This window comes from Meriones unguiculatus, chromosome 14 (assembly GCF_030254825.1).
Source record: "Meriones unguiculatus strain TT.TT164.6M chromosome 14, Bangor_MerUng_6.1, whole genome shotgun sequence".
Classification (NCBI taxonomy): Eukaryota; Metazoa; Chordata; class Mammalia; order Rodentia; family Muridae; genus Meriones; species Meriones unguiculatus.
This window is the reverse complement of record NC_083361.1, coordinates 28,860,800-29,004,368: the sequence shown is the minus strand read 5'-3', so window position 1 is coordinate 29,004,368 and position 143,569 is coordinate 28,860,800. Positions and strand designations below refer to the sequence as shown.

The following is a 143,569-nucleotide window of genomic DNA, read 5'->3' as shown; positions in this document are numbered from 1 at the left end:
GAAGAAATCAAATATATATATATATACATATATCTGTGTTTCATATATATACATACTGTTTTCCCATATATATACATGTATTTCACACACACACACATATATATACTGCTTTCTTATGTCAAATGACAAAGAACGCATTTTTGAAAAACACAATCATGTGAAGGAGGAAAATAATACAGAAACTGAAACCAGCCAGCATTAAAGGGGTAAAAAAAAAAAATCGATGCTACTTCTGAGGGTTCTGAATTCAGAAGCATTACTTCTCAAAGACAACTACCAGGAACACTGGTCAGTAGGCAGCTCACACCCCACGCAAAATTCTGAAGGATGTACTTCGCTAGCAAGAATGGGCAGTAGGAGTGGAAAGATAAGCTTACTTTGAGACATACGGATTAAAAGCAACTGAAGTGTTACCGCAGCTACGTATCTGCCAGTAGCAAGACATGAGAAAAGCGGCTGCCATTTATTTAACAGGTAGGCGGGAACAACTTCCAGCAATAGTAAAGCCACATTCTGCAATGAAACTGCACACAGAAGGCAACTTACCCTACAATCATGATTAGCAAGGAAACTTTTTTTTAAAAGGTCAGTTCTCAAGGTAGCAATTAGTTTGACAAGCAGAGGCCCAGATGCACTGCCAGGGCGAGTTTAGAAGGAGGGCTAGCCCAAGCTACGGGCCCAGGCTTTCCCCTTGCCCTGTGGCTACCCTCCCGCTCCGGCCCCCGCCCCTCGGCCCCTCCTCGGCGCACCCGCTCAGCTAACCAACAGCTAAACTGCACACTGAGCCAGCGCCAAGATTCAAAACAAGCCTGAGCTGGTCGCGGAAACCTCTCCTCAGCACCACCGCCGAGGCGGACCCAGAGCATCCGCCCGGCCGTGGAAGCTGGTCCCCCCAGCCCGCAGCCGAGGCCCTGACCAGGGCGGCCTAGCTCCTCCGAAACCCGGATCCGCAGCCCGGTGCTGCCCGCGCCTCCTCTCCCCGCCCCAGGACCGTGGAGCGGCTGGGAAGGGACATGGCGAGGGGGCGGCGCTGCAAGGCTCACCCCGTCTAAGGCATCGCTCTCCCCGCGCCAGCGCCGCCGCCTCCGCCGCTACTTAGCTAAACCCGCTAGGCGGCAGCGCCGCGGCAGGCCTCCCAGTCGCACCTCAGTGACGTAAGGCCACGCCCTCGCGCGTTGCCTGGAGACGGAGCTCCACCCCACCTGCTGGCTTTGGAGGTTTCTGTGGCTCAAGGCTGTGTACTCCACTCACGTACATACATATCAACAAAATAAAATAATTTTGTAAAAAAAGACAAAATATAAAGAGGCAAGCCACAGGCTTGAGAAAAGCAAAATGTATTTAATTCATTTTAATTGGCTTCTAATTAGAATACACAAACAATTCTTACACCTCAGAAAAGTAACAGCCCAAATTTCTTAAATGGCGAAAAACTGGACTTGCCTTATAGATTTATAAATAGCAAATAAGCATACGAAATGATGTCTGACATTGTTACTCACTAAGGAAATGCAAATTAAAAGGAAAGTATCAATGAAATACCCACAAGTGCTAAAATTGAAAGGACTATATTAAGTGTTGACAAGGATGTTGAACCCCTGGAATTATTATAGATTGTTTGTTGGGAATGTAAAAATGGTACAATCGAAAGAAATTGTGACTATTTCTTTAGAACCTAAGCATCATGTTCCAAACACATAAACCACTCATCCTGCTTCTAACCTACGTCCATACAAAGACTAGAACACCAATATCAGATACCTGTTGTGGTGGTTTGAGTGAAAATGCTCTCCATAGTCCCATAGGGAGTATCACTATTAAGAGGTGTGACCTTGTTGGAGAAAATATGTCACTGGGGGTGGGTTTGAGGTTTCAGATGCTCAAGACAGGCGCAGGGTCTCTCTTTTCCTGCTCCCTGCTGATCCAGATGCAGAACTCTCAGCTACCTCTCCAGCACCCTGTTTGCCTGTGTTCTGCCAGGCTTCCTACCATGACTATTATGGACTAAACCTCTGAACTGTAAGCCAGCCCAAATTAATCGTTTTTCTTTATAAGAGTTTCTGTGGTCATGGTGTCTGTTCACAGCAATAGAAACCCTAAGATACATGTCAACAGGTGAATGAAAGAGTTGAAGAAAAGCCACACAATGGAGGATTACTCGGCAATAATAAACAGCACGTGGTTGACACCAACGTGGATGAACCTGAAATACTTAGGCTGAAAGAGGACAGACCTTCCTGAAAATTTCTAGAAAAGGTTCTCCCACCCAAGGACTCTTTAGTTACAAAATCAGATGTCATTAGAGAATGGTGACAGGTAGAAAACACTACAGTGCTATAAAGGGGGCTTGAGGTGGCTAACTCAGTGGTAGAACCTTTGCCTAGCATGCATTGAACCTTGGTTCAGATTCAAGCACCAGTCCTTGAAACCTTCAAAGGGGTAGGGAGAAACATTTTAGGGTGCTACGTTTGCTCTCTTGGATGGTGGCTTCACAGACACGAATGTGAAAACTTCTCGAATGACACACCTTCCTCATATGTTTGCCAGCTATATTTCAATAAAGTTATGGGGAGAGACGTAGCTAGCTTATTTTTAAAAGGCTCATACTTCTGCCTAATCTAAGCCCAGAAGTCAAATTAAAAAAAAAAATCACTGTCTGTAAGTTATCTACACTTTTACAGAGTGGGACCAGTACCCCTTTTTACAGTGAGTACAACAAAGATTGGAAAACAGGAGCAATTGCAAGACCAGGATATATAAATTAGGATCATTAATGACAAATCTAGTCAGGTGCTGCTGAGCATTAACACCTTCCTTTTTATCTTTGTATAAGCATGATGAAGTAACTAGAATGTAAAAGAAAATAAGATCACTATCTTATTAGTGTTACTCTAAACATGTCACAGTCACTGTTCTATTGCTGTGAAGAGACACCATGAGCTTGTGCAACTCTTATTAAAGAAAGTAATTAATTGGGGCTGGCTCACAGTTTCAGAGGCTTAGTCCATTATCATCATGGCAGGGAGCATGGCAGCATGTATGGCTCTGGAGAAGTAACTGATAGCTACACCCTGACCCATGGGCCCAGAGAGAAACACTGGGCCTGGAAAGGGTCTTTGAAACCTCAAAGCTTCAAAACTCAACCAGGGACACATTTTTTTCTAACAAGGCCACACTTCCTAATCCTTCTAATCCTTTCAAATAGTGCCATTCCCTAGGGACTAAGCATTCAAATACATGAGCCTATGGGGGCCATTCTTATCCAAATCACCATAAAGTATAAGCAATTAACCATCCTCTGTCATAAAGTTATTCTGTAGCAGGACAAGGAAACCTTTTTCTTACATATAACAAATGTTATATGTCAAATGTTAAGTGTCAAATGTTTATAGGAAATCATATATTTAGATAATAAGAGTTATAGAAGAAGTCTCTAAATTCATCTTACTATAAGAAAAAGAAATTTTTTTCAATAAATGCTGTAATTTGTCATGGGTATTCAGATCTCCACAGTTTAGGAATTTTCCAGTCAATGCAAATGTGAGGACTGAATGCAATCGCTGTTGAGTACAGTCCCGTACCAAAGCTCTGAGGCATTTGCCTTTTGAAATGTACATTTTTTTTTCCCCTAGGAAAGTATGTCCTGGGCCTCCTGTCAGTCTGTAAGGTCACTGAACATCTGTGTCAGGACTGTGGGAATACTGAAGGGTGACTCTGAGTGGCTAGATGGCACACGCTATCAACTTCCTGTATGAAACTGCAAGGCTGACAGGCCTAACTAACAATCATTCTCTCCAACATTCCTTACAGATGAGGAAACAAGACCCAGGGGTAGGAAGTGATTTGCTTAAGGACTACAGAGCAAGCGGGTGAAAGCAGGTTAGACTCCAGGGTTGCCAGGCAACCACTCTATCGCTTTTCTTCACGGGTACCACCTTCAATTCTTGGTGTAGAATAAAGAGGAATTAGTTAGCCTTGCCAAAGATCAAATCTCTGGCGGGGCAGTGGTGGGGAATTCCTTTAATCTGAGCAGAAACAGGATGTCTGAGTTTGAGGCCAGCCTGGTCTAAATAATGAGTTCCAGGAGAGCCTGGCTACATAGAGACAAAACAAAACAACAAAACAAAACAACAAAAACACCAAAACCCTCGACTCTGTCATCTTCCAGGATGCTGCAGTCTGGGGTTTCTGTATCTTACTCCGTTCTTCCTTTTGTCTGCTTCTGCACATGATCTGTCCCCCAGCCCTCTGATTTCATGGTGAAACAGTTTGGGAGCTCACACACCACCTCTAGTTTTATGCATTGCCCATTCTTGTATTTCATTGCAATCCAATCCTGTATGGCCATGTTTAGAGACGAGCTCCTGTAGGCATGAATGAACTACAGCAATGAATGGCACCAGACATCAACACTTTTCACATCAGCTTGGCTTCAGGATTCAAGTATCGCTGCTGGTGTCAGTGATGTCAGCTGAGGGGTTGGCAGTGCCTGGAGGACTCTGGTGGTGGGAGAAGCAGACATCAGAGTCTCTAGGAGAAAGGGTTGTGAGAGGAAGCTCTGTGGTGTCTGGATAGTGCCAAGGAAGCAGCATGGAGTCTGGCAAGCTCAGTAGGCCTTGTGGGTGTGGCAGTGTCCAGAGAAATAGAAGCTGTGCTCAACAGAGACAGCAGATCTGGTAGATGAGGTAACACCTAGAGGAAATGGTCACGGTGCTGTTAGGGAAATGGAAACCTCAGCAGAGATGGTTGATGTGCTCTGTGGAAGATACGTCAGTGAACAGAATAAGCCAAGGGAAAACTCAATACCACGCGGATGGTAACCCCACTGGCCGGTGAGAATGTTGAGTGATATTCATGTAGATAAACGTGGAGGGTTGGTGCATTGCTCCAGGAGTGTCCTCTGGTTTTAGCGAGACCAGAAGGGCTGGGTATCTGCTTTAACACTTCCAGTGAATGAAGGACATGGTAGTGTCTCTCAAACCATAATCTTGGGAGAGGAAAATTAAGGAAATCTACCCATTACCACAAGGATAACTGCCCCTTGCCCTGCCACACTGTGTTAACTCAGCCAGTTATCCGCAGTGCAGGGGTCTCCAGGGAAGCTGTTCTGCTCGCACAGCTGGAGACTTAAGTAGGATTCATAATGAGAAGTACCCAATGGGAGCTGCAGATCCACTTATCAAACCTCATTGCTCAGTTCTCATTGACCCCCCAAGAGTCTTCCTCCACCCAGATGCAAACTCTGGCTTACCCACTGAACTGCTGTCATTCTGAGTGAGTGCCTTTGTGTTTTGTTTTACCTGCATTGGGAGTTCCCATGCAGGGCAAGATTCCAGCAGATGAAGCCTTGCTTCCGTCCAAGTGAGGATGAGGTTTGCCTCTCCTCTCTGACATCGTCTCCAATGCATACCAGTTCCATACACTTAAATTAAAAAAAAAAAACAAACAACACAAAACATTGCCCCCCAATCAGTTTTGTCCATATTTATTATGTTCTTGATTGCAGAGTTAAGTCAATGTCAACCCAGAGAGAAAAGGTCATGTTTAATAGTCTTAGTTCATAATTTTGGTTAGTTCACAGCTGAATTCTGCACCAAGAGAAAACCATCATTACAAAATTTAGGTGGGCAGAAACAATTGACCATATAGAAAATATTCTTAGCACTTAATACTGTTCTCAAAGGTTCCTCACATTCACTTATTCAGCATTTACTCCTCCTTTGTCTATTTTTAAAATAATGTGTTTAGTTTTATTAATGTATATGAAAGTTCTGTTTGCATGTGTGTCTGTTCACCACCATCTGCATTCCTGGTGCTTGCAGAGATGAAACGATGGTGTTGGATCCCCTGGAACTGGAGGGATGATAGTTTTGAGTTGCTGTGTGGGTTCTGAGAACAGAACCCTGGTCTTTTTCAAGAGCAACCAATGTTCTCAATGCTGAGCCATCCCCCCAGCCCTCTGAAAGTTTAGGTTGTATGTGGTGTCTCTATGGTCTCTGCACAGTTGTTAAGAATGAAAGGAAAGATAATATATGTAATTATAATAATGCAAGGAGGCATATTATGCTGGATGCTAGCCTGGCAACATAAGCAAACTGCATAAGAGAACAAGAACAAGAGAAGAACTGAACAAGAGAAGGATTCATTACTGTGGTAGGAGACAATCTTCTAGATTGGCTCTGGCATGCACTTGTCTATGCCTCTCTTTCCATGAGTGAACTGGACACCCAGACTTATTTCTGAGTAGAGTTACCACTTTCAAGATTAGGTCTAAAAGATTTTGACTGCTCTCACTCCCTCTGGCTCTTCCCTTGCTGCCTGTCACGGGAACTCTGAAACAGACTGGGATGTAGCGCCTGAGTCCCAAGTAAAGGACTGCTATGTTTGAACTTGACCATGTAGTCCTTTTCTCACGGCTGTGACCTGAAAAGAGAGGAAGGGTTTGTTGTGGCTCACAGTTCAAAGGTACAGCTCATCTCTGGCAGGAAGGCATGGTAGTGGGAGCAGCAGGCTGCTGGCTCATGTCTTTATGGATCAGGAAGCAAAGAAAGGGTTTTACTTTTGCTAAGTACGGATTCTGATGCAACCCTTAAGTTTTGCACAAGCAGTATTTCTATGGAAATAAAGACACAGTTTTCTAAATGCTTTATTTGTTTAAGGCACAAATAAGTCTTCCCCTCACAGGTTCTTCTTCCTGGGAAAAAGGAGAGCTGGTGATGCATTTGTTAAAGGCACACCAACATATGTGTTGCTATGTAGAGGTAATAATACACTTTCAAAAATGTTAATAATAAATTAAGATTGTAGTAGTTGCTGTATTGGAGGAAATGAATGGATTAGTCTCAGCAACAAAAAATTAGTTTGGAACTAGATAATCCAGGGATATCAAAACTGGAAAAATGTTAGCTTCAGACAACACTCCTCTATATACAACTATGTGATGAATAATATTCAGTTACAGAATGTCACGCCTTACCTAGAACCTGACATCTTTAATCCAAAAACCTGAAAACCAAACTGCTACCAAATCTAAAACTGTTTGTGTGTCAGCACAACGCCTCCAGAGGGAAAATGCTACACCATGAAAGTTTGTCTCATGTACGAAGTTGTTTTTAAAGTATTGTCTGAATTACCTCCAGGCTATATGTACAAGGCATACATGAAACATAAGTAAACTCCATATTTAGACTGAGTCCCTCTAATATGTCATTATGTATGTGCAAGTATTCCAGACCTCAAGCATAATCTGAAATTTCTAACACTGTTGGTTCCAAGCATTTCAGGTGAGGGGTTCTCAGCCTGTAGTAGATTATCTGACAACATTTTTTGTACTTTTTTCCTTTAACCTTTTAACATAGTTTTCTCAGAAATGGGTACTGTAACTCAGGTAAAAATAGTTATTTTTGTTTGTGTTTTTGTTTCGGGGGGGTCTGGGGATTGACTTGGGCATGTAAGGAACTGCTCTCCCACTGAGCCAACCCCCCAGTCCCTCCCCTTTTTAGAGTTTTTACAAAAGTGTATTTGTCTATAGAGAACAGCAGCAACAGTAGAGAGAAAAGAAAGTGTGTCTATGTTATAAAAAGTGATTCAGGCCTATTCACTGAGAGGCCCCCTGGTCCCAAGCCTATATTTACAGTCTCTATCAACAAGGCTGCTATCAGTGTCTCCAGTTCCCTCCTTGTGCTCTGTTTATTTTGGCTTCCCAGGGATTAGGTCTCAAGTCACTGGGCTCTCAGTGACCTTCTGTTGCTTTCCTTTCCTTAGTCTAGGTGTGCCTGGTCCCAAAGAACATGGCCAGGTGGTGTGTTTGTTTTCCCGTGGGAAGATTTTGGACTATGGGGCTGGCCATGCCTCAGGGACTGGCAGCCTGTCTATGGCTGTGAGCTGAGGAGCTGTTTTAGGGCCCAGTGCTTTGAAAGCTCTCTCCATGCTCTGGTCTGCTGTGAGATGCAGACAGGTTAGGGAGGCTGTGGGAAGGGTGGAGGGAAGAGTCCAGAGAAGATTGCAGTAAGGAGAGCCCCTCTCCCCATGTGGGGAATTCCGCAGTCTTTTTCTCATTAGGAACCAACAGTGGCTTTGGTCTTTGGTTCCCTGGCATGAAGCTTGCCTCTGGCGTACCTTCTCCATGCTCTTGCAGCTAAACCTCAGCCTCTAAGCATCGCACCGTAGTTTTGGGTGGACTCCTGGGCTCCTCCGCATTTTTAACAGTTTTCTTTGATTCTTCATTAGCATTGACGTCATCAGCCTTTTCTTCCTTTACAACCTTGGTTTCAATCATTTCCTTCTGTTGATTCTTGTTTGTGAAAGGGAAGGCCTTCACATACCTATGGGTGTAGAGAGACTTCACAATGAGATACTTCAGGCAGCACACATCAGAGCAAATGGCGCTTTGTCTACCATGGGACAGACTGGCACAGTCCTCTGGATACCTTTATTTCAAAATGATACCAATATAGGTATATTCAAATATATCGCTACCCCATTTGGTGGACTCAATTCATATCGGACAGTATCCATAGGCTCAAAATCAGGTGTCCTTATGACCCTTTCATTTAAGACAGTTACCCTAATGTTGACCTCTCCTTTTGTATTTATTGAGTTGGCACCCCTGACCAGTATCTACTCTCGAGGTGGCATACTTGGGCTAAGATCAGGTGGTAGAGATTTCTGAGAGGGGCGCCTTCTCCATTTTAATCAAATGCCAATAACAACCATGCAAAAGCACCAGCCAGCACACAGCAAAAAAAATAAAACTAGAGATGTGCCAGCAGCCTCACCTTTTCACGTAGCAAACAGCCAGAACAGCGGCAGCACCAAAGAAGAGGAGGGCCAGCACCAGCAGGGTTGTGGGGACCCCTGGAGGGAAGACAGGATCTGTTGGTGTTTTGCTTGTATACTGTGTGTCTGTGTGCAATGATTCGTTTTGACAAGTGATACAGATAAGAGATAGCACAGAAGACCCTTCTTTGTGACTATTTTAATCATATATATATCTGATTTTTTTTACATTGTGTGTGTGTGTGTGTGTGTAGATGGGTGTGTGTGGGTTCTAACATGTGGGTTCTAACACAGTCCAAATGTAAAGATCAGAGGACAACTTGTGGCAGTCAGTTCTCTCCTTCCATCATGTGGGTCCTGGGGATTGAACTTTGGCAGCAAGTGCCTTTGCCCACCTAGCCATCTCGCCAGCCCTCTGTTTACAATGTGGGGGTTTCTTTACTCCTCCTTCATCATTACAATGTGAAAAAGTAGAGTATGTTTCTTGGATCCCTGAGACCAATCTCAGTGGGTCCATGTGAGAAACGCACATTTGAATTAAAGTCACAGGCCCTGTAGGTATATATTTTTGTATCTATATTAAAGGATAGCTATTTTGTGAAATCTCAAGTTTTCAGCAGTGAATTTTTTTATGCTCGTGATGTGTGGCATGACCCTCTGAGGCTCTTTACAAAGCAATTTCTGTGAGTCTACCAAGCCGAGCTTGCGTTAAGCTTTGGTTTGTGCTTGGTAGGTGCTGCGTGCGCCATCTAGGGGTGAGCTGCGTGATGTGCACTGACCATCACACAGTTCATGCCCGCAGAGACCCAGAAGACATTCACCTCCGAACCCAGCTGCTTCATTCTGGAATGCTGCTCCACTTTCAAGAGATGGTCTTGTTTCTGTAGCTATGGTGCTAGGTTCCGTATAAACTTCCGTGAAACAAATCACTTTTGTCTTCCGTTTCATGGAGGTGGAAGGTGGAGCCCGGGTGGTAGCAGAAGTTTGCGCTGTGGAGTCCGGGGATGAAGCCGAGTAGGCACTGTTGCTGACAGAAAACCCGTTTTCGGGGGTTTCAGTGTCGAACGTGGGGTAGAATGTGGTGATGACTTCTGGGACGCACGAATTAACCCAGATGTCTGTCGGAAGAAGGAAAAGTGAAAGGAGAAGTAAGCATGGCAGCGGGACACCACCTCTCACTGCAAGCAGAACTCAGGTTTCACCGGAATTCAAATCTAATCTCAATTTCCTTCCTTAGCACCCTGAGGCATCCACTTGCCCTGAAAGGCCTGTGAGACCCTCTGTGGTCCCGCCTTGCCAACATCATGAGACTCGGAAATGGGAAAGCTCAGGCTTCCTCTCCACGACCCTGCTATCCTGCCGGCCCCTCAGTCCTTGTTACACTTTCTTTATCGTCCCAGCTTTCCCTGTGATGCATTTTCCACCTTTAAAATCCCTCCCTACGTTCTCTGGAAGAACGTAGACAGTTCTCCCAGGTGTCAGGTTTACTAGGCATTACTAGACTTCTCTAGACTGGGTCTCTGGAAGCACATTCTTGCCCCTGCCTGATCTTACCATCTTTGTTCTCATTGTTCTGTCCCCCTCTGGACTGTGAACTAACTGCCTGGCAACCTGAAACTCATCTGGTTTGATTATGGTGGTCCTTCCCTATGCCTGACCTATAGTATGTGCTCAGTGAATACTTGATTAAAAAAAAAGAAAGAAAGAAAGGGAAAAAAATAAAAGAGACCAGATCTAAAATAAAATCTCTCTGCGCTTGGGAGAGAGAGGGAGAGGAAAGGAGATGTGTAGTGTTTTCCAATCTGTTGGATAGAGTTGCTAGGAAACACATCTGTTTGGTCTTTTTACTCTCGGTCAGCTTTGGTACCAGATGTTTAGCTAGCTCATGTAGCATTTATTAAGGCTTCCTTTACGCAGGAAGGTGCTCAAGTTCATAGACATCAAACCCACTTGCTCAGTCACAGTAGGAAATGACAGAGCTACCCACAATCTTACAATGCAAATTCACATCTATTTTAAACCCCTGGTAATTTTTAGCTGTGGATGCTGCCAGTCAGAATTGTAGCTATGAAAGAGTTTCATTAAGTTGGTTTGCCTTTGAAAATTAAATGAGCCACTAGCGAAGGTTATGAATACTGCCAATAGAATGTTCAGCCGCACATGCATCAAGCCAATATTTTATCCTATTCACGATACTTTAAAAACAGCCCTGTCCAAATAAACATCGTCATTAAGCTTTGTTGCCTTGAACTTTTAGTCATGTTTCCCATTCCTTTAGTCTCTTCAAGCTTCTCCCCTCAGAAAATGAACATTGTTTTAAAGCAAGGAAGGAAAATACAGAGAGCTCAGTAGACACGTTGGGTTCTAAATCACACAGACACATAAAGCACCATCCCTGCTTCTGGCACAGAGGACTGTGGGTGGAGTGTTCAAGATGGCATTCGTTCAACAGATACCTACCATGTACCATCTCCATGCCAGGCATGTGCTCTAGATGCCAGAGACAAAGTCCCCGCTCTTAAGAGGCTTCTGAACCATTGGAAGAATAGAGATAATAAAAGATAAACAAGCCATGAATTTCATAAATTCATACATAGTGAAACAAAACTTAAACAGTATGTGGGAACGCTGGGGAGGGTGGAAATGAAGGCTGGATACTTGGCTAGCGGGACAAGAGGAAGTCTCCTGGGGAGACAGTCCTTAACCTGAGACCCAGTGGTCAAAAGTAGCCAGTCACTAGAGATCTAGGGCAGGCTCTGGAAGAAAACAAAAAGTACCAGAGCGAAAACTTGACCGTGCTGAGCCCATTCAATGGACAAGAAAGCCAGTATGGCTGATGCAGAGCAGGGATCACCTGCAGGGGGAGAACAGGATAGCCTAGCCAGCAGGATGTGCATGATCCAAGAATGAAGAGGGAGTGAGTGCACCCAGGACGGGAAAACAACAAGGAGCATAGTGTGGCTCGAGAAAATGGCATGAGTGTGAGTGGTAAGAGAAAGCCTGCAAGCAGGAGGCAAGGCTGCAAAGATAGATCAGATAGATCTGGCCCGGATATCAAGATTGCTAGTTACCATGTTAAAGCACTTGGAACATATTAGGTAGGAGAAGGCATTTTTTACTGGGGTCCACAACCCTTTAATCATATTCAAGAGTTTTCATATGCAGTCTACTTGTATATGAAAAAGACATCACATGCTACACACTATATCACGTACAATGTCGCCCAAGGCTGTGGGACAAACATAAGAGTAACAGTTATCAAAGGAGGAGGTGAGGGAGGGGCCAGATACAGAAGGAGGGAGGGCGTCCAGGAGCAGAGAAGGAGAGTTCCTGCAAACTGCACAGGAATAGGAGGATCTAGAAATGTCTGGTTCCTAAAACTTAGAAATATTAGGAACAACACAAGTGTCCACCAATGGAAGGTGGGCTGAATAAATGACCATACAAATAGCCACTGGAGCACATTAAACACACAGCCACCAAGAATCAGAAAGTCTCTGTGAGTCAGTCAGACTAATTTCCAGGCTGTAAGTGGGAAAGCCATGCACACAGCAGCGTGTGATATTCCAGCTTCCTTTCTGTGAGAAAAGTAAACAATATCCCATATATCTTTTTTTATGTGCAAAACAAAGGCACAGGCCATCATGAAAAAAGACGGAACCATGAGAAGTAGGACCTCCCTGCCTATTCTGAATCACTGCAGCACGCTGATGTTGTATGTATTTGAAACATTCGAAATAATGACATTTAAGACCTAGAACAGACCACAATAGAAATAGATAAACCTCTTCTATTTCAAATGAGATTCTAATCACAGCGTTGGGGGGGGGGGGTTGTCCAGTCACTTCTACATGTAGTTCCCTAATCACTTCTCCTTGCAGGACTTTCTCCTAGGAGGGAGGAAGTATGTGATTCAGTTTTATTCAATAGATTTGTTTCCTAAAGATACTGGTTTTGCTATTTTGAAACTGTTGTAACACACACACACACACACACACACACGCACACTCACACACACACACACGCACATGCACACACACACACTCACACACATGCACTGTTTACTAAGAACTAAGATGCTGGATATAGAAGAAGATAAATAAAGCAATGTCAGAAAAGGTATATTAATAAATTTGAATTGGAAACATCAGTAAAAAGGCATAATTCACAAACAAACACACACAGGCACACGTTCTCTCTCTCTCTCTTTCTCTCTCTCTCCTTGCTGAGGTGCAAGGAAAATACCACTAATAATGAGAACAGTTTGCAGGCACATCTTAGTTTCTAGTTAGCATTTTGTACCCAAAAGAACCAGAGCCCCGTAGAAAAATGAGCTCTGTCCAGGAACAGAGAGAGTACAAAGTGAGCCTGGGCATGTCCCATTGCTAGGAAGTGGTGTCACCCAGGACGCCCAAATGACAGATTTGGAACATTCACAGGACTTAAAAGAATAATAAGTATACAGTTTACTATAATGTGCTTGACACAGTGAAGAAATCAAATGTCACCTGTCTGTGGCAGTATATGGTGGAGGAAGTGTGCGTGTACATGCTGTCATGTGTGTGTGTGACAGAGACAGAGGGGGAGAGAGCGGAGAGAGGAGAGAGAGAGGCTAGCTAGTAAATGTAGAAAGGAGGACTGATTTAGAAAAATCATTACTCTGCAGTCCCCTAAATAATAGCCAGTTCGAGCAAGGACCACAGTAGCAGTTTTGGGTGAGGATATTTGCATGGTACTAAGATAACATATGCTAGTTTCTCTGCTAACTACAAAGGAGAAAATAGATCCTCATTTCATTTTTAGTCTGCTAGTCACCGTCTTAGTGAAGTTAAAACGATCAGGACTGCGAACTACTGACATTTGGCCGACGGTTGTGATCCTTCTCTACTACACGACACTGCCTGCAGCACGCCTCACCCACTGACCAGAAGTTGGAGAAGAAGTCTCTTGACCTTTCAGGGTGTAGGGAATAACAGGGCTGAAAGGACAACGGAAAGGAAAGCGAGAGGAAACAGACACAGCGGAATCAGCTTTGTCTCTGTTTACTCAGAGGGCTGGGTACCATAGCACTGTGCTGCCAGCAGGTGGGGAAGCGAGGCAGGCAGGAGGCAGGGCCAGTTCACAGGGGTGAGAGATGCAGGCCCACAAATGACTAGTTCTTTAGCTGAGACAGGCTGGAAGAGAGAAAAGGATGGAGACCTGGCATCATAGTGGAGGGAGAATCAACTGGAAGGCTTGACTCCGCCCCTAACTCCCAGCACAGACTCCGAACTATTGGTGAAGGGAGGAAGCAGGGCAGGTGTCTCTAAGAAGGGTTTCTTAGGTGAAACCCTTTGGTTCCAGAGAACTTCTTGGAATTCCTGGGTTCAATTTTGCTGATGATAGTTGGTGAACCTTATTTATCTCTTAGATCTTACAAATTAATATTGAAGTCTCTCTTGTGTATGTATGACCATATGACCACTCGCTATCTTGATAAGAAATGAGTCAAGTGGCCTTCTTACAACGAAGAGAATATCTGGGTATTAGTTAGAGGAAACGGTCTGAGAAGTGACATAGGAAACCTTTAGGTTAGGGCATCCAAGGCCTATGGGGTGACTAAAAACCATGCATGAATCAGCGCTACCCTCTAGGCTTCAGCTCCTTCCTTCCCAAGAGGGAGACTGGGCCTTGTTCTCAGAACGTCAGGTGTGGCAGCTGAGTTATGTGGAAACATGGCGTCAGAGTGAGACCCAAGTTGGAACCTTCACACTGTACTTTGAACGTGGCTCAAGGGTATCCTCCGGTGCTTCTGTGTTAGAATCCAGTGTGGCAATGCTAAGAGTACTAGGACCTCTAAGGGGCGGAGCCCAGCAGGAGGTCATGTAGGGTACAGAAGGACTCAGCGAGTCCTCTCGGGACCCTAGATCGCACTCCTGAATGCCTCTCAGGTGGTTTCCCATCTCAGCACAGGAGCAGTCTTCTCCCACCATTCCTACCTTTGTGATGACATGAAATCCTCCCCAAGGTCAAGTTGCTGCTGTGCCATGACCTTGAAGACCTCTTCAGAACTGTGAGCGAATCTTCCTTTCTTTATAAACCAATCAGCTGTAGGTATTTCATCACAGTAATGGGGAATGTTCACCACAGATACATAACGCAAGTGCACTGAAGTCCCCATAGCTACATTTCCTTGTTTGAAGACTGGGGATTTTAGGGCTTCTTCAGGAGAAGTTCAGAGTTCTGCAAGACAGCTACCCTCTCAACTGCTTTGGCCAGAGGGGATGCCTCCATACACATGGACATCTGTTTCTTCCCCACTTCCTGTTTATCTTCTAGGAAACCGGGACAGTGGAAGTGATAACCAAGCCTCTGGAAACACCCTGTTTTTACACTACCACTCAGTCGTATTTTCCCTAACATTTTTCTCTGAGGGGCACATTTCTCCCCCAAGCCTGCTCTTAGGATGTTTAGAGGACCCATGACCACTGCTGCTGCTGCTACTCAGAGTTGACCATCCCAGATCTTGACACACCTAGAGAAGATGTACCACATGAGGTGGCTTTAGGGTCTGACTCACCAGATGAGTTGTGGCAATAGGCTTTGAACTGTGCGCTGGGGGAAGCTTTCCAAATCAGGACGCCTTTCCCGTTCTTCCCACACTTGGGGTTTTGGAAAATCCGAGGGATGACTGTGAACCGTTCTCCAACCCAACCGTAGCTGTAGAAGGACACACATTGGTTGAACAGGCAGAGGTTAGAAGGCAGCATGTCTGCTCCTGAGCAGGAATGCTGGCTTTAGTGAAGCTCTTTCTTACCTGCAAGTCTCAAAGCCAGACAGCTGTGCTGCTTGCACCTGGTCCTTGCTGGCCAGAGTCAGTCCCAGCACCTTACAGGCCTCCCTGGCTTCCGTGAAATTCATCTGCGGGTTTGCCTTTCTGCCCACAAGGGCAACACCCACGATTCTGCATGGAGAAATGGTAAGGTCTGGAAAGAAATCATAAAGTCATCAGTTTGCTTCCGGCTTTGTTCCCAGCCTTCAGGCTCTTCTTCCTCAGGGAGAATCACTGTCTTGACCCTGTCTATGAGGCTGGTGCTGAACTTAGATATGATAATGCAGGCCAGGAACACCCCACAAGGACTGCCTGCTGGCTCTGCCTGACAGAGGCTGTAAGTCATCTCCAAATTAAGAGCCCATTGAGCACTCTGCACTAAGGATCCTGCCAATCACGGAAGGGCTTTAGCTATCAATCTGTCCCAGGGTGGGATCTAGGTGATTTAGATGCTACAAACATTGGTTTGGGGTTTTTGCTGTTTGTTTGTTTGTTTTTAACTCTATAAAAGGAAGATTTTGAGAGTTTAAGGAAGATAGAATTCAGAGCTCTGGTTAACAGTATAATCACTAGCAATACTCCAAAGAATTGTGGCTGGGAGCAATTTGTTTTGAGAGGGGCTGTCCACGTACTTGCTAGAAGAGAATGTGTGCTCTCTGTTTCAGGTCCTTTCTGGGCACTGGATGACAGGCTTACTCAGAAATTCCCTGCAGGAAGTCTTGCGGGACAGGGAAACTAAATAAAGGAAGTTGAGTTTTTAGAATCAGGGCAGGCTTGGCTCTCCTGTGCGCTGTTCTGCAGCTCTGAGACCTCTTGCTTGTTACTTCACCTTTTTGAGTGGGCGTCATTACTTGAATACAGAGAGTCACACAGTCTACTGCACAGGGTAATGGGCATAGCATGGCTGAATTCTAACAGGACTAAACAGCGGATTCACCACGTCCTAGGTACTGAAAGATATACAGAGTATGCTGCCCCTGGCCTTCAAGGCTTTGGTGCTGTGATTCACTGAAGACTGATCTCCCTGGGAAGGCTGAGCCAGTGGAGCTTGTCAGAACACTTTTCTCAACATCGAGTGGATTTGGGAGCTCTTTTGATGCATTTCCCTGGAGCATATGGACCTAATATAATTGGCATCTTGTATTATATTCCAGCACCTTACTTTTGTTGGGCTTTATGAAAATCCACAAAAAGACATTTTAGCCTTGTAACTAATGGCTATGCAAGGTTCTGGCAGGGATGTCCAGCCTTTGGCCCATGGACCATATGAACCCTAAGATAGCCGAATGGACCCAAATTGTGAACATACTTAAAACATCATAAAATTTCTTGTGAGTCTCTCTCTCTCTGTCTGTCTCTCTGTTTCTCATCTGTTGGACTTCATCTACAAAAGTCCTTCTCAAATTCCCAAGCACTCCATGCCTCTCCTGTTAATTGGCTGTTGGATCTTGGGGGCAAGTCAGAGATTTCATCTGTGAAGCCACACCTTGTCAAGCCTTGTATTTGGAATTAAATTAGGTAACTTGTATCTAACAGAGCTTGGATCCATAGGAAGCAATCGAATATACAAATTTTATGCTTTCCGGTTTTATTTAGAAATTCTGCTATGGAGTTGGAATCTAATCCAAGGACTCACTCCAGTCATGCCTTCCCTAAGACATCTTAAAAAACATCATGGGAATCAGATAGGGCGGAGTCAATGCCAAGTGTATTCACTACCTGCATGGCATTGGACAAAGCCCTTGCTGCTAAGACTTCTCTTCCACATAGAAAATGCATTCTTGAGAGAGGAACCAATGAAACTGTACCTATACGAAATTCTGAATCCCTCTTTAATGAGCCCTAAAGAAGGCCCTCTCTGCACCCCCTCTTCACTACATCACCACTGAGTCTAGCTGGATAGTGGTAACTTTCTGTGCTTTCCAAACATTGAATTTCCTTAAGAAAATAAATTTGCCATCATTGAGGAGAAAGCAAATAGTGTAGAAGGGGTCTAAGAGCTAGGGATGTGGCTGTCTAAGAGCCAGGGACGCAGCTGTCTAAGAGCCAGGGACGCGGCTCAGGTTAGAGTGTTTGCCTACCACGAACAAAGCCTCCGGTTCACGCTTTGTCTCGGCGTAAGACTGGACAGGGAACACACCTGAAATCCCAACATCCACTCGGTGAAGGTAAAAGGGACCAGGAATTCAAGGTCATTTTCAGCTACATAGTGAATTTGTGGTTAGCCTGGGCTACAAGAGACCCTGTCTTTAAAAAACAAAAACAAACAAACTTCCAAAATAGTTGGTGTGATTACAGCATTTTGGGGAGGTGGGGATGTAGCTGGTCTCCTAATGGGATTTCTAAGAGAACCAGATTTCTTTAAAAGTGACAGTTCTGGTATTGGGGGAGGGGCATTAATCATCTGACTCTAACCTCTCATAAAATCAAGCAATATAAAAATCCACCCTGAATGTCTGTTCTTGATAGCTCCTGTTTCAGGGCCTCTTCAGCAGAAGAACAATTTCTCTCTAATAACCCAGCTACTTCACTTGCCCAGGGCCATCATAGGTGATTTGCAGTTTCAGTGTTTTTCCTGCTATGCAGAATGAGCTTCGTGTTATGCATCCCATACACACAGAAGCCGCTGGAGCGAGCGCCTCCCTTCACAGCTGCTGATGATAAAATTTTAAACCTGTATTCTCAGTTAATTTACTGAAAATTAAAACATTGCATTCCACTAGTGGCAGAATACCATTGCAATCAAAACAATAACACAAACAAGAGTACTGTAAAGTGGGCAGGAGTTAGTTAATACCCATTTTTCCTCAGGCTTGGTGATTGGCAAAGCAAAACGTTGGTTTGCTTCTTGAGTAAAACCCTTTAAAAACAAACGACTTCTCATCTTTTAAAAAATGTCTAACTGCTATTACTTAAAAAAAAAAAAAGAAAAAAACCTTTCCATAACCCCAAATAAAGTTCCAAGTGATGTAATGGTGAATATGGGTCATTTTGGTGAAGCTGGTAGCCAGTACAAACATCTCTGGCTGGGCAATAAGACCCACTCAATCTTCTGTTGCCCTCACAAGTCTCCCCCACTCCCAAACACTCCATGGTCAAGAGCAGAGTGGGCTTAGGACAGTTCCCAAGACCTTGTCTAGCCTCAGTTCAGGAACCTGGTAAGACACCTACCTTGCGCTTGGACGGCACCTTGGACCAGGAGCCTAGTGGTCCAAATAGAAGCGAGAAGCAATGCCAGGCTAAAGTGCTTGGACATCGTGCAGACCCCTCCGATGCACGGGGGCTCGCCAGGGAGACAGATGCTCAGTCACCAGGCTGATGGAGAGTTCTGGAAATATGTTGAGGGTTTCCCTGAGTTCAAGCTTCTGATTTGTCAAAATCACTAGAGGAAATGAGTGACATCCCTTGAACGCCCAGCCTGCGCTTTGTGGATGGCTTTCTGGAACATTTAGCTAATGCTGACTCAGAAAGCACACAAGTGAGGAAGGCAGATAGCACCGAGTCAGCTGCTGAAGATTTCCCCAGTTCCCATATTCCCCTGTGGGCTCAGTTCCCACACTCCTCAGTGGGATGCTTTTCAGAGCCTGTTCATTCATATGCTCCCGTGACTGTCTCTGCTAAGAGAGACTGAGACGAATTGTGTTTCTTTCCTTCCTCCAATCAGTGGTGCCTCCACCCCTTCTCAGATGCACTGCCTTGTAATGGTCAGAGAAATAATAGAGAGGCTTGTGTTAGGAATGCTCTTTACAACATCACTCCTTCTGTTGGAAGTTCTTACACATGCTGGACATATCAACATTGCTAGGAGGTACATTTTTTAAAAGACCAGACTCATAAAAAGACTTATTTAGGGCTAAAACAGTGGCTGAACAGTTAACAGCATGTGCTCCCTTTGCAGAGGATCTGAGTTTGGATCCCAGAACACACACCAGGCAGCTCATAGCCACCAGGAACAGGGCATTTGATACCGTCTGGTAACCTCTGCAGGCACCCACGCTTACTGTGCATACCCATTCAAAAGCATGCAACACACATACACATAAATAAATTGTTTATAAGATTAGTAGGTGTAAAGCACAAATAACAGACAATTTCTTTTTTAAAAATTAGACATTTTACACCTTAAAAAGGAGTTTTGATTGGTACAACAGTTACCGCCACAGGGATCACTGTGTCATGCTTCCTGAGGTAGCTCCTGCTGTATTGTGGTGGGATCCAACTCAGACCCACCCTCTTCATCTGAAGCATGCGAGAGATATTGAGAACACACTTTATGTTTCCAAACTGGATTTTCAGTGGGTTTCCTTCAGTTATTACAGATAGAACTTCTGAGCAATGTCTTGAGCAAAGGTTTATGAGTTTTCTTCAAAATAAGTGTCCTTTATGGCAGTGGTATTGTCTATTCAAAGATTTATTTTTATTATTTTAAAATTAATGAGCATGTGTGTATACATATGTGGGAATGTACACATGAATGCAAATAGCCAAAGAGGCCAGAAAAGGGTGTCAAATCCCTAGGAGTTGGAGTTACTAGTAGTTATGAGATGCCCAGCAGGGGTCCTGGGAACTGAATTCAGGTCCTCTGCAAGAGCAGAACTTGTTTTTAAATGCTGAGCCATCTCTTCAGACTGAGTGTTTCCCATTCAACTGAACGCACGAGTGACTAACTCTGCATAATTGGTACTGGTAACAAATTTAGATATATGTGCAGAAAATACCAATAATGAAAATCTAGTCTTCACAGACACTGAGCTTCTGAGGGACCAGGGACATGGTCCCTGACTATCTCCAGCATAAACTTGTTACTTATTTGCACACAAGCCCTGGGTACCGCATTAGCATATGTGACTCTGGCACTGTTGTCCCAGAAAAAGAGGTGGGAATCACGTACTTTTTAAATTGCTCTCAATGCTTAGTATCATGATAGAAAGAATAGATCATCACAAGAAGAAGGGAGAAAGGATGGCAGGAAGAGAAAAATTAACTATAGAAGGCAAAGCGTGTGAGAAATAAGTTATGAGAAATGAGAAGACACTGGTTTTGTAAACAAAAGGACAGACAGAATTCTTGGCTAAAGGGGGTCTGAATGCTTGTACTGGAGTTTCCAAAATAAGGAAACAATTTGTTAATGACTTGGGTGAGAAAATAATTTAGCCACTGTTAGAATATCATTGATAATATGTTGTTTGTTGTTGCATTTTTTGTTTTGTTTTGTTTGTTTTGGTTTTTGTTTTTGTTTGAGCCAAGGTTTCTCTGTGTAGCCTTGACTTTCCTGGAACCCTCTTTGTAGATCAGGCTGGCGTCGAACTCACAGAGATCTGTCTGCCTCTGCCTCTGCCTCCTGAGTGCCGGTATTAAAGGCATGTGCCACACCCAGCTAGATATTGTTTTCAAGATAGGTTCATACTATATAGCCAAAGCTGGTCTGAACCTTTTTTTTTTTAATTGACAATTTCATGCATGTAGCTAGATGTATTTTGCTCATATTCACCGTCCTCACCCTCTCTTCTTATCTCCTTCCTACTCCTTCTCAGCATATCTCCTTCTGTGTGCATGCCTTTTTCCCATAACCCACTGAGTTTAATTAAGATTGTTTACATGTGCATGGATGTGGAGTTGTTTACTGTAGCATTGACAGCTTAGCAGTGGCTAATTCCTAAAAGGAAATGATGACCTTCTTATGGTGGCCATTAACTGCCAGTAGTTGCTCATGAGCAGCCTTCCTTGGCTGTGATGAAGTCTTGTCCAAGCGACCACAGCTGCTGTGCTTCATCATGGCCCAAAGACGGACTTGCACGACAGACTTTCCCACACTACAGCTCTTACATCCCTTCTGCCCCTCTTCCACTCTCCTCCCTGAGTCTTAGGCTAGATTGGGGGTGGGGTGAGGAATGGTCTAAATGTTCTGTTTAGGTCTGAGCAGTCAACAGTCTCCTGTTCTTTGCGTTCTGAGCAGTGAAGAGTCTACCATCGCCTCCTGAAAAAGAAGCTCTTTGCCCAAGGTGGGTGACTGGAGACTTGATTGGAATTCACCGTCTCTCCAGACTATATTCAGTATCAGCATCTGAGACTCTCTGGGTGATAAGCTTTGCTGAAAAGAGCTATTCTAGTTTCCTTTTTCTGTTTCTGTGCTAAAACTCTGATGACAAAGCAACTTGCTGAGGAAAGGGTTTGTTTTATCTTACATTTCCAGGTCACTCTCCATCACCGAGGGAAGCCAGGGCAGGAACTCAAGACAGGTTCCTGGAGGCAAGAGCTGAAGCAGAGACGACAGGGAAACACTGCTTTCTTGTTTTGAGACTGTCTAGAATGAGGAAGAGCACCCTGCAGTAATGTCTACTTCTACATAACAGCTCATGCTATCACCAAAGAAAGCCAACAATTAGAGAAGTTTGGGCAATTAGAAACTCGTAAAAACTAAAGAAGGAATCACGTATTAAGTTCCAAAGGACAGCAGCAAACAGCAAGTATGGAATATGCAGGCCAGCTTTACTCCATGATTATTAAAAATGGGTGTAGCAACAGCTCATAGGTCACCAGACCACAAAGTACTAGAGCTGGGCCTGAGGTCAGAGCCTGCGCTTCACTCCGGGATCATGGACTTGGATCTGAACAAGATCCTTAGTTGCTTTTTAAATTCAACACATGCAATTACAATTTAAATAGAGTGGAAGTCTTGAAAACTGGCAGCACAGAAATACAGTACAAGCTAGAGTACGGGGCTAGGAATGATGCCCAGATTTGAGTTTAAATTCTAATACTAATGTTCCGTGTGTCCTGGAACATATTTTAAGAAGCACTTAAACTCTCTGGGCCTTGGTTTCATTGCCTGCCAAAGGTGGAGTTACTGGAACTTAAAAATAACATCAGGTCTATGGTACAAGATATTATAAGAATTTTTTTTAAAGACATATACAAGTGGGCAAATGTATCGCCTGCTATCGTCTAACTGCTGTAGCCAACAACCCCCCAGCTCAATGGCTTCCTTGAAAAGTCTGTGCAGTGTTCCAGTGGCTGACAGGTTCTGAGGTTAGTGACAACGTGTGTGTACACCGGGGATTCCCCAGTCCTGCCTGTTCACAAACAGAAGCTGCTGCCACCTGCCTTTCATGGCATTCCTGTCTCCCATTGTCTCTTGAGTTCTCTTCCTGGGTCTTCACAGTGAACCAGCAACCAGACAGAAAATGTAGATAATGGTGCTGATGATTTCGTTTGAGGCCAGGCCTGGAATGTATCACTCGTGTTTATAGTTGAGCAATCAGAACTTAGTCACTCGTTCCTACCTGACCTTATTAAGGAGTTTTAATTCAGCTATGTGCCCAAGAGTAAAATGACTTGGTGAACATGGAATGGTCTGTGCTTGAGTGTCCCTGCCTGATCACCCAATATTCAGCTCACTATTTCTCCCTCTTGCAGAACACAATACATTTCTCATAGGGACACTCAAGATCCTACACTGTGCAGAGTCCGTGGTCTCTGAGTTATACCATCTTAGTTACTTTTAAATTTCTATGCTAGGCCACAACCAAGACAACTTATAAAATAAAACATTTAATGGGAGCTTATGGCTTCAGGCAGTGAGTCTATGGCCATTATGGCATGATGCTGGAGTAGCAGCTGAGAGCTTACAGCCTGATCCACAGGCCTGAAGCAGAGAGAGCTCATTGGAAAGACATGGGCCTTCTGAAACCTCAAAGCTGCCCGCACTGGCACACCTTGTCCAATGGGGCCACACCTTCTAATTCCTCCCAAACAGTTCCACCAAACTGGAGAACAAGTATTCAAATAGATGAGCCTGTGGAGGCCATCCTCATCCAAACCACTACTTGGCCACTATTCCAACCAAACATAGCTGTGGCAACGTGGAGTCTGACCACCCGTGGCTTTAAAGAGTTGTATGCCACTCACCGCATGAACCGGTGAGGCAGGATCTGGGTGGTCTCCGTGGAGGTTCCCACTCGCTAAGGGGAAGGCTAGAAGTCACAGCAATCACCAGGCTGAAGTGGTTCAGGCATACCAGAAAAATGGCATAATGAAAAGCATTGCTGTGGACAGGATGCAGTTTGAGCGTCACTCAAGAGTCTGTTGGGGTTAAATGCTTGGTCTCCAGGGTGGTACCACGTTAGGAAGAGGGGTCCGGGGGGAGTTTTTCTTGCACAGTTCCTTTGGGAGTTCTTGTGAGAGAGGTGTTCTATAAGCAGCAGGCCTAGCCTGGCACCTCCTTTCCTCTCTGCTTCTAGTTCTGACAGGTGACTGCTGGCTCCAGCACCCACTCCTGTCACTACCATTTGCCCTTCACTAGGAGATCCTTGTCAGAACTGAACTGACAAAGGCACTATCAATGAACCTCCTCTTAAGCCGAATGTGGTGGCGCATGCCTGCTATCCCACCACTCACATATCAACAGAAGCTAGATCTCATATTCAAAAGCTCCAGGAGCTAGAGGATGGCCATTGTCAAGTTGATCAAATCTAGAATCATTTAGGTCCTAGACTCTAGGAGATGAGCCTCCAGGCCGTGTGCACAGTGGTGAGAGGCCTGCCGGCTGTGGGTGGTGCTGTTCCCTGGCCGGGATGCTGGACTGTATAGAAAGGAGACGGTGGCTGGGCACACCCACCACTCTGCTTCCTGACTGCAGCTGCAGCGTGGCCGGCTGCCACCAGCTCCTGCTGCCAGGCATTCCCCACTGCGACAAGCTGTACCCATGAACCGAGAGTCAACATGACCCTTTCCCCATCGGGCTGATTTCGCCCGGGGATGTTAGCAAGAAGAAAGGTAACAGACATTTTTGGAGACACGTTTTAGAAATGTCACATATTAGATCCTGACTGTGTTTTCTGGGAGAAATTCGGGTCTATAGTTCTCTGTGGCTCTAACTCAGCCTTGGGGAAAGACTAGGGTGCAGCCCCACACAACAAAGAGGCATTTGACTTCTGCCAAAGGTTTGGAAATGTGCATTTATTTTCAAACTCAGCCGTGTGACATTCAGCAGTTCAACGCTAGTTCACCTACCTGTGGGAGGCTTAACAGCACTAGGGACTGACAGCCGGCGATAGGCAAGTCCAGTGTCTCCCTTGCCATCCCCTCTTCCAGGCCGTACAGAAAAACAGTCCATATGGCTTCATGGTGGCTAGAAAGTGAAGTTCCTTTTAGGAAGTGACATCAGTGGTGATGTAAACACAGCCCTCCGCAACAGAAGGCTGGCAACCAGACCCTCAGGGTGAAGCAGACGCGAAAGGTTTCAGAGGCACGGTGAGTGGCAACTTTTATTTCGTTTCACTCTTACGTCTGGAAGCACAAGGCTGGCTTCCAGGTCACTGGCCATGTGTGGCAGCAGCTGTGACCGCTTCAAGTTGTTTCTTGCTCTCCTGAAAAGGTAGACCAACCAGTGTGTGTTCAGCCAGGTTGTTCTAAATATGGCTACGCTCTTTGGAGATGTCCTTTTCCTCAGCCATCCTAACAGCTGGAGCAGTGCGGTTGCCTGTCTGTGCCGGAGGGCTCCTGTGGGCTTCAGGGCGATGCTGAAGGAGTTTACACATGCTCTCCTCAACACATGTGTCGACTAAAACAGGGGTGGAAAATGTGTGGCCAAGTAGACAATGCACTCACCCAGGCTGGACCATCTTTGGGTGTGGGTGTGGGTGTGGGTGTGGGTGCGGGCGTGGCCTGAGACTGGACATTGTCCTCCCCTCCTCCCTCAAGGAGTGCTACCCAACAGCTTCTCTGCACTCTTTACACTGTGTCTTTGGCTCCAAGGTGCTTAGGTCGTTAAATCTCCTGCAGCTTCTAGTTCCACAGAAGACACCAGGTAAGCCATCCACCCACGCCCGCAAAGTCTCTCTGCCTTGCTCTGAACCTCATTACCTTTAATGGCACATCCTTGGGCTTTTCTCTCTGCCATTTTCCAGCCACCGTAAAGAAGTTTCTTCAGAAACTGTGCTTTTCTTCAGAAAAGTGAGGCCTAGCCGGGTGGGGTGGGGCATGTCTCTCTGAAGGGACTGGATGCGTGGAGTCGGCATGGAGTGATGGTACTGGGAACCCTTGAAATGTCACAAGTTGTGGGCTACTCTCCACCGTGACTGTTCACTTGTTCTTTTAACCAACATTAAACAATTCTCCCCAAGTGTCTCCCACGCTAGGTACCTACCCAAGAGATGGTAAGACCTGGTATTTGAGGGAACATGTTCAGGAAGATAGGTATATAAATAAGTCAGACAGTAGGTACAGGTCAATAGTTAAAACCAGTGCCAGAAGCGCTAAGTGTGCCACCCATTGTGTCTGGCATGATTGAGGGTGTGGAAGGAGGTCACAGAGGCCTATGTAGAGGGGTAATGCTTCCGCTTAGTCCTCAAGGGTGGTGAGAGGGAAAAAAAAAAGACCAATGGCAGGACAGACGCTTAGGAGTTAAAGAACAGTGAAAGAAGCAATTTGGGAACCGTGGCTGGTTTGGAACAGTGGAAGGGCCAGTTGGGGAGTAGGGTCAGCCTGGAAGGCACCCAGCTGGGAGGTCAGAGAAGGGTCAAGGAGTCCAGTCTCTGGAGCCACCACTCTAGTTTGAAAGACTTACTTACTAGCTATATATGCTTGGCATGTTGTATCAGTATGTGTGTGTGTGTGTGTGTGTGTGTGTGTGTGTGTGTACTCTTGTATGTATGTATGCATTTTTTTTTAACATGGAGGTAGTAATATCCATTTCAGATTTTTTTCCTCGAGGACTAAATGGATTACTGCTTATATGACGCTGAGACGGGGTTTGGATCACCGTAAGTCCGACAGGAGTGTTAGCAACAAAAACAGTGAAACGGAAAAGCAACCACCACAGAAGCTGTGTCGCCACTGATGAGTGCTGGATGAAGGAAACAGCTGAATGGCGTGGAGAGACTCCATGCTGGAGGTGGGCTGCACTCTCTTCAGGTTGATGCTGAACACATTCGGGCTGGAAATAGCACGAGAACTGCAGCCTCCGAGGTGCAAGGCGGAGGGAGAGTCTGGAGTGGAGGGCACACCTTTTCTTACCCAAGAGGTGGGTTAACTGTGTGGGGTGACTTTCAAATGGTGCAAGCAACCAGGGAACAGACTGTGCCAAACAGCGTCTCTGAACCAGCATCTGAAGTGAAATGAAGGCATGATTTCTCAGGGGGTTCAAACACCGTTGGAGTGTGCGGAGGCTCACTATATTGGTGTCTGGTGACTACTGCTTCAAACCTAGTGAAAACCAGTTGGTTGCCATGACATGGGTGCCACTGAGCAGAGAACACTTCCAGAGAGTGGGTGTCTTTGTGCACAAACACGTGTGTATTGTCCATATGCATACAGATATGTTACATATTAATTCACATCCTCTTGTCTTCTTTCTAGCATGGGGCTACTTTTGGCCTGGGTACTTTTATGAGAAAGCTTTCCCACTCTCTGAAAAGAAATGGTGAGTCTGAAGGGGAGAGAGGAGGCTAAAGAACTGTCATGATAAATGAGGTGGGAAGTGGAAAGAAGATATCCATGCTGTGACTCCAAGTCCCAGGCCTGATCCTTATGGTCAGTACTGGCCGTTAAGTGCAATTCTTCGTGACCACGAATGATAGGGAACGAAAAGGGGGCAAACCCTGAATAAAGGGGTTTCCGTGTTCCCAATCCATCTGAGCCAGGGGCAGGACTCTTCCCTTGGGTCCAAGTCCTTGGTGAAGGTCGCTTCCTTGTCTATCACTCACTTTCCCAGGGGAGTTTTGTTTATTCCTTCAAAGCATCAGGTTACTGTGTGTGAGTAACTTCCATGGAGGTGATAAGCGACAGGAGAAAGCCTCCTTATACCCCAATGGGGTAGGTGGCCACGTGTGCACACCTGCGCCTGACTCGCCGTACTCGGGGGCAGGCTGTTGGGGTGAATGCACTAGAGCAGGGCACTGCCAAGGAGTCCGATGTCCTACTGCTCTGCTGGCAGCTCTTGCTGGAGTCCTGAGCCCCACCAGGAGTCCCGCTGGGCTGCGGAGCAGGTGGGCCTCCCAGGGTGCCCATCAGCTTGCTCTGTGCAGGAGTTGTAGGAGCTGTAGAGCCCAAGCACGACACTCAAGACCAGCATTACTGCAGCCATCATCCAGATCACTTGCCAGTGCTGACACAACTTGGGATACATGACTTGTAGGAAATGGACCAGTTCTTCAAGTTTGCTGTCAACGAAACATAGAGAGATTAGTACCCTGGGCACATATCTGATGGCCAGACCCATACTTTCGTGTCTAGGGATTTTTTTTCTAAGCGATCTAAGTCAGAGGTTCTTAAGCTCAACTACAGAAAGCATCACTTGGAGATTGTACTCAAGTTGTCCCAAGCCTTCTGGATGAGAATTCCATAGTTAGGATCTAAAAATCCCTGGGTGATTTTGGTGCCACTGGTCCATACTGTGGGCGGCTCATGCAGAATTTTGTCAGCCTCATTCTAGCCACCCTCCAGTTTGTCTCTCCTTTTCTCTTCCCACTCTCTCCAAACCCTGTTCTTTCCATTCCTTCTCCTTTGTCTCTCGTACCTCTTTCCTCTACTAGTACCACATACTCCTTGCTTATTTCCCAACTTTCTCGAAGCCCAAAAAGATATTTGATCAGAGTCCCGGCCCAGAGCTTCCTGGAGATGTCTTGCATACTTTAGGCTGTGTTTTCCTCCTGTGTCTAATTTCAACTCTACGATTTGCAAAGCAAGATTTTTGAGGGTTCCCAGACTGAGGTGAGAAGAGTGTCTGAAGGCTTGCTGTAGACCCTGAGTCTTGCCCAGACACTACAGGGCTCAGGCCAGCTGCCCGTGAAGGTGGAAGCCTGAATGAGGAGCTGGTAGGAAGTAGATGGCTTGCCATGGGTAAAAATATTCTGCAAATTCTTTCTCCTAAGAAAGGAGCTAGGTACTTGGAATGCTTGCCTTGAATGCCAAGGCCATGTCCTTGCCAATGCCTTGTCCATGTGGGAACCCCATCACGCCATTTCATCTGTACAAGTTATTGCATGAACTGGAAGAGAACCAGTTGCCGCTGTCAAGCCACTACTTGACAGCTTAGTATATTTGCCTCTGAGAAAAATCATTGGCTGTTTATGCAACTAACTGGGAAGGGAGAGATTGGACTTACAAGCTTCCTTCCTTCTAGCCCTGTTTATCTTTGGATTGCAGTGGGATACAATTAGAATTCAAAATAGAGTCATTTTTCAAACTTTTTTTCAATGGTCCAGAACAGAGTGCCGGTGTGGGGAGAAGCCCACTCCAAGTCCACACTTAGAGAATTATTTTTCAGGGATGTTTAGGGAGAGGAGAAGTGCACACTGGACTTCAGGAAGCACCAAGTCTCCTGGAACTGGACTTATAGATCCTCTACAGCAACAGGGTGCTCTTAACTGCCATCTTTCCAGCCCTTGAATCCACCCTCAGTCCACAAAAGAGACAATCAAGAGCTGGGTGCATGGTCCTTAACCGCTCACCCGATGTTTAGCTCCAAAGAGAAACTGGAAATAAAATTAGGCTAGAAACACTCCTTCGGGCAATTTTTGGTGACTTAGCTTCTATTTTCTGAACATTGTTGTTAAAGTAAGGGCACCTGCTCAATTATCATTTCAGCTCCATTGATCAAGTTTGAACCAGTGGCGAGAGAGAAAAAAAATAAAGCCAGTTTTATGCTACACATTGCGAATCCCACTCATAATAATACCATGGGCTGCATTTAGGAGATGAGAGGTTGCTTCACCCAAAGTTCCCCGAGAGATCAACATTCATAGCAGATTACTTCATTACATATAAGAGAGAAGAGTCTTAGACACAAAGTCTTAGGCCTCGGTGTTGAAGCCTTTAAATAAGGGGCTAGTTGCGAGGCTTACTCAGGTCAGTGTTTTTTATTTATTTATATTTTTAAAAAATTATTTGACTTGTGTGTGTGAATGTTCTGGTGCACGTACGTACGTGCACCATGGGCACGCCTGGTTCCCATGGGAGCCAGAAGAAGGTGTCAGATCCCCTGGAAATGGAGTTAGGACTTGTGAGCCATGATGTACATGCTGGGAACTAAATCTGGGTCCTCTGCAAGAGCAACAAGAGCTATAAATCAGTGGGCCATCTCTCTAGCCACAATGCTTTTCTAAAATGCATGAAACAGGACATAGAACTGTGTGTGTGTGTGGTGTGTGTGTGTGTGTGTGTGTGTGTGTGTGTGTGTACACACACCTATGGATACGCTTGGAGGCCAGAAGAGGGCATAAGATGTTTCCCCACATCCTGCACTATCCCTTTGAGGAAGGGTCTCTCCTTGAACCTGGGGCTCATGTTTGCTCAGTTAGGCTAGAAGCCAGCAGGCTGCTGTGATCTCTTGTCTCTGCCACTATGGGAGCTGCCATTACAAGGTGTGCACAGGATGCCTGGTGTGAGTGCTGGGATCCAAACCCCAGGCCTCAGGATTGTGTAGCAAGTGTTCTTAACGACTGGGACATCTTTCCAGCCCACGTGGAACTTTCGGTGACTTCAGTCTCAGCTTGCTAGTGAGGTGCCAACGTCTCACAGGGGGCTCATGTGAGGGTTCCTGCAGGCAACTGTGGCTCTAAGGGACTCCACCATGGGCTAAGCATCTTCTGGCACTAAGTAAGATGGCTCTTGGGACTTGGTTTGGTTATGGGTGAGAAAGGGGCTCTATGACAGTGGGTGTGCAGTTTATATGACAAACGTCCTAAGAAGACAGGCTCAGTCTGAAAGAGTGAAACGGTACTCCTATGCTGAAGGCAAAGGATGTTTCCGAGTGCCCTGGTCAGGTCTGGTATCAGTCATCTGAGGAAGTTATCTCCTCAAAACCTGAAACAACTCCAATCAGGCATGAAGGATGAGAGTCTGAAAGAGGCCTCTAAAGGTCCAGGTGCTGCAAGCGGCCTTTGCCCAGGATTCCTCCCAAGCTGGGCAGGAAGTGGCCCAGACAAAGCCCTGCTTCCCTGGGTTTTCATGAGCTAGGAGGGAGCTGCCATTTGCTGGAGATGGAGTTAGCTAGATAAGGCCTGTGCTGTGTAAGCCAGACTGTTTATAGTCATGTGCTCCCTCTGTTTATTTCTCTTTTGTTCTTTCAGTGTGTATGGAAGTGCTGGAAATTCTAGCCTGTCTTAGATGATCTCAGGGTTCCAAAGGAAGGGCTGTTTCTGGGCTTGGGCTTGACGAAGGCAGCCTAGTAGTCTACAAAATAAATACAGATGATTCCTAAGAGGTAGCTGAGATGTAAGGAGGCCCCGATGCAGTTGCTTGGCGTCAGGGTTGTGCTTCCATGGTTAAACTTGAGGCTCTTTCCCCGAGAAGGGAGTGTAACTGGCACAGGCATATTCACTGTGAGGAAGCCTTTTCCCTGGCACTCTGAAAAGGCTCTTCCCCGGACAACGGGGTTGACTCAGGCAGGCTGAGCATCTTTTTACTACCGGGTTCTGTTGATGGCATGCACAGGCTTTGAAATACAGTTGTCATCTTGGCAATCTTCACTTACTACCTTATTCAGTACACGTTAGCAGGATCTGGAGCTTGCCAGCAGGAGGCTCAGATCACAGACTATGTCTGAGGTCAGTGGCAGATGATCACCCAGCTAACGGTTTTGTCTGGAGAAGCTCTGCACCTAGCCTAGGGGGTCTAAAAGAAGATTTCAGTGAAGTGTTCCAAGACTGCGGTTGAGAAAAACAAGGCAAAGCAAAACCAAGGTTCTGATGCACTAATAGAGGCAGTTGGGCAGAGTATATGAAATTAGGGCTTTTCTGAAAATCTAGGGTGTTGATATGGTCCTTACCATCGATAGAGCAGTGTACGCCTCTTCTTTGGGACAGTTTATTCTGTCCAGAGTGGGACAGTCCTGGCCTAGTAGGGTTTTGACCTCATTCCATGAAATACCCTGCAGTTTGACAAGGTTGTTTCTATTTCAGTTCCTGCTGCCAGCTGTGTTTTGTTTTTAATGTACTGTTCTGCGTGGTGAAATGAGACCTACACGTTGTAGGACACATGCTTTCTTTCTCTGCCTTCCCTCTCCGCCTCCACTGGTCAGAAGGAGGAAGCTTGAAACAGAAAATATTTTACTTCCAACCTAAAGTGAAGACATGCTGCAAATGAGCAAGTGTTTGGTCAACACAGCAGGGCCTGGTAGAGACTGAACTCTGCCACTGATGGAAATTTGTTCCCTGCCTCCAGTGTTCCCTCTGCTTTCCTTGACTGTTCCTCCCCAGGATTTCAGGCCAGCTCATGTGCCAGTGGCTGTGGAAGGGGCTGGGAGTGTGCTAAGAGTCCCTCTTCCTTTCTCAGCTCCTAGGAGCTGTTAATGGCTTCCTACCTTGTTCGTGACTACCTCTGACCCCTCAGCTCTTACAAACGTACCATTGCTAACTTGCTTTTCTCTATTTTCTATAGTTATTGCCTTCTTGAGTTCCACTGGCCCATAACTTGGGCCCCAGACCTGCTGCCATCCAGGACCGGCATTTCTGTCCATTTTGTGTAATTCAACAGTTAAATGACTTGCAACACAGTTAGGATCCACGTAAAGGCTTCCAACCTGCTTCTCTGGTCCTTCTCTTCCTCCTCAGTTTCTTCTACTTCCTCTGGTTCCTCGGGACTCTCCGTCTTCTGTTCTTCCTCCTCCTCCTTCAGGTCTTGGAGTTCTTCAGATTTCTTTACCCCTTCCTGGTATCTGGAGGGCAGAAAGCAAAAACTGAGTCCAAGAGAGCCAGACACAGGACATTCACGCCTGAGATCCTGGGGGAGGGGCTCAAGAACCCTCATTTATTGCTCGCTTCCTACAGCTCCATACAACAGGAAAAAGCTGGGAAGCTCTGCTGAACTGCAACACAGCTCATGTCAGTACCATTTCCCCTCACTCCTCAGCCATCCTTCCTGTTTATGTGACAGAGTGACAAACTGGCTGGGGAAAAAATGTGGGACAGGGTCTTCTGGTGGTTGTTATCCTATAAAACATTCCCCAGAGATAAGACTGCATTTTCCCTGTGGAACCGAGAGCTTCAGCGCTTGTTAGGGGCCCGTGCGTCTCAGGGTGCTGGTGTTGACATAGAGAGGTACCCAGATAACACTCACAAAACCAATGGAGGGAATTGGGTTCATGTCTCTGAGGAGAACCTTCCTTCAAAGCCCCATGTGATTCCTCCTGGGATCAGTATTTTCCTGAGCATAATATGCTCCCCTGAGTGACAGCCAGGTGTCTAATTTCATTACTCCACCCATGACTAAATGACTACTACACAGATGCCTTGGGGCTCTGTGGCCACGGTAAACTGAACCTCCCTCAGGAGTCCATGGTGCTAGGTTAAAGGTGAGTTTCTATCTTGAGTCCTGGGCCTTTGACCCTGCCAGTGCTCTTTCCCAGTGACTGATAGCTGGCCTTGGTTGCTAATGTAGCTCACTTAGAGACAGGGGAGGGTGGCAGTAGTGAAGCAAGGGCAGGAGGGAGGAGCTCCAATCCACAGGCAACACCAGGGCCATTCTAGGAAGCATGGTTGAAAGTCCCCCTGGGCGCTGTTGGCAGTAACATGATGGATCTGCACATGGTCAGGGGGCCTCAGGCAGCACCAAGAAGAACCTAGCCTGGCCCTTGAATTGTTTAGAACTTCCTAGGCAGTGGCATCATGCCTGAAAGAGACTAGTGGAGCCTAGCCACTGTCTAGGCTCACCCTGCGTCCTGCTTCCGCATGGAGGACTCTCTTCACTGAAGGAGGCTTTGGGCTCATTGACTGCTTCCCCAAAACGCCTCAGAAGCAAGCCAGGGTGTGGGAAGCTCTCTTCTGAGGCCTGCCAGGTGCCCTCGGGTGGCGAGGTCTGACTCACCCTTTGTTGTAGGCTTCTTCCTCTGCCCTGGCCTTGGCCTCCTGGCTCATCTCCTCCAGGCAGCTTGGGAGCGACACAGGGGCACTAGTTTCACAGTCAGACTCTGCATTTGTCTTTCCACTAACGAGAGGAGGGAAGTGCAGGGAGTCATTGCAAGGGGAGATTGAGCATCTGCAGACACAACTGTCTTTGGCCCGATTCCCCACTCAAAGAGGAAACTTGGGCTCTTCCACTGGCTTTCAAGTTTGAAAACATCTACCTTGAGACAAGATTTCAAAAAGACCGGCTCCATGAATCTCCCCCAAACCAGGAGGCAGACACTGTATCAGCTCCCCTTAGCCTGGTGTCCCCAAAGCCAACTTTATTCTTATTTCAGGAGGTGCTGTGAGTGGACAGGGCACACAACAGAGAAATGACATGAGGAGACAGACTGAAACATACCAGGTCCTTCCTTTCTCATAATCTGTCTGTGTTTTGTGACTTTCACTTATTCTTCCAACTATGCATTGAATGTGATAATAAGGCAATGTGGAATTGTAAAAAGAAAAAGAGAAACCTCTCTCTTTCTCTCTCTCTCTCTCTCTCTTGCCAGTGTAGAGTTTTGCAGAAGGAAAAATTAATCATTTGAATTGTGAGTCATAATATTTATGAAAGAAACTATTCAGTGACAGACAATGACAGGGAGAGGGTGTATTTAGAATGGATGGTCAAGAAAGTCCTTTCCAAGGGGCTGAAATTGAAACGCTAGCCTCAAAGATGATATATGCATATGAAGATCATCTGAGGCAGAGGATGGAGGATATATAGACTTTGAGATGCAGTGGGTGCCAGAATCAAGTAGCTGAGAACAATCAATCCATCAGGAGCTAAGCTTGGGGCAGAATAAACTGCAGTGCATATGAGGTGTCTGAGAAGAGAGGTTGGGGTGGACAGTTGGAGATGCCCAGAACAGATGATGGCCTAAGGAGAAAGCCTGAGGAAAGAGGAGCAGAGAACCAGGAGCAGGTCCAGTTATCTTCACGCTCCTTGCAGGAGGAGGAGTGGAGGAGGGGGAGGAGGATAAAAAGACAGAAGGAGCAGCTGGAGAGGTAGGTGTTAGCCGGAAGAGGGCAGAGGCTTAGGAGTCAGGAGGAGAGGGTTTGCTGTGCTTCATTGTGTCTTCTGAGACTTCGTGTCCCTGGTGGGGTTTGATATGCAGGGCTCACATGGAGCCTCAGGATACTAGGTGAATGCTCTTAAGGAAGAGAGGCTTAAGTGGGAAGACAAGTAGGCAGTGCGCTGACGAGACTGCTCAGCTTGGTAAGAGGCTCCAGGAGTGCAAGCACATTCAATCACAGGGAGGAAGGAAGAGAGAAGGAGGGGAAGAGAGAAGATGGCCAGGGGGACAGTGTCTTTGATTAAAGGAATTGAGACCTGAGAAAAGTAAGGGAAACCTCTTCTTAATTGGGACAATGAGTAGAAGAGAAGGACAGCAGGGTGGACCTGACAGAAGAGGAGCTGCCTCCTGGCTGATGATAAGGCTGACATGCTGTTTGTCTTCTACAGAGAGCGAGGGTGCTGGGGTCTGAGAAGGCTGAGACACGGCAGGAAGTACAGGCAGCGTGTGGAATAATAGGAAAATAAGCACACTAGCCAATCACTTCAGGATTGCTAGGCACATGCTTGGAGTCCGTCTAAGGTATGAATGGGACTGTGAGTCCCAAAGAAGCAACTTAAGAGCCACACCTTCCCTGCAGATTCATTCTTCAGCCACCGTGGTGTGCCCAATCCCACTAGGACTGATGGTGTCATGGAGGATCCCAGAAATGAGGCAAACACTGCAAGCTGAACCTTCCAGCAGGAAGCTAAGGAGTCACCATTGCCTTCCTTTAGGCAGGGTCCAAGCCTTCAGCCTGCTCCCTATTCTTGGCATCAGTTTCCTATCTCCTGGTTTTCCTTCAGACCTTGAAAATATATGTTTCATTAGCCTGGAAACCAAAACCCATCGTGAACAAGGAAGATAATGTTCTAAAAATACCGGCTATTCATAACATTTCTCCTCCTGCAAATTATACCCTCCACTCCCTTCCCTGTGACCTTTGCCTAGTGTGCAGTTTCCTATCTGTCCCCTAACTGCATGAAGTGAAGAAAAATACAACTAGAGCCAAGGGCAGGGCCATTCATTATCTTATGAAGTATATTTATATATTAGAAGTGAGGTGTAGCCATCACATTTTTGGTTTCTTTTCTCTATGCCTGCCCACACTGGAGGGTCCTTTAAGCTAACCAGGTATAAAGAGAACTTGCCTGAGGTGGACCTGGTTCAAGCCCCAGGCTCAGAGACCTTAAGTCGCCAGCCTGATGGGCAATCTCGTGACCCCCTTGCCTGGCAGGAAGGAGGCTATTCTAAAAGAAGAGACACCCATGGCCTTTTCTTGCCTGTCAGACTATTGAGACACTGCAACCCATGGAGCTGAAGTCCCCTCAGGGATCGCATACCAGCAGAAGAAAAGATTAGTAGCCTAGGCCAGCCAGAGGAGAAATTTGTCTCCCAGAAAAAGACCTTGCAACTCGCCAGATCACCTTGCAGTACAGGCTGGAGATGGGTGGGTCAGTGATGGGAGGAGCCACAGCCTGACCAGAACTGTCCCTGGCCCTCTACTTAAGCCAACCCCTTCTGTCAGGACTCTGAAGATATACTGGGCTGAGGGTTGCTGGATCTTTTTTTCATTTTCTCCCCAATGCACCCATATTAAATAAATCTTTTTCTGCTTTCTACTATTAGTTTGGCTCTTTAATTGGATGGTTGATGGTAGGTGGTTGGGCCTGACTTATTAGAGCTGCCAGGGCACAGGCTATGAGCTTAACCCCAGGAACAATTAGTGTGTGCCAAGGCTCAAATTTGGCCCTGCTGTAGGTTGATGCTGATCCATGCTTTAACTGTCCTTGTGAGGCACTCCTTCCTTTTTACTTTGGCTCACTAACTTCACATCAAGACGAGCTTTCTTCCTGCCCCCACCCTTCAGTTCTCTTCTGGGGCTCTGACTGGTGTGTAAGGCCCAAAGCATCTCCAAAGGGAGCTAATCCCAACATGTTCCCATAGCCAGCGACGCTCCTTCCTCCACAGACTACTTCAAGTATGAGGGGCTGGGAGGGCTGTGGTTTAGCACCAGGCAGGAGGCTGGGATTGGAGGTGGGGCAAACATAGTAAGATGTAAACTTTGTCACCATTTTCTGACTTCTACACCAAGCACGGAGTTCCCTAAGTATCTTCTCCAACTCCCTGGAAGTTTCTCCTCGTGCATCTTTAAGACCCAGAGTGAATCCTTCTCCTCTACGGGACCTTTGCTGATGTTCTAATGTCTCCCAGGCTCAGTGGCTAACGCAGCTGTGTCACCATACCTCAGTAACGAAGGGAGAATGTTTTCACACCTGTCCATCCTTCCTCAGATCAAGCTCACATGGAAAGGCTGTGTTTGAAAGGTGCCCAGTGCAGACTGAGTTCTTGTGTTACTCCAACTCCACAACGGGGTGCCCAATCCCTGTGCACGAAGTTAGTGAAGTGACAGATCCTATCTGTAAATGAGAATTTCCCGAGAACCTAGAATTCAGCGTGGGCTAAGAGAATCCACGCTCATCTCTGTAAATGAGAGCTGAGCACGGTCTGTGCCCTCCCAGGCATCACTGGGTGGACTTTGGCATCCGTCCTCAGCCTGGGACCCTGTGCCTTCCTTCTGGAATGATTCATTAAACTGAGGTTGGGTTTAGCATTGTGCTGGGCTCTCAGCCACCTGAGGTCTGTTTGTTCAGAGTAAACTGTTGGCCAAGCCGGTTATCAAGTTTATTGGTGAGCAATATTTGAGAGTGACTTCAAGTCTTTTGAAAGGGCAGGTCTTGCCTCGTGGGCTCAGAAATATTGCTGAATCATCCTAATTCAGTGGCTTCCTTTGATAAGTCCAAATCAGAGGACCTGAGCTATGGGACCCTCCTGACTCCCTCATACCCAGTCCCCGATTCTTGGTTAATAATTATCCTAAGGTATACTTTTCTCCAGAATAGAATCAGTAGGGGACAGATTGTTTGCTGTACAAATTTAATGACCCTGGTTGCTTCAAAAGCATAGGAGATCCCAGCTAACACCACATTGCAACACAACAGCACTATGTCTTAGTCATGAAACTAATTAGCACATCCCAGCTTTGCTGGCCCCTCGGTGAGCGGTTCTGCACACGTGCTCTCATACCCTGGTCTGCCCCAATCTCTATGCCCATCTAACCGCCAGGTTCTCCCCCAAAAGTCATCTTTTCCACTCTTTTCTCTGTAGTCACTCTGAATGTCCTCTGTTCTTCTGTTAGGAGGTGAAGAGCATGAGCCAGGCCATTTTTAAAAAGCTGTGTAAGTTCAGAGCGTATCTCTAAGCATCAGCATCGTCTTCCTCATCAATAAGACAGAGTTGTTAACAACGTATCCACTTCATGAGGTCCTTGGCAGGGTTAACAAGGAATGGACAGCAATTAGGAAAAAAAGGTGTGTGGCATAAAGGGAATGAGTTGTAATTAATATCAAGAACTGACATTACCATCATCTTTCTTTGAATTCCCTGCTACCTATTAACCTCCTGTTCACCTAGTTGATGATAAACCTTTATGATTAACTTTAAAAGCAGATTCCTAGGGGAAAACATTTTCTGAGCCCCACCTCATCTCACACCCACACAGGGTTAGAGGCTCATTTTCTCCTGTGTTGGTCCCTTAGCAACCGCCCTTCCTTATGACAACATTCATCACACTGTAGAATAATAGGCTGCTTCCTGTATGGCTTTCCCACTAAACCTGCACTCCTTGAGAGCATTCCACAAGATGGCCTGAGAGCGCTCATCAAAAGAGTGGGAGAATGAAAGACCACACACATATAGCTCTTCCTATGACTATACTCCCCACCATATGTTTAAATCTATATGTGTCTAGACCTCTGCTGAGCTGAAGGACAGTTTGTTATGAAATGGCCTGCAAAAGCAAGCAAGCCTCAGAACTCTCTAAGCTCAAGTGGGACACGCATTGTCAGCTGCTCTGCACTGTGGACTGGCCACAGTAGCCACAGGCTACTTGATCATCCTCATGCTTCCTTATAGGAAATGGAAAACCATTTAACATGAAGCTCAATGCAACTAGGAATGTCCGATAAAGTATAACATGTTATTTATCTTCAACATGACCAGGCTAACTGGAATTGGTGACATCTACATATAAGAATAGAAAACATAGGTTCATTTTCACTTGCAAATTGTTTCATGATTGGCCTCTTGGGGACCTACAATGCTTCCAGTTCTGTGCCTTTGGGGGAAGAGGCAGTTAGCACCTTTTATTAATCCACATGGAAGAGCTGCTATTGTATAGAGTCTCAGGGGTCTCCATTATTTGAACCTTCCTCTCCTCTTTGCAGTCAACTTTATTTGGATGTATTTCCAGCACCTGACTGCATGGTGTATACATGGCCGATGACAATTTCTAGTTAGTCTAAGAGGGAGCTACAAACTCCCTCCTGGGAACCTATGGCTTGACCCTGGGTCTCACCTTGGCCTTTCAGCTCCTGATTCTAAACCTGTGTACGGCGCCACCATCCCTGATCCTCACTCATTGACACCACACATTTGGGGCTGTCCACAGGTTCTCCTACTGAGAACATCTCAATTCTTAGTAATTCCCAGTGTCTTGGAGGAGCACTTAGCTGGCCTGAACATTAGTTAGAATGAGAGTCTATCAAGGAGAGCAAGGACCTTGATCTTCTGCCATGGCTAGGTTTGTGGGCCTAGAGCTGGGAAGAGGCCATTGATGGAAGTGCTCTAGAGTGGACTCATGAGCTCAAAGTGAGAGCTGACAGAATTTCAAAGAGCATAAGTCATCATCTCTAGGTAGATTCAGAGGCCATGAATTAGGCATTATGGCTCTACGTGACAAGATTTTGTAGCCTGTAGTCACCTTACTTTGTCATCTTTTGACAGTTCTGGAGTAATCAAGAAACAAGAGGGAGAAAGAGGATGTACTCACTTGGTGATGTAAAGTGTGTATGTGCTTGTAGGTGGCAAAGGGTGTAAATACTGGGCAAATGTTGATGGTAGCCAGAGGGGTCTTCAGTGGGAACTTGTCAGTCACACATACTGAGAGTGAGGATTGCAGGCCAAGTCTGGAGGCAAGAGCTTGGGAGCATGTCTGACCTGACAAGGGGCCCAGCAATCACAAAGCCAGATAACGCGAGCCTACAACAGCAACAGAAAATGAAAGCCGCCTCAAGGCAGAGAAGGAGAGATGAGGTAGAGATGAAGGCAGAGGTTAGAGATGAGCGTAGCTGTACCCTACCAGCTGAGGAAAGACACGAAGTGAAAGTCCTGAGAGGTGGCAGTCGTGATCCAGAGATTTGCCAGCAAGCAAATGAAAAAAGTTCAAAAAGTAAGTCATATGCCACCACCCCCCCAACACACACAGAAGAGTAGCCTTTGTGCTCCAGGTTAGCATGAGAAGACCTGCAAACTGCATGGAGGCCTGGGAAAGCCAGGCTCAGGAGACCCTCTCAGCCATCAAGCCAATATGTTCTCTTTCCCACTTCTTGATGGAAAGAAGACTTTTTTTTTTCCCTTCCCAAAGTTACCACGCTTTGGGGACCCTCTCCTCTCAGTAGTTTAAACTTACATGATTCTATTCCCAAATAGAAGAAATGTATACATCTTCCTCTAGATACAGCCTTGTCTATGGTCCTGGGAACTAGCATCCATTTGCTACAAGCCTAGTGATGACATCAACATGAAGTGGCCAGAGTCAAGGAAACCACAGAGATAGGATTCTGTCACACTGTAGTAGCCTACCCTGGAATTGTTGTCTAAGCCTTGTTGAATTAGAACGTTTTTGTGTCTATCTACCCAAGGGACCCCAACTAATGAGGAGGCTTTCTGTCTTCAGGGGCTCTTAAGCAGGGTGTAGATGGCCTCAGGCATAGCATCTTCCTGGTCCAAGACTTTTACACAGTGAGATCTGAAACCTTTGTGGGTCTCAGAGTCCTATTTATTTCCCCCTAAAACTCAATTTTTTTTCTAATTTATTTCTAGGTTGAGGATGAGAGGGAAGAAAGTAAGTTGGGGGTTTTCTGCAAGGGTCCCCAATATTAAGCAGAAAATACAGAAACTTACTTTTCCAAAAGCGCAGGCAGCGGGGGGTTGGATGTGTTGCCTTTCCCGTTGGGTGGTGCTTCAGACTGGATGGAGACAGGAGCCAGAACTGAGGGTGAGTGATGAAGGAGGAACCCAGGGCTGCCAGGTGACGCTGCAGAGGGGCTGCGGCTGTCCCTTCTCTTTCTATCCTTCTCCCCCCATTTGCCTTCCAGTCTGCATTCTGAGGCTCCGTCCTCACAGGGAGCCATCAGTGAGCCTCTGTCCCATTTCTACTGGAGTACCAGTAGGCCTCCAGCCCAATGTGGATTTAGAACTCCTTGGGATGGACTCGGATAACCATCACTGTTCCCCCAGGTGTGTTCCAAGTACAAGCCTCATGTCTGATGTGGCAACGTGCTCAAGCTGGCAGACATTTCTGTGCAGTTACCCGGGGCCCCATGCTGCTCTGTTGCAGTGGGCATGGTTAAAGCAAGGGTTTTCAACTCTGCAACCACACTAGAATCACCCGCCGTGGGGTAAGCAGTACCGAAGCATTCCAAAGTTTGGGGTTGGAACCCGTGACCAGGGTTTCCAATGCAGCCTTTGTGATTTTAAAGTGTAGTTCTTATTGTCAGCCACTTGTCTAAAGGTATATATTCGGAAACCATGTATCTACGTAAAGGGTCTGTTGCTAACTAGCCTTTTCTACTCTCTTAAAAAATTCAGTTAAAAAAAATATTTTGTGTGTGTGAATGACTGCCTGAATGTATGTCTGTACACCATAAATTTTCATTGCACATGGAGGTCATAAGAGGGTGTCGGACACACCCCGGGCTGGAGGTGCTGAGGTTGTGAGCTGCCCTGTGGGTGCTGGGGAGTGAACCGTGGTCCCTTGGAAGAGCAGCCAGTGTTGACTGCTGAGCCATCTCTCCAGGCTCTTCAGGTATTAGTAACTCGGGAGTTTAAGTTCATTTTACAGTCAAAATACTTATAAAGTAAAGGAAACATAACAGTGATTGCTAGCTATGGGTGGGTACAGTGGAGCTGGAAGTGCCTCGGCCAGCTTCTTACACGCCGAACCCACCTCTCTGTACAGCTGTGCTGGGGTGGACAGCTAGAGGAACCACTGGAGAACGGTATTTAAAAGTTTTAGAGAGAAATCACTAGATGCACAAAATCCTTAGGTATAGAAACGATTTTCTTATACATAGAAATTGTCTTCATCTAGAATAAAATGGACAATTTCTCTGCCTTTCTTTTCATATCCTATAGAAATATTAAAGATTATTATTAATATTAAATATTATTAATTGTAAGTCAAATGAACCCTTTCTTCCCTAAGTTTATTTTTATCACTCTATTTTAAAGAAACAACAGAAGTGAACCTAGAACAATTATTAAAGTTTGAATGATTTCTTTCATGATTTCCTATGTTCTACACAGAGACACAGCATTTTAAATGTATAAAACAGAATTATATTACATATACTCCAACACACATGTTTATTATATATAGAAACCATGGTGATAAATCTACAGAAACCCTTTATGATGGTATTTGCCATCTGCTTGTCATTCTTCTGTTGATAAGCACTGGGTTGCTTTCAGGGTTTCATTGTTAGAAACACTGCTGTAGTGACTGAAGACGGATGAGACTCAGTTCCAGACCTCAGCTCTGAACTCAGAGCTTTGCTTTGGGTGTACCTGTCACAACCTGCAAAGCTGTTTTCTTTAAACCATACCCTCCGTAAAGAATTATGGTTTTGTTCAAATAGGGTTGTTGTTTGTGAGGCGCACTTCCTGAGGCATCTGTGCTTCGCTCAAGAGCACAGAGGCCTCCTCTCAGAACAGTGGGATTGCTTTATGTACCTCTCTCCAAATTCTATGTTGGAATTTCCTGTCCCTACTGACCCTGTCCTTCTCTGCATCCTCTCCATAGTAGCAGCGTGAGGGAAAGATAGAAAGGACAGAGGCAGGCAACATCATACTCACCAGCGCTGGTAGGGAGGGGATGGGTGATGAGCTGGGGGCTTGGCTGGGCAGGCTCAGGGCATTAAACTTGGGAACCACAGCAACACTGACCCTCCGGCGGGGCATGTTCTGTGGGAAGAGAAACAATTCAGGCCTCCTGTCTTGGGAATAAAAACAGTTATGGTTCTGAGGGTTTTGGGAAAGGTTGCTAGAGTAGGTAGTTTGGTTTGGGGGTGGGAATGGTGTTAGGAATCAGTGTGGAAAGAGTGAACCAAAGTTGACCCAAATTTCCTGTTGGCCATGAGTGATCAGTCTCTCAACACATTTGGCATTTTGAGGCCTCATTCTCTGAGTAGCCTCCTAGATGGTGTGTAAAAAAAACTGCCTATGGCAAAGTCAAAATATATGCATTATTTCATGTCCACTTAATGACTACACCCAAGCAAGAGAGATGGGGTGTCAGAGGCCATGTGAGCAGGTGTGGAAGCTTAACACCCTGCTGGTACCTATAGGTCCAACAATGAATGACTACTTGAGTGATCATGAAAACCTCTGTCATGCTTCTTCTGGGAGCCCTGGAATTCCTTGACCATGCTTACCTTTCCCATCGTGAGGGACATAGATCGCGCCGTGCGGGGCACCCCGTCTTCTATAGTAGAAAACAACAGAAGAAAACGGGTGTGAGTTTCAGGTTGGGGTCCAACGGGACACAGACAGGCAGAAATTAAGCCAAACTATCCATAGGCCATAAATGGCCTTGCAGGGATGCTCAGAGATCTGGGCACTGGAGACCCATCACTGTTTGATGCTTCACCTTCTATGAAAGTCGTCCACAGCAAAGACATCTCTTGTCAAAACATTTGTTCTAACTCCACCGAACACTACAAGAAGCCCCTGTCTTGGGCTTCTGGGCTCCATTTGACACCTCTGTAGTCTCCGGGATCACCCAAGATGCTATGTGAAAAGGACTCAACAAGCATGAAGCATGTGGATTCATTCCATGTTCACTCAAAGGATGAATAGCTGGAGACACTCTAAACAAGGAAGATGTGATGTTAAGAATGCAAACTTGCTAACGGAAGCAGTTTCTGTGTGTTTACCCACACCGACTCGGAATAAGGGAAGCTGCCACTTTAAGGCCTTTTTCTCCTTAGTGAGTATATTAAATGATACAACTTATGTTCAGCGTGCCACATCATACCTGTATGAGTGTGCTACCAGAAAACCACTGGAGAAACATAGGAAAAACATTTTCATTTTGTCAAAAGTGTAACTCTTGTTCTTTTGACTGTATTTCCAAATAGTAATTGTCCAAAAATTATCAGAAAAGCATCTTCAAGGTCAGCTGAGCTTGATTCAGTCTCATCAGCATCCTGGAGCCACAGGCTTCTGGGCTCCTAACAAAATGCTCTTGGCTACAAATGGGGAGTTGGTTCCAAAAAAAAAAAAAAAATCCTAGTGTGTTGGTTCAGTAATTGTTTCTCTACAAGGTTCAGGTCTCCTGCAAACTGGTGTACCCAGCATGTATGAAATGAAGTGAGTGTCATCTCAGTGGAAGCTTATAATCCTAGCACCTGGGAGGCAGAGGCATGGTTACTGTGAGTTTGAGGCCAGCCTGGGCTATAGAACAGGAGCCTGGCTAAAACAAAAACCAAAATGCTCTCTGGGATGATCGGTGACCTCTGTCTGGGTTTCATAGCCCTGTATTTTACATATGACCCTTGAAAAGCACAGAGCTAGTGCTTTGTTCTGCCTCTTCTTAATCTGAGGACCTTGAACAACCAACAGCTTCACACTGTCTACAAGTCTTGTGATCATTAACAGTGACATTAATTTTTATCCTCTCATTTTCCATATTTTATTTACCTTGATTATTTATTTATTTTTTTATTTACCTTGATTTATTACTTGATTTTTTTTCCTAATTTCTTTTGCACTCTCCATATTAGTTGAGAAATTATCCATTCTAGTTCTAATCTCTGAGACGTGGCTTTAACTCCTGCTGTGATCTGGCTTTAGAGTTAGAACCCAGGCTGAAGAGATGGCTCTGCTGTTAGAGGCTAGGCTCACAACCAAAAATAAATTCATATTAATCAAGATCCCCAGGCTGTTCCTAAATAGAGCTCAAAACAATAGCTCTTTCTCACCTTAATTAGAGTGCTAGTCACCTTTATGTCACCTGTGTATCCCAAGTTATGCCTTATTCATCCAATCAGCTATAACTGGATGCTTATCTGCCTCCATCCACACGCTTCTGAACGTCCTTGATCACCAGCCTTTCTTGCACCCTGCCTTTCACCCCCAAGCCCAATATATTCTTTAATTGTCCTTTCAGCAAGGACCTATGAAAGAATCCCTTTCTTATTATAGCCTTCCCCAGCCCTCGGCCTTTCATGACCACCCATTTACCTCCTGTCAGTTCTCTGAAGGGGTGAGACCACTGCCTTCTGGTGCTATTGTTGGCCATTGAGAATTGCCATCTATTTGCATTTTTTTATCATTACTTTTAAGATCTTTTCTTTTCTTTTTAAAGTCTGTGATGTATGTGCATGAACATGGGCATGTATAATGTGTGTGTTCATGCTGAGACCAGGCAAGGGTCGACACTGGGCATCTCTTTCTACTTCTCTCCACCTTATTTTTTGAGACAAGGATTCTCACTGAAGCTGGTCAGGGAGGTCCTGGGGTGTTTCCTGGAGGACAGGTGTGTACCACCATGCTTGAGCTTTGAGTGGGTGCTGGGATCCAAGCTCAGGATCAGGGCATCCTTGCTCACATAGCAGGCACTTTTCTCACTGAGCCACCTTTTCACTCCTTATTTTATCTTTTCGGATGTTTCCATTGTGTGTGTGTGTGTGTGTGTGTGTGTGTGTGTGTGTTTTACAAACTTCACTATACTACTGAATTCAGTGATTTGTGTCTTTTTTTTCTTTTTTCTTTTTTAGCTGTGGAAGATGCTAGGTTATTTCTTTGAAGATTTTCTGTGCCTAATTTCCCACTTACGGACCACTTGGTAAATGGATTGTAGGCTCTCCTCCATATCTCCTGTTTCAAAAACCTTCTTTCATGTTTTAATCACTGTATCCATTTCAACTGCATTTTGGGTAACTGACTCAAATCTTCCAGTCAAGATGAACAGGTTAGTATTCTGGAAGAGTGGTTCTCCTCAGATCAGGAGGAGGAAGACCAGGGCCAGGCACAGTTTTTCACAGGTTTCGGAGCAGAAGTGGCTCAGCTTACCCATGAAGCTCCACAATGCCCAATGGAGCTTTTATGGCAGGTTTTCTCAACCTGTAGCTCATGATCCCTTTGGGGTCAAATGAGAGTTTCACAGTGGCCACATATCAGATATTTATACTGTGATTCACAACAATAGCAAATTACAGTTGTGAAATAGCAACGAAAATGATTTTATGGTTTCAGGTCACCACAATCTGGAGAACTGTATTAAAAGGTTACAGCCTTAGGAAGGTTGAGATCCACTGCTCTAGGGAATGGAAAGTAAGAGAAGGAGAGGAACTCAGAATACTGACAAACCTCCTCTCCCATGGCTACCACACCTACCAAGTCTCCCTCATCTCTGACTTGTTTTGAGGAGTTCTATTTTTTTTTTAAACTATTATTTGATCTCATGTTTTCCATCTGCCTTTCCATGCCTCTGCTGATTTTAAATTTCTGATTGCTTTGCTATCTGATGTTCTCAGGGAGTGGTCTCTCTTTGGTGGGTCTAATGATTCGGGTGCACAGTGGACTGTTTCATTGAGTGTTTTACACCGTGAGCTTGTCTTCGCCCAGGCCCTGGGGAGGGTTCCGTGGGTCGTGGCGCAGGGTGTGCCTCTCCATGGTGGCTGACAGTGCTCCTGAAGACAGCTTCCTGCTGTTCTTTCAGATTCTCCACCGATTACAGCACTGCTGCAGTCACTCGTGTACTTTTCCTATGAGGAAGGAGAGAGTATTTGTTTCCTCCCCGGGTACAGGGTGAAACAGGCAAGCTTCCGTATTTGCTTCTCTGCTGGCTGGTGAGCGAGGGTTTTCATTCTTTGTATAGGTTCTATCTCAAGACACAGTTCCTAGAAGGTCTTGGCTTCCCATATGAAGGTCAGTGCCCACCAAGGCTGGAGGCTGCTCTCGATTGTTCTGGAGGCAAAGAGGTCCAGATAACCAGGGTGGCTCTGGCCACAGCAAGCCTCAGGGTCAGCACGGTTTCAGTTCTCTTCTTGTTTCTGTCTATTTCCATTTCCGTTCTTGTGGGCTCAGCTGTTCTTTTAGACGACTTGTTTTACTTTGTCCAGCAGGAAGTTTAAAGCATTTTGGTTAAAGTTTTTTTTTTTTTTTTTTTTAAGTTTTCTGGTCATCCCAAAGAGCAGAACCAGAAAATGTTCTCTAAATAGTGAATAGTCAATAAAATTCCAATATTTCAGGTGGGATAAATAGAGAATTTACAGAATGAATATAGGTATAAACATTTAACAAATGCATGGAAAGGCATCAAAGTATGAATCAAAACTATGAAATAAAACAATTTATGTCTATAAAATCCTAAGCGTACTTCAGTAGAAAGAACAAGTTTGGTAGTCTGGGTAGGATTAGCATAACCCACTACATGACTATGCCAATGGACTGCAAGTAAATAATTTAAGTAATTTTTTAAATATTTTTTTCTATTTTTAAATAATTTTATACATTCACTTGTATCCCAGCTGTAGCCCTCTCCCTCTTTCCTTCCCAATCCTCCCCTCCCTCCCTCATCTTCTCCCTGCCCCCTTCCAAGTCCACTGAGAGGGGGTGTCCTCCTCTCCTTCCATCTGGCCCTAGCTTATCAGGTAATAATTTAAGTAATTTGTAAATATTTCTCTTCCCTAGTCTAGTAATGTTTTAATTTCATTAGATGTTTCATTAACAAACAAAAGAGTATATTTCATTGTAATGTTTTCATACTTGTATGTCATTGTACTAGTTTCCTATCTGCCCTCCCTGTCCTCTGCCCATTGGGCTCCCTCAAATATCCCCCCTCTTTAAGCTATTGTTTATATTTCTAGAAGTTTTTTGAAAGGAAATAATCTAAAATGTAGATAATCAGCATGTTGCATGTTCCAAAAATATATATATATTTTTAATGAGCAACGTATAGTCTTCAAAGCCTCAGCCATAGACAGACTGCCAGAGGTCATGTAAAGGCTTTTTAAAAACATGCTGATAGAATGGTCATGGCACACCACAAAGACACAGCCGCTTACACCCAGACTCGCAGTGCTGGTCTCCCCGCAGCAGCCACCATGGAGTTAGAGCTCGGAAAAACAACTGACACGAGACCAAATGTCTCCCACCATGTTCTTTGGCTAAGATTTGGCTCTCGAGTCCTTTCCTCTTGCTACCATTTTCTCGGCTCCCAGACCAGACTGTGAGAACTCTACAGAGTCCACCTCCCCCTCGGAAGTCTGCTGACTGTATTTCTCTGTGGATAGCTGTGGTGTGTACATGCTTGGGTGGCTATGTACGGTGTGTGTGAGGGAGTGTGTGCGTGTAGAAGCCAGTGTGTCTTCCGTTGTTGCTCCACGCCTTGTTTTCTCAAACAGGGCCTCTCACTGAACCTGGAGCTCACCGATTTGCTCAACCAGCTAGTCAGCAAACTTCAGGGACCCAGCTGTCTCTTCCTCTCCAGCACTGGGGTGACAGATCAGTATGGCTGCTTACAGCTTTTTCTTATGGGGAGCAGGGCTCTGAACTCAGGTCCTCACACTTGCACGGCAAGCCATTTATTTACTCGCTGACCCAGCCCCCCAGACCAAGAAGTCTGTTTACTGTTGCTGTAGCTCTAGGAATGGGGCTCTGTCATGTGGGTATGCCAAAAGTGCTCAAATGAATGAGACCCCTGGGTCACCGATCATCCCAGAGAGCATTTTGGTTTTTGTTTTAGTCAGGCTCTTGTTCTATAGCCCAGGCTGGCCTCAAACTCACAGTAACAATGCCTCTGCCTCCCAGGTGCTAGGATTATAAACTTCCACTGAGATGACACTCACTTCATTTCATACATTCTGGGTACACCAGTTTGAGGGAGACCTGAAACTTGTAGAGAAATAATTACTGAACCAACACACTAGGATTTTTTTTGAGGGGGGAACCAACTCCCCATTTGTAGCCAAGAGCATTTTGTTAGGAGCCCAGATGCCTGTGGGCCAGGAACCTGGCTGCTGAGATCCAAAGCAGACAGCCCTGAGCATGTGTCCATGGCTGTGGACTCTGGCAAGGGTCACTGATATTCCCCAGGAAGCTCGAGGAACCTCCTGTTTATAAAGGTTTCTCAGGCTGTTATACTTTCCCCCTCCTGCTCTTGGTAACACGGATGTTTGCATTCCACAGGAGTTCCTGATGTGACAAGCTGTTTGCTCCAGCTAGCACCCTCCTGGACCAGGACTCTAAACCCTGGCAGCACCCAGGGAGAGATTCCAGTCCAAAGCACTGTCGTTTCCCTCCTGGACTGAACAAGAGCCGCTGAGCTCATCTTTCCCTGCTTCAGCTTTGACACTCTGCAATTGCACTGAGCCCGCTGAAGTCAGAGTAGCACAAAAATGAAATATGGGAATGTCCTGTGACATGCTTCCCGCTGACTCTGTTGCTATAGGACAAAGGCAGAGTTGCTGCTGTGGCCTGGAAGATGGCTGTGGTCTGCCAAGTCTCACATTCAACCTCTCACATCACCCCAGCACCGCAGCTGTGTCTCTCGGGTTGTTCCCACCTCCACACCTTTACACACACTGGAAGCTCCACCTGGAAGCTGACTTCTTCCTCCTATTTTAAAACCCTGCAGGATGACCTCCCTGGATGCTTCCATCCTTGATTCCCCCGAGCAGAATCAGGTGGGCCCTTTTCTGTCTTCTTACACCAGTTTGCATAGAACTTCTGAAAACATTAAGCAAAGGATCACTGAAGTATGTGTCTTGCCCGTGTATCTGTCTCGGCAATAGCACGCTTGGCTAGGCCTTTATTCTGCCCCACCAACCAAACTCCATCCCTGCCCTGGGCTGTTGCAACATCCTTACAAATAAAGAATATTTTCTGGAAAAAATGGAATATCCTTTGACTGAAATGCTTAACCGTTTCCGCTGGACCCAATGAAATAAGCAGTCTCATGACTTTGAGGACAGCCTGGACTAGGATGCCAATTTGCTCCAGTTATGTAACTGATGTACTGCTGTGCTTAGGGTGTGGTCATCCATTTCCTTGATGGATATCCTTGGACCGTTAATGCTTTCTAAAATAAAGCCCAAGTTTCTTAGCATGTGATACCCAAAAGGGGGAATCCCAAAGCACAAAGACATACAGTGTCATGGGGTCAGTCACAGAGTGTGCTTGGCATCTGCCATCAGCCACTTTGGCTAAGTGTCAGAAGTTGGGAGGTCTTCGGTGCCCTTCATGGCTTCTGATTCTAGGACCCCCAACCTCACTGGAGCGGATGTTGTAAAGGACCGTGAGTAGCTTTGGACAGAGGTGAGGCGTTTTAGCCGCCAGATACAGCCCCTGAAGCTGTCTTGATCCCCGAGCCATTGGGGTCCTGACCTCACATCAGGAACAGAAGCCTTGTTCTTACCAGAGGGGCCACAACTGCGACTAGAGTTCTGGTTTGCGAGTTTCTTAAACTCCATGAGCTCAGCGTGGTCCTTCTCGTATGTTCTCTTCAGATTCTCCACATACTGCATCATCACTTCTGCCGCCTTCGACATGCGCTTTTCCTGCAGGGAAGGAGGGCACAGGTGCGTGGGGACAGCTGAAGAAAGGGCACCATCAGCAGGTGGCTGCCCTGAGCTCAGCCCTGAGCTGCCGGAATAGTAAAACTGCAGGGACCCATCAGACGGGAATCTGTCCTGAGAGTTTGTTGCCTGTGACATTGGGTTAGGTGGTGAGGAGGAAGGACAGCCTAGGGAGTGTCTAGGGAGGAGAAAGACACAGCCACTCACTATAAGAGGTAAAAGGAGGAAGGGTTGGTTTACTCTAGGAGAGAATAGATGGGTTGGGTTTCTGGAGATGGCTTGAAGTCAGAGATGTGGGGTGTGGGCACACAGACACGGGCAGGATAGACAAAGGCTCAAGGACAGAGAACTTCAGGGCATCCAGAGACAGTGGCAGTTCCTCACAGGACTTGTGTGTAGAAGATTTATCCTCTAGGAATCCTTTAGGATGAAAATGGGCATCATTCCATATCATGCCGAGCCTGTCCAAGGGCTCCTGAAAGTCAGCATAGCACAGACATCCCATTCATATAAAAAAATCAACAGGCACTTAGTTTTTGGGGGAGGAACTGCTCTAGGCCTGGGTTGTGAAGGACTTAACATGCTAGTTGAAGGAATCTTGACTTATTCTGCAGAAAAAGACCAGTTACTGAAAGTGGTGAAGTGAGGGATGATCAAGTCACGAATAGCGGGAGACAGGACCGCAGTGAATGAGACCGGTGACAGTGAGAGCAACAGGGAACAAGTGTGTAAGCTGGTACAGAGGAACCAGGGAGGAGAGGGAGAACTGTGACACAGAAGACAGGGTGGGGGAGCCCAGGGCAGGATGGGGTCATAAGCCAGTCATAAGTTATAAGCCAGGCATGGCAGCGCATGACTGACCTTAGCACTCAGGTAGTTGGAGCAAGAGAACCATGAGCTTGAGGCCAGCCTAGACTACATACTTAAATCCTGCCTGAAAAATAAATAAGGATGGCTCAGCGGCTAAGAGCAATGGCTGCTTTTCCAAGAGACTTGGGTTCAATTCCTAGCACCCACATGGCAGTTCATAACTGTCTGTATCTCCAGTCCCCGGGGATCTAACATCCTCTTCTGGCTTTTGCTGGCACCAGGCTTGCATGTGGTGCAGGCAAAATACCCATACATACATAAAAACAAATAAAAATTTAAAAATAAATAAGTAAAAATAAGAAATGAAGAGTAAAAAATAGATTCAAGGATATGGGGAACTAGAAACATATTTGGAAGGATTACATGCAATAGAAGTGGGTTGTTTTTTTTTTTTTAATTTCTTTTCCCATATTCCCTAGGGTCTCCAAGAGGAACTATTTTTGCTCTGTCTATCCTCGAGGGATTTCCCTCTAACTGTCCCCACCACCATGTGGGACGGACACCCGCCAGTTCCCTAGCATCCTTCCGTGTGGTTCTTCCCCACTGGGTTACTTCCTAGGTCACACTGCTGAGTCAGACACTCTCCAGAAAGACACAAGGGTGGGTCCACCGGTGGCTTTGTGGCAGTGCCTAGGCGTGTGCCCTCAGAACATAGAGCCACATGAGCAGTGCCACAGGAGATGGCTGCCACGGTGTCACACAGCATTTGTATGCTTTCCGTGCATGGTGTCAGTCCCACATGGCAGACACCATAAGCACCTTTGGTTTATAGCCCAGCATGATGCTCAAGGGTGGAGAGCTTGGGGAAGGTGGAAGCCACAGTGTGGATGAGGGACAGAGCCTGGAGGAAGTCAGGCAGTGGGCACTGCAACTCTGTGTGGAGATTCTGTGTGCTCCAAGACTTCAAAGTGGCCAAGGTGAGTGGTCTAACCAGGACCTGCACCCAGCTGGGCCTCACTAACGCTAGCATGCTTCAGCATTCCCAACTCAGAACACTGAAAGCATTTGGGGCTCTGCAGCTTTAAGAACATTGCATATGCACCCTGAAGTATCTTAAGACAATATTCATTTATGTTCCACGTCTACTTTCTTATGCATGTGGCCCAGAGGTAATTTTGCACATTTTTAATGCATCTTGGCTATATCTTGTCACAGATATTAGTTGTTTTCCACGTGTGACATAATGGAGGCACTTGAATACATTTGGAACATTTGGGATTTTCCACTATCTAGAAGCTGTGTCTTTCTGAGAATATTCATTTTAATTGGGGGCAGGGAAGGGGGTGGCGGCCACTTAACAGGGTTGCTGGGTTTGTTAAATGAAACAGCACTTTTTCCTGAAATGCTTCTCTGCCCACCACTGGTTCTATAGGAGCTGAGTAGGTATTTTGTGAGAACAATGAAGAGAGAGGGCCTCCCCAGTCACATACATTTACAAAACACAAGAAAAGCTAAACAGACTTCTTCAGCAGGGAACTCTCTGACAACTACAACTACCGGAGACCAGCTCCAAGAGAGGAAGGCGGTAAATAGTCTACCTCAGACTTCAAACTCCACAGGAAACAATTCCTGAAGGAAGATTTCAAAGGTTTATTTGCCACCAAATATATCGGGATATCTCAACAACCGATGTGGACTGGCCTACGCCAGTCGCCAGAGGGTGGTACCTCTTCTTGTCCCTGTTCGTGGTGGTGCTAACTACTGCAAGGCGCCAGCCAGCAAGGCCGAGTTCCATGGGCTCACCTGGCGCACAGCCCCCACCGCTTCAGCCCGGCTGGAGAGGCGGGCAGCCAGACGATGCAAAACCGCAATGTCTTCCAGAAGCTTCTGATAGGTCTCCCGGTGCTCACAGTGGTACCAGATGGATGCTGAGGACTGAGGGGCGACAAGGGGCATCACCCAGAGCCTCTAGCTGTTCTTCCCCATGTGCGTGCTGAGAGCCTAAGCCCAGTGTGCCCCTGGAAGGAAAGGCCCTGGGGAAGTGGCTAGATCACCAGGGGGGAGTCCTTTGGAATGGAATTGTCGCCCACACATCAGGGGCCCCAGGAATTTCTTACTCTCCTTCCACCAGGTCAGGCTGTAATGATAGGTTATGAGCCTGCAAGTCTGAAGAGGAGGGTCTCAATGAGAACCTACCCTGTTGGGACCCTGAGCTAGGACTTCTAGCCTCTAGAGCTAAGAGGAGCAATTTGTTTGCGGTTTAAATGACCATGGTTATGTATCAGAGCAGCTTGAGCTGGCTTAGAAGGCATACCAAACCTGGATTCGTTATCACAAGACAAGCTCTGGGTCTCCTCCTGGCTGGGAGAAGAAACTCCTGCAGAGCCCAGGGCATGATGTCTTTCAGATACTGGAGAAGCCCAGCGGAGACACACTACATCTGGCTGGCCTGCAAGGAGTCATATCCAAGCCAACCCACCCCCTCCTAAGGAGCTGCCAGGACCTCTGAGACTAAGCCCTCAGGATCTCTGCCTCCGCTCTTCCCTGCCCTTTGAAGAAGACTCTGTCAGGACCTTGGCTCCCTGCTCATTTCCGGAGACTGCTTTGCTAGTGAGAAAAGCGTGATATTTGGCCCAGACCTTAGAGACCTTTGCTCCAGCAAGGATTCCTTAAACTGGGCCCCTCAATTACCGTAATGGAAGCTTTGAAGTTTTCCAGTTCCTTCTCCGTGTTCTCTTCTGTCAGGTTTCGTTCTCTTTCAGCCTGGTTAATTCTAGATTCCAAGGTGTAGCTGTCATTTCTAAAGGCCAAGGACAGTTGTACAAACACGTTCTGTTGGGAACAAGAGTGTGGTAGAGGTGCTGGGGGGAGCCACTGCCGCCAGCATGGCCACAGGAGGGATTCTCGCTCAAGCCCTTACGGGAGTCCTCAGAACTAGTCACCAAGGCTCCCGTGTGCCAAGGAGGGATTCTCGCTCAAGCCCTTACGGGAGTCCTCAGAACTAGTCACCAAGGCTTCCGTGTGCCGATGAACTCCCCCTCACAGAGAAACACACAGAGGGAGGCCAATGGAAACCCTTGAGGTCCAGGCAAGGTCTTTCCCAGGATCAGTGGACAAATGTAACCACCAGACAATAGCATTCTGCCTTTCCCTGAATCAGAGCGGGAGTGTGTTTGGGTTGAGACAGGCTTAGACCTATCTCAACAGCTGGCTGTGCAAGCCGTCTGAATTCATACTGGGCTCTATTGTCAGGGGCTGGTCGGGGAGAGGGGAGAGGTTTTCATAAAATCTCTGTATCTAAACAAGTGCCAGCTGAGCTGCAGGCTTGTGGATTTAAAGCAAACTTCAGTTTCCAGCCTTGTTATTTCAAATTCCTATGTCACCTCTGAGTAACTTCCAGGAGATTAGGCAAGGTCAGATATGGATCTGTTAAGATAAACTTCCAGGAACAAATATTTCAGCCCAAAATGAAGCATGATGTACAGAAACATTCTAAAAAATGTTTAAAAAAAGTTTTGTATGTATGGGTATTTTGCCTGCACAGCACATGAGTGACCTTAGCACTCAGGTAGTTGGAGCAAGAGAACCATGAGCTTGAGGCTAGCCTAGACTACATACTTAAATTCTGCCTCTGTCCTCAGAGGCCAGAAGCAGGAGTTGAATCTCCAGGAAGTGGAGTTACAGATGGTTGTGAGCCACCATATTGGTTCTGGGAATTGAGCCCAGGTCCTCTGGAAGAGCAGCCACTGCTATTAACCACTGAGCCATCTCTCCACTACCAAAGAATGAAATTTTTAAATGTGATATTGACCAGATGTGGAATTCCTAGGATAATCGGAAGCTACCAAGAAGTAGGCCCATCCCATTAATACCACTCACTGTAACACATAACTATGGGGGAAGAAAAACAGACAAATGGGCTCCATACAAGCAATAAGAAGGAAGGGAGGGAGCTATCTTCAATTCCAATTGCTTCATCTGCCCTGCCTGAAGCAAGTGAGAGCAGCTTCCTTTCTTTCTCTTTCTTCCTTTTCGGGGTGTTCGTATGTATGCCTGTGCATACATGTGTGTGCTCGAGTGTTATGTGCGTATATGTTGCAATCGTATACATGCAGAGGTCAGAGAACAACTTCCAGGAGTTGGTCCTTTCTGTGCATGGTGATGTTGTCAGCCTTGCATAGCATACACTTTCACTCACCACGCCATCCGCCCAGCTCATGCTCAGTGGTCACTGACTCTGCGTGGCTTCTGGTCATGTAACATGGCCAGCGGCAGCTATCTCCAGACAAGAACTGACCCCTGCATAACAGTGGTGTTTCTACTGAAAGTGACCCCTTATTGGGGTCACAATCGCCACCACTGTTGTGAATTTTGTGAGCCTTGCTCCATTTAATCCTACAACAACTCTCTGGCATGAAGGCTCTTACACCCATTTTACAGGCAAAGAGACCAAGTAGAGGCATCCATTACCTTGTTAAATGAAACAGCACTTTTTCCTGAAATGTTTCTCTGCCCACCACTGGTTCTATAGGAGCTGAGTAGGTATTTTGTGAGAACAATGAAGAGAGAGGGTGATACAGGAGCAGCAGAGAAAAGACTTGACCTTAGATTATCTGATTCCAAAGTCTGTTTCACTTCTGCCATGCTGACGGCTATGTTAGCATCTGAGGACAGGATCAATCTCCACAGACGCTAGAGTGGGCTTTCACTCACGGCCCAGGGATGAGGGTTCTCTTTCCTACCCAGCCTCAGTCTACATACAGTTCTCAGTGCTTAGCTCTCTATGCCTGACACAAAGGGTCCTGAGGTCAGTTGGAATATTTGTATCCAACTCTTGGACCTAGTAAGTCCTGAGTCTGGGAGCTTGGATGAGTGGTTTCAGTGCCCAGTTTCTCTTCTGCTTTAGTCCTGCTTTATCCACTCTGCAGAGCGACTAGATCTGCTGCTGGAGGGCTGTGAGCATACCACAGTAATAACGTCTGGCTCAAGGTCATTGTGCTTTCTTGGGGGTGGACGCTCCAGGTTGTTCCTTTGCTCATCTGGTGTACTTCGCCAATCCTCCCTGTCTCCCATCTACTATGGTTCTTGTCCATCTGACCCTTCACCAGAATGGAAGTTCTTCTCGGCTTACCCATCACCCAGCATTGGGACAAGGAGGTCAAATCAGGGAAGGCAGCGTCAAGGCAGTGTCACACTGTCAGACAAGCTGGCCTTCTCGCAGCCCAAACTCTCCGGAGGCAAGCACCTTTGTCTGGCCACATTTTTTAAATTGAACTCAATGTGGCACAACTGTAAAGTCTGCTGACTGACTTTGTGTTAGAAACCCATCCATCGGGGGCCATTGGCACTCTCTGAGGGTGGGGCTCCAGCAACCGTCTCACCTCCCACTTGTTAACATGGATGGAGGCAAGCATGAGGAACTCAGTGGTGGGAGCAAATGTCCAGAGTACTGCACCTGTCAGGGCCACAGACTGGACGAAGGGATGTCGGATAAACCTCATCAAAGACAGTCACTACCTTTCACACAGCCCTTGAGTCACTTACCTCAACTTCCTTTTCAGTGAGTGGAGGGGCACTGCGAAGAAGAAAAACAAAATGCACAAATGAGCTTTGTCCAACCTCCTAAGTAGAGCAGAAGGTGACTTTGAATGGCCAGCAGGGCCTGCATTTCCAGAAGAGCAGTGAGCAGAGGTGGTGAGACTGAGGGATACGGTCTTCTTTGTCCCCTGTCATGTGAACACCGACCTTTAGGAAGGTGGTGTGGAAAGTATCAGATGTTGGGGTCAGCCCTCCAGCACAGCCACCATGATCCCCCTAAGTTCCAGCTTGCTCATACATAAAATCAGGATAATAGCAGCTATCTTGTATAAGAAGCCTTATAAGGAATATAGACATGTGTTTGCACATATGTGTGTGCATGAACATGTGTGTACCATATGTCAGCCTTCACAGCCATATATTCCTGGAGCCAACCACTATATATTAAAAACTTTAAAACAAATTGTGTCAATACAGAATTCTCTAGGCAACACAGACTAGAGCCTATTTACATAAAATTTCCACTGTATTGGATATTATAAATCATGTAGAGATCAAAGTACGGGAAGGCTGTAGAGACCATATGCAAGTACTAGGCCGTTTTGTACAAGGTCTTGAGCATTTGGATTTTGGTGTCCATGTGGTAAGTGTATGTGTGTGTCCTGGAGCCAATGGCCATGAATATTACCTGCATATGACATCTTGACTATTATTACTATTCACCCACAGGCTGTGAGGAACCAGAAAATACACACACACTTGTCATTTTCAGACTGCATGTCTGAGATGAGCTATAGCTTTTGAGGGGCTTCCTAGCTCTGCAAAGACTGATCTTTCCTAGACTCTGAGGGCTGTGACAGACATCTATTGGTCCAGAAATTGCAAGATCAGAAAAGGTTTGGTAGAGCTCATTGCAGCATGATCGTCTGGAGCCTGGAATCAGGGTGGCAAGGGAGTACCAGCTGACACAGAGGTGACCTCCTGGGAGGTGCCTGAGCAGTTCCCACAGCCTGTCCCAGTCAACAGCCTCCTTATCTGCACAGCCACTCCATGTGGCTGCCTGTGCAGCACTTAGTAACTAAGGCTGGTCCCGTTGGAAGCCCAGATAACGTAAATACCACACAGGCGCTTTCCTGTGCTGGGTGGGGAGGCCAGAAGGGGTCCAACTCGCGTCATAGGACTTGGCGGGCAAGCACACCATCAATAAACTTCTCAGGAAACACAATTTTCCTCCCTCGGACGGGTACGGGGAGACCCTGAGAGCAAAGGCAGGGGTCAGCCATCTCTACAAAGGGCTGGTTCTCACCCGTGGCAAGGGACAGCGAGAGCCTTCCTGTCAGGATGCGACAGCAAGACCCTGTGGCCATCAAGCCGTCAGAAAACAGAGCACAGGGACAAACAACGACAAAGATGTCTCATGCTTACAATTCTTGTCACAGCCCCACCCCACAGACCCTGTCCTCTAGGGGTCAACCTATTCTCTCCCTGTTGTGCAGAGCAGGCACATACTGTCTGGGTGGTTTATCAAAGTGCTTAGAATGTGCTTCCATTCCTAGGTTCATTTGGCTCTTATATTTACATCTTTCGATAAATAATTAAGCGAGCTTATTTTATTTTATTTTTTTGCTTTGGTGACTCACATTCTGCTTTGAGCTACAACACACACACACACACACACACACACACACACAGTAAGGAACAGGGGGGTGTGATGCAGGCCACGTAGTCGCATGGCACTACCAGTTCTTAAGGCAGAGCTCTAGAGCTGCATAGGCAGCAGGGGAGCAGAGCCATGATGGGTCTCCAAGGCAATGGCGAGTGATGGAGTCTTTTCAGATAACCTTTGTGCTCTCTTTTTGAAATGTCTGTTTGAATCCTTTGCCTGTTTTGGGAAATTCTTTGTCTATATTTTATCCAATCACAAGAATATAGAGTCTAGAAATATGTACCTTACCAGGTAAATGATCTGTGAATATTTTCTCCCATTCTGTGTGTCACTTTTGACTTTGCAGACAGCATTGACTGCACAGGATTTTATTAGGATTCGTATGATGATGGCTTATTTTTCACATCTCCTTTCTAAAACTTCTGCTTGTGCTTTCCGTGTCTTATCTAAAGCTGAGGACTAACCCAAGCTCGTAGCTCTTAAAGACTGCCTCTTGCATTTTCTTCTAAGCCTTCTACAGCATCACCCCTTACATTTAGCTCTGTGGCCCAGCATTCTACAGCATCACCCCTCATGTTTGGCTCTGCAGCCATTTTGGTCTGGCTTTGGTACATTATGGTAGCTTCACCCGTTTGCATGTGACTCACCAGCTGTCTCACCGACATTTATGAAAACTGTTTCTTTTGTTTGGAAAGCTATTCACCACGGTCTTTGCTTGTGTGGCTTCTTCTTGTCATTGTGCCCTGGATTCCTTACTGCCCTTTCGTGGGGAGAGCGCCAGGTCTTTGGCACTCTCCCCAGTGTCTCACTATACCATTCTCTATGTTGTCCTATCTCATGGTCCTCCTAGCAACTTCATTATCTCAAATCCCTAGTCTTTACTTTCCAGTCCAGGATGTGCTCTGTGCTGACGCTGTTCCAGGTCCCTGTCCACAGAGGGTCTCATTAGTGCACACTACCAGTGCAGAGCACTTACGTCCAACTCGCAGTGAAGTGAAGCCAAGACGCAGAAAGTAAAGGCACTTTCTCCCGGTCTGGGACTGGGGGAGGTAACTTTCTCCCTCAAAATATTCTCAATATTCAAAATATTCTCAAAATATCTTCCTGATATTTTGGATGTTGTATATTCTCACCTCTGAAGACCCTCATGTCCTCAAAGGTTCTCGCCTGTGAACCCCATATACTCCCAGAGTTGGAAACATCACCATGGCCCATCCTTGAGCTTTGTGTTTTGGATGCATCCACCGTGTCGGACCACTGGACTGCATCCCTTCTGGGGTGAGAGCCGAGACTGGTGCTCCATTGTGTTCCACCCATGTTCTAACGTGGGTGCCCCTGAAAGGCCTTTGGAAGCTGATGTCCTATTTTACCTTCCAGTGAGTGACTTGTGAACCCTCAGCTTGCGCAGCAATATGTCAGAAATGTTGGGCATCACATCCAGACCACTCTTGGACTCTTCTTCCTCAGTTGTTGGGGAGAGTTCAGAAGAAACCCCTGGAAAATAGAGTGCTTCCTTATAGAATGCCTGTTTGAAATCATGCTAGTACTGCTGGCAGCTGGCTGGAGGTCCCAGGAAGACTGTCAACACTTGTAACACTTTTTTACATGCCAGAGACCTTATTAATTGTCACCTGTTTTACACTGTCCTCACAGTGACCCGAAGAGTTGCTTCTCAATCATCCCTTTTTATAGGTGGATTGTACAAAGCTCAGTAAAGTTGGTAAGGATTACAGGCATAGCAAATGACACAGCCTGACTGCAAACCAACATCTATCTGTTCCTGGTTGTTTCCTCCCATAATTTTCCACTGTGTCAAGTAGGGTTGTGTGTCAGCATTTAGAGGTTGGTTTCTGGCAACTGGAAGCTGGTTGGCTCTTTGGTTATGGAATTGGGGAAAACCTGTCCATTTGTCAGGCTCTTAAAGGGATCTCTTGACTGATAATTCTTTCCCAAATAAATTAAAAAACACCACCTTCCAGCTCCTACTTAGAAACCAGCATCTAGTCTGCTACTAGATAGTGATAGAAGCCGGTATTTTCCAGGATAAAGCTAAGGTCATCAGCCTTGTCACAGATCTCAGAAATGCAGATGCCTGGGAGTAAAAAGAGTCAACAAACAGTGCTCACACCTACTGAAATGATGCAGGACTGTGTCCGGAAAACAGAAAGAGCAAACCATAAATCTCTCTTTTGCTTGAACAGCTCTTGGACCTCTGCAAACGGGCCCTTTCCTGGATCTGTTCCCTGTTTCCCAGTTGCTCTTTGGGGAATCCCATGATTCATGGTCTCTAGGCCTCATTCTGTGCCTACACATACTCTGCCTTGTTGCTCTTTGAAAGACCCATATGTACTCTAGAGGGTTTAACACAGGACATTGGCCAATGCCCTTGGTACTGACATCTTTCTTTTGAGCCAGTTCTGGGATCCCTATCCTGTATAGTCTTTTTTTTTTTTTTTTTTTTTTTTTTTACTACCTCTATTTTTTATTGCCTGCTATGGCCTTTGACCTAGCAGTACTTTAATTTGTCTGTCTTCCAGAATTACAGGCCAGGCTAGAAATCAGGGCAGAATGCAGAGTTATAGCAATCATCTACATGAATTAAGATCGGGATTCCTATCATCAAGGGAGACCAAACAAGGAGGGGAGTAGGCACAGTTGGGTTCACAGTAAATATGCTTTAAACAGATCGAGATAACAATCTTTTTCTGTTTCAATAACAGAACAGTGTTACAGATTCCCTGATATTTCCATTATTCAAATGAAGGCTACAGGGCCATCTGTTGGGTACAGGACAGCCAACACGGCACCCCCTGGGTACAACATTAGACAGATGTTGCTGTAGCTACATGTCAACTCTTGGGTTTTCTGCTGGCATTTGTAGATCACTGACACTTCCATGTGTCAAGTGGCAAAGCTGTGTCGCCCATGGCCTTGCTCTGGATTTACGCACCTCCACCACACTTAGCAGAGAGCTAATTAGGCAGGCAGCTCCTGAGAACTCTGTCTGTGCAACTGACACATATCAAGTCTAATGTCAAGTGAAGGACACAGCAGGGGATTCAGCCTGAAAATTTCTTCCACGTTGAGGGGAAATTGGGGTGGGGGAGATGGAATGAAATTAGAAAGGAGAAAAGAAACTCACTAGGGGTCCCAGCTCTTACAAAATAGCAGTCCCATAACTGGATAGCAGAGGCAAACACCCTCTTCCTGAATGCAACCAAATTAACAACCAAAAAAGTATAAAATCAACTCTATATGTGCTAACAATGTTCAAATGCATAAAGGGGCAGTTTAAAAATAACAATGTTTAGCCAGAATTTCCTAGAAATAAATGTGGTGCCCCAACCTTTGGTTTCCCCTTTTTATCCCTTCAAAGAACAAGGGTTTTGTTGGGTTTCTTTGTTTTAAGCCAGGGTGTCACTACATAGTCCAGGCTAGCCCTAACTTGTGATCCTCTTGCCTCGGCTTCCTGTCTGCTGGGATTACGAGCGTGAATCTCAACACCTGGCTCAAGAATGGGTTCTAAACAAGGGAAAACAGCAAGAGCACAGAGCAAGAAAGGAAGTGGACAGAGTGAGTAAGCAGGCAGCCTGTGGACGAAAGCTTTTCTAGAAAGTTACACACTCTACCATACCAACACTGCAAAGAAGAAAAGGAGAAACTGCTGTCCATGTTGACATTTAGCTTTTCCTGCCAAAAGGTGAGGGAGAGGAAAGGAGGAACAGTACCTGGCATTATATCAGAATTTCTTGCCTTGAACAATATGTAGGGGTTTACCAGAAGGAAAGACTTAAAATGAATAAACGAATAAAGCAAGCTCGTCTGATGGAGTGAGTGAAAGGAGACATATGGAAAGCTCCAACTGAAGCCTTGGGTTTTGTCTGTCCTTTCCTTCCTTTGCCTCTGGAAGGTCAAGTCTACACAACAAACATCTGGACAGACTCTTGTTACAATTCTACCCTAAACTGGTTTTCTCGGCTCCAGTAATCCCCAACCAGGGGAATATAATCCCCAAATATCCCAATTTGGCACAATAAACTTCAGTTTTGGACTCCGAACAAAGTTATAGAAAAGAAGTAGAAAGCCCAGCCTACAAATGCTCCACTCACAGCTTTGTCTAAACTTCCTCTTCCTCCCACCCAAGCAGCAAAGAAGTAACAAGAGCACCCAGTCTGCAACACACTCCTGAGGGAAGAAGACAGAGATCTCGGATGAAGCAGGATGGAATGAATGAAAATTAACCTGCCCAACACATACAAGCAAGAAGGAAATCCAGGTAGACATGTCCAGATCATAAAGACATGAAATGAAAACAAATGACATGGCAACTAGACAAAAATACTAGAGTTAAAAGAGGAAGGAAAGACGGAAGGTATAAAGGAAGGAAGAATGGAAACTCACAGGAGGCAGATGTCAGGATGGACACAGAGATGCAAGGAAGACAGAAAAAAAAAGCAAAACTGCAATTCTGTGCAAAACACATACTGTAAATGCTTAACTCAAAGAGAAATTAGAATTTGAAAAAAAATGAAAATAAGAAAATCAGGACAAGATAAGATCAAACATAGATGGACAGAGATTTCTATTGAAGAAAATAAATTAAAGACCAAGAGCAGAATGAATAAGAAATTTAAAAAAAATTAGTCAGTATATTGAAAAATGAGGTCATCTATCCTGGACAGTTTACTTGAATTAGTGATGAGGGTAGGGTTGGATGCTCACAAAGAATATAAAGAGGGAAAGAAAGATTGAAGAAGCTGGGTCCTCAGTTGAGCCCTGTCGGCCATTTCATTGAATAAATAATTTATTCAAAGAATAATAGGAAAAAAAATCATCCTCAGTAGGGGGGAGAGATAAACTTGAAGGCTGACTGTACATATTATGCTTTTGTTTTCTTTTGTTTTTTAAGGTATGTCTATTAAAAAATACTAGTGCTTTTATTCCTAACAGAAAAAAAAAAAGACACACACCGGGAAACATCAGGGCTAAGGGACACAGAAAACCAGCTGGCCTTGAGTTCTCTACAACACTGAACACAGAGGGATAACAGCATCTCGTAGGAAGGGCTAGCCAAGAATTTTATATTTATGCAGATTATTGCTAAATAAGACAACATTTTCAAATATGCTAGAACTCAGGACACAGAATACCTCTGGTGCTTCCCAGAGAAACTGTAGATAATGAAGTCCAGCTAGACAAAACATAAATAAAAATAAAATGCTTAGGGATGGTTAGCCACAAGGAAGAAACCAGCAGTAAGCATGGAACCCTTTTTTTCGAGTCCACAGCTGGACAACTGTGAAAATTGGTTGCAGAGTAAAATGTAAATGTTAGAACCTTGACTCATACAAAGAAGAATTCAGCATCTAAACAGGCAGCGACTGGAAAGCTGGAAGAAATCAAGGGCAAGGAAAGCTCTTAATGAGATGTTCTGCTTTTTTGTTTGCTTTCTTGATGCTCCAACATTGGGGTCTTCAAGCTTGGAAAGACTGCCTCTCCCAGGCTAGTTCCTTCCAGAAGAATTAGCACTCTTCTTTGAGTGTACCTTTGACCTCTAAACCAACCCAATCAACCTAGAACCTGCATTCCCACCTATCTCCTTTATCCACCTCACACACACCAAGTCAGTATTCATCCTTGCCCCATATCACCACATATCCACCAATTTGACACCTCTCTCCTTTCTGGAGCTCGCCAAAATTCCTCAAACCACCTGATCCTAAGCTTCCTTGAGGTACCTCCTCTGCTCAGCCCACCCCTTACCATGAAAAGTTCAGTGAAGATGCTTCCCATCCACCATCTACCTCCTAGCCGACACTGGTCCTTTCCTAGCTGGCCCGGACGGCACAGTGTGCCTGGGTTAGGAAATCCGTTAGTGTCAACTTCCCTCATGACAATTATTTCTGGGTCTGTGGGTCTTGCCATATGTGACCGAAACTCTGCTGGGTAAAGAATTTAGAACAATTACTCTAAATCAGAGTATTAATGCCAGAAAAATCCACCACGACTCTAAACTGCTAATGCATTCCCTAATGCATTGTCAAAACTAATCTCTCCTCTTTGGAGGAAGTAATTACAGAGATTCAGCAAGTCCTACAGTTTCACTTCACTTCAACTCAAACTCAATTAAATTGTAATATTTTATCTTGAAAGGTACATCTGGTATAATCTCTCTCCTTCCTCCCTACCTGGTTGCTTTTGTGGAAAGGGGGACATTTTAAGGACAACAAGGTAGTTTTTACTTTCTTCTATCTTCCAAGGCCAAAGCCACCAGTTAGAATATATTTCTTTGTATCTGTCTTCTCAGGAAGGCATCTTCCCCATATGAGATATGAGACTATGGCCTGGCCTTGGGCTGTGTAGAAGAACCATTCTATCTCAGAATCCTTATCTAGATATCCAACCACCCTCTAGACATCACCAACTAGATACAGAGAATAAACACCACTCCAACACCACCATTCATGGAGTGTCAGCCACACATGACTTGCTCTGTCTTGTTTACTGTCTAGAGTTGTTCTTCCAAGTCAATACTGATAAGCTCATTGTCTGGAAAACCTGGAGACCAGTTAGAGATTACAGATTCCCCCAGAGCACAGCACATCCATAGTAAAACCAGAATGAAAAAGTGAGTTGGTCAAACTACTGCATCTCAGCTGTGTCCCCTGGCACTCAATATGTCCAAATCCAGAGACTTGGTCTTCTCCAGGAAGTTCTCCCTGCTGTGGCCTGAGACCTGGTGCCAAAGTCATTACCCACACAGCCATGCATGCAGAGTCCTGATGGCTTTCTGGTGTCTTCCTAACCAAGTCCTGCTATCTTCACCTCCAAATGGCTTTCAAACCATCCTCCCACGTCCCTGTCATCCCTCATTCCTCACCAGACTATGTTCATATTGTTTTACATGATGTCTTTTACACAGAGATGTCTCCAACGACATTGACTGGAATGAGGCATTCTTTCAATGCCTTTATAACAATTTCTGACTGTCCCCATCTCAGTCCAGCTGTTGTAATCTGTTCAGAAGAATTAGTCTAGGATGTAGGCTCCCTATACTGTAGGCTTCTCTGGGTTCCCATGGGTCTTAACTCATTAATTGGACCTTGAGGCCTTCACCCTCTGACCCAAGTCCACTGCTTCAGCCACAAGGTCATGGCTATCTTTCTGGGACACATGTTACATGGATTCAGGTGAGGTTATGTTTCTCTTAGCATGCCAAGCACCAGAGGTGTACCTTTATTCTCTCTGTTAGCCCTGCCTGGAGTGCCTTTCTCTTCCCCAGGCCAAAGCCGCCTCTCCAGCCTTCACAGACTCACCCCTACCAAGCTAGCTGCTTCTTCCTCCTTCTTCCTTGAAGTTGTGTTATAATGTTCTATAGTGACTCTGTCTACGCTTGGGTTTCCTCTCACAGATAGTGGAAGTGAGTCTGTTCATTCACAAATTATTTCTGTAATTATTGAGTGCCTACCATGTCCCAGGCAAGGGGGCTTGGAGCTAAGGACAGATGCTACACTAAGCAAAACTGTCACACACATGTCCCTCTCCAAGCTTATTGTTTAAGAGGACAGAGATTAATTTAATCAGAGGAAAATCTAAAATGGGAGTTCACTGGCAAAGAAGAAGAGAAGAAAACCCCTCCATGAAGAGGGCAAAGTGAGAAATGGAGGATGAAGGTGTGGCAGAAGGAAAGGCAAATGTTGACAGCTGGGAAGACAGTGTTTCTGGATGATGTTCAGGGAGGTGGGCGGGGCCAGTCTTGCAGGGCCCTTCAGGGTTCCAGTGCTCATCCTGAAGGCACAATGAGGCCTCTGAGACACAAGCACACTGCAGAGGCTCTGGCCGCTGTATGAGATGCCAAGGAGTCAAAAATGGGGGCCAAAGGTCCCATTAGGTGAAGCACTAATGGCTGTTGGACTTACTCTGGCAGTGGAACTGAAGAGCAAGTGATAATAAGTGTGTCTGGATCCTCTGGCTCCCAAAGGTTTAGAGTTTATTTTACCTAATCCCCAAAAAAGCTGCAGATACTCCAAAACAAACACAGATACAGACTTGGATATTAACTCTAAAAGAAAATATACCAAGTACCCATTAAAGAAGAAAGAAAGAAAGAAAGAAAGAAAGAAAGAAAGAAAGAAAGGAAGGAAGGAAGGAAGGAAGGAAGGAAGGAAGGAAGGAAAGAAAAAAGAAAGGGAAGAAGAAAGGAAAGCAATGGAAAATTACTAAATAAAGAGGAAAATATACAATCTTTTCAACAAATATTATTTGATAGACTTCAAATATGTTTGAATTATCACAGTTTTGAGGCTTGGGAAACAAAGACATATAAAATGTTTTAAGTTACATGATAATTATAAATATATATTAAATTATATAATATATCATATATATACATATAATAATAAACAATAAATAATAATGCCTGTGCTGGTTAGTTTTGTCAGTTCAACACAAACAAGACTTGTCTAGGAAGAGGGACTCTCGGCTGAGGAATTGCGTCTCTTAGGCTTTCCAGTGGACATCTCTGGAGGGCATTTCCTTGATTGATGAGAGGTGTGGGAGGGCCTAGCCCACTGTGGTCCTGGCTGGCATAAGAACACAAGCTGAGCAAGCCAGCAAGCAGCTTTCCTCCATGCTTCCTGCCTCTGCTCTTTCTTAAGTTCCTACCCAGGCTTCTCTCACCAATGGGCTGTAGTCAGGACATGTAAGCCAAATAAACCGTTTCTACCTCCAAGTTGGTTTGGTCAGTGTTTTATCACAGGGACAGAGATCGTGTTTTACAATTGTTGCAGACATTTTATATCAAATCATATAAATATAATTTTAAGTAGTACATTTATTAAACAATATGCACAACACTTAGAAGAAAAACACACACTAAAATTCACTCAAAAAGAAAAACAAGACAAATGTTCTCCTTATCACTGTTTTCAAGCTAGATAACGTTACCAAAGTAATAAAGCAAACAGAGATGCACATGTCCTCTTGCAGGCAGGACAACCATGACGATGCTGAGCCAGATAAAATAAAAGTAACAGGAGGCTACATGGTGAACTCAAAAGGAAAGATGTTCTGCAAAGTGGACGAAAGCCTTAGAAGTTAGACACATCCCGGTTCTGGTTCTACAGCTACAAGACACGGCACCGTGGTCTTCGTCAACCTCGCTGGCTGTGCGTGTCATGTGACTACAGGAAGGCTGCTTCTCGTGGTTATTGTGAGCACTGGGTCTAACAGGGTCAAAGGCTCAGCAAAGCATCTGGCATGCAGCAGTCGCTCTAGTTTCAGTCATCGCACTGGGCTCTGGAGTCAGCACTCTGCCGTTTAACAGCAATATTAGGATGCAGGAGCTATGTAACGTGGGCCACATTCATCTCCTCTACTAGCAATCAGTCAGAACATCTAACGAGCTAAGGGCCTTGGCTACCAATGCACAAGTGAAAGCGGGACATGCAGAGTGTGCTAAGAGCCGTGCGCAAAGAATATTACATGCTTTAGAAGAGAAAAAAGAAAGGCCTAATGTATCCAATTCAGAGCCAAATGCCTGCAAAGTTAGTGAACTAACGGTTAAAAATTGCAAAGCAAATAAAACTCGAACAGGCCTTCTGAGTCCAGCATGCAAGTACACAAGACGTGTAAATGTCAAATCTGAAGGAGGCATACAGATTTCAGGGAGTGTAAAACTCCATTCACTTCCAGCAAATAGGTTTCTGCCTACTGGCTTCTCGCTCAGTGCTCATTCTGCAATTGTGATTTGAATCTATCTAGAATATTAATAAATACATTGCAGAAGAAAAGCAATGAGGGAGGGCTAATCCCACTGCACAAGAGAACATGTTCTCATTAAAGCCATGGTTTAAAATGTGCTTTCTTGACCAGAATGAAACAGAACCAAGCTGGATATGGTGGTGCATATCTGTAATCGGTAGGCTGAGGCACGAGGATTGCTGGTTCCAGACCAGGTTATGCTACAGAATGAGACTTTGACTGAAGAAACAAAACAACAAACAAACAGAAACAAAACACCCACTAAAATAATATAAAACAAAAGAAAATAAAACAAAAGAAAATAAAACAGAATCGACAACAACAGCAAACAGGACCCTGCTCTCCATAAATATATATGAATGTCATATATGACTGTTTATCACAAAGGAATACAGACACTATTAAAATGCCATTGTGGTAATGAGCTCTTGAGTCTTAATATACCTATATCCTAAAATGATGTTCAGAGAGCCAGGTGTGGTGATACACACCGCTCGTCTCAACCCTTGGGAGACAGAGACAGTGGAAGGCTACGCACTCGAGATCAGCTTGGTCTAAATTGTGAGTTCCAGGCTACATAGTCAGAGCCCCATGTCAAAAACTAAGATCCAACAAGAACAAAAAGATGAAGTTCTTGTTAACAAGACGAAGAGGCATCAGTCAAACAAACACAGAAAAGTCAAACTATAAATATGTGGAGCACGGCGTCCGCGTACACTCGTGCCCATGCATGTGTGTGCACATGTGTGCGCTTGTGTGCGCACACACACAAATAGTAAACTAAAAGGGTTTTTTTGTTTGTTTGTTTGTTTGTTTTAATTGGGGGTGGAGCGTTGGCTCAGCAGTTAAGAGCACTGGCTGCTCTTGGAGAGGATCTGGGTTTGGTTCCCAGAACCCACATGCTGCCTCCAACTATCTGTGACTACAGTTTCAGGAGATCCTATGCCCTCTTCTGGTTTCTGTGGGCCCTGAACATACACGCTGTATAATACATATGGAGGCAAAACATCCATCCACATAAAATAAGATAAAATAGCTTTGAATGTTGAGAGAAACTATTCAGGCAATGCGTTCATATCTGTTACGCACATTTCACATATAAAACTAATAGCAGCTAAAAAAATAATAATAATCTAGGCCCCAAATGAATCAATATAAAGAAAGAAAATTTCTTTATATTCAATATAAAAAATTTCAATATAAAAGAAAATTTTAAGTTTGAACATGCTAGAAAATCAACTGAAATAAAAGTTAGGTGTCATTTTACACCAATAATAATTATGATATTATAACTGTCATCCATTTTGTTTGCCTGTTTTGAAAAACAGTCTCACTATGTAGCCCAGGCTGGTCTCAACTTGGAGTCCTCCTGCCTCAGCCTCCTGACTGCTGGGGTTACAGACATGTGCCCTCATGTCTGCTGTTCTAATTTGCTTCTCTGATGCTGTAATGAAACACTGACCAAAAGTACCAAAAGGGAGGAAAGGGTTCCCTTTTTTGGCTTACAGCTTACAGTCCATCACCAAGGGAAGCCAGGGCAGAGGCTCAAAGCAGGAACGTGGAGGCAGGAACTAGAGCAGAGCCATAAAGGAATGCTGCCTACTGGATTGCCTTTAAGTTGATTCCAGATCCAATCAACTTGACAACCAAGATCAGCCACCTCACCTGGCTATCACCGTCATTCCCATTGACCATCTCTTTCTTACACTACTATATTCTGGCTAAGAGAGGCTAAATCAAAGCAACATGCAAAAATTATCATGCTAAGAAGAAAAACATCACAGATGTTTGGAACACTTGATAAGAGGCAGGTATTTCTACAGTTGGCCCAGAGATTCTCCCGCCTGAGAATGTATCCCAAGAGAATCATTTAAAAGAAAGAAAAAGAAAAAGAAAAAAACAACCCACGAACACAAAGACAACACTTTATAGCAGATGGAAAACGATAAACATCTGAAATGTTTTATAGTAGAGACAGTCACACAGAAGGACATATGAACCCACACAGCCATAAGTATGAAATCTAAGTACATGTAATTAGTTATGATAACTTCATAACTTTAAAAGGAAATTATATCTATACTATCAAACTAACTTAGAAAAAAGTATAAATATTGGGAAGAATACAACTGTGATGGAGCTAGGTTTAAAGGCTTTCTTAAAGATTTGTTGCTTTTATGTACCTGGATGGGTACCACATGGGTGCCTGGTGCTGGAGGAGGCTAGAGGTTGGTGACTCCTTGGAACCAGAATTTCAGACAGTTAAGAGCTGCCGTGGGGGTGGTAGGAAGCAAACTCATGTCCTCTGCAAAGACAGCAAGTGCTTCTAACTGCTGAGCCATCTCTCCAGCCTCACGTACATAAAGTAGTAAGAGGTTTTCCTAGCATTTTAATAAAAAATTAAAAGTGAAGAATTATACATTTAAAATGAAACTTCTAAATATGGTTAATGCTTTGTGTGTATTTGTAAGTGTATATGATTTACTCCCCTGTGTACATGTGTGCTTGCGTGTGTAGATGTGTGTGTGTGTGTGTGTGTGTGTGTGTGTGTGTACAGATGGCAGAGAGAAATGTTGGGGGTGCTCTTGCTCTGCTGTTCTTTGTCTTGAGGTATGTGGAGGCAGGCTGGCAGCCGGCAGGACACATCAGTCCTCCAGTCTCTATCCCTCAGTCTCTGGTGTTACAGGCATGCATTGTGATCACTACTGGCTTTTTATGTGGTGCTGGGGATTTGAACTCAGCACCTCATGCTTGAGAGCAAATGTTCTTACCCCTGAGCCACCTCTTTAGCTCCAAGGTTGTCTATTCTTTGTTTGTTTGTTTGTTTGTTTGTTTAGGCTTCTACACAGCCCTGGCTGTCCTGGAACTTACTATGTAGATAAGGCTGGCCTCAAACTCACAGAAAGCTTCCTGCCTCTGCCTCCAGAGTGCTGGGATTAAAGGTGCGCACCACCATGTCTGACTCAAGATGGTTGATTTTTAAAAATAATTCCATCCTTTAAAAAGGTGTTCCTCGAGATTTTATCTATGGGAGCCTTGCTAACAAAGAAGGTGGTAGTTACTGTATTTTAGCCAGAACTTTCCACTCTCTGGTGACACCCAGAATAATCTCATGTGACAATTCATTAAATGACTAACACCAGCCATGGACAGTGTAGAGAGGAAAGTGTGCCCTTCCAGAAGGGATCTATAAAATCTGGAGTGTACTGGGGCCCGAGGGAGAAAGGCAGAAGGTTCCAGAAACTGGCCTTGCACTCACTGTCCTGCTCCCTATAAGCTGGCCTTCTCTGGAGTACTTTATCCAAAATAAAATGAAGCTAAAACATGTTTCAGCTAAAACTGCTTGTAGGATGGCAAAAAACATGTGATGGAGTTAGCAGCTCTTTGGGCCTCAGTTTCCCTAACAGTAAGATGAGAGCAAAAAAATCCCTGCCTCTTAGTTTCCTGGGAGAAGATTAAATCTGAGTTGATTAGAGCCTGAAAAATGCTAGGGAGAATTTATTGAGATGACATTAAAAGGAGTAGGGTGAAATATTGCATGGCTTTGTTTACGTGAGGCGCTTAGAGAAGGCACAAGTCACAGGAACAGGAAGTGGAATGGCGACTGCAAGGGGCTTGGGGAGGGGCATGGGCAGTGGGAGTCTTGTAAGTGTGGAGACGCAACTGAGGAAGATGAAAAGGTTCTGTGGACAGATGGTGGTGACGGCTGTGGAATACAGCAAGACTGGACTTAGGGCCACTGAACCACATGCTGGAAATTATTAACATGGTAAAGTGAATGCCTTATATATAATGTTATAACATTGTATATGTCACCACGTAACAAATTAATAAATACCAACAAAAGACAAGAGATAGACATAAACACAAAAAAAGTAAGGAAAGGGACATTTTAGAGCAAGTTTTTCTTACCTTACCCACTGCTTTAAGAGACCAGTGCAATGATATACCAGCATATACGAGCCATAGAGACAAGGGATGCGTGTCCACGAGGAGGAGGGAAGGACACAGAGCTTGCTCTTCTAGACACACCCCTCTGAACACATTCATTACTTTTTGGCCATCATGAAGCATTCTGGTCATAGGTTGCTTTTATACAATTATCTCGGCAACTCCCCTGCGAACTGTTTTACAATGTCATCCATCCGTTCATCCCTAAGTACTCATTCGGGGCCCATTAGTGCCAGGCACCATTGTAAGTGTAAGCATGTAACTTACAGTGTATGTGCAGGCTTATGTGTGCACTCATAGACATTACCCCCAGGCAGAGACGCTGGCTCTTGAGGCCTCTACTCCAGGGATCTTGATGGCTGATACCTAGGCAACACTCACTGTGTGCCAGGTGCCATTCTGGGCACACTGTAAATACGGTTTAGTTCCTGTACTCTTCTCGAACATATTCAGGGCAACTATGATGGCCCTGTGTTGCATGGTAGCGGGTGGGGATCAGGCCCGGTGAGGCCATGGAACCTGTGCACGCCTAGCAGAGCCAGGAGGAACAGCTGTGGCTCGCACTGGGATATCAGTGAACTCAGGAGAAGAACAGACTGAGGCAGGAACAGGGAGGCTGCAGCCTCTGTCCAGGAGGGCAGGGCTGGGTTATGGACTTTGTGGTGACAGCAGATTAGAAAGAGGGAGCTCTGGTGTCTTGAAAAGAGGAACCGATCTATTTGGGTGGCTTCCTGGGTGTGAGGGGAAAGGCAATGTCAAGAGTTCAGGCCTGGGGCACCTTCCAGACCCACTGTCACTAACAGGGATAGGGCGGGGCGGCAGGAAGGAGACAGACTTGGGCACACGCTGCCTCTGCTTCCCTCTCTCATGCACAAACACTGGCTGGAAATGCAGTGTTCACACACAGACCCCAGCAGCCTACCTTTGTCCTGCTCTGCAGCCTCACTCAGTTCAGGAAGCTTGAACCCCACCAGGTTCTGGTTTCTCATCAGGATGTGTTCCTTGGTGAGAGGAAGAAGGGGTACAGTTCAGCTGATAACACCAGGCTAGACTCTTCTCTTTGTTCCCTAGTGGCTCTGCTACCACTCAGCCTTAGATAGGTTCCCCAGGACAGTGGCCAGGGTGGATGACTTGGCATGGGATGGTACAGTGTGGTCAGAGGGGAATAGGGTCCTCTCCCAGCCTATAAAAGGGCCTGAAATCCCACCATTTGTGCCACGCTGGTGGGGTCAAGACATGACCTGCTTGCTAAAGAAGTGTTGGGTCTCAGGGGAAGTGAACTGCCTGGCCTTGCTGTGGAGAAGTGTCTAGGGACTGCACAGTCTTTAGGGACTGAAAACTTTGGGGACAGTAAGGTCCCCTGGATATGCATGCAGCTGCTTCCAGAAACAATTCTTGATGGTCTCACTACTGGCAGCAGCTCCCTACCCTGCCCTTCGGTGTAAGTGACAGCCCTTCCCCCAGTGGCCTTTGTGGCATCACTAGACAAATGAAGCCAGAGTCGCTTCGTGGGGGACTGAGCAGGCAGAGCTAGGTTGAGGGTGTTGGTGGACTCAGCAGACTGCCCTTGCTGCAAGCCAGTCTGTGTCAGACTAGGGCCCTCTAGTGGGTGCCTGGGTTCTCTCCTGGCCCCTGGTGCCATCCAAGGGTTTTTAGCCTCCCAAGTGACAGAAGCCACTTGAGTGACTGACTGGCCTCTGGGCAAAAGGAAAGAGCCAACAGAGAGTGCTCAGGATCCAAACAGAACCCAGGTCATGCCCTTGCCACATACTTAGCAAGCCAGAGGTCCACAGCCCCTCAGCTGTTAGCACACTGGACCGAGTGCAAAGCAGGTTTCATGTGCCAGGGAAGCTGGTGGCTTGAGTTGCAGGCTCTGCAACTTCCTTTGCTGGGTGAGAGCGACCTGCAGGGGTGTGGGGAGTTCTGAGCCAGTGGCTTACTCCCCCAGGCTGTGAAGTCCATGAAGGCAAACTTCCCAGTTGTCTGCCCCCTTCATCTCCACTTGTGGGTTGTAGCCCACTGTAGAAGGCTCTGCCTGGCCTTATGCTAAGCTACCAGGTACCCTGGGCTCTGGATTGGAGGATGGGAGTTTTATGTGAATTGTTCATCTTCCTAAGACTCCAACTCATAACATCATAGAAGATCCAGATTTTCTATCTATCTATCTATCTATCTATCTATCTATCTATCTATCTATCTATCTATCTATCTATCTATCATGTATCTATCATCTATCTGTGTATCATCTATCTCTGTCTATCTCTGAATGGCTACAAACTTACTATATAGCTGAACATGACATCCTCCTGCCTCTCCCTCTTGGGTCCTGGGGTTATGGGCCTGAGCTGCCAACACACATGGTTTTGTGTGACTCTACCACCTGGCCCTCTTCCTCACTGGAGTTCTCTGAACAGCACGGTGGCCTGTTACACTGTGTCCTTGCTAGCACAGATGCTCTCATTTGAGCTGGAGGCTTCAGGCCCACTTCTTCCTCACCCTGACCCCCTCAGCAGAAGAGCCAGGGGACTTTGTCCTACTCCAGCCCTTAATCTACAGGCTTCCAATCTCCTTGACCTAGATTGAGGTTGGCCACCAGAGAGAGAAGAGACTGGATCAGAACCTTTTTATCCACTCTAGTCTCCTCTTTGCCCCTCCATATCTGCACATTCTCAATCACTCATTGTATAGCAGCCCCCTGACTGACCACCGTTCCTAGTCTGATGGACAATGAACATGGGGACATCATGGACACTGGAAGAAATTCACTAAGGAGGAGCAGCCCCTTTGGACGTTGTCATAGTGGTACTTGGGTCTAAGACCCTCGGTTAACAGGTACCAGAAAGGCAGGATGGATATTACAAAAGAAAGGCCTTCTTATCCTGGTCTTTCCCAATTCTAGGCATGACCAGATGCTCCATCAGAGATTCCGCTCACCAATTCTAGCCGGAGGAGCAAGACAGCCCAGGATCGGGGTCCATGTGGCCAACTCCCCCTGAAGCGCGGCTAAGCATGACCACTGCATCTCAGGCTGGCATGTGTTTATTAACAGAAACTAAAGGCACCTGAAGCTGGTACTATGGAAGTGACACCGATGAGACTGGCTTCAGGAGCAAGAAGTTTGAGGCTCCATGAAATCATAGCTGCCCTGTCCCAGAGCCCAGCCTGAGTGCAAAAGTCTGTGGTTCAAGGGGACCCTGGCATGCGCACCCTCTGCAGCGGGGTGCAGCGGGGTGCAGCGGGGTGCAGCGGGGCGGGAACCCACCTCCCGGAGCTTCGTCAGCTTCTGCATGCGCACAGGCTGTACTTGTATCTGCAAGTCTTTAAGCCCAGGTGGCTTGGCTGGCTTGGCTTTGCCTGGAAACCGCTTCTCTTCTTCTGCCAGAGGCAGCTTGGCAAGCACCTTCTGCAGCAGGGGACCAGGCTCTTCAGGGCTACTGTCCCAGGAGACCCCCCGAATCAGGGGGGACCGGGACACAGGGGACCGCAGCTCAGCTTTGGAGCCAGCCTTGGGTCCCACAGGCTCTCCAGCAGAGCCCTGCCCCTGGGAATGAGGGGAGACCGTTCCTCCTGAGCCCTGGGCTGCAGTTCTGGGCAAAGGGTTGCCTTCCCTGGCCGTTTTCAGGAGCTGCCTCCCCAGCTCCGGCTCGGCAGGGCCAGGCTGGGGGCTGTTGAGCGCCATTTTCCCGCTGATGCTTGCTCCAGAAGCCTGAGCCATGGGCGTGGCCTCCGGGTGCTGAAGGGGATCAAAGTTTTCCTTTTGTTCTACTCTAAGTTCTTTGGATTTCTCCCCTGTGGGAGAGCGAGGAACCAGTCTGCCTTGAGACACTTTCCTCTGGTCATTCTGCTTCCGGTCAGCTAGCCCTTTGGAGACATTCTGAAAGACAAGGCAGAGTTGGGACCCTGTAGGTAGGCTGAGGAGACTCAGACCTTGACAAGGGGCCCATTTACGTATATACAAATGAGGCACGAACCATTTATATATATGCAAATAGGTACGATCTAGTCATGTATATGCAAATGAAGTAGGGTCCCAGCTTTCCTGAAACTTCTCTGGAGCTGAGAGGAGCGGCTGTGGTGTGAGACTGTGGCTGGATTTGGGGGGTGCAGGATCACCCTATTAGGGTCTGCCTTAACTTCTTTTCCTCTCAGACTTCCACCTCATAAGACAGAGGGGTCTTCTGCTTGCCCCGGCACCCACCCTTCACTCACATCTAGGCTGCCCAGGGGCCAGCCTCCACTTCTGAGAACACATTCCCTACATCCAAATCAAAGTGAGCAAAGCACAAACTCACAGGCTCTCCATGGCACGGTGAGGAGATGTCCGCCTCATGCCCCTTTTCCTGAGGAAAAAAAATGCACAGGTCAGTAGCAGCGGAAAGAGGTCCGCTCCCTTCTGAAGCTTAGCAGGGTGTAAATGCTCCCCTCCACCTCCCTCACCCAGGGGTTACAGAGGGTCCAGGCGTGCTAGGGACAAGAGACCTACTGGCTTGGAAATGTCACGCAGGTGTGGTGTTACCTGTGGCAGCGCTCCCGGCAAAGGGGACTGTGGGCCACTGCATGTGTCCAACCCTGCAATGGGCCAGTGCAGGTGAGTGATGCCGATCACCTAGTCCTGCACTTGTCACTTTAACAACAACATCAACACACACAGACACACACACACACACACAAACGCGCGCGCGCGCACACACGCTCTAAGGTCTGGCAGCCCAAACCACCCTTGTTGCTCACATGCCAGCAGTGAATCACCATAGAAACCAAATAAGGAAACTGAGTCTGGGTGGGGGTGGGGGAACTTTGAGGTAGCCTTCCTGATAGTCGGGAAGCATCTGTGAATGTCGGATCCTAGGCTTGTCCTCCAGCGCTGACAAGGGCAGGCTGCCCATTGTCCCACTGTGGTACACCTCCGTTGCCTTAGGGTGTGGTTCTGGACACCACCCAGAAAGGAAGACCAAAATGTAGATTGGGCTTGAAGATGTAGCTCAGAGGGAGAGTGCTTACCTAGTGTGTGTGAGGACCAAGGTTCAACCCCTAGCACCAGAAGAACACACACACACACACGCACACACACACACACACACACACACACACAAATAAAAAACTCATAGTGGTACAAACAAGAGGATTCAAAATAAGCTGTGATGACCTCTCTGAGCAAAGAGCAGCCACATGGCCCCCTTCCCATGACCTGAGCCCTTTCCTCACTCGCAATGTCTCTTGCTGCCTGTCTTACTAGTCCCTATCCTCAGAGCCTGTAATTCTGCCCCCCGACTCTGTGTGTGGGGGGGGGGTCAGCCTCACCTGGTGGTGTGGAGATGGTGAGCGAGCAGCTTCTAGAGGGTGTAGGAGATGCCCCAAGGCTGTGGTTTGGGGAAACAGCTGTGGAAGCAAACATCAACTGGCTGGCATTCATGAAGCACTAGGACTTCTGCCACCAAACAGAGCATCCTCTCAGGGAGATTCCAACCCTGGGAACCCAGACTGCCTTGTCAGGTCAGGGGCTGCTTCCAGAGAGCCATAAAAGATTCCTATTACAACCCAACTTTTGCTACAGCCAGCCCAGCAGAGGGGCCCTCAGATAATTTCCAGTATATGGAGTCACATTCCTTAGCCTACTGGGCCTGACCTCAGAGAACTTTCCAGAAACTGAGGACCAGGCATTGCTCGACAGAAAGAAAAAGCATGCCATAGGACCTCTCTGATTTCAAACACTCTTCTTGTTCTCCAAAATCTGCTTCATCTTTGCATTCAGGAAGAAGCAGGACCACAACACAGGGAGACAGAGGAGCCCTGTCTCTCCTCCAGACTACCTAGGTCTTTGGAGATCAGGGTGAAGGACCCCAGCATGGCCTCCTCAGACCTCTGCTGAGGAGATGCCCACCGCAGAGCTGGATCTTTATAGGGAGTATGGGATTGTTAAGCGACTGTGGTGCAGGGCTGTAAAGGGTCTATGCATATGGGAATTGGACAGGGTTTCTCTGCATTAGAGTTAAGGACCTAGAAGTTCATGAAGGACAGATGCAGAGACCAAGGCAAGAACACAGGCACCATGTGGAATGGCATTTGTCCACAATGGGGAAGTCCCAGCTAGTCACACATAGGGCCCAAAAGCAAAACACAGGAGAGTTCTCTGGGGGTGGAGTTAGGTGTTTTAGAACTCTGGAAGCTGAGCACAGTAGCTTCTGAAGGGGTCATCTCTGCAGGCTTAGGCCTTCTAGAACCTGGCAGCCAAGGGGACGGGCCACTCTCAGAAACAGGGTTCCACTGCAGCTGGAGCCTGGTCCTCCCTTCCCTCCCCTCAGCCCAGCCTCAGAGAGGCTCAGGGCAGCTACCTGCTCTGCTGCTGGTCCTGCCCTACCTGATGGGGAGTCTCCAGGGCTGCTCCTTGATTTCCTCCCGCGGCGGGTCAGGAATCGCTCACTCACCGACTTGGCTTCTTCCAGAAGCGCCAGGTTTTTCTTCTTGTCCTCTTCTGAGATGCTGATGTCTGGCAGCTGGTCATTTACTAGGTCAATGACATGCCCCGTGGGGTCTGCAGAGAGAGAATGAACTCAGCAGTGAGAGCCACCTCAGAACTCAGCCATTTGCAGATGTCAGGATGGGGGACATGGGGAGAAACAGTGGTTTCCTCAGTAGGCTCTCTGGCTTATAGCCTGTCAGAAAGCTTCATGAAGCCCACTTTGGTTCCCAGAACTACCCTATCTCTGCTCTAAAGGAAGGCTATCCAGGAGCCCTGACTCATGCTGTTTCTCCTGGGGTTTTCATTCTTCTGGTCTGTTTCTCTACAAGTTAGTTAGCCAATGTGTAGCTAGGGATGCAGCTCAGAGATGTCTCAAGCCCCAGCTGCAATCCCATGGTCACCTCTCCCTTTCTTTCTCCTGCTCATTCTTCCCCCAAACTGCCCCATCTCCAGGAGTGCCCTAGGTGAGCTGATTGGATGACACTATGTCCTTGCCAGATACTCAGAAAAATAAAAGTTGCTCCAGACAGCTCCTTCTTCCTCAGGTTCCATGTCTAAGACCTGACCCAGGCATAGCGTTTACTGCTAAGTGTCTCTGGGACCTATCTCCATTTCTATTCCTGCTCAGAAGCTCTTACTTGAACAATTATGTAAGCCCCATGAAAAGCCCCTGCCTTCAAGCTGGCCTCTCTGTCCCATGGTCTATTGTCTACAGAGCGAACTTTCTAGCAGCCACATCTGACCATGCCGTTCTCCTGCCACATCCGGTGAAAACTACTCAGAGTTCTTGGGGTTCATCTAAACTGGTCACCAATTTTGCTGGCCTTACATCCTCCTTCCAAGACCTTGTCTCAACTCTAGCCCTTCTGTAGCTCCCTCTGTATCCTTGTCCTGCCTCCATCCATGCCTCTTCCTGAAGTAGCTCTTCATTTTCATTGGAATCCCTCTGAATCACTCAGGAGGAGCTATCCATCCCCACTCACAACTCTGCTTCAAGAACCGAGGCTTAGTGGAAGTGGATCTCCCAACAAGCTTTGGTCCATCCAGCAATGCCATCTAAGCAGCCATAGGGACCAGACACTAATGACCATGTAAGGCTAGTGAGACGCAGTCTTGGGAACCAAGAGGGAAAAAGGGCTTCACAGATGAGACAGAAGCATGGAGGTGCAGCCAACCATTTGTTTCCATGAATGAAATGTCTTCCCAAGAAGAAAGCTCACACATGAAAGGAGATGAGAGATGGAATGGTACAATAACTAATAAATTCAGGCACTTAATTTATTAGGTAGTATCTGAGACCTGACACTCTAAAAGAGGAAGACAGTGATGGAGGAAGATGACAAGGAGAAGGGGTTGAGGAAGAGGAGAGAAGGGGGAGAATTTTATTACTTTGGAGTGAGCTAATATGAGTTGGGGCTCCATGGTTTTCAGTGGTCATGACACATACACACGGCACAACATTCGGTTACTACAGTACTGTGGTGGGTCCTGCTTCCCACTACGTCTCTTCTTCCACCTAGAATACCATCCCTCCCTCCTGTGTGTCCACCTAGTTAAGGGGAACTCAAATACCACTTCCCCTGGAATGTCTGCACGTCTTTCCTCTTCCCTGGGGAGAAGTGGAGCCCTTCTTACCTTGCACTCCTTCCTTTTCTCATGAAGGGCCTTTATCAACTCTATCTGCTCACTTCTCAGCCTCCTTATAAATGTAATCAACACTGGATAGAAAGACCAAGTCTATGTGACCTCTATCCTTCAGTGGCCCCACAGAGGTGTGAAAAACCACTAGTAGGGGCCAGCAGGGGGACATAGCTGGCAGCCTTTCACATGAGCACACTCGCACCTGGATGTGCGCCTGCCCAGGATGGCTGCAGGGCTCCGTCTAATGAGTCCATGCTGAGCATCACCCAGCTGGTCACTGAGCATCACTGTCTCCTCTGACACTGAAACTAGACATCATTTCTTCTGGACCCAAACATGGAAGGGATGTTCTCCTTCACCCTTTGGACTTGCATGGAGGGAAAGGGCCTGAGTCCAACTAAGCTCAGCCCTAAGCAGCAATGCTTGCTACCCAAGCACATCCTCATATTGAGGCAGCCCTTACCCACAGAAGTCAGCGAAGCAGTGGAGACTTTCAGGGGTCGGTGAGAAAGCCTCCGGTGGGGGCTGGGAGCTCTGAAAGACAGAACAAGGTCTGTTATGAAATCTTCTCAGAGGTGGACAAATGAGATGCTTTACAGCCTCTCGGTGTCACCTATGGGCACGCGCAGGGGTCCTCCAGCTGTCACCTTGGGAGAATGTTAGATGGATGAATTTCCAGGCTGTACCCCAGTCTCCCACATCAAAGCCCCCGGGAGCACCCTTGATTCAGCAAGCCTCTGTGCCACTCTGTTGCTCACTCAGACTCTCCAAGCCCACTCTCAGGGGATGAGAAGCCTTACTGCAGCATTTCCCCCGTAGGAGGACCCAGACTTTATGCTAGAGCTATTGTGTGGGAACCTTATAAAACCTACATGAGGCTCGCAAGAGACGTGGATAATTTATTTTTGAGAGAAAAGACAAAAGCACAGTTTCACTGCCCTGCAAATTATAAAGCTCTTTTTAAAGATTCATTTTTTTACTTATGTATGTATGTGCCTATGTGTAAGTATGTGCATGTGTGTGCAGATGCATGTGGAGGCCACAGGCATCAGATTCCTAGAACTGGAGTTGCAGGTGGCTGTGAGCTACCTGATTTGCATAGTGAGAATCAAACTCAAGTCCTGTGCAAGAACTGTGTGCTCGTGACTGCTGAGCCAACTCTCCAGCCCATGAAGCTGTCTTCACAATTTTACTTGGCTTTCTACAGCCCCTCCCACATTGACTATACACATATATTCATTTCCTCTGTCCTTCACGGCATCCACCTGCTCTTGTGCCTCTACCCTTAGTTAACGGGTGAAGAAGCCTTTGGCATGCATACTTTCTCTGTTTTATAAGAATTGCCCGATTACGTGTGGCGCTGCCTGTCAAACTCAGGCAAGCACCTGTCCCCAGCCTTAAAAATCATCTTTAAATTTTATTAGAAGTGATACCCAGACAGCATTATTCCAGCCAGATCAATGCAGGGACCCATGGTAAGGGAAACAGAAGCAGTGATATCCCTGTGGTGGAGACTGAGTATCTCTCCCGAAGAGTTATCTCCCATGAAGGACCGACTTTGACAAAGGCACATTCTGTAGTCACAGACCCACACCTTCCAGGCTTTTATGGGAATACCTGGGCTGATATTATGGGGATTTTCCCTGCTGTGCTGTCTTGTGCTTTTCTTAAAATCTAGCAGCCTGTACAGGGCCAAATCCAAGAGTGAGAACAGTATTTTGGGAAAGAAGATAATTAGGGAAAAATATCCTAGGTTCTCTTTACCATTTTGAAAAACTACTCAATAATAATATTTTTTTTTTATTTTTTGAGATAAGGGCACTTGTAGCCCAGGCTGGATTTGAACTCTTCACATAGGCAAGGGTGACCTTGCACCTCTGATCCCCCTGCTTCGGCCTGAGAGCTGGGGCTATAGGTGTGCTCCACCCAGCATATGTGACACTGGAAATCAAACCCAAGGCCTCAGACTACCTAGGCAAGAAGACCTCTGTCAGCTGAGCTATAGTTCCACCCTCTTTGGTAGTATCTTCATCGATAAAGTGATTCAAAGAGGAAGAAGGAAGAAAGCATTTCTAGAAACAAAGCTATCCAGTCCCTACAAAGCATTGCTCATCAGCCTGGGCTGCGTACCTGTCGACGAAGTTTTTGTCAGTTTCTCCTTCAGGTGAGCTGGCATCCCCCGTCAGGATGATTGTGGGAGGGCTGTGGAATGGTCCTGCAGAGGGAGAGTCCTGGTGGTTTAGAGCAAAACACAGACGGCATTAGGTCTGGGCTTGGTGGACACGCAGGGCCTGGGACTGCAGCATTCCCCACAGCATGACTCCCAAGGCTGTCGCCACCAGTCACCAACTCTGCCTGCTGACTTGTCTGTTTCAGCTTCATTAAGATATAATTGGGAATTAGAAATAGCTTATATTCCAGGTGTGATTTTTTTATGTGGGTGTACATTGTTATGTGGCTACAGATGAGCTAATGAACATATTGACTGTCTCAGTTCTTTCTCTCTCCCTCCCTTCCTTCTCCATCCCTGTCTCCCTTTTCTTTCCTTTCTCTCTCTCCCTGTCATGTGGGGGGCGGGGGGTGCTGCCATGTGGGTGCTGGGAATCAAATCCAATGCCCCTCTGTTCCTGCTTTTCTTGAAACTGAGTAACAAGCAATCTCAGGTCCATATTTCTGCATTGGAACAGTGGTCCAAAACTTCTATGATCTGTTTCCACCATTCAGGCCTATGGACCCAAACACTTCTCTGACGGCCTCTCTGGTGGCTCAGCCTGGCCTGCCTTTCTGAAGCACAGGATGTTTAGGTTTGGAATTTCCCTGATTCTCATGTTCTTGTTCACAGGTGACTCTTGCCACAAGCAGGCCAAGCAGCACTCCTACAATGTGCACAAGCTTTTGTCTCAAATGAGGATCTGAGCTCTGGAAATTAGCCTTTTGTGTCTGCCTTACTTAGAGCCCTTCTATAAGAATCCTCTGGTGAACAAAACAACATATGTTGGCTAAAATTTCATTTTCTACCCATGCATCACATGTTTTCCTTCTGTCATTCCCACAGGGGAGCTTTCACAAATCCGAAGCATTCAATAGTGCTGAAAAAAAAGAGATTGTATCTTGACTCATTGATACTCTGACCACTTTCCAAAGCAACGAGAAATAATCAACAAGAAAACATCAGATAGAGAAAACTGAGAGCATAAAAATGCAGAGCAATTTGGTGGATATAAATTCCTGTAAGAGGTAAAAATAAGCGCTTCCTCCTTCTAGTGGCCTACAGTTGGCACTAAGGTAAATTGTTTGTCCTGGTGTCCTGTGGAACTGTGGTTCCTCTAGACCAGGCTCTGGGAAGTACAGGCTTAAGGGGCTGTTCCAAAAGCTGCATTCTAAAGTTTCATCTCTTCCAGGATATAAAGAGAGAATGAATCTTGGGGCTTGGCAGAGGCAAAACACCCATAGGCGTTAAATTAAACTCAAGAGACAGAAAGAGAAATGACTTAACTTCTGTCCTCACTTTTCCTCCCTCTTTTCTGTCCTTTATGTTCCTCACATCACACACTCCCAACACCCACTTGTTCACCCTTCCTGCCCAAATCCTCTTTGGTCATCTCTTTATCTCTTCATCACTCTCCATTTAGCCATTCATCCATATACCCATTCGTGCATGAGAGTATTCATCTCTTTCTGCCTCCCTATCCAGCAAGTAATCCATCCACCAGTCTCTGTCCCAGTCTATCTGTCCATTCATCTATTTTTCTATTTCCCCTACTCACCTATACATCTATCATCTATGTATACATTCTTCTCTTCACCTCGTTCTCCTATCTCCATCCACTAGCCCATACACCCCTCCCCAGGCTATCACCAGTGTAGGTGTTTACTTCTCTCTCCTCCATCCATCCATTACCCACAGCCCCCCAGCTTCACTTACACATAACCTGTAGGCTGTCTTAAGGCATGTTTTTATGTCTGACTCACACCAGTTTACAAACAAGGGTTGTGGGGAAAAGGCCTTTTCTGAGAAGAGGGGGCTGCTAGTCCGGGAGTGCAAGCTTCTCTTTGTGTCCGTGAAGTCTGTGAACACCTACACACCCCTACCCACTACTCTATCTGTTTATCCAGCAAACATTTCTGGAATGCCTACTGTGAGGCTATGCCTTGGCTGGGGAGACAAAGATGAGGTAGGCAGGCCTGAGATGCTTTCTGCTAGCAGATGGATTATAAGCGAAGAGGTGAAAGACCCATTCCCTACAATCGGTAATGACCCAAGCTGCCGCCTGAGGTCAGTGGACTTTTGAGGCACTGGAGGGAGCTGCTTTCTGGCAGGTGTTTTCTTTCCATTCTGGCCCCAAAGGCAGTGTGCTTGCACATGCAAATAAAGCCTTAAAAGATGAAACAAATCTATATAGAAATAGAATTTCCAAATAAAACACAAGAGTCTCAGTTATATTTGAATTTCAAATGAATAGCAGACAGATTTTGGGATATGTGTCCCGATGTTGCAAGTACTTAACTAATTTTATTCACCAAATCTCTTAGCCTCAGATGGAAAAGCCGTGGAACCGGCCCTGGCACATTTTACCTTCACAGCTGAGTTTATCACTTTGGAGTTTGATTTCTAGGAAACTGATGTTCTTGGTATTGAGTCTGGCTGACAGTTTAGAGCTAAATTAGGTGTTAATGAATTGAAGGGCATCAGATTGGCCCTCTGATAACAGAGCCAGATAGCACACCACACCACCACCATCCAAGACAGTTGGCCACACAAGCCCTGTCAGTCACCTTCACTGGCTTCACTCCCTTCTCACCAACTTCTTCTCAAACAATAGATTCCCCCTGTGGGTCACAGACATAGTGGAAAAGGCCAGTTCCTCAGACCTCATGAACCTTGGGATTGTTCCACTAATTCTGCAAGATACCCATCAACACCCTTCGGGTAACAAATCCCACTCCCTTCCTATAACCATGAAAGGAAAACAAAAAGATGGAAAACCAGTCTGTGAGGGTGCAATTAGCCACTGGAAATTTTCCTTTGCCCCAGGGCTACCCCAGACACAGGCAGCACGCTTCCCGCTGTGCCATCCTGCTCCTCCGTGTGCCACTTGTCTTTGCTGACACCTCCTTGTTTCTGGTATCCTTCAGACAATCTTCTCTTAGCCCTCCATGCTGCACACATCCTCATCTTCCTTCAAGAAGCCCTGGATCCAGATGAGACAGAATACACAGCAGAAGGGAAGCAGGCCAGTCTGCCACTGCTTTAGGGTTATTATCCCTCTTCCTTGTCTGTGGGCCCAACCTCCCCAGGGGTCCATCTCTCTTCTCCGGGGGTCAGCCAAGCTCTGTGGGGCTGTGCCATCTCCAGCAAGCTCACTCCAATCATAAGCAGCAGATCACATTTCATTTCCCTCTAATAAATCTTATAGAAACATTTAAATGTTTATTTCGCTCATAAATTCCCAAGAGTGTATGATAGTTTCCTATGCTCCTGAGCACAGGGATAAATATAGACCAATGTCCTAAATGGGAATATGAGCCTCAAATCCTCAATATCACATGACTAGGTCTGGGCTGGGACGTTTTAGGAACAGCTCCAGGTCTAGCCCAGGCAACTATGGCTACCACTATGGTTGCAGTAGTGGCCTTGGGTGACAGTGGGACAAGGACCCTGCTGGATCATTGTAAGCAGGAGAGAAGCTAGATGGACCTACAATGAAATCTCAGCTGGATGACCTCCAGGAAGACATTGCATTTCTCTCATCTTCATGTTTATAAACATCAAAGGAGCTAATACCCCCCTAAACTGCTTTAAAAATAAACACTAATAAAGCAATATGAATGATGACAGGGGAGGGGTTGAGAAGTGGGTACACATTGTTTGACCAAATCTGTAGTCGATCTATTACAGCCTGGAAGGCAGGAAAGGACTCCCTAGGGAGGGCAGTTTGTGCTCTTAAGACAAAATAAAAAGATTCTCAGGGGACTTGCAAGAAAATGATGATTCCAGTGTCAAGTCATAAGGCCATGGGAGAGAGGGAAAGAGCTACTGTGGGGTATGTGTTTTCTCTGTGTAAAGCAGGAGGAACATTCTTTGCCCCACAATCCTGAAGGCTTGCTGCCTAGTGTACACTCCCATGTGCCCAGGTCACACTCTGGCTCTGTCAGTTTCTGTCCGCGTCCACTCAGTTCTCAGAAGTTAGTAATCCGTAGTCATTAGATTTTCCTGCTATCTTTAGCCTTGATCTTACTTTCAGGCCAACACATTTCAGAAGTGTGGAGAGGTATACAACGGATGTTGTGCTTTGTAAAATGTCACTCAGACAGACAAACGGACAAGCAGATAGACAGCCTTTTATCCACCATCACCTTCTGTCCTCCCTTCCCAATGCTATTCCTTCTTTCATATCTTCCTCCCCTCAATATAACCACCCAATTACCCAATCTGTCACATGATCATCCATCCATCATTTACCCATCCACCCATCCATCCACTCATCCACCCATCCATCCATCCATCTACCCACTATACTCCCGTCCATACAGCCAACCACCCACCACCCATCCATCCACACATCCACCCATGCATCCCTCCATCCAGTCATCCAGCCAGAATAACCTCCTTTCCTTCCTTCTTTCCTTCCTTCCTTCCTTCCTTCCTTCCTTCCTTCCTTCCTTCTTTCCTTCCTTCCTTTTTCTTCCTTCCAACATTCTTTTTTCTAAGTTCCTGTGGTACTCTAGGTCTATGCTAAGGATAGAGATACATGTGCAAAAGATGTGACCCCTAGCCCCAGGTTGTTCACACACAGTTTAACAGGGGAGAGAAAGAAACAGTACAAGCCACTCTATTGCTCACAATGGGAACCAAGAATGAACCACCATGATATGCATTCTGTAATCGCCATTTCTGAAATGCGTTCTACTTTGACTTAAGCACTCCTACAGCTTGTGTCATAGCTCTGTGCTGACAGTCCTCTTGACTCTTCCTTCCCAAGCCTCCTCTCTACCTAACCAAGAAGAATCGTCAGTACCCACTCCCCACATTTGAGGCCACTGGTGCTCAGTACTGGCAAGAGGGGGCAAAGAAGACAGGATCATATAGGCAAGGAATCTTCAGTTTGAAGCCACACGTAATTGTGGCATGACTATGTGACCTTTTACAAATACACATCATCTTAGATCCAGCATCTTCACCTATAATAAGGTAGAGATGATACTATCTAATGTGGATCAATGAATAGAAGGTACCCAACAATTGTTACCATTATCTCCTACGCTAGATCCTTACTGATAATGCCTTAATGATAACTTCTGGGAAGATAATTCATTTTAGATCATCTTAAAAGGATGTAAGTGGATGCTACTGTTCAAATATGAAATGTCCCCCACAGGCACATAAGTTGAATTCTAGGTCCCCAGTGGGTGATGCTGTGTTGGTGGGTGCTGCAAACTTTTGGGGGGGAATGGAGCCTAACTGGAGGAAGTTAGGTTAGCTCACCAGTGTCCTAAAGAAGATACCTGTCCCTACCCTTTTCCTGTCAAGTTTCACGTTTCCTATTCATCATGAGGTGAATGGCCTTGCTCCACCACATGCTCCCTGCTCTGATGCTCTGCCTCACTGTGACCCCAGTAATGACAGGGACAAGGGGTCACAGACTGAAACCTCTAGAACCATGAGATGAAGATGAGTGATTCTTAAATTCGTCCCTGGTGTTTCAATCACAGCTATGGAAGACCAGTTACAGCAGTGAAGAAACACTCTCAAGAAAGATGAAGCCAAAGTCCCAGAAGGAGGGCATGGAGTGCTTCGTTCTGGTTTGGGAGGTGAGCGTATACCAGACTCACCTGGGTGTCCACAGCTATAAACTACCAATGCCTTTCTGTTGACATTGTGAAGCTACCTTGCATACAACATTGTTGGCTTGGAGAAAGATGGGATGAAAGTTCACACTGAGTGACTACGGAAGGACATCCTTGCTCTAGGGGGTCCTTACAAAGTTACAAGGATTATATATGCAGCACCAGTTTTGTGTCCATGTCATTCTGATAGAGGATTGGTTGTTTAGATCCTGGAATAGTCAGTGTTAGTGGTCAACTTGACAGAGTGAGAATCATTTGGAATCACCAGGTACTCTGCCATGCTGCTTACACTGCATGTCTGAGACCCGAAGCATTGTCTGCCCCTTATAGAATGTTCTGGCTGCTTAGGGAGCGTTACTTTGTCATCTCATTGTCCAAGAGGGCGGACCAGTGTGATGGGCAATGAGCCCCAACTGCCTGAGGGTAAGGACAGGATGGGTCTTGCCTACACTGACACCAACAGAGGGAGAGAATGCCTGATGGTGCTGTGGTGGCACTTACTAGAGATCTCCAACTCTGACCCCTAGAAGAAGAGCCTGGTGGCTTTAAGACCAGAGGTTTCCTGGTCTCCACGAGGGACTACTTCCTTAGAGCCTTCACCAGTTACACTTGTCACTGTTGTAGCTTAAGGAAGGAAGGGTTGACGATTCATGACCTGAGGGTGCAGTCCATAGTGGCAGAGGTGAGATGGCACGGTGGCAGGATTAGGAGGGGGCTGGCCCTATTACATATATAGCAGGAAGCAAAGAGAATTGGACACTGTTGCTCGCTTCTCCTTCTCCTTCTGTTCATTCTGGGAGCCCAGCCCATGGGATGGTGCCACCTTCCTTCAAAGTGGATCTTCCCTCATCAGTTAAACTTTCTCTCTGGAAACACTCTCACAGACATACCCAGAACTGCGTTTCCAAGGGGGCTCTGAGTCTCCACAAGTTGATGGTTAAAGCTGACCATGGAAGGGCCACGTAGAGGGCTGCATCTCCAGAGCCCATCTCGACCTCATCGCAATTATTTAAAAACTGGGGACAGGAAAGGGAGGCAATGCTGCTACATAGCGGAGCACCACAGTGGCCTCCAGCCACAAGGGCTCTGTGTGACTGGACAGCATAGCTGCTCTGGGAGAACTGGAGGGCCTCCGAGCTGTGGCCAAAGCTACATTTAGTTTGGCAGAGTGTGGTTTTGGAGGCTGGAGAGCCACGTTGTGCTATTTTATCATCTTGCTGAAAGAAAATGAAGTCAGCAAATATCTTGGAAGGGTTTGTAACCTGGGCTTGTGCTCCTGTGGAAACAGTTTATAGGGGGGTTTGATAAGACCCTCTGCCATAAGCTGTAGTGCACTAAAAGTTAAATTTGTTACATTGGATGCAAGGCATAACGTAATTAACCCAGAATGTCCAGGAAACCCTCTCCCTGCCATCGAACTCATATAGTGTCAGATGGTGCTATTCAAGATACCTGGGGGATAAAAGACACCAACCATCTTACCCAGTAATGAATACTGCTACAATACTGACCTTCCTGGAAAAAAATATGCCCACTGACGGAATACTGGTATGATGGCTATGAGGACAACCAATCACTTTCTGATTGAATCTAGACCCTGTCCTCCAGGAAGGATTTTATGCCTGGTGCTATAAACTTGATCAAAAGCCCATGACTTAGGGAGATCATAGACCCTGGGGTAGAACCTGCTATTGTGCTAAATGGTCATACTGTCTAACTGCCTTCTAAATATGTATGTTTATGCCCATAGATTTGTGCTACTCTCAACTTTGCAGAGAAGCTTCCTTGTGCATTTGGTGGTATTTAATGCAGAGACTCAAAACTGGTCAAAGTGCAGAGTATAAGTAGCTGTGAGTACTCAGCTATAGATGGGTAACCTTATCAACTTTCCACCATCTAAGGCTCAGGGAACATCTCAGAAGAGGAGGAAAAAAAAAAGTAAGAATCAGTGGCAGGGAAGGAGAGCTCTAAAGTGCTAACTTCTAGACATGACATGGCTGTTGCATACACCAGCTCACAGTAAGTGTGCTTACCTGCACAAAACGTTCATAAGATCAAGCCAGGCAAAATTCCAATACAGCAAGAGAGGAACTCCTTCCTCCAGCTCCACCCTTAGCAGAGGAACTATTAGCAGTGATGGCACTGAAGAGGAAGAGTCATTCTCCATCTGGAGAAAGCTGTTGGTAGGTCAGCCATGCCTCTTTGTGCATATTGCAATGAGCAGTACTAGGTGAACTTGGGAGTTATTGATAAAAACAAAGGACAGGAAATTGGGACAAAGCTAAGTGGGCACAATGGAGACCTGAAGGAAGTAGTGGTGGATGGATAGGATCAAAATACATTGTATGAATGTATGAAGTTTTCCAAAGAATGATTTTTTTAATCTAAAGCAAAATATATTAATATACTTGAATAGTCACTGGTGCCTGGTTGGCTATTATTATCAAGTGGTGTTGTGTGCAGGGAGATAGAAGACAGAGGTGGAGTGGGGGATGCCTGAGCTGACAATAGGGAGCTGTCCACGATCTACAACAACCTGTTCCTAAAGGCTTCTAGAAACCCCCAAAGGAAAGGATAAACTTGGAGAAGTGGAACCCAGGCTTTTACTGACATGAGGCCCTACACCTCAAGTGTGCTGGGCACCTCTGAGGACGCATGCTGTCCCAATGAGTCAGCTTCCTGAGTGGCTTCCGGTCACAGCTCGGGAAATCACTGGGGACTTGATCTCATTGCATATAGAGTCTACGGCTGCATAGTTAAAAAGGACAGGATAGCATGCCTTTCTCCAAGCCTTCTGCTCTAGGCCCCTGCCAACTTCCTTTAGTAATGGACCAATCTTGGAGGTGTAAGATTAAAAAAAAAAAAAAAGCATTTTCCTCCTTCAGCTACTGTGGGTCATGGCGTTTATCCCAGCCACAGAAAGCAAACTGAGACCTGATGTCCAGCTGACAGCCTGTCATTTTGGGGTCCCTAAAGGTCCTAGGCATGTGTCCCAACAGCCTCAACTCAGTCAGAGCCCCTTGAATATAAACTCTGTGTCCTTCCCTGTAGCGGGGGCCCCAGAGAATGCATGCTGCTGAGAACACACTGCAGAGTCACTGCCGGGAGCCTTTGCTTCACTGTAGTGATTGATTACGGCTCCCAACTAGCAGCTGCAGCAAGGGGATCACGCTAGCTCTCCAACTGCAGGCCTCTTGTGAGGACTCAGCTAGCACTCGGGCTAGTGGTGGGAAATGGAGGGCTGGGACCAGAGTGTTAAAATTAGGGCTGGACCCCAGGGAGCTGTAAACTTGGAAGGATGCTCTGTTCCTTGCCTGCTTTGCAGAGTGGGAATTCACACAGAACAGGGACTTCCGGCCGAACCCTGGCCAGCCTCGCTTTCCTGCCTGCCTGGCTTCTGGGCTCGCAGGGAGTCAGGCTTCTGCCCCTGGGGGCTCCAGCTAGCTTGGGAGATCTGAACCTCCCCTGTGGCTGTGCTGCCTCAGGAGCCCAGTGAGGGCAGAAGCCTTTATGAACCATGCCTGCTCAGCTCCTGGAGAACTCAGAGAGGCCCAGAGCCTGTTAGTAAGACCATGAAGGAAAAGAATGAAAATTTCATGTGGACCTTGAACCTCTGTTTAAGGGTCTAACTGCCTCAGGGCTGAGCTGACCAGGCAGAACAGAAGTGGCAATAGCTAAACTTGTTCAAAGTAACATTGGCTTCCAGGTCTCTGGATGAGGATGCAGAGGAGCTGGGCTTCAAAGCCAATGTGGTCTGACCTCAGAGGTCATAGTCTTCAACCTGTTCTGTCTTCTCTGAGAGACCTGGACCTCGGGATCCCAGCTGGCTTGAGTCCCTCAAGCATCCTCCCCCAGGTTCCCACACTGCCTCAGCCACTGAAACTTGCAAACATATCCATGATAGCCTCTGATTCCTATAAGCCCAGAGACAGAATCACAACACTTGAAAAGCCTTCAGAGACTTTCAGAACCCACCTCACCATTCTGTAAATATTGGTTCTGGCTCCAGGTCACAGGCAGCCATACCTTGTGGGGACCTGGCATTCGGGGCTCGTACTGGCCACTCAAGGATCTTACCCTTGACTCTACAGCCGGCTCATGGATTCCTCCCCATGCTGTATCACTAACAAGCTTCACCCATACCCCGGCCCTCATGCAGCTGTAACTACAAGCAGCAGACAGCCACAGGGGTTAGAAGGCAGTGGCTTGATACGGTTTGAAAGCACTTATAAAACACAATATTTACTTTTAAGTGTGTGTGTTTGCTTGTGTGTGTGTGTGTGTGTGTGTGTGTGTGTGTGTGTGTGTGTGGAGGCCAGAAGGGGTGTCAGACCTACTGTAGCAGGAGTTGCAGGCAGTCGTGGGTGGATAACGCTGGGAACTGAACTCAGGCTCTCATAGGAGCAGCGCCCTCTCTTACACGCTGAGAGCTACAGATGCGGGAAGAATGGGACTCTGTCTGTACAAGGCGTTAAGCTGCATCTTTGCTGGTCTTTTATTGTGCTTGCTTTAGGCGTGCTTTTGTTCGCAGGAGGCATGGAGGTCCTCGTGCTCACAGACCAGTGCTAGGGGAGCCTGGAATGTTAAACACCAAGGTTGTTCCTTCAAAGGAAGGGATTCATAACCTGCTATCCAAACACAAGGCTGGGAGCAGATGCCATTAATAGCCTGGTGACCTTTGTGCTGTATGTGTGGCCAAGACCACACTGGACCTTCCCTAGCCCCTTATCATACACTCGTTTTCCTCAATCTATAAAACCCATCTTTATGGATGGTGTCACATGGACTTTACAAAGAGTTTTGATGTAGCCGCATCCTATCTTTACTTAGCTTCATTTGTGCTTTATTATACACACGAGATTGACATAATTATTACCAGGAAAGTTTCCACCAAATTGTTCTGTGCTTAAATATGCCTAAAATTAACTACTCAGAGTCAGACTCCCAAAGCTTAAACCAACATGGCTACTTAGTCATGTTCAACGGAACGACCTTCTTGTCCACAGATTGTTATTCTGCTCACGGAGGTATTCACAAAAACCCACATTTAGTCTTGGGTTAACTGGGGAGGTTGCCCAAGATTTGGGATCCAGGTTTTGCCTCAGAGTTCAATGTGTTACCATTGTTAGTGAAGTGGAGGGGTAAGAGATGACCATTTTGAGGGGAGTACAGGAGTGACAGGGTTGAAGTGAGCCATCAGGGAATTTGGGAGCAGCCACACTACAGTCTACTCACCATTGTTTGCCTTCTGTTGTCACTCCCTTTCTTACTATGTCTTTTTTATTATTACTATAATGATGATGATGATTTATACTTTATTCACTTTGTATCCTGATGTAGCCCTCTCCCTCATCTCCTCCCGATCCCACCCTCTTTCCCTTTTCCTCTTTGTCCCCCATTTCTTGGTCCACTGATAGGGGAAGTTCTCTTCCCCTACTATCTGATCCTAGCCTATTGGATCTCATCAGGACCTTGCCTGGATCCTCTTCCTCTGTGTCCTAGTAAGGCCACCCTGCCTTTTCATTCCCCCAGTCCACAGACCTCAGCGCCTTGAGGGCTGATGGTGAGCAGCACCCACATGGCTCCAGATGGACCGGGATGGTTGTAGAGCATTCCCTGAACCCTGAGCTATGATCTGCAGACAGAGAGATGGGAGTTTCAGACCCTCAAGGAAAAGGCATTCCCCCACCCCTAAGCTGCCAAGTTCACATCTCAAACTTATGAACTTGAGATACAAAGATTCAAGGAACTATTCATTTCTAAATATTTTCTGCCTTAATTCCCACAGTTATAATATGTAAGAAAACAAATGTCATCACAACATGGAAATATTCGTTAAGAATCTGCCCATCTGGAAAAATGATGCTCCCTCACAAAGTCACAAGCCTGTTTCATCTGGCTCTGGTCAGTGTGGGACCGTGGTCAGATACACACATTCAGTGCAAACCAACTATAAAGTTCAAGTCAAAGAAAACAATGTTGGCGATCTTCATAAACGAGGCTTTTAATCTGAGAGGATCATATGGAGCTGGGCCAGTGACCAGATAAAGAAAAAATGAGGAAGATGGAAAGATAGGTTCTTCAGATGGGAATGACTTCAGTATCTTGGGGAAATGGGTATAGCCTTACATTTTAAACATTCTCTTGATGGCGTTGCTATAAAACAAAATATGAAGAGTATGGTATCTTGTGAACACATTGTTTGGTTGATAGAAAAAAAAAAAAGCAGAGACTGGAAAGAAAATCCAAACAAAGTCCCAACCGTGAAATCATAAGAATTTGAGTTTGGATCCTTTAGCACCCACATGAAAAAGGGCAGAGGTGGTATGAGAAACAGAGAGAAAAACCCTAGGGATTTCTGGCCAGCCAGTCTTATTGGTGGGGCTCCAGGTTTAGTGAGAGACCCTGCCTCAAAAACTAAAGTGGAAAATAATAGAAGACACCCAACAACAAGCTCTGGCTTCTATGTGCACGAATGCACATGCATAAACTACATACACAAAAACAAAACAAAACAAAAAACACACCAAAACTCTTGATTCTTTGTTCAACTTAAAAAGTAGCATAAAACCTATACTTTATGATAGACATCTACATATAGAGAGAGCTAAATATAACTTTCCTAATTTCATTTGCAAAATAAAACCTCAACGATATGTTGTTTGCTGTTGTCCTTCCTTTTGTTATTTGTCTGGGGTTTATGTTTCATTTTGTTTTGTTTTTTGAGATAGGGCCTCAGCCTGTAGCCTAGGCTAGTCTGGAACTCAGAGTGACCTGCTTCCTCAGTTTTCTGGAGGCTGGGACTACAGACATAAGGCACCATGCCTACCTCAATGAGGGTACTCTTAAGGAACATTTTTAAAAATCATTTTCTATTTTATTATCAACTTTTACTGAAACACTTTCCTATTCTTTACTACGAACTTTTGATGTTTATTTTAAGCAGATTCTTTCAAAGCGGACTTTGGCTGTGTCTGCTACCCTGTCCCTTCTACATCTTTCTCAAGGGTGAGAAGGAGCATTCTGGACCAAGGAGGTTAGACCTGTCAAGAAGCCTTATTCATATACTGTATAGATGGCTCCACACTCAGGATTTGTGGGACCCTGGCCCCTTAAACGAACTCAAGGTAGCAAATTCTTCAGCGTGAAAGTCACACACCTTCCCCAGGCACCCCCTGCAGTCAGCACTGCTGTTGGAGCACTTTGCGGCCAGCTTCAAAGCTGTGGCCTCAGCCCAGGATGCTTAGCTTGGCCCCCACCCAGGCTAGCCGTGGGCAGGAAGGGGCACTTACTTGGGTCTGGGCTGCCTGTGGCTCTCCAGGGGGCTCCTCATCCTCAGGAATGTGGGGCATGGCAGCCGCCTGGTTGGAGTGGCTGTGGGTGCCTGGAACCTCTGCTGTGTCAACCCCAAAGATGCTCCAAGAGGCTTGGGCTCCGCAGGCTGGGGAGATGCCAAAAGGACAAGTCAAATTCCTTCCCATCCCTGTCCCAAGCTGGGTTCCATTTCCAGGATCCAAGAGCCATAGATCGGCTGCTTGGTTTTGCATCAATGCGGGAGGTCAGTCGAGGCTAGGCTGGGAGCGGGCATTGGGAACTGCATTCATTGCCTTCTGCTCTCTGGCATTGTTTACACAGGCAGAGGTGACCTTTTGCATCTAATTTGGTCCTTACAGTAAACGCAGCTATTCCAGAAGAGAAACACTTCAGCTCCTCAAAGCTATAGCTAAGGGAGGACAGCTCACTGAGATCAGCGTTTGCATACCATCTGTTGAGCTCCTACTGGCTGTGTGACCGTCAGTATCAAATGGACTCCTTGGAGGACCTTTGATGAAGGTAGGCTCAATAGTCCCATTCTACAGGTGAGGAAAGAGTGGCTTCTTAGGTAGAAGCCACTTGTCTTGAGTCTCACAGAAAACTAAGTGTTTGCAGCCTGGTCTTTTTGATTGGCAGCCAGGGCTCTTTCCACTCTACCACACAGCCCTTCCTGTGGCCTGCCTCCTTCCTCTGGGAAGAACAGAGGACAGTGCCATTGACTGAGTAACCACTGTGTCACAGGTCCTAGGCGAGTATCCGCTGACTACTAGAGCCTATAGGAAAAGCCAGAGAGCTCCGCTGCCTCCCATGACACAGATATCCTTCTTGTTCCACAGCGAGGGGCCTGAAATGTTCTGCAAACAAGAGTGCTGCAGCCCAGCTTGATGCGTGCCTTTAGCCACAGCACGCCACACCCCTGGGGCCCAGCTCTCTAAGGCAGGGATGGTCTTTGGCTTGTTATGAATATTCAACATAGCCATAAAAATGGTGGCTGGTTTAAAGAATTGGAGACGTTTAGTCCAGGAGCTGGCAAAGGGGGTGCCGCCTTGGCTTTTGCATCACCCCAGTAAGGGTGACCCCTGATTTTCATCTTGGAAATTTCATCTCAACTAAGCCGTTTGTGCACTGAACTTTCTTTTTCTTTTTTAATGGTTTAATACCGGGTTTGATATATGCCAGATTAACTTCAAACTCATTATGTGGCTGAGGATAACTGACTCTCCTTTGTCCGCCTTTTAAGTGCTAGGAATCCAGGCATGTGCCACCGTGCCTGGCTGAATCATTTATTTTTTTCCTCCTCAAACAAACTTTTTGTTAGGCCTGTGCCCCATGTTGTGACACAAGGAAAGTGTAGTGTTTGGCCCTCGTGGGGTCTTGAGTCCAGTGCTGAAATGCAACTGAAAAACTGATTGACATAAATGCTTCAAAATGAGGTATCGTGAGACCTCAAGAAAGAGCCCCTAACTCTGCAGGCTGGGAGCATGAGACGTGGTTTTAGTGATGGCTCTCCGTGATGAGAGGTGTTTGAGCTGAGCCATGACACAGAACTACGAATGACACTAATCTATTTGCAGAATGGCCTCAGGGCTGAGCATGGGAAATGAGCTGGCAGAGGATGAGCCATGCTGGGCTGGGCTTCAACAGATTTATCCTGACTCTAGGGTCTAAAAGCAGGGGCCAGGGCCACTGTGCCTCCTGTCCCCAGAGGCTACTGGATGAAGAAACTGAGCATCAGGTTCCCCAAAAAAGAGCTCTCTGAATAATTTCACCATCTTTACTTAGCATCGGCAGCAATAGCTTCAGCAGTGCTGACAGTGGTAAGGGGGTCCCTGAGGGCAGCAAGTTGGCTCCCCTTCTCAGGTAATGTCACTGCCTCATCCCTGCAAGTCCAACCTATCTTTATAGGAGCCGTTTCCAAAGCATGGGAGGCAGCCATTCCACTTTCCATTTATGCCTTAATCTACACAAAGCATACTGTGTACTATAAAACAATGATTCAGACCAATAAGATCAGAAAAAAAAACAAACAGAAAGAAGATCCTAGGAGGAATTTGTGTTTAAGAGCTCAAGACTTTAGCCTGGGCCAGAGAAGCTGCAAGGGAAAAATCAGCCTCTTCTTGGATAACTAAAAGGTAAGCTTATGGCCATGTCACAAGTGGCATGTGACCCTCAGTCACGTAGCCCTGAGATCTCCAAAGAGCAGGTGTATGGGCAAGGACTCAACAGCCAAGTGAGAAGGCAAAGGAACCTTTTAGTGGCTGGAACCAGCTAAAGACAAAACAGGATGCTCTTCAAAGTCAAGAGTTTCCTGTTCCTGGAGACTTTCAATACTGGCTGGCTCAAGGGGTCACAAGAATTCCAACCACCACCATGGCCCTTTTTAACTCTGAAATCCTGGACTCAATCTAGTCACAACAAACCACAAGGATGCTCCCAGACCAGGTTTCATTCAGAAATCCCAGGATTATAGGGCCATGCCAGAAATATCCCTTTCTCTAACCTTCTACCTCCCTCTCTTGAAGACAGACCTCTGCCAGTCCCAGGCCAGAAACGAAACTTCATGAACGAGGTCAGACCAACCTGGAGGTGCTGGCTGAGGCATGACGGAGACTGGCTGCAGTCCCACTGGTGAGCAATATGGAGCCCACCAGCCCCCGCAGCCCTGCTGTGGGCCATTCCCATGCTGTTCAGGCTCCGTGTGCTTTCCCACCCATTATTATAAACTCACTGCTTAAAATAGCAAGGTAAAAACGTGGTCCAGCCCCCAGGGTGACATCTGGAGGGGGCGACATCTGTGGGGGCTCATGGGCATGTGGACCTCACATTCATCATAGCGCAGTTTGGAATACAAGCTCCAGGAAGCGAAGGTCTGGAGTGCCAGCCCGTAAAAGGAGAGAACACTGAGTCATGTTTGTCTCCCTGTCTCCCTTTCCATCCACTTCCAAATATTTCCTGATGCTTCTCCAGCCAGGTCAGGTTAAGTGAGTCATGCCAAGAACCAATTAACTCTTTGGACTCTACTCATTTGGCCTTTTCCCAACAGTGAAACAGAACCTGGCCCATTTTATGAGGAAGAAAACTGAGGCATAGAGAGGCGAAACAAACAAGACAGGGTTCAGTTACTTTTGGACCTAACGCAAAGTACCCAAGAGCCTCTACTGGGCACTTGCACAATCATTTGTGTAAGTGAAGAGGTTACAAGTCCCCAAACCATCCTTAGATATTTTGCTTACTTCATGAAAACAAAAGAAAAATGATATGCCTTTGTCATCCGTACATCAGTGTCCCTACTGGGTGTTCAACACTACTGTAAATATTCATGCTTAACCCCTACAAGAGAGGGCATGTGTTTACATAGTTTTGGTTTTATGCAATTCTGGGAATTGAACCCAGGGCCTTGAGCACGCTAAGCAAGTGCCCTGCCACTGAGCTACACCCCAGCCCTTTTTTGCAATTTTTATTACTTTTATTTAATATAATAAAGCACTGTGGCTCAGGATCAGCAAGGCCACGTATCTTGTAAGTCTGAGTCTAAAGGCTTCATCTTCTCTCTTACCTCGGGTACAGCCTAAGAGCCTGTGCAAGACCTCTCTGCAGCAGGGAGAATCAGGGTGTAAGGTCCCAGAGTCAGGGAGAGGATGGAACACTGAACTTTTGGTTGCCAGCCCAAGTGTCTTCTGAGGGTAAAGGAGGGGCCCAGCTTAGGGATACGGCTCAATGGGTAAAGTGCCGGCCATACAAGCATGAGGACCTGAGTTCAAGTCTCCAGAAGCCACCTAAAACTGAACATGACAGCAGGCATCTGTAATCCCATCGCTCCTAAGGAAGGCTAAGAGGAGAGAGGAAATCAAGAAGAAGCTGGTAGGCCATCTCACCTGGTATTAGCACAAACAAGAGACCCTGCTGCCAACGAGGTAGAAGATTAAACTGACATCTGCGATTGTCCTATGACCTCCGAACAGGAGCTGTGATGCATGGGTTCCTGCCCGGAGAAGAGCCACAGCTTGAGGTTTCAGGCCCCCTGTGCATGGCGTGGCAATGTGTCCACTCACTTGGGGAGGCAGCAGCCCATTCTTTGGCCTCACTTTTTACTCTGCCGGTCACACAACTGTCCTGAGACTTGTACATTGAATCACTCATGCTGGGAAGCCTCACACTTAGGTCAAAGGCATAGGCTCTGTCCACAAAGAGCTGCCTTAGAACCCTGTGGGCTGTCAGGAGAGCAGGAAGGCAGGGGGGCTCTGGCAATAGAGGCCATGTACCTTTAATTCTATTCCCAGCAGCCATCAGGGGCTTCTTGTGTTCATTGTCCTGGGGAACCTGAAGTATCTAGGGTAGCTATGGGAAACTCAGCCCACCTGGCAGGCCCCGTTGGCTTGCCATGCCCCTGCAGGCACCAGGCTGTCTTCAGGAGTCAGGGAGAAGATATGAACAGTTTTTACAGACATGTCCCCAGTGCTCTCAGCCTCCTGGGGAGCGGGCAATGGAAGTACTAACACTATTACATGCTTAGTCCCATTTGGCAGATGACAGAGACCTAAAGTCGTCATCCAGGAATTACAGTGGCAGGCTTGAACAGTGTATCTGCCTGACTCTGCAGCTCCCTGTGGGGCCAAGCCTGCTGGCCTCTCTCAGAGCCTGTGACCTGCCCAGAAAAAATCAAAATGCTCCCTTGAAGCCACAGTGTCCCAAGAGCATGGCATGCATGCTGTGTGGCTCTCACTAGCTCTGTTGATGTAGAAAACCCAAGAGGCCCTTGTGAGAAGCAAGGGGTTAAGCCAACTGCGCGTATCTCACTGGGGTGACTCAGGCTTTTCAGAAGGGAGGGTTTTGTTCTTCCAGCTTGGGATTTTTGCTTTCACTTGGCACCCAAAGAATGTGAGTGTGATTAGGTTGCTATTAATATCCAGCCTAGCTTCTCTCTGGACAAAGGACTGAGGCAGGAGACTGCTCAGAGTAACTATACGCATCTCTCTCGGACCTTCAACAAATCCAGAGGGGCAGGAGGCTGCCTGTCCTGTTCCCACTTTTGCAGATGGGAGCTGAGTCAAAGCAGAGAGCAGGGATTTGAGCAAGGCCACATCTAGGGAAGGGCAGCTTCTGGAAATGTCCCTGAGGCCCTGCTCCTGGGTGTGAGTGTGAGGCTGGCGGAGGGCAGAAGACAAGCCAGTGTGAGAGCCGCAGGGCCTCTGGTCCCCCTTCTACTCATGGTCTTGCTCATAGGAGAGAGCACCCTCTTCCTTGCCCTCACCCTGGGTGGCCTTAGAGAATGTGCTCAGACTACTAAGATGAGCCTGAAGTACTGGGCAGAGTCTCTAGGCCTGGCCAACAGCAGACCTGTGCCCTGCACTCTGAGTCCATCTGGTCTACCTCCTGCATGCTGCAAGAGAATCCAAGAGCTCAGTAGAGTTGCAACTCTTCTAGCTCTATGTAGCTGGATTAGTCTCCCTTGGCCTCAGTTTCCTCATTTGTAAAAAGAAAGTGACAGTTCCTATCTTTCAGGGTCGGTGTAAGGGTTAGAGTAGTAAGTTCCTGTGACATGCAGACACACAGCATGCTCTCTGGGAAGCAGAGCTTTCCATGCCTGTTCTGAGTAGACATCTGAGTCCTCCCAGCCATAGTCAACAAAACCTGACCAAGGCCCCGAGATTTTCCCCGTGGCTCAGAATCACACAGGGTCCCCTGCCTGGTGAGGGCTTCTCCCGTGTGTGTGCCATTGTGAGCATTGGACATGACGGCAGCTATGAGGGCTACAACCACTGGCAATGCCCACACTCCTGCGGGTAGACCGAAGTCATCACCCAGGAATTGCAGTGGCAGGCTTGAACATATGTGCCTGACTCTGCAGCTCCCTGTGGGGCCAAGCCTGCTGGCCTCTCTCAGAGCCTTTGTCCTGCCCAGAAAAGATCAAAACCCTCACTTAAAGCCACAGTGTCCCAAGACACTGGGTAACAGAGTGAATGTAAGGCCGACCTAGGCAACTTAGTGAGACACTATCTTGATCTAGAAAATACAAAAATGTACAGGGATATGGTTTGGCAGCAGAGGGCTTGGCTTTGATCCTTGGCTCCACAAAGAGAAACCCAAGAGTTAAGTCAAGGAACTTTAAGCATTTGCTAGACCCAGGAGGGAAGAATGATGATTACATAAAGGCTGCATAAAAATCACAGATAAGTGACAACAAGTGGAATGTGCCAGTGTGTGGTACAAAGTGGAGACAGAGCTAAGAAAAGCAGAATTACCTGGTGTGGCTGAGCGAACTTCCTAAGTTCTCTGAGGCTTTATTCCGTGTCTTTCTCACACGGTGACCTCGCGTGGCAACCTCACACAGGGACTGCTCTCATTGTGGTTTTTGTGATTAAATGTGATTATACAAGTATGGGGGAGGGGGCAAGACACCATGTTCATGCCCATCGGGACCAGTGCCACATTCACTCCTGCCCTGGGACTTAGAAAGTCCTGGGTGCAAATGCCACTGAAGCACCAGGAGGCTTAACCCAGCCTGGTTTTCCATGCTCGAAGTCCCTCAGCCTTTGAAGAGCGCTCAGGCCAGGGCCAGAGCCCCTGCTCCTTACTCATTCCCTCCCCCCACCATGACAGGAAATAAGCCCAAACCATCTCCCCAGGTTTCCTTTCCAGCTTGTTCACTTCAGCAGTTCTTTTTTTAAAAATAAGTCTGCTTAAAAACTTTTTTTTTCCTTCTTCTTGGAAATATGTGCGATTGCTCAATCCAAGGCAGTTCAAAGGCACCCGGGATGGCAGGAAAGTATCCGAGCCTCCTACTTAGCTCCAAGCTGAAATAAATCTTACCCGGTTCCCTTTGTGCCTGGATGTCTGAGACACTTCCCCAGTCAGTTAGGCCAGAGTGACATGAGTGAGTAATCGCTGCAGTCAAGGACCACGCGGTAGGCCAAGCTCCAAGAGACCCCATAGAGGGTAGCCCCCAGGGGTGCTCCGAAGACCTGGAGGGCCAGGGCCTCTCCAGGGCTCTGGGGTTGGCTCGGCCCTGCAGACCATTCAACCAGGCTGAACCTGGAATGCTAGGCCTTTCCTACCATGTGTTTTAGACAAGCTGCAGTGGTGAGGTGCTCAGCTCACAAGGGCCAACTCAAAGTTTTCCAGTCTAACTTAATAGGCGAGCCCCGAGCTCCAGTGAGGGACCCTGTCTCAAAATATCTGTCTGGGAATAACACTAGAGGTTGACCTTGAGCCTACATTGCAAGTGTGAGTACACGGATGCCTGCAGGAACACACACACACCAGCACAGGTGCATGCACAGAGTCAGGTGACACAGACTGAGCAAGGACGTCGCACTCAGCCACTCTCTTAGGATCCTGCTAGGTCTCAGTGTGGCCTGTGCTCTTGGTGGGGGGGTCTGTAAAGGGGACTCTCCACCTCATCTTGGCTGTCATTAGCGACATCCACTCAGCAGCAGTGGGAGATCTGCAACAGACCCGAGCGAGGGCCAGCTGTGAGGGCCGCCCTCTCCCAGCGCTGGCCGTTAACATTCACTGCACACTATGAAACCTGGCAAAACTGGCTTTTCAGTCTTGCCAGGGGCACACAGAACGCTGTCGCCCGGCTACGAGCCTGCCAGTGGTTGCCTTTGGACAAGCCCTCCAGGAGTATCACAGAAACTGCATGTGCTGACCACAGTGTCCAACAAATAGCCACCCTGGGGATACTCACTGCATTTTTTAATAACCTTTCCACATGTTTCTCTCGTGTGCCTGAGCTGCTTTCCAACTCTGACAAACTCCTACTCATCCTTCAAAACCCAGTTCAAACACCCCCTCCTTCCTAAACCATTCTTCCTCTTCACCCCAGAAAAAGTGGTTCCTTTCCTGTGCTTTTTTTCCTACTGCTGTTGCAACCAATCACCACTAACTTGGTGACATACAACATAAATTTATTGTCTTACAATTCTGGTGTTTAAAGTCAAGTTCCCTTTCAGTGGAGTGAAATCTTAGTGCTGGGCAGGGGCTGGAAAAAATAGCTCATCAGTTAAAAGCACTGGCTACTTTTCCAAAAACCTGGATTCAATTTCCAGCACCCACAACCACCTGTCCATCTGTAACTCCAACTTGGGAGATCTGACCCCCTCTTCTGGCCTCTGGGGACACCAGGAAGTAGCTCACAGACATACATGTGGGCAAAACCCCCACACATAAAATAAAAACATGAAAATTTCATAATAAATAAACAAAATCCAAGTGTTAGCAGAGATGTTTTCCTCCCGGAGGCTCAAGGGAAAGAAGCCCTCTTCTTACCTCTAGCTGCTGCGGCTGCCTCAAGCTCTTGTCCCTGCCTGCTGGGGTGCCCTCCTCTCCCTGTTCCCAGCATGAGCTCGGCCTCCAAGTGTGTACTTCCTCCTCTGACTTTGTGCCCCCTGATATAAGGACTCCAGTGACTGATGCTGTGTCTGTCCCTGCAGGTGACCCAGGTGATCTCTCTCTCCATTTGTGAGTCTCTGCTTGGGTCCACCTGCAAAGACCCTCTTGCATTCCACTGTGACTTCTCCCAGTCCAAAGGCCTCAGCAGTGAGAACATGTTGTTCATACTCATTCATTTCATGATGAGTGAATGTCCTCATAAATATTCATTATGAAGATATGAATATTCATTCTAAAGAAATAAATGTTCATATCGCAGTGATGTAAGGTACAGGGACAAACACAGGGAGCTGCTCTCTAAGTGTTTGTTGAGTGGATCAATAACAGCCAGTCTGGACTACGTAAGCAAAGAGGCTTTGCTGTAACTGAGAAGCAGCTTCGGTGTAAATAAGATTCACGAAGAGATAGCCCACACACCTCCTTCTGGGGGCAAGTAAGATGAATGGCAGAGCCTTCTCCGTGGACTGATGGGGTCTGTGGTGGCAGAGAGTGCAGCTGTCACTTAACTAGGGTGGCTACTACTCAGTTTTGGGGTCAGGGGAAAAAAATACCATCTTTGTTGGCCAGCACTTCCAGTTTCCAACTAGTGCTAAAAATAAAATCACCTGATTTAGAAATGTTAACGCTAATACCAAAAAAAAAAAAAAAAAAGAGTTGAGAAATTCCACAAGGACCAAACATGTGTCTCTGGGGAATCAGACTGCAGCTACCAGTTGCCACCTCTGATTTATGCCCTCAAGCATGCTCCTCTGGGCTTTACACACCAATTAATCTAATTTAGTCTCATCAGCAGTGCCAGCCCCAAGCACCCTCGGGAAGGCCAGTGTGCAAAGCCGAACCTGGCCCTTCCCAAGGGCTGGAGGTGCCTCATCAGGTGCACATAAAGTCTGTTCCCAGGGTGGTGTGGTCCTTGGGGTAACTCCCTGCTGGATATGGTTGCCCTGTATTGGCCTCACTTCTTCATAAAGGCCAGATATTGGCATCAATGTAGTCCTTCTCAAGCCAATGACCATACGCCTGGAAACATCATCACTTCAAACACAGCCCAGCTGTGATGGAAATCACAGAGCCAGCATATCACAGAGAGGGTGGCAGGGATCTTAGTAGGAGATAGACCACAGACCTAGCTTCCCTCCTAGCTCGGCCTCAAGGCTCTGAGAGCCTGACAAAGTCACAAACTTCTCAGGCTCTGGTTTGTGGCTGGTAAAGAGAGCTTAGCTACTTCTAACAAGTACTGTAGGTCTAAGCAACAGGAGGTATTATTCAAGCAATGTACATACAGACACGTGCAACGCGTTCCTTAACTCAACCAAGGATGACACTGACAACCTACGTCTTCTTTTGTCTGCATGTAAAACTGTCCACCTCGGGCTTCTGTGTTTGAGCACACGGTCCCTGAACTGGCTGTGCTGTTTTAGGAAGAGGTGGCCCAGGAGACAAGTGTGGCCTAGCTGAGGGAAGTAGATGGATCTACGGAGGGTGGGCCTTGAGGTTTATGGCCCCATCTGGCTTCCTCTTGTCTCTGCTTCCTGTCCCTTGCCTCACACTCTCGCCACCACAGCCTGAACGCCAACACCACCATGCTTTCCCACCCCGTAGCTAACCTCACACACACACACACACTCCTCGATGGCGGACTGTGCCTGCAGAATAAACCATTTCTTCCTCAGGTTGCTCTCTGTCGGGCATTTGGTCACAGTGATAAAAACAGCAACCAACACACCTTTTCCCGGCATTCCACCCACATCCTCTCTTCCTCTTCCTTAGCTACATTTCACTCCAGACTCAGGTATAGACAGTGGGGCCAACAGGTAATTCACCTCTGCAATGATGAATGATGATGAGAAGACGATGAATGAATGAGTGAGTGAAGGAAAGAAAGTGTCACACACTCCACACAACAGATGTTAAAAGTACAAGCCCCGGGTCTGAAGGTACCTTGGAAGCTGTGATCTCTCCAGGACTAATTTCTCTGGTGACCCCATCAAGGCTTTTGGAGTTCCCACACAGGAAGTGGGGAGAACCCAGCCATAGGTTACATCTTCCTGGAGAGATTCGAGCGTGCACCGGTTGGGCTGCGGTCCATTCGGGGTGTGGTGTGGCCGCCCATTCCCGGAAGGCTTCCCCAGGTGAGCTCCTGACTTTGAATGTGAAATGTCCCCCATGGGCTCCTGTGTTTAAACACTTGTTTCCCAGCTGGTGATGTCATTTAGGGTGTTGGGGAACTTTGAGAAAGAAGGACCTCATTGGAGGCCGCAGGTGTCAGGGACCCCACTTTGAGGTTATATAGTCCAGCCTAACTCTCTGCCCACTGTCCACTTCCTGAATGTGACACATTGTAACCAGCTGCCTCCCACTCCCACCTGCCCTGCATGAGAGACTGTAATCCTCAAACTGGAAGCCAAGTGAAAGCCTTCCTCCTCAAGGTGCTTCTTGGCTAGAGCATTAAGAAAAGTAACTAATTCAAGCACGTTTCCTGGTTTTTCTGCCATGTGTGTAGGCAAATTTCCCCGAGAGGATTCCCAGCCCTGGAACCTTCTCAAGGCTCAGGGCCTCCTCCTCTTCACCTCCAGGCCTCTGTCCTTCCGCCCAGGAGTCCTTTGCAAACGGACTTTTAGGACAAACTGAGCAACGGGGCGTGAAGTTTCAACCCCAGCCTGCAGCAGGTCTCTAAGCAGCCCCACTGGTCTCTCCAGCAGCCCTGGGAGTTAGCCACAGCACCCACAAGGCGGCAGGAGCCCAGGGGCCACTGCTCCGGCACTCCTGGGACCACCTCCTTCTCAAGAGAGGGCAACCATAGGGCGTTCAAGGTGTAAACGGCCTTGAAACCAAGCCCCAATTCCTTCTCCAGTATGCAGACAGACTGACACCTGCAAGCCCTGCTCACTTGGTGCCTGGAATCACTAGTTCCTGTGAGGCAGGCCTTTGAGAACATTTGTCCCTCGTCACTGGCAGAGGACCAGTTTGCCAGTCCAGCTCAGAAGCCAGTATTTACATCTAGATCAGAGCCAACTGCATCCTAAGGCACTTGGACAACTGCACCTAAAGACAACCATTCCTTAGGACAGGGATCAGAACAGGGAGAAACGGCATTTTGTCCATATGAGATCTGAAAAATGCCAGTCTAGCAAACCAGGAGCAATAGCCTTTTCTTCAAAATTTTGTAACAGACAAAAACAAAATTTCAACTCAGTAGCCTCCCCGTCATCCTCCCAGACTGCCCACTTCCCAGCATGCTTCTCTTTTGCGCCCTCCCTCGCCTGTTCTTCTTTACTTCTCTTCCAAGCTTCACTCTGGGAAGTGCCCACTGGGACCTCTATGCAGGCCTTGGCTTGGAGATTCCAGAAGAGAAAAGATGCCCTCTACCACAGCTGTCTGAGTCAGCCATTCCCTCAGCAAGGCCTGTCAGGTGCCAACCTCCCAGGAGCCAAGCCTTGACCCAGGCGCTGGGGCGTCACAGTGAGTCTTTGAAGGACGCACCCTCCCAGAAGCCTTCCCTGACCTCTCCTGGATGCGGTGTCTTCTTGGCCTGAGAAAGCACCTGCAGCCACCATGCAGTAATTACTTGCTGACCATGCAGTAATTTCTATTTCCTGAGAATGCATGTCACCAACCCAACCCCAGGGCAGACAGCTCACTTTCTGGAAGCTACTGTAAGGGATGTGGCACAGGCCTAGCAGTCACTCAGCGCCGGTTAGCCTCTCTTTTTGAGGGATGGATTCTTACGACCAAACCTCATTCTCATATGGCATATGAATCCCAGAACAGACAGAAGCTCTGTGGCAAGGGATTGTGTCTCCATCGTTCAAATGAAAACAAAAATCAAACTTCAAAGATGCGACATGAATGCTAGTGCACACTCACATATGTGCTCACAAATGCACACACAGAAAAGCAATAAAAACAAGCAGACAACAACAAAACACCTCCTAGCTGCTGTACCCAGACTGTTCTCTGCAGCAGGAACAATGGGGGAGGGGCTCCTGACAGTCTTGACTTCTCGGGTTCCCAGTCCTACCTGAGAGCCAGCATCACCAACCAGGACATGCAGCTCTTCTCTGGGAGCTAAAGATCCTCAGAGTGTCCCCAGGGTGGAAAAGCAGCAGCTGGGATCCTCAGAGACAAAGAGGGAGAGCCTTTCCAGAGCAAGCCAAAGGACTGTCTCCAACTAAGGTGCCTTCACCGGGCTCATCTCTGCACTGTGAATCTCAGCTTTCAGAGATCATAGAAAGGCTGCCGTAGCTCGGGGCTGGGCTGCAGGGCAGAGTCAGGCTAACTGCTATGTGGATGACCTCGTTATGACTTGGGTCCCAGTCTCCTCATCTTTACAGCAAGCATTGATAGGTTTCCAGCTGCACCCCACTTTCTGCCTCTAGAGCCAGGCTCCCCACTGCCTAGGAAGAGCAGTCATGAGCCTAGATAACGCCAGGGCAGGAGGCAACCCCAGGGGGGGGAGGTGTGGCCTGTGGAAGTCCATGAATTACCTCCACTGCTCAGGAAGATAGGCTAAAAGGTGGAATATGACTGAAGCACAGTCGGCCAGACTGTAAGATTTTGCTGGGCATGCTGGGAGGTTTTACTCTTAGTTGTAGTCTCAGAATTTAAGAGAGGAAACCAGAATCCTTGTGAGGATGAACTTGTTTAAGTCAGTGTGAAACGCAGCACAGCTGAGAGTCAAAAAGAAACAAGCCTCCGGGGCTAGGCTCCAACATCCCCATGAGCTGTGGGAGCTATCTGTGGTGGTTTCTGCTTTAAGGAACAGTTCCTGGTCTTTCCCGCTGACCCTGGCTTTTGTCGGCGTTGGAGCTCGGGTAACAACTGCTGCACCTGCTGCGGTCGTATGACTGTAAAGCTGGGTGCACCGGGCCCTCACACCCCAGACCTCCCCTCACCTCTCTGCTCTGCCACTTGCCTGAGAGCCCAGCTGGAAAAGCAGGTCTATGGCCAGCATGCCTGTTCCGAGCTTGTCTGTAAATAAGAATATCCCATGACCCTGTCTGTTGCAGAGGAGGGACTGGGCTGAATCACCTTCCAAGTCGCTGCCTAAATCGGTATGACACACACCAAGGTTTACTGTCTCACCGCACAGGAAGGCCCACAGGGCACTTTCCTCTGGATATCCTTGAGAGACTATTGCCATCAGAACATGGGCTCCACCTGACTTTACAGCCTTTGTCTAACCTAGCTCTTACAACAGCCTGCTTCGGCGAAAGTGTGCAGCCAGCATGATCCACGCATCACGACCTCTAGGTATGTGCGATAAACAGGCCTGAGCTGAGTGTTGTCTGACTCCCCGCCCAGGGTTCTGTTCAGTGTCCCATAATGAGGCTTCTAGAACTGTACAGAACAGAGCATCTGCAGCCTGAACCTCAACAATAACCACCACACAAGCTGTCGACACAGGACCAAGGTGGTTCATCTGGCTAAGGCCTCATCAGCTCATCACTTCCGTGGTCCTGCAGGGGTCTACCCTGGAAAGGGAGGGTAGGCCAGCAGGCCCCCTATCCAGGCTGTGCCCGGAGGATCCCAGGCCTGGGAAGTCATTGGTATTGGCAGGGTTTATTAGGTCTGCCCAGGTTTACAGATCTGGGAGCTCCCATACCTCAGGGGATATTTGCCCTCAGTGACCTGTGGTAGGCTCCTCCTCTAGCCTTCTGCCCTATTTGCTCATGGCGTTTTGAGTCATTTAGTGGAGAACATGAACTTCATCCCAGCATTTGCTCTTCCTAGCTCTTGACTTTGGCCCTTGAATCGCGAAGTTCTCTTAAATTGTTATGAAAATGAGTATGTAAATATATGCAAATCAAACAATGAACTTACCACTAAATCTAGCACAAAGTGACTACTAGGATGGTAGTTTTTTGTTATTGTTGTTCCCATATTATTACAAGCATTCCTCTAGCAGAGTTGAAGAAATTAACATGATTGTCCCAAAAAGTAAGGTGCCCTGGAATACAGCCACATTGATTTTTGTAGTTTGGTGGTTTCCTCTCCTTCAAGGGCAGTCGAATAGCTCAGACTCACATTATCTAACTCAAAAGCAAAACAAAAATAAATGTATTTACTATCTTTTTGCCGAAAAATTAAGCAACCAACCCTGTCCCAACATGGTTACAGTTGTTTTCAGGGTGATGTCCCCCATTTGGCAATAACTCCAGGGCTGTGTTCTCCTGGGCTCTGTGCTTCTCATCTGTGTATCCCTGACCCTTAAGGTGTAATTAGGGCTCTGTCAAGGTTGTGCTGAAAGGACTTTGAGCAATGCACTTTGAGCACACACCTCCAAAGAGCCGCTATGGGAAGATGGGTCGAGTTTTCCTGAGGACCGAAGCCAAGAGAATCAGTGGCAAATGGGACTCTAAGGGGCACTCGGGAGTTTGAGGTATTCCGAGCAGCCTCTCCGCTCTAGAGTGGAGGCTGTGCAGACAGTCCTCGCTATTGCCCACTACCCCGTTCAGCACCCTGGGCCTCAGCTGAGGACTGTTTTCCCTGATGTACAGGAGTGGAACCCCTCTCTTAGGAGAGAGACTTGCAAAAGTTAATAACTGTCTACACCCAAAAGAGCACACATGGATGGCAAGCATGTCACAGCCACTCCTCCGGTCCTTGCAGTGGCCAGTTTGGCTTAACAGTTTTCTATGAATGAACTGGCCAGCATTTGTGGTCTTCTCTGCAGAGTGACATTTCGCTTAGCTTCAGCCACCCACTCTCACATTTTCCGAGCAAACCTTGAGGGAAGAGAACTGGACTTTTTCAAGGCAGTGTTATCAACCTTTCATTTGCAAGCCGGTGATGGCCAGCAGCCTCCCACCCCAGCCTCTCTCCCTGGGTTTGGCTTTTCAGATTCAATACAATGGTTTTGAAACTTTCAGCTCCCTGGAGTGCTGCCAGAAGCCCGGCCTCTCCTATCTCCTGGTGACCAAAGGCCTGACAACAGATAGGGTGGCCTAGACCCTGTCCCTCCCACACCCATGCCCTGTGGTCAACATATCACAGTCCTTCCCATCATGTATGGCAACTCTCTCCTGTGGCTCTTTCTTTGGGCTTAAGGAACATACAGTAGCCCGGAAACAAATCTTTAAAAGATTTCGGGTCAGATAGAAGAGGAGAAGGACCTCCCCTATCAGTGGACTAAGGGAGGGACAGAGGAGAAGAAGAGGGAGGGAGGATGGGATTGGGAGGGGATGAGGGAGTGGCTACAGCTGGGGTACAAAGTGAATAAACTGTAATTAATAAAAAATAAATAAATGAATTTTTAAAAAGGATTTAAAAAACAAAACACTGATATGGAGAGCTCTAAACACACAGCTCTCCCCAGAGGCCTTATGGGAAGCTACACATGGACAGAAAACGGTATCCATTCTTCACCATCCAGGATCAGAGAGCCTACCACTTGCTCAGAAGCAATGTCATCCCTTTTTCTCTCTCTCCTGTATTTTTCCCCATGGACCCAAATCCTGAGCCGGCAGCTTCTTGATTATCTGGGGAAATCAGTCCTCCTGGAGTTTGCATTCGAGTTTATGGATTGCCTCATGAGTGATTTATAATTGCCTACTTCCTAAATGGGCTTGCAGCCAGATATATATATATATATATATATATATATATATATATATATATATATAATACTCAGAGGCTAAGAGAATTAAAAGCAGTAGCAACAAAGGGAAGAGGGGCATAGCCTGAGCGGCAGGGGGATGGCTCGAGTGCCAGGAGCCCCAGGCTCCTGAGGCTCTGATGCAGGAAGACCAGCAGTGCCTTGCTCTGGCTCATTGGAAGCATCACAGAGCAGAGAGCAGGGAACAGTTGGATGACCACAAATGCACCCTGCTCTCTAATGGGAACAAAGCTGCAGGGAGATGTTGCAGCTCAGGACTTTTCAACTACATGCACAGAAGGGCTTTATGGGCATGTATTTCACCATGCTGTTTACACATCAGACTTGGCTTTGCTCTGTTTTTAATTTTTAAAGTTGATTATTATTCTTATTACAGTGGGGAGGGGCTTGTGTGTGAAGCTCAAAAGACAGCATCGCAGAATCCACTCTTTCCTGTGTTTGCCCACTTAGTCATCTTGTCCTTCTGCTCTTTCCTTTTTTAAATTAGTTTTTAGGGCTTGGGACGTGGTTCAATTGGTAAAAAGTGTTTGCTGTGTGAGCACGAACATCCGAGTTGGGTAAAGGTGTTTGCTGCTGTGAGCATTTGTCTGAGTTTGCAGTACCAGCACATATTTTTTTAAAGGCGTGACCACACCTGTAGCCAAAGCCCTGAAGGGTAGAGACGAGAGTGTCACTGAGGCTCGCTGGCCACCAGCCTAGCTGAAAAACAATGTGCTAGGTTCAGTGAGAGACTGTCTCTCACTGAAGGGAGTACTGAGAGTGACGGAGGAAGACACTCAGCATCCGCTTTTGGCCTCCACGTGGGTGTCTAGGCATACACACACATACACACATGTCATGGACATACTACAAAACATGCATGCACATGTCCAATTGGTTTTAAAGATTCACCTTGTGTCTGTGTATGAGTATGTGCATGTGTATGCATATACGTGTGTGTGTGTGTGTGTGTGTGTGTGTGTGTGTGTGCGTGTGTGTGGTGTGTTTGTACCCCCAGCGGCCAGAAAAGAGTGTTGAATTCCCTGGAGCTGTTAGAGGCATTTATGAGCAACCCGGTGTGGTTTCTGGGAACCAAATTCTGTTTGTAAGAGCAGCAAGTGTTCTTGGCCACTGAACTATTTCTCCAGTCCCAAAATTTATATAAATATATATACATATTCAAGATTTATATATGTGTTTTAAAGATTTGTTTTATTTGTATGTGAGAGAGTATGTGTGTGTGCATCACCTTGAATAAGAGGCATTTATCTTCTTACAATCATAGGGCTGGAAGTCCACGGCCAAATTCTGTCTGGTTTTGTCCTAATGATGTCTCTTCTTAGCTTACAGATAGCTCCATTTCTATTGTGTCCTCACGTGGTATTGGCGGGAGGGAGAGGAGGAGGGGAAGGGGATCAAAGGACAAGGGAGAGACCCCACATAATAGGAAAAATATTTTTGAAAAGGATACTTAGTGAGAGAGTAATGTCTAGGGTAAAGAACTGCTATTTCTCAATAATAAAAAGAACATAATTTTAGTGGGTGAAAAATTTGAATAGTCATCTCTAGAGAATATACACAAATGGGCAACTAAGACTTAGAGCTTGGGAGGTGGATCAGTGGGTAAAAAGTGCTTGTGGTGTGAGCATGACTATCTGAGTTTGGATGCTTGCACACACATGTTTAAAGGGCACACATTTTGACATCTGCAAAAACATTCAACATCAAAGATGTTCAGCCACCAAGGAAACAGAACTCAGAATAACAATGGAATGCCGACCCGATCAACAGGAGGAGAATCATGACTCGTACTGGAAACCGAGCCAACTGCTAGCGGCGTCACGGATCTTGGAGGAGAGAACCTACACCCACCACTCTACTAAACCAGCATCTGCATTCTAAATATTTGTCCTTGTACCCGCAGGTAAGTGCAGTCCTCACCCCCATCAAGGAAACATCTCTTTGCAACAGGCAGGGACCATTACCAGACACCAGTAATAGCCACAGGAAGCTTGCTGTGGGACTGTGTCTTCTAGGGATGTCAGAAACTACACCCCCCCCACAAAGGCTCACCAAAATGGCTGCTTAAACATGAGCCAACCAAGGATGACACCAATAGGCATGCCAGAGTGGACAGGGGAAAGACCACAAGGCCTCAGCCCTGCAGGTAACTAAAGAATGCTGAGAGTGGGAGCAAAAAGTCTTCTCCAGGAAAAAGCGTAACTCTCAGCTATCCAACACCAAGTGGTCAGCCCTGAAAACATACACAGAATATACAAGTAACGTTACATACACTGAGCAGATTGTATTCATGTACTTAAGAATAGGTGTCATATATGTATATATATATATGTATATATATGTATATATATATATATATACATGTGACAACAATTAATGGAAAAAGAAGCCAGGGATTTGAAAAAGAACAGGAAGGACATATGGAAGAGTTTGGAAGGAGAAAAGGGAAGGGGGAAATAACATAAGTATAATCTCAACTCGAAAAAAAAAAGCAATTTAAAGAATATAGTATCAGTTCAAACCCATTATGGCAGCAAAATCATGAAGCCAGATAACAAATTTGATGAGGACGTGAAATACTTAGAGCACAAATATTGCTGATAGAAATAGTAAATGGTGCCTGGCATGGTGGTGCATGCCTGTAATCCCAGCACTCAAGGAGGCAAGGCAATTGGATCTCTGTTAGTTCAAGGCCAGCCCAGTCTACAGAGTGAGTCCAGGACATCCAGGGCTACACAGAAAAACCCTGTGTCAGGAAAAAAGAAAGAAAGGAAGAAAGAAAGGAAGGAAAATAAAAGAAAAAGAAATAGTAAATGATGAAAGCACTTAAACAGAGCCGCATTGATCCATCAGTTCTGATCCTTGAATTTACCCAGGAGAAAACAAAAAGAAGAAGAACAAATTTCTATACAAAACACGTGCACAACGTCCGAACAGCCTTTCCTGCGATAGCGAAAAGGTGGACACACAATACATGCTCCTTATGTAATCAACAGTGGAACAAATTAGGGTGTGACCATACAACAAAATACTACTCAGTCTAAAACAAGAACATGCTAGACTACACATCTGGGACGAAATGGGACAGAGCAGGAGCGTAGAGAGATGGCTCAGTGGTTAAGAGTATACACTGCTCTTACAGAGGACCTGAGTTCACTTCCCAGCACCCACATCAGACAGCTCACAGCCACCTAGAACTGCAGCTCCAGGTAGATCCAACACCCTCTCCTGGCCTCCATAGGTACTGCACCCATGCAGTACCCCCTTCCACACATGCATGATTAAAAATAATAAAAATAGTAGCTTAGTCTTCATGTGGGATTCCTAACAGCAAGATCAGGGGCTATCTCTGACTGTGTTGCCTTCCTTTTGTTCCCTTTCCCCTAACTTGGGCTGCCTAGTATAGCCTCAATAGGAGAAGATGCTCCTAGTCTTCCTGAAACTTGATATGCCAAGGCTGGTTGATATCCATGGGAGGCCTCCCTTTTCTGAAGAGAAGGAGAGAAGGAGTGGGTGGAGGGAGAGGAGGTAGGAGAAAAAGATTAGGAGGAGAGGAGGGATGGAAAACTGCAGTTGGGATGTGAAGTAAATAGAAAATTAATTAAAAATTTTAAAAAAACAAACAAAAAAAGAACTCTCAAACCATACCAAATGAAAGAAACCTATCACAAAAGATACATTGTATGACTTCATTCATATGAAATTTCAGAATACAAAGTAAATTGCACATGTGTAGGGCAGAGGGGGATAGAAGAATGAAGAGTGGCTGCTAACATGAAGAGAGTTTCTTGAGGCTAATTAATTAGATTGTAATGATGGCTACATAACTCTGAATGTATTAAAAGCCAGTGCAGTCTTTTGAATCAGTGAGGTAGGAAGTGCATGGATTACATTATAATAACGCTGGTTTAAAACTTAAGAGAGAGAGAGCGCATGATAGCTGACCCTATATTTTTACCTCTGTGGGAAGTTTCCTGAAACATAAAAGGTATGGGCTAGGGCTAAAGTTCAGTGAGAGTGCCCGCCTGCCGTGTGTGCAAGGTCCTGAGTTCACTGGCCAACACTTCAGAACTGAACCAAAACAGAAAAGAAAGAAGATGGTGAGATGATGGAACCTAAGCTCTTAAATGTACATAATGCAAGAAAAACAGATGATGGGAGAGATGAAGTTTGCTTCTCTGAGAGGGTCGTGTTAGAAGATGTGAATGGGAAGACAAGGAAAAGCCTGAAAGAAGAGAAGAGAAAAGAGGCCAGGACGTATCAAAGCTACTGCAGACGGGCAAGTGCAAGCAGGGCTAGTGCAATCTGGGATGCCAGAGTCTAGACAAGAGATCACAGGTGCATTCTCTCTCACACACACACACACAAATGCACGCACACACACGGTTCAAAGTAGGACTTTTTGGGAGAGCAGGGTATATACCATTTTCCATGGCATACATACGCCTGGAACTCTGCCAGCAAAGGTGAGCTTTCTGAACATAGCACTAACGGGGACTGTGTGACAGAATTCTCATCCTGAAGTCTCTATGAACAAACAGAGACAGGATTTACTCCACAGCAGACATCTTCAGACCTGTTTCATCTCATCAGCAGGGAGAGACTAGAAAAACAGGACTGCGAGCAATTCCAAGCTCACAAGGCCGTTCTTCTGGGATTTCCGCTGAGAATGCCCCAGAGGTGCTCCGGCTGCCTCTCTGTTCACCCCTCCCAGTATGACCGCCACACCAGCGTGACCGCCACAGTGAGCATATCCCCTTTGCTTTAGGCACTCCTGCTGATGATGGATGCCTGAGAAAAATTTTTTAACTCAGCAGGAAAAGTAGCTGTGATCTGCACACAGTGTTGGCTTCCTGACAACGCAGCAAAGGCGAGAAGGCCAGTGAAGTTTCTGGATGTTTTGTTCTGATCTCTTTTTTCCCAAACTCTAGAGTCAGCCAAAGTCCAGGCTGCCCAGTGTGCCTGAAACGACCCTGTCATCTCCCAAGATGGAAGACTGGAGGAGTTGGTTTTGGGTGCTTCCAGCTCTGGGTACCATAGAGAAACAGGAAGCAATCCTGGGATGGAGGGCTTTGGCAAGGCCTGCAGATTCCAAGCATGCTGCATCAATGCAGGATGGGGAGCAGCCCATGAGCTCCTGCAGGGCTCCCTAAATGTCCACCATTTAAAGCAACAGTAAGTGAATGTGACTCTTTCCAAAAATAGTCCTTAGAGCATCTAAAATTGCCTTCCTTCCCAAGCCAGGCCAGTCCCTCCAGAATGATGTTGCTATTTCTAAAACATCCCTGTTTTCCCAGCATGCCTTTGTCAGACCCTAACTGCCATCTGGGCCACCCTGGGCTCCCCTCCCCTGGTTCTTTCCGCTCCTACCTGGTTTCTCTCAGCCCCACATTTCCCAAGCTGCCTCCCAAACAGATAATTCTCAAGTTGTGCCTTCCCTTTGCTGTTACTGAGTTGGAGACCTTTAACCTGGCACATGGCTTAGGAGAGCAGAAACAGCCCACTAAGAAGCTTGTAGCAGAGGTACAGACAAGAGGATCAGGAGTTCAGCCTTGGGTAACAGGGAGTCTGAGGAGAGCCTGGGCTCCATGAGACTCTCTTTTAATAAAATGATAATAACAATAATAATGATGACAACAAATGAAACACAGAGTTTCACTTAATTCTTAAGAATGAAGGTTGGAGAGTAAAATCAGTCCCACAGGGCTGAACTTCTCTAAGAGACATATTCGGGGAGAGGGGAGATAGCTCTAGTTTGCTTTCTCCATATCCAGATTTATCTATTATGGAAACATACAACAGGTAATTTTGTGTCTGGCTTCTTTTACTTAGCCAATGTTTTGAGGCTCGTGTGTTACAGCATTTATCAGAACCTTGTTTCTTTGTATAGGTGACTAATGTTCCATTGTATAGACATACCACATTTTATCCATTTATCAGTTCATAGATGGGGTTATTCCTGCCATTTAGCTGTTGGAGATGGCACTGCTGTAAATATTACTATACCCACTTTTGTTGGAACACTTATTTTCAGTTGTTTTATGCAAATGCCTAATTGTGGAACTTCCAAGCCGTGTGACTTAATTTCACTATCTCTGATCATCACCAACACAAGTAGTCTCTGCTTAGATGATATCATGAGATGAAGTCATGAGACGAAATGCCAAGGCTCTCTAGTGGGATTTCATCATGATTTCCCTCTCCTTGTTTAATGGCAAGGCGACATGTCCATGAAGGTCCTGGCAAGACCGATACTCTAACTCAGTGTCCTTTTCATGCCACCACAGGGCCCCCTGTCCATCTGTCTCTCTGTCCAAGCTCATTTTGAAGTAACTGCCTTTCCAGAATTGGTTCTCAGAATGCTATTGTTCAGATATGGCCCTTGCTGGGTGATAGCCTAGCCATGCTTCTGTGACCACTCTGTCAGCTGGTACCTCATATAATTTTTTTAAATTTTATTTTGCCATACTGAAGATGGGATCAGTAGCCCTGGACATGCTAGGCAAGCTCTCTGTCACTAAACTATATCCCCTGGCATTTTTTCAACACTTTAATTTTAAGTCAGGATCTCACTAAGTTGCCCAGGATGTCCCTGGATTCACAATCCTCCTGCCTCAGTCTCTCCAATAGCTAAGGTTACAGGCTTACGCCACTCATTTCTAATCTGCTCTTTCTCCTGGAGCAGATTCTACCCATTCCCTGGGAAATAATGTATACCTTTCCTGGGTGCTCCCCTGCTTTCTAGAATCCTAGCTGGGTGGTCTCTTCTTGTTCTTCTACCAAGGTGATTCTAACACAACCCACAGCTCAGCCAAAGCTCTACAGATTTCCTCCCTGGCTTTTGTTGGTCCCAGGAATACCTATTCCTTCTTGGAGAGAAATCAGCTCTTAGTCTAAAGAATCCTAGACACCTCTAAACCAATTTGATAGAGCCATGCTGGCTTGGGCACCAGAGGCTGCCAGCCTAGTAGTCCACATCTACATGGAACCAGACAATAACACAACAACAAAAGACAAGCAAGAGATGACAGGACAGAGTGCCAACCTTCCCTGTTCACAAACCAAAAGCCTGAGAAACTCGAGCATCCTGTGAGTAGATGGCATTTCAAATAAGGAAGCTGAGGTTCCATGAGGTACCATGATGCTTTCAAAGTCGAGGGAATAGGAGCCTACGGGGGATAAGAATACTCGGGGCCCTTATTTCCCCTATTCTCACCCACCACCTGCCTTCCAAGTAGGAGCTTTGTGGGATGATCTGGCCTTCCTTGGTGGTCCTACAAGAACTGAGAATCCTGTAGGTTCTTGGAGCTCTACCCCCACATCATTCATGCACAAACACCAGAATAGCTGTTCCCAGAGCATGTGTAAGTGGTGATAAGAGCTCTAAAATGCAAGCGCTCACATGCCACTCCTTCTGGGGATGTTGGCTTCGGCCCTGCAGGACATCTCCGAGCACTTAGGGTACAAAAGCCCAACATAAATCTCCAGAATGGTATGGCAGGACATAGTGTCTTCCAGCCTTATTTAGTCAAGCCATTTTTTTTTCTAGGCCAAGTGTCCCCTGTAAAACACAAGTCTGGGGTGTTCTAAAGCGTTTTGGATTAGAAGGTATCTGGGGCGGGAGAGGAGGGTGGCTGCAGGAGTGGTCACTCAGGGTTGTGACTAGATCTGTGTCACCCCTGAGCTGACAGCTGGCTTCCTGTATTGGTGCTTCATACGAAAATCAGGAGCAGTAGTTCGGGAGACAACTAACAGCCCTCTGTCTCACTTGTCCACTGGGGATGGCATAGAGGGGGAAGGTGCTGGGGTCATCCAGGAGTGTTGACATTTACATACATGGCTTTTGAATTCTAAATATGTCTTCCATATTGGACTGTGTGTATGCACATGTGTGCACATGTATGTAGAGTCCAGAGGTCAGGAGCCATTCATCTACCTTGCGTTTATTTGTCTGGGACAGCGTTTCTTGTTGGAGCTCACCAAGTAGGCCTCAGTTGCCTATCCACTGACAGACCAAAGGATTTACCTGTCTCTCCTCCTACTGGAGCTGGCATTGCTAGCATTCAACACTACACCTAGCTTTGTGTAGGCTCTGAGGATTGAACTTAGACCCTCAGGCTTACACAGCAAGCACTTTACTGACCGAGCCTTCTCCCAAGAGTCCATACTGGACTTCCTGTCATGAAACCCCTCGCTAAGGATTGAGGGAAACAGTGTGTTTCCTGGAATCCAGGAGTTCTTGGCATGCCAGGGGACAGATTCGAGGACTGTCGCCAGGGCCTGGTGAAGGTTCAGAGCATGAAGTAGCTGTCCCCAGTTCTAGGTGATAGTGGCACCACAGCCTCCAGATGTATTCAAGACAACCAGGTAACATGGGCAGGACTAACTTCTTCATCAGATACAGAGGGGCTAGGGCAAAGAAAGTGCTTCAATTCCAAAAACAGAAGGGAAAAAAAATGGACTTTTCGGTCAAGGAATGTGTTTCAGTAGATATGTTTACCTTCCCAGCAGCCTAGAAAATAACACTTCAAGATTGGGTTTATTTTGTACTCTCTTTAGCCGAGGGTGACCTTAGACTCCTGATCCTCTTCCCTCTACCTCTTGAGCGCCGGGATTCCAGATGTGGGCCATCACTCCCAGTTTTATGGGATGGAACATAGGGCTTCGTGCATGCTGAGCAGATAGCCAACCAGCTGGGCTGCATTCCTAGCCTGTAAATTATTTTCTGTAGGAAGAAGAGAGCCATGAAGACAAAAGTGCCTGGGGTAATGAGAGTCTAGGCCCAAGGCAGGCGGCATCAAGCTTGGCTGTGCTGCCTTAATGCGTGCCTAAAACTGAACTCTGGAGAACTCATGAAAAGTTAGTCAGGTGCAGATCCTATGGTCCCCAGGAGGATATGGAAAACAGAGCAAGGTGTGTGGGCATATGTTGGCTACAAGCTTAGTCTCCTGGGTCTCCCTGGGTTTACCAATTCTTCTTCACTTTGGGAACTTTGAAGGTGTTCCCAAAGTCTGCTGGAATGCCTCCCCCCCCCCATTTCTGATGTCTGCAATATCCATCCCTTCCCAGGAACTTAACTCCGGGATCTGTGAGCACTCTCGTGCTCCCAAAGCCAGAGATGCAGGAACAGCTGGAGCTAGAGCGTGAGGAGAGGAAGCCAGGCTAGCGCAGCTCTGCTAAGGATGGAAGCAGGACCGTCGGCCCCGGTGCGAGCGGTGAATGTCTAAACTGAAGCGTTAATCAAGCACCTTGTTAACAAAACGACGGGAAATAGGCAGCCCTCCAACCGTAAATGTTTCTTTAAGCACTGTCTGATGCCAGCCCAGCTGTCACCAGGGGCACTGCAGGGCCTTTCAGAGAGTGAACGGTAACAGCTGGCTCTCAGACACACCTGCAAGGCCCCTCCCTGTCACCCACACAGTGTCTGTCACAATTATTGCCCTGGGATGGCCCCAAATCATGCAACTGTTGGGTAGATCCCTAAGCCTTGCCGAATAAACAGTTTACAAGTGAGGAACCAGGCCTTTAGAGAAGGGAGCAACAGCTAGCTCACAGGCACAGCCTGAGCAGGCTTAGCAGCAGGGATCACCCCTTCTCCGTTAGCTTCATTTCTTCTCAGGACATGGCATGAGCGGTGGGTACCGAATAACTGAGTGACCTGGGTAGGCTCACTCATCCACTCATTCCCCACCTGCCGTGGGCCCAGGGAGAACCTGCCGCAGTAACACTTGTTTTCAGTGCCTCTCTAGAAAGCCACAGTGCGCTAACCTTTTTTCACTGTTTCTCATTCTGGGAATGGGTGTTCTGCCGGCGTGCATGCAGGCAGGTGCACCGTGTGTATGCAGTGCCCACGAACGCCAGAAGAGGTGCTGGGTCCTCCGGAACCACCGTTTCAAACGGTTGTGAGCTGCCATTAGGGTGATGGGTCCCAGGTCTTTTCCAAGAGCAGCAAGTGTTCTTAACCTCTGAGCCATCCCTCCAGCCCCATGGGCTAACCTTTTTGACATCTTACCTACTCAGCCTATACTTCCCTCCTGGCCTGGTCAACCCCGAGTGTGAATTCCACTCCCCACCCCGAATTCCACTCCCCACCCCGAGCTCTCGCTATTTATTGTACTCTCTCTAACAGGATCTTCCTCTGTAACCCTGGTTGGCTTGGCAATCACTATGTAGCCCAGTCTGTCCTCAAATTCATAGAGATCTACCTGCCTCTGCTTCCCAACTGCCGAGATTAAAATTTCTATCTCTCAATGTGCTGTATGCACTCGGCAATCAAGGCAATATGGCACTGATACTTTCCACCTGTGTGATCCTGTCTCAGTTTTCTTTTCTTTCTTTTTTTTGATCACAGGTCATTTACTTGTATCGATTTTCTTAAAATGGACGCAGCATTACTAACTACCTCACAGAGCAGCAAGAATATGAAATAATATAGGTAATGCATACAGTGTTTAGCCGACATTGAATGACTGTTAGCTGTTCTAGCAATGATAACAAGCTATTGTGATTCTAGTTGTCATCAAATAAAACACATCTCTGTAGACTTCAGCAAGTGGATTCTTCCTCTCTGAACTCTGGAAAGGTGCTTTGTATGCACAGATGACTTTGGTGCCTTCCAAACTGTAGGAATGCTGATAGAGAGACTAGCATTTCCAGGTCTACAACATGAACTCCTTGAGGCCCAACACCTCTCATTCCTCTGCTGGGCCCAGGAGAACTAAGAAATAGTCCTGCTCCCGAGTCAGGGAAAGTCCTAGAATGCCGTGCTGTCTTGTATATTCTGGCTCTACAGGGAGAAGAGCAAGGAAATAAGGCTGACCTCCAATGGAATTGAGGTGAAATTCCCATGTGGGGTGGATGTCATTCTCTGTGTGTGCACGGGGGGCTCAGGAAGCCTAGCAGGTGGGGCAGAAGGGCCACCCTAGATTAACAAGCGAAAACCTCTTTTGAAGACACTTTTGATTTCAGCAGTTTCCCCTTCTTGAGGAAAGCCTGCACGTAGAACAGTGAAAGCCTGCACGTAGAACAGTGAAAGCCTGCATATAGAATAGCGCTCCTCAAGTTTCCTAATGCTGAAACCCTTGAATACAGTTCCTCATGTGGTGACCCCCAAACATAAATTTGTTTTTGTTGCTACTTCATAATGGTAAATTTGCTAGCGTTATAAATTACAATGTAAATATCAGCTGTACAAAATATCTGATATCTGACCCCTGTGAAAGAGGCATTCAACCCCCACAGAGTTGGGACCCCAGGTTAAGAACCACTGATATACCTGGGTGTGGTGGCGGAGGCAGAGGTAGGCAGACCTCAGTGAGTTCAAGGGCAGCCTGGGCTACAGAGTGAGTTCCAGGACAGCCAGGGGCTATACAGAGAGACCTTGTCTCAAGAAACAAACAAAAACAACAAAAGAACCACTGACATAAGTAAGCGATGACTCTCTGTAACCACATCTCTGTTCCATGACTCTGACCACTGACTGTGCCTGCTAATCTCATGCTGAGATACTCAAGATCTTTCTTCTGAAAACTTGGAAACCAGGAATCACTGGCACCTGATCAGGCTGGGCCTGTGCCCTAGAGCAGGGGCCCTCATTGTACAGTTGGTCCACCCATGGAATACAAGACATGCCAGGTAACACCACCATTTGGGCGATTAGGCAAGAGGATCATGAATTCAAGGCCAGCCTGGTCTACAAAGCAAGATATTATTGAAAGAAAGAAAGAAAGAAAGAAAGAAAGAAAGAAAGAAAGAAAGAAAGAAAGAAAGAAAGAAAGGAAGGAAGGAAGGAAGGAAGGAAGGAAGGAAGGAAGGAAGGAAGAAAGAAAGAAAGAAAGGCAAGATATCCCAACAGAACATAGAAAAAAAATTGGAAACTGTTTTCTATTTTTATTTTTAAAAAATAGAGACAAGTAAACTGCTTAATATTTCCTAAATATTTCCCAATGTTGGCACCATGCATCCATATGTTGACAGGTCACTGTCAATGGTCACAGGTCACCATAATGTCTATCTCTATGTTAGTTGCTCTTGGTTGTCAACCTGATTGGGTTAAGGGCCTGACTGTGAGGGCATTTCCAGAGAGAACAGCCACTCCAGATGTAGGCAGCAGCACCCTATGGGTTGGGTCCTGGACTGAGTATAAGGGAGAAAGGAAAAAGCCAGCTGAACCCCAGAATCCCCCTTTCTCTGCTTCCTGATCTGCCCAGATGTGAGCGAGCAGCTTGTCTTCCGGCTGCCACAGCCCCAAGCTGCTCCTGAGGCCGTGTTTCCCACCATGGTGGACTATACCCTAGTTTGGGGGGAGTCTAAGCTCAAGTCTTCACACTTTTACAGCAAGCACTTTACCTCTCTGAGCCCTTTCGGGGCCCTAATTGTGATGACTTAAAGAAGGCTTTACATGTGCCGTGGTTTAGGTGAATATCCGTTTCCTCCTCATAGTGACCTTTGAGCAGCCCTGCTGATGTACCTCTAGGCTGGGGGTGGGGAGAGACAGAGAAAGGTTAGGCCTTCTGTCCAAGGGCACAAGGCAACTTGTGGTACTGGGATTTGATCTCCAGTCACTTGCTCCTTTTGACTACCTCTGTGGAGCCTCTGAAAACACCTACTGTTTTAGTGTGTCAGCAGAACTGGCCGTGGCCTGCACATTGGGAGCTGCATCCCATCCCCACAGCAGGCTGTGAGCAGCGTGCATGCTCATCCCTCAGGGGTTCAGCTCCCCCAGTGCCACCTGCACTGTCACCTGCTGATCTGCAGCTACTGGCTAATTGGGACTTTTCACACAACCCTGATCATTTTTGCCAGGCCTACACATCTAAATAGATTAATATTATTTCATTTATGAGCAATGAACCAGGGTAGAAATCTGGGCTCTATCACTTTGCTAACTTTGTGTTGTTGGGCAAGTTCCTTGCCTCCCCTCCCCTCTCTGTATCCTGAAGACCTTGATGGCAGCTGCCTGGAAGGGTTGCCACGAGAGCTTCGTGAGCCACTGTTGTGAAGCTCCGACCATCACCCAGCACACAACAGGCGTTCAGTGTGTGCCAGCAACCACTCCTACATTTATTTAAGAGGGAAACCCTACATCCTATCTGAAGTGATAAACGTCAGTACCAGCTAACAGACAGAGAGCCATAAACGCAACGAGAACAGTTGTTACATGCCAGCTACTGCTTACCGAAGGTTCTACACCAAGACCTGCTCTCGCTTTACCAAGAAGAGACAAGGGAGTGCCAGAAAGCTGTTAAAGGCACACGAGGGTTCCCAGGGTTGGCCTGGTTTTAGCGATTCTCATTCCCAGACCCTGGACTTCAAATACAAAATCCTTCCTTGGTACAAAAGGCCGAGAGGGCCTTGAAATAGTGTCCTGACCATGGGATTGTCCGTGTATACGGCTGGCCAGTGCCCTGCTGACATCTTGCAGAACAGCCTACACTTCAGACCATCCAGCACTTATCTACCTCTAAGAACTGAGTGCCCAAATGCTACAAACATGTGGAAAAGCCATCACGTCCTGTGTGTCCCTCAGATAATCCTCTAAGGGAAACCCACACTGCAGACACCACTAACAGGAAGGCTGATTAAACTTCCACAGCTAACATAACTCTGCAAAGCCATTGTGCTTGAAGAATCGTTAGCAATGTAGAGAAAATATCACAGTGGAATGTGCAGTTAAAAAAACAAATTACAAAGCCATTCAAGGTCATATATACATTCACACACACACACACACACACACACACACACACACACACACAATCTACCAGGCTGGGATAAAGCTCAGTTTGTAGGCTGCTTGCCTAGTGCTCTAGTTTGCTTTCTGTTGCTGAGATAAAATCATGAACAAAAGCAAGTTGGGGAAAGAGAAGCCACGTCAAGAACTTGACACAGAAACCACAGGAAAAAAGTCTCTTACCAACGCCTTCTGTGGCTCGCTCAGCTGCCCTTCTTACAAGCCAAGCACACTCGCCCAGGGATAGAACTGCCCACCCTGGGTCTTTCCTCATCAACTGTCAATTAAGAAAATGCCCCCATAGACATGGCCACAGGCCGATCTGATAGAGGCATTTTCTCAGTTGAGGTATCTTCCTCCCAGGCCTTCTTAGGTTTGTGCAAAGCTGACAAAAGTGACTATGACCCTGAGTGCAGTGCTTAGCCTCGCATCCTGAGCGTATCATTTTAGCTTTTTATGGTATAAGAGCATGTCTGATTGCATGCGGGTTGATGCCCCAGGTCCCGCCTCTGAGAAAAAGGTATCGGACGGTCTGATGCTCTTTGGGTGGATGACACCTAAATGAACATCTGTACAAAGTCCCAATTTATTTCTAATATCAGAGATCAGACCTCTACTCTTGCCTGATGCGTCTAAAACAAAAAGGGGGAACTGTAGAGAGCTGCGGAATGCTATGCCTTAAAGATGGAGCTGGTTTCTGCCTTCCACCTTCCCGATGGTGAGTGCTCTCTGTCACGAACAACTCCACATTTGGCTAAGGCCGAGGATCTGGCTTGCTTCCATGTATGTGGACCTATCTGCATTGCCCCCGTGGCACGCCTGGGTTGGCTACCCAGAGGCTATTTAAGCTGTGGGCTGGCTTTCCCCGGGGTCCGAGGATTGTTCAATGTTCCTGAATAAACTGCATTGAAAAAAAAAAAAAAAAAAAAAAGTGACTATGACACCCAGAAAACATGAAGCCCTAAGTGTGATAAGCTGCAGCACATATACCTAGAGGTGGGTACTGAGGCATACGATCAAAAGTTCAAGGCCATCTTCAGCCACTTGTTGAATTTGAGGCCAGCATGGACTACCTAAGACCTTGTCTCAAAAGAAGGAAAATGGAGGAGTTTATAGATGTATCTCCCAAAGCGTGCCCAATCTCACGTGATCTCCGAAGCTATGTAGAGTCTGGCCTGGTCAGTATTTAGATGATAAAAGTGTAAACAAGAAATCTTCCCTAATATTAGCAATACTTATCTCCGAATGATGAGGTTCTGAAGTGGTTCTTCTCTTTATAATTATTCTTTATTTCTTTTTTTATACCTATTTCTGTGTTTCCCAAGAAAATTTAGCAGAAGCAAAGACTACTTTTACCATCAGAAAAAAGCTAAATAAAAGTTATAAATGAAGGAAAACAATAAAAACTAACCAGTGCTGATTAAAACCAGTTCCTTTTGTAGTAATACCTCTAATTATATTATTTAATGGTGTTTTCACAGAAAAGACATTTGGTTGAGTTTAACATTGTTTTGACAATTTCACACACAGACACAATGCATTGTGATCATACTCACCCTCAATTCTCTCTCTTATCTCCCTCTCATTCCTGTTCCCTCCCTTTCTTCTCCATTAGTCCTCCTTTTCTGTGTCTTTTTGTTTGTTTTTTTTTTTGTTTGTTTGTTTGTTTTTTGACACACTGAGTTAACTAAGGTTGTCTGTGTAAGCATGGGTAGGGGGTTACTTTCTAGAGTATAGGCAACTTAATGGCTACGCCAATTTAAAAAAATGGCACGGTGTACTACCATTAATGTCCAACAGCTCCTCAGAAAAGAGTGGGGCCCGGTGAACCCTGCCTAATCCATGACGGAATGTTAAAGGGTCCAATCTTGTGCCTACGCCCAGTCTTAGCATCTGTCATTGTCTGGGGAAGCTTTTCTGTCTGACTGTCATTTGCTTTCTATCTCCCCTAGAGAAGCCCCTGGTGGGGAAGGCAAGGTTTGCCCAAGGTCACAGGCAGGAGCCACCTCTGCTCAGGTTTCGGCTCCAAAGGTCCATCATGTGAGATGGACCTGGGCTAGCACCAGAAGCCCAAAATCTACGGGGCTGTTGTGGTGGGCCTTTTTCCTCTCTTCTTGATTTTCCCTGTTAGGATAGCAGCCCTCAGTGACTACCCCTGGGACCGGAGTGATGACCACAGGCAGGGTTGACTGCAGAAGCTGCCAGTCTTAGAGATAACCAGCCCCTCGCCACCAGCAGCAGCCATGTGCCTCTAAGCTACAACATCCTGAGTTGTAACACGAGTACTCACTTCAAGAACACCAGGACTAGTCTGAGCACACAGTAGCAAGCGACTCAGTTAATATTTTAAAATACGCTTTAATACTCTTCTCCTGTTTTCCCTTGCACTTACAGAACTCAGTTCTCCATCTCCCTGCGGAGATGACTCAGACAGCTCCCCAAGATGCAGAGGTAGTGCATCTCTCCACCTGGACCCTGGGCATTGAAGACTGTCCAACCACATTGCAGAGGGCTGTGGAGTTGCCCGGTGGCCCTGTGTGTGTGGTGGGGGGAGGGGTTGCTCAACTGAAAAGCAAGGAGGGGCAGATAGCCAGAGCCTCAGAATGCAGTATTCTTCAAGACAGACAGCAAGAATCTGACCAGCTGAAGCATGTGCTCAGTAAACCTGAGTCCTGTTTAACCAGGACAGTTAGAAGTGCTGCATCTGTTCATTCATTCAAGAATGACTGATCCCACCATCATTCGGGGTGTGGGACACACAATGTGGACTCCCGTTTCACAGCCTTTAGTCTCCCTATGGCTGGAGCCCATTTGTCACGTAAACAATCGAGTTTCCTCCCACATTCCTCCCAGAATGCTTTACCCCCAAACTAAGAGCCTCTGGGCCTATGAGGACTGGGAATCACTTAGCCCATACTCAACCTACCTAAGATACTGGGTAACTAACTCTGTGGCACTAAACACCTTCCAGCCCAAATGCCCACCTGCACAGCCAAGGGACAGCTAAAGCCTCAGGGTCATGTGACACTTCATGTGACAGTCCCAGATGAAGCAGGAGGGCTTGTGCTCCTCCCCACCATCCTCTCAGAAATAGGATCCAGCGGAGGAAAATGGGGCATAGGAGATGGGGGGTGGGGTGTCAAGAGCAGAACCTCTAGAGACAGACACGGGTCAAATCAGCTGCCGTTTGACTTCTCTGAGCTCAGAAAATATGTTTATGAGCAACACCTGTTTCTGTTGTGGCAATTAGCACAGTTTTTCTTCCCAGAGGGTCATAAGGGGTACATGAAATGCCTCACCACCACGTTTGTGGAGGAAACATAGGCTTGAATGCAAGAAGCCACCTCCAGCACGCACACACGTGTGCCACTGCATTACGAATCAAACCTAACAGTGACAGCTGTTTCATCGCCTTATCAGAGGCCTCTATTGGAGGCGCTCCCATTGTCAGGTGGGGACCCCAGCAGACCTGCTCCTAGCCCTGGCGCTTCTTGTGTGACTTCGGCAAGTCACTGAAGGGAGGAGAAAGTAACTGCACGTGCCACCTCTTGCTGGGGAAGAGACCCTTCCTCCCAGGGCCTGCCTCTCTGTGCTCCAGCCCAGCAGCCCTGGCAGGAGAGCCCTGCTCTTCTCCTCCATGCAAGATAAAGCTCAGCCAAGTTTGGGGCTGCCTCACCTTCTCTGCCACCCCAGGGCTGCCTGAAGGGTGTTAGAGAGCGGCAGCTGTCACTTGTGAAGGCAGGAGGCTCGGCAGGGCTCCCCGGGCGGCCAGCTGGGCTGTTTAAACAGACAGTGCAGGCTCTCCAGCTTTTACAACTGTTTACTGCGCAGCAGGGAGCCTGGCTGCTGGGCCTCTCCTAAGCCCTGGTCTGCTCGCTACCTTCCCTGGAGAAAGCCTGCCTGAGTGCCACTCTAGGAATAGCTTCCAGTGATCTCTGGAGGGGTACAGGCTGGACATGGGCACTAAACACACACAAACACACAGAGCTGTGAAAGGGCACAAGATATGGTGGGCTGAGGGACAGGTACCAAAAGAGGGGTGAAAACAGCATAGGTCAGGAAAGTCAAACAGAACTGGGAAGAGTCAAGAATACACAGACGTGAGGGGGAACGAAGGCAAGACATGGAAAGCCCCGGAGAAGAAAGCCCACCCTGCCTGTCTTGCACATCTCCGGCATTACTCTACTGCCATAAATGATCCAACAGGAAAGCCACGGGTAAGGGTCTCAGTGAGAGGTCACATCTTCACCCCAACCTGTGCATGCTTTCCAGCAGCAAGCAGGAGGGGCAGGATTTAGTGAGGATCGAGAGTTTCATTTCTTATTTAAAACCTAAGACAGAAACAATAAAAACACTCGGCTAAACTGCCACCCAACCAGGCTACCTCCCCTGCAACTTAAAGTTAAGTGCCCCCATCCCAGCACCCTGTACCTTTAAGGAGGAGAAGGCGCCACTCCGCTTCCCTCTGGCTTGAAGAGGCAGGTTATTCTAGGCAATAGCGATGACTTACCTAAAACTGAGTTATTCCCCTTTCCTCCCTGGCCAGCCTCTCTTCACTCTGGGGAGCTTTTACCATTTAAGGTCAATGTTACATCTGTCTCCAGAGCTCCAAGCTGAAAAGCTCTGGCTGCAGAGTCCCGGCTGCCTCCTCCTCCTCCTCCTCAGAGAGGGGCTGGATGAGGGTCTGGGATCAGGAACCAGAGTTCCACCAGGGACTCTGGAAACTGGCAAGAGATGCCTCCCAGCCAGCCTCAGGGCTCAAGGAGTGCTAAGCCTGAGTGGTAGCCTCTCACCCTGGGCTCCTGAAGGGGCACCAATGGCAGATGCCAGACTCTGTCCTTGCCAGAGGGGGACAAAGGGGACATCTGCAGACCAGCCTCCCACCCCTGAGTGTTCAGCAAGCAAGTGAGCCTAGATAAGACTCTGGCTCAGTGCCAGGAGAAGCTGGGAATATTTCCTGTCCCAGGGATTTGGGGGCGGAGGCTGCTCCCATCTTAAACCCTTGGGATTGCCAGAGAGAGGAAGGGCCTGGTGAAGGGGATTAACTAATTCCATGCCTGGCAGCAGCCCCAGGAATCAGTCTCAGCTCCTCTACTTACCAGTCCTGTAGCCTTAAAGTGGCAAACCTCAGTCTATTCATCTCTGAAGTGGGACAATAGTGAAAGATTGGGACACTGTGGTCCAGGGTCTTATAGGTACTAGATCAGCATGGATGAGTTTCCTAGCCCTGCCCACCCCCAGTCCCCTCCCTCTCCGTCCCCCTGTCACCTCAACTCAGGTGGAGAAGGCTGCCTCTCTCCTGCCCATGCTGGTTCCTCCCCTTCCTCAGACACAATGCCCAAGGATGGTTGCCACAGAATGGCAACCCTAACACAACCACATGGGGGCCCCACAGCCCCTTCTGCTGTTAGAGACAATGACAGAGAAGCCCTTGCGAGTGGTGGCCAGATAACCACAGGATACTCAAATGAAAATCTCAAATGAAATATAATTATTTCCATATAAGGCTGCCCCAAATACTACATGAGAAATGTCTGTATCACAAGACTGTATATTGTTCGTTTGAAGTTCAAATGTAACTGGGCATTTTTAATTCCTAAACTTGAGAGTGCCATCCTGGCCATCACTTTTTAGTCCTGAGTGAGCACGTAGGATTGGTGCTCAAAGGCCCCTGGACTCACATCTTCTTCTGTCAGGATGGACATGGGCCCCACCTCCAGCCCTAGCCACCGGCCAGTCACCAGAGCTGCAGCAGGTGTTATCAAACTGATCTGGACCCACTAGGGCTCTGTGCCAGGCTGACTTCCAGCACACCATCCTGGCCTGTCTCTCCTTCTGGGTAAGATTCCTGCTGGGTAGCAAATCTGCCTGTCAGCCTTACTAGTAGCTCTTTGTAGAAAGTAGATGGTGTCAGGGAAGGCTGCTTTGGGTCGCTGTTTCTCCTCTGTGCCCACATCTGTGTTTGGACACACATGCCGCTGGCAAAGCCACATGTGGAAACCCTAACATCGACCTCCCTGACTAGCCATGCTCTACCAACTAGCCATTCTCTGCCAGAGAATGATGCAGATCTCTGAACCCCACTTGCAAAAATTCTAATTTCATGGACCTGAGTCTAAAACACCACACTGGCATCTCATCCAAACCAACACGCTTGAACTTTGGGGAGTGTTGCCCTAAAGCAGTGGTTCTCAAACTGTGCTGCGAGCCCTTTGCGGGTTGAACAGCCCTACCCCAGGGGTGGCGTGTCAGGTGCCCTGCATTTCAGACATTCACATTATGATTCATAGCAGTAGCGAGTAGTTACAAAGTAGCAATGAAACCATCTTGTGGTTGGGGGTCACCACAACCTGAACTGTATTAAAGGGTCGTAGCCTCAGGAAGCTTGAGCCACTGATCTAAAGAGTATTACAGGAACCCCTGGGAACCAGGAGCAAAAATGGAACCTACAGCTCTGTGTGCTTGTGTGTGCACACACCAAATGTATGTAAGCCACTTAGTAAAGGCCCACTGTACTCCTAACAATATTAGATACTTTTCCTGTAAATAAGTGTCTCTCTCACGTGTGTCTTCTCAGACAGAATTATTGCATCTTTCCTTTGAAAAGGAAACCAAGGCCCAAAGAAATAGAACTTTTCAGATGCTCTGCAGCCTTGAGTGCCAGGGCTCAGAGCTGAGCTGAGGTGGTGCCCTCTACAGAGGGCTTCCCTTCACCCTCTGCCACCCCTCTGCCGTAGTTCTTACCCCGGGATCACAGATGGCCTCTGTGAGCCTTTGAGCCAGTGCTCCATTTCTGTTTCTCTTGGTAGAGGCCCAAAGCTTTTACCAGGCTCACAGAGCGGTCAGCAAGTGACTTTTTAAAACTCACTTCAATCACCAGCGTTTTATAAAACATCACTTGGTGAATGTGCAAAGTGGAAAAAACTCTATAGAGGAGACATCAACACTGTCAAGGTTATGGGGATCATGCCCTTTGACCCAGTTCTACTTCTAGGAATTTATTTTATAAACAACTCCTACACTGGGGAAATGACAGATGAGCATGATTACTCATTGCAGCATTGTTTATAAAAGCAAGGGGATTAGGAGTGACATAAACGTCCACTACGTAGGGGCCATAAAAGAAGACAGGGTGCAGCCATAACAAAGAAGGAGGGAGCTCTTGAGGCACTGATGGGAAAGCCCCTAAGGCAGTGGTTCTCAACCCGTGGGTCATGACCACCAGGGGGACTGCACATCAAATATTCCGTCTATCAGGTATTTATATTATGATTCATAACGGTATCAGAATTGCAGTTACGAAGTGGCAACAAAATAATTTTACGGCCGGGTGGCCACCACAACATGAGGAACTTTGGGTCACAGCATTAGAAAGGCTGAGAACCATTACTCTAAAATGTATATTGGCACATGGAGAGATACCTAAAAGAATGTCTTGTACCACATGGTAGGAAAAGTACATGTAAATGTATATTTACATACCTAGAAAGACACGTCCATTCCCGCAGACTCACACTCATAAGTGCATGTGTGCATACAAACGCCAGCACAAATGTCAATACTAGTAAAACATTTTCCGTGGGAAAGGAATCTAAGTTACGGAATAAGAAAAACCACTGGGGCTAGTGAGCTGGCTCACGAGATAAAGATGCCCACTGGCAGGCCTGGCCACTGAAACTCAATTCCCAGGATGCACATGGTGGAAAGAGAGAACCGACTCCAACAAGCTGTCCTCTGACTTCTTCATGCCCACTCTGGCATGCACATGCCCACATCACATGCACACACCAAATAAAAACAAAACAAAAAGATCTAAAGACTAACCATTGCATTCACCGTGTCTTGCTTCTGCATTCAAGTCTTGGGGCATGGGAATATGTCATGTGCTTAGATTTAGTAATAGTAAAATGAAGCATTGCTCAGAGTAGAGATCTGATTCATTCGTCTTCCGGCACCGCCTCCTCCAACTCTCGAGAGTGCCGGTAAGATTCTGGCTAGAGGTTATTGGTGTGTGGTTTCTTTTAACTTTTATTTTGGAATAATTACAGGCATACAGGAAGTTACAAAAATAGTAGAGAGACCCAAGTACTCCTTCACCAGCTTCTCCCAATGGCAGCGCTTATACTACAAATACATATTTTAGAGCTGGAAAATTGGCATCGGGATGCTCCTGTTAACTAGATGCTCTTATCCCCATGGTTATTATTAAAATATAACCTTTTCATTCATGCACTTCAAACGTTCACTGATGGTGCTGAGATGGTTAAGAGCATGCACTGCTGTGACAGAGGACCCTGCTTCAGTTCCCAGCGTGCTCAGTGTCTGTAACTCCAGTTCCATGGGATCCAACAGCTCTTCTGACCTTCGAGGACCTGTGCACTCATGTGCACACACACACACACACACAGACACATAACTAAAATAACAATTAAAGTCCAGCAGTGGGGGCGCACGCCTTTAATCCCGGCACTTAGGAGGCAGAGGCAGGTGGATCTCTGTGAGTTCTAGGCCAGCTTTGTCTATAGTGCAAGTTCCAAGATGGCCAGGGCTGTTACATAGAGAAATCCTGTCTCAAAAAACAACAAAAACAAAGGTTTTGAGTACCTTTGGTGAGCTGACCCGGTGATGGCTGACGGAATGTGGCAGGGGCACCTGTGGCCTATCTGTGCCCCCTCAGTGATCCCTAAAGTCATGTGACAGCAGCACCACTGAGGCCTGGGATCCAGCAATGCACAAGGAGTGCTGACCACAGCTCTAAAAAAGGAACTGTGTCCCTTGCTGTCCTGGTCTCGGAGCTTCACAGCTTGCCCGAAAGCTGACTTTTAATCCTTAAAAGAACATAAGCAATTACTCTGGCTATATTTATCCGTGTTCCTGGAGCCACACAGGGATTTGGCCTCACTCTACCACAATCTCCAGTTCATCACTCATCCCATCAGTGACCATCATGTGTCCTCAGCACAAAAGCAATGGGCCAATAGAGGCATACTGGCCCTCAGCTCAGGGAGGCTCTTGACTGGCCATCTGACCTCTGGCCAAGCAAGAAGTTTTAAAGCCCAGGAAAACAAAAGCTGATCCTGGGACAGAGGGACGCCAAGGGAGGAGACATGGCTTTTTGCCAAGAATGCAGCCAGCCCTGGGGTTGATTGTTGGACAGCTTTTCTGAGAACTTGACTTCCCTGCCCTGTTAACGTAGGGACTCCAAGAAGGCTCAGCACTGAGCAGGCCCTGAGTGAATGGACACTAAGAGGCCAACCAGCAGGCAGAGCAACCAACAAGTGTCATTCACTGAGCTGGGGCTCATGGGCGCTGCGCCGGCCACTTTGCAGACATGGTCTAATGCCGCCATCATTGCCCAATGCACATGATGTGTATGTAGTTTTGCACACCCACATCATAAATGAAAAATTTGCTGAGGGAGCTTGGCACCATCATGCAGTTTGCAAACACCGGCCTCTCTGTGGAGTTCCCAAGTGACCAACCCAAGACCCCAAACACAAGATCCCAATCTCTGCCTCCCTCCTCCGAGATAAGAGTATCCCTTTCCTCCTATCATCCTGATAAAACACTAGCAGAGACTCCTTAAAAAGAAATGTATCAGAGACAGAGACATCAACTAAGGAGCATGTTCGGTCTGCACCTGGGCCCCCTGCACACATGTGGCTGATGGGCAGCTTGGTCTTCATATGGGATGCCTGACCAGTGGAGGGGGCAGGGCACTGTTTCTAATATGGACTCTGTTCTTTTCGATCACTTCCTGCTGGCAGAGCTGCCTTGCCTGGCCTCAGGCGATGAGGATACGCTCAGTCCTGATGTGACTTGATGTGCTGGGGAAGGTTGATATGGGGGATCGGGGGTCACCTCTTTTCTGGGAGGAAAAGGAGAGGGAAGGGGGGATGAAGGAAGGGAAAGGGATACTGGGAGGAGAGGAGGGAGGGGCACCCTTGGAATACAAAGTAAATAAACTGAAATAAATAAATAAACAAATAAACAAACAGAAATTTATATTTAACCTGGGAGTGGTGGGGCACACCCTAATCCCGGGGCTTGGGAGGCTAAGACAGTAGGACAGTGAGTTATACACAAAGATAATGCCTCAAAAAAATAAGTAAGTAGAAAAATAAAATAAAGTAAAAGAGAGGAAGAGTTAATATATCTCAGCCACAAAGAGAATGGGAGGGAGGGGACATGAATGGATATTTCTGGAAGTTTACAAGGGAATAAGACTGGAGGAGGGAGACCTGACAGTCAGGAGGGGATGGAAGCTGAGCTGCACACACAGAGAAAGGCTGCTAGAGCCAAGAAGTCGCTCAGGCCTGCTCTGAGACTTCTGAGAGATTCAGGTGTAACAAGGATAGGAATGAGGTGGCTGGAAAAGAGGTGATAGAAAGTTCTGGATGGAAGTGGCAGAAGGAATGGATTCAGGTAACCTTTGTACAAGACTTAGATGAGTGATCATAGGCTAACATCAGAGAGTATATTTCTTTTTCATAGACACAGGAGTTTATAATTCTGACAATATTTCCCATACATTTTAGCATGAAACAAATTAGCAAGCACACGTAGCTAATGAGAGCCAAGGTTTTCACTGTCAACTATGGAGAGAGAACAGAACAAATTGTGTACAGCATCAAAGTGAACGAGAGACAGAGAAATGAGAGAGCCGGCGGGTAAAGACATAAACAGAGATGCAGATGCAAATGTATATAGGTGCCCTTGACTTACGATGGTCACATCCCAACACATTCATTGTAAGCAAAAGATAATGTTAGCTGGAACTGTGTTTAATGCTTACAAGGCACCTGCCTCATCACTCGGCCAAGACTGTTCCAAGCACTCTGCTCAGAACACACACGCATTAACAATAGGCTAGTTTTTTAAGGAGTGCCGGCTAACTTATTGACCATCTGCGTCTAAAACCAGCAACACTTCCATATGGAAGCTAAGTTGTTTCCGGTGGGTTTGTGCGGCTGAGTAGGCTCTGCCACTCCCTGCCACCACCCAGCATACGGGAGGGTACGGTATTGCATCTGTCTAGCCTGGGAATTTTTTAACTCAAAATTTTATTTCTACTGAACAACTTGTAATATGGAAAAATCACTGAGCTGAACCATTATAGTCCAGGCACTGTCTAGATGTGTCCTCGTGTACATACACACTACATACATATGTGTGTGCATAAATCTTCACCCATTTTCTAGCTTTGGCCCCTGAGGAGAACTGCAGGGAGGATGCTGTAGAGCAATGAGCATATTTTACACTCATTTTTTTTGTTGTTGTTGTTTGTAAATATCATTCTCCAGTAAAAAGAAACCAGTGTCTTTTCTTTCTTTCTTTTCTGTGTGTGTATGTTGTACACATGTGGGGAGGGGCACATGTGTGTATGTGTGTGTGTGTGTGTGTGTGTGTGTGTGTGTGTATGCGGAGGGTAAAGGTTGATGATAAGTGTCTTAGTCACTGCCCACCTTACTGTTTGAGACAGTCTTCTGCTGAACATAGAATTCAGTGATTTGGCTACGCTGGCTGCCAGCAAGCCCCAGGAATCCTCCTGTTTCTGCCTCCCCATGTAGGAAATAGGCACTTATTGACTAAATCTGAGACAATGTGCGTGTGCTGGCTAGTTTTATGTCAACTTGACACATGCTGGAGTCACTGGGGAAGAGGGAGCCTCAGTGGAGAAAAAGCTTCTCCCAGCCTGGCCTATGGACATGCCTATGGACATGCCTATGGTACGTTTTCTTTTTGGTTTATTCATTTGTTTTTGTTTCGTTGTTATTTTTATTCTTTACATATATTACATTCTGACTGCAGTTTCTCCTATCTCCTCTCCTCCCAGTCCCTACTACCACCTTCCCTCTTCCCTACATCTATTCCTGCTCCATTTCCTTTAAAAAAATAAATAAATAAAAAGCAGGCCTCCCAGGCATATTAATAAGACTAGACACAAATCCTCATATCAAGGCTGAATGAGGAACCCAGTAGGAGAAAAAGAGTTACAAGCATTGGCAAAAGAGTCAGAGATACCCCCACTCCCACTGTTAGGGCTCCCACAAGAATACCAAGCAATACAACCATAATAGAGAGGATATATATATATATATGTGTGTGTGTGTGTGTGTGTGTGTGTGTGTGTGTGTGTGTATGATCTACCTCAGATCCATGATAGTCCCTGACTGTTCTTCAGTCTCTGTGAGGCCCTGTGAGGCCTGCTTAGTTAATTCTGTGTCTCATGTTCTTGTGGTATCTTTGATCCCTCTGGCACCTAAAATTCTTCCTCTTTACCTTCTTCCTCCCTCTTTATCTTCTTCCAGATTTCCCTGGCTTTGCCTAGTGTTTGTCTCTGTATCTGCTCTTCTCAGTTGCTGCATGAACCCCCTCTCATGACACTTGGGCTAGGCACTGATCTATGCATATAACAGAATATCATTAGGAATCATTTTCTTGATAGAGATGGAAGGGTCCAGATCACTGTGGACACCCCTGGGCAGGTAGGCCTGAGTGTTATTAGAAATCAGGCCGAGAAAACCATGAAGAGCAAGCCGGTAAGCAGCATTCCCCCATAGATAGCCTCTGCTTCAGTTTCTGCTTCCTGTTCCTGCCCTGACTTCCTTCAATGATGGACTGTAATGTGGAATATAAGCTAAAATAAACCCTTTCCTCCCCAAGTTGCTTTTGGCCATGGTGTTTTATCATAGTAATAGAAAGCTAAGACGATGGGCATCCAAATAACTAATGCTAGTCAAGAGCTAAAATCCATTAAATAAAATAAGAAGTATGGGTTCATTGCTGATAAAAACAAACCAAAGAGAAAAGGAAGTTCTACTTTGCAGTGGAATGAAATCTTTGATAAATATAGAAGAATGCTAAAACTAGATCATGATTTGACAGTTGTATCATTTATTGATGAGGAGGGGACATGAATGCATGCTAAAACTCCTGGTTGAAAGTTTAAGAATCACAGGCATTTACATAGCCTCGAAGTATTTCCTCAATGATATACGACTTAACAATCTTTGCATGGATAAACTTGGCAGAGGCAAGAGACCAAGATTTACAGTACCTGTAGTGGAAGAGACCAGCACAGAAAGGCCAGCAAAGCTGCTAAGGCCCAGGGAAAAGAGAGAACTCCAGGGCCTGGGGCCACGAGGAAGGGCCTGTGGGGATACTGCAGGTGGGCCAGCTGAGTGAGAAGACTACACAGGGTCTATTGTCCAGAACAGACATCACCATGGAGACCTCTTGGAGTTACAAGCCTCAGAAACCAGCTCTGGTCAAGTGGGAAAAGAGCTCTACTCAGTTTCCACGGGCCTAAGATCAGGAGTGGAAGTGCACACAGACCTCAGGGAAGCAGAGATCTGTCAAAAAAAAAAAAAAAAAAAAAAAAAAAAACCAGCTGCTGCTGTCTGCCACAGACTATGGTATCTTCCCCGACCCCTACTCTCTTTGTCCCTTTTTTAGCTGCACGCTAATTGGCTCTGGCCCATTATAGCCTCACACCTTCAGGCTTGTGGATCTTCTTTAAAACTGACAAGAGAAATCTGACCGGCCAGCGTGTACCTAATCAGATCTCGTACACCTCAAGCTGCCTTGGGAGCAGCTAACCCTAATGGGTCACATAACGATAGCTAGAGCCCTGATATAAGCACCATGGGCCGCTTTCCTAGGTCCCGAGGCTTTAAAAGATGTCACTAAAAAGAAGTGAGGGAAAGACCTCACGTTTAACAAACTCTGGCCAAATGTTTTCTGGGGGACCTGAAGCCACATTACCTGATGGCACAGTGAGGTGCATTTCATTATTCCTCCTTCACAAAAGGAGAAATTAAGTTTAAATTGAAGGAAGCTGAGCCGTCCCAGTCACACGGGATCTCCAAGGCAGAAGGCAGCTGACAGAAACCAAAGCACATTCTCTCTTCAGAAACACTCTGCTTGGGGACTTGCTTTGTCAGAGTCAGTGGGGAACCTTAGGACCTAGCGTAAGAAGACCACAGAGAGGTCCTACGGCCTCCACACAGCCCCTCACAGCACCTCTCAGGGCCCCCTACCTCTGGAGATCAGATGAAATCATGCACTGTGCTGCCAGATAACCCCACACATCGCAGTGCACTTTGCTGGAGTGTGCAGACTCCCCTAAGGCTCCTCATTGTCCTTCTCAAGCCTCTCTACAGCACCCCCAGAGACCAGTGGTTCACCCCCCTACTGGAATTCTGCAGGAGAGTTTGCTCCATGCTTTTGGTGGCCGCTAAATAGGTCCCATGACACAACAGATTGTTTATCTCACCGAAGAAACAGTCTAACCTTTCTCAGATTCTCCCTTCTGGCTTCACATGGCTTTCCTGTTGGATGGAAAAGTGAAAGAGATGTGAAGCAGAAGATTTTTGAGGCTTTTGGGCTGACATTCCATGAGATGAATGCTAACAGGAGCCTAATTTCACTAATCCTGAGAGGGATGTGGCTGGCCTTGCTGGGTCACTGCCTGCTCCACGAGGCCTTCCTCCCCAGCCTGGGGTATGAAGCTGTCTTTTAAAAAGCCTTTGAAGTTGCAAAGAGCACACATCACTTTTTAAGAGCAAACCCTGGAGATGTTTTGTAAGCACCTTTCTTCAAGTAAAGGCTAACTGAATTGGATTAAATAAAGTTGTTTTTTTTTTTTCATAATAAGAAATGGAGGCAGAAGAGGGGCTGATCAACATGCAGAGCTTGATTCGCTTCTGTAAAATGCTCATCTTTAAGCCTACCTTAGCCAAGCTCCAGATTTTAAAGGCCATCTACACACCAAACACCATTTTCCCCTAGCATGAAAATCTACATGTGTGCCTCTTCATGTGTGTGCAACTGCACGTGGATTCACACATGTGTGAGTGAGTGCCGGAGGTCAAGCTCAGGCCTGGATCCTCAGGGGATATCCACCATGTTTTTAAGACCTCACAGACTTGGCTAGGCTGGCTGGACACTGAGCTCCACAGGTCTGCCTGTCCCCTCCCCAGCACTTGGATTACCAGTGCTTGCCCCAAGCCCAGCTCATGCCCAGCTTTGTCCATAAGGTCTGGGTATAGAGCTTAGGTCCTTATGCTTACATAGCAAGCACTTTACCAACTGAGCCATCTCCCTGCCGCTACACTCTGAAATGTTTATGTCCAACCTGAACCTGCCCCTCAGGCCCCCAAGTCAAATATCCAACTGTCACTCGACACCTCCTCTCGGATGACTCATGGGCCCCTCCAAATCAACATGTCCGATCTGAGTCCCTGCTCTTCCCTCTTCTCCATCTCAGGGACTGGCCGCCCCATCCTCCAAGTTTCTCAAGTGTGAAATGTAAACACTGCCTGTCTGGCTCACCACATGCCCCTCAGGAAACCCCTCCAAAAACTCTGTGGGCCTTATCTACATGTGTCCAGAGGTGACCATTTCTTACCACCTCCCTCACCTCACCCTGCCTACACCCACCATACTTCCCTGTGGAGTGATCCACCCAGTCCATCTCTGACTGCTCTCTTGCTTCCGCAGGAAGAGTGATTCTGTGCAATTTTGTGAGATCCTGTCACTCCTCTGCTCATAACACTCCAATAGCTTCCATTGTCTTCAGCATAAAAAGCTAATTCGGGGCCATGAGTGGCAGTGCATGCCTGCCATCCCAGCACTCCGGAGAACAAGGCAGGAGGAGTGTGAATTGTAAACCAGCCTGGACTACATAGTAAAACTTCACCTTAAAAAAAATTATGAAATTTGGAGCTGATGGGGGCTATTGCAGAGACCCAGCCATAACTGATACATCGACAGTGAAACCCCTACACATAAGGCTCAGGGGATATCTCTTCTGAGATGGACAGGAAAAGTTGTAAGAGCCAGAGGACCAGGGTGTCTGCTGAGAGACTGCCTCGACTGTAACAGGGAAGCTGCACCCATGAGACGTCAACAATGTGGTTACCTAAACAGGACCTGCATAGGGACAACGCCAGTCACAACATGCCGACATGGATAGGAAAATTACACGAGGCCCCACTTCTAAATAAAGAGCTGATAGTGATCAGTGGCCACAGGGAGGTGGGAAATCTGTTTTCTCCAGGGAAGAAATACCTGATTGGTTATCTGATTCCAAGTGATCAGCTCCAAACATGTAAGGAACATAAAATGGACTCAGTAGGCTATATATAAATGCACACACACACACACATGTAACAATAATAACAATAGAAGGTATCATAAAGTTGAGAGGGGCACAGGAGGAACTGGGAGGACAGTGAGGGAACAGGTAAGCATTTCCACAGCCTGAGAGGCCCTACACAACTAGACCCTCCTCTCTTGGACCTCAGTACCATCTCACTGACCTTGATGACTATTCTTGGCTGTCAACTTGACTACATCTGGAATTAACTAGAACCCCAAAACAGAAAGCACTTGTAAGAGTGTTTTGCTTGATTTGAAGTAGGAAGGTCTACTTTTACACAGATCTTTGAGGTAGGAAGACGTGCCTTTAACCCAGGTCATTTGAAATGGGAAAACCCACCTCTAACCTAGGCCACACCTACTGGAAGCCCATATAAGAACATGGAGCGGGGAAGCTTTGCTCTTTGCCTGCTTGCCCTCGCCTTGCTGGCAAGTTCATTCCTTCACTGCCACTGGAGCCTACTTCTTTGGGATTCCAGCATGTACTGAAGACCAGTACACACTGTCTCAATATATGGCGACATCCACCCTCATGGAGTGAGGAAACTACTGGGTTCTTGGACTGTCTGTTCATAGCCAGCCATCGTTGGATGAGCTGGACCACGGCCTGTAAGTCATGCTAATAAATCCCCTGTAGCTCTCCATCCTCTCTTCCATTGCATTCACTTATCACTACCAAATGTTATATATTTAGTTATATATTTAGTCTTTTGTCAGATCCCCAGTGCCTTCAAGAGCGCTGGAAGATGTTCATATTTTGTGCTTGAGTAACTTGGAGGATGGACTGGCCACTCACTGAGATAACGAGGACTGAGGGAAGTGAACGCTCGGGAAATATTTAACTTCCAGGAGGACTGGACGAGTGGGCTGAGGACCTGCTAAGTGCTGTTGTGCTCTGACTCACATTTTACACAAGAGTCATCTGAGATCCAAAGATCTCTTAGGAGTTGAAAGCCAAGATGTAACCCAGATTTAAGAAAGGAAACCGAGTGCTGGAGAAATGGCTCAGTGTTTGTTAAAAGCACTGTCTACCTTCCAAAGGACCTGGGTTCAATTCCCAGCACCCACATGGCAGCTCACAACAGTCTCTAACTCCAGTTCCATGGATTCTGATACCAATGCACAAAGAATAAAATTAAATAAATTATTTAAAAAAAAAACTGGAAATGTTGGAAAGGGAAATGGGGAGAGCTGCAGAGGAGAGGCAAGCAAACGCCAAAGGAGCGATAACCCCTCACAGACGAAACCGATTGTCCTCAGAATGCACTCCTAAATGTGCTCGGCCCACTCTTCCAGTTCAGAGGCTAAAGCTTAGAAAGCACCTTATGCAAGGCCACATGGCTGCTCTGTGGCAGAACTAAGCCTAAACATCCCAAAGTCTGTGCTTTCTCCTTCAAAGAAAAGGAAGGCCTGGATCCCACGGCTGAAGTAGAGTTCAGTTCCCACCTCGATCCCCAGGGAGTGGACTTTTAAAGTGATGCACGATGGAGTCCATGCCATCTAACGGCAAGTTAATAAAAAGGGGTTATAACTAGCTCAGGCAGGCCATGGTGCAGGAAGGGGGCGCTGATGTCCCCTGTCCTCAGCAACAAACTTGCCTGCCCGGTTCAATCTCCTGAGCCCGTTATCTGCTCATTATTTAGTGTGACCAGAATACCTGAGACAGTCTAAGAGAGGGAGGGCTTAGTCCAGAGGGAGCTAATATACCACTCAGGGAAGGCAGGGCAGAGTTCCTGGCTGCAGGAGCGTGTGGCAGGGCTTTGTTCGCCACCGAGTAGGGAGCAGAGAGCATGGAGACGGGACTCTAACCTTCGAAGGCCAGCCCCTAGTGGCTACCCATGCTAGCCAGGCCCCAGCTTCTAAAGACTTCACAGCCCCACTAAATGGTGCCAGCATTTGGGGAGTAAGCATCCAAAACACAAGCTTGAGGGGCACAGTTCAAATTTAAACTTCAATAGCGTGGTATTTATGAGTGCTGGCCCGATTGGGTGGCATGGAGACAGTACTAACCAGAGTCACAGCTCCGGGTGCAAGGGTCTGTAGTCTCAGTACCTCTTTTATTTCAACAATGACCAAAAAAAAAAAAAAAAAAAAAAAAATCACACAATTATCTGAGCATGTCCTCCAAACATGGAGAAATATCTTTGCTTCGGAACTCACAAACAAACGGTTTGCACTTGAAACTTGAACCTTCACATTTAAAATAAACCATGTACTAGAACAAAGAATTCAATTTGGAGCTGAGCCTTCCTTTGTGATCTTCCTTCCCCTCTCAGGATTAAAGGCAAGCATCTTAGAGCACCAGAGCCTGGGTTGGATTCTCCCAGCGACCGTGTTAGCGGGAGGCAGGACTCCTGGTTGGACAGCGCTCAGTGTGCCTTTCTGGATGTTGAGAGCATCTTGGCAGTGAAACACTACAACACGAGACCCTGAGATGGGCA

The 143,569-nt window shown here is 46.8% G+C and overlaps 3 protein-coding genes across 9 annotated transcripts in view; all 3 read right to left on the bottom strand.

Moving 5' to 3' along the window:
* The window catches only part of Rnf141 (ring finger protein 141), a 31,110-nt gene extending 29,949 nt beyond the window's left edge, over positions 1–1,161 (bottom strand). Inside the window, exon 1 of one of the 5 annotated variants that reach the window (XM_021627920.2) lies at positions 1,044–1,161. Coding sequence is in view for 1 of the 5 variants with exons in the window: in XM_021627914.2 (XP_021483589.1) it covers positions 547–557 (11 nt within the window). In the remaining 4 variants the exon portion in view is untranslated. The other 4 variants (XM_060367044.1, XM_060367043.1, XM_060367045.1 and 1 more) reach the window with 4 other exon arrangements.
* Positions 1,162–5,469: 4,308 nt separating this feature from the next.
* Lyve1 (lymphatic vessel endothelial hyaluronan receptor 1) lies at positions 5,470–19,154 on the bottom strand. The gene is made up of 7 exons (XM_060367032.1): positions 18,761–19,154; positions 15,575–15,743; positions 15,338–15,477; positions 9,600–9,896; positions 8,778–8,856; positions 8,119–8,324; positions 5,470–6,423 (listed from the first exon to the last, which is right to left on the bottom strand). The coding sequence occupies exons 1-6, from the start codon at positions 18,843–18,845 to the stop codon at positions 8,138–8,140; spliced, it is 957 nt and encodes a 318-aa protein (XP_060223015.1). The 5' UTR covers positions 18,846–19,154; the 3' UTR covers positions 5,470–6,423; positions 8,119–8,137.
* Positions 19,155–24,527: 5,373 nt separating this feature from the next.
* Positions 24,528–129,836, bottom strand: Irag1 (inositol 1,4,5-triphosphate receptor associated 1). Of its 3 annotated transcripts, none has more exons than XM_060367030.1 (21): positions 129,396–129,836; positions 95,202–95,350; positions 82,192–82,292; positions 80,525–80,595; positions 78,319–78,492; positions 77,262–77,339; positions 76,477–76,529; positions 76,253–76,300; positions 75,223–75,834; positions 72,883–72,961; positions 59,618–59,741; positions 56,588–56,618; positions 53,735–53,875; positions 52,847–52,978; positions 50,074–50,215; positions 43,085–43,134; positions 42,507–42,614; positions 40,554–40,618; positions 33,395–33,514; positions 32,112–32,246; positions 24,528–27,750 (listed from the first exon to the last, which is right to left on the bottom strand). In XM_060367030.1, the coding sequence occupies exons 2-21, from the start codon at positions 95,259–95,261 to the stop codon at positions 27,507–27,509; spliced, it is 2,568 nt and encodes an 855-aa protein (XP_060223013.1). In that variant the 5' UTR covers positions 95,262–95,350; positions 129,396–129,836; the 3' UTR covers positions 24,528–27,506. The 3 variants fall into 3 exon arrangements, with proteins under 3 accessions (XP_060223013.1, XP_060223014.1, XP_021483393.2); XM_060367031.1 differs by having other exon boundaries at positions 129,475–129,836; XM_021627718.2 differs by lacking the exon at positions 129,396–129,836 and having other exon boundaries at positions 95,202–95,413.
* Between the last annotated feature and the right edge of the window lie 13,733 nt (positions 129,837–143,569).

Coding starts and splice junctions, on each gene's coding strand:
- Lyve1 (XM_060367032.1), bottom strand. CDS start 18,845: ATGTCCAAGCACTTTAGCCTGGCATTGCTTCTCGCTTCTATTTGGACC. Junction 15,744..18,760: donor AGGTGCCGTCCAAGCGCAAG/GTAGGTGTCTTA, acceptor ATTTCTTTCCAG/ACCTTACCATTTCTCCATGC. Junction 8,325..8,777: donor GCTGTTTGCTACGTGAAAAG/GTGAGGCTGCTG, acceptor CTACACCCATAG/GTATGTGAAGGCCTTCCCTT.
- Irag1 (XM_021627718.2), bottom strand. CDS start 95,390: ATGGGAAGGAATTTGACTTGTCCTTTTGGCATCTCCCCAGCCTGCGGA. Junction 82,293..95,201: donor CACAGGCAGCCCAGACCCAA/GTAAGTGCCCCT, acceptor CTAAACCACCAG/GACTCTCCCTCTGCAGGACC. Junction 42,615..43,084: donor TGTCCCTCACGATGGGAAAG/GTAAGCATGGTC, acceptor CTCTTCCCACAG/AACATGCCCCGCCGGAGGGT.